General features: G+C 39.9%; 5 protein-coding genes across 7 annotated transcripts; 2 read left to right on the top strand and 3 right to left on the bottom strand.

Moving 5' to 3' along the window:
• Positions 1-2,574: 2,574 nt before the first annotated feature.
• Positions 2,575-23,286, bottom strand: LOC119740760 (stAR-related lipid transfer protein 5-like). The gene is made up of 5 exons (XM_038216170.1): positions 22,624-23,286; positions 18,635-18,684; positions 14,448-14,580; positions 12,777-12,991; positions 2,575-7,573 (listed from the first exon to the last, which is right to left on the bottom strand). Exons 1-5 carry the CDS (start codon positions 22,876-22,878, stop codon positions 7,426-7,428), a joined length of 801 nt encoding a protein of 266 aa, XP_038072098.1. The 5' UTR covers positions 22,879-23,286; the 3' UTR covers positions 2,575-7,425.
• A 3,368-nt stretch (positions 23,287-26,654) lies between these two features.
• LOC119741722 lies at positions 26,655-52,342 on the bottom strand. Its single transcript, XM_038217591.1, has 12 exons — positions 52,035-52,342; positions 41,929-42,124; positions 38,919-39,036; positions 38,094-38,210; positions 32,248-32,345; positions 31,822-31,878; positions 31,598-31,667; positions 31,324-31,368; positions 30,724-30,938; positions 29,166-29,222; positions 28,545-28,623; positions 26,655-28,434 (listed from the first exon to the last, which is right to left on the bottom strand). The coding sequence occupies exons 2-12, from the start codon at positions 41,929-41,931 to the stop codon at positions 27,998-28,000; spliced, it is 1,296 nt and encodes a 431-aa protein (XP_038073519.1). The 5' UTR covers positions 41,932-42,124; positions 52,035-52,342; the 3' UTR covers positions 26,655-27,997.
• Positions 52,343-55,115: 2,773 nt separating this feature from the next.
• LOC119740292 (ubiquitin-like protein 7) lies at positions 55,116-68,926 on the bottom strand. The gene is made up of 10 exons (XM_038215556.1): positions 68,751-68,926; positions 67,279-67,398; positions 65,954-66,033; positions 65,207-65,291; positions 64,294-64,351; positions 63,646-63,755; positions 62,568-62,617; positions 60,423-60,533; positions 58,341-58,601; positions 55,116-57,467 (listed from the first exon to the last, which is right to left on the bottom strand). The coding sequence occupies exons 1-10, from the start codon at positions 68,893-68,895 to the stop codon at positions 57,345-57,347; spliced, it is 1,143 nt and encodes a 380-aa protein (XP_038071484.1). The 5' UTR covers positions 68,896-68,926; the 3' UTR covers positions 55,116-57,344.
• Positions 68,927-69,176: 250 nt separating this feature from the next.
• LOC119740291 (heat shock 70 kDa protein IV-like) lies at positions 69,177-74,499 on the top strand. Its single transcript, XM_038215555.1, has 2 exons — positions 69,177-69,594; positions 71,278-74,499. Exons 1-2 carry the CDS (start codon positions 69,413-69,415, stop codon positions 73,007-73,009), a joined length of 1,914 nt encoding a protein of 637 aa, XP_038071483.1. The 5' UTR covers positions 69,177-69,412; the 3' UTR covers positions 73,010-74,499.
• An 8,501-nt stretch (positions 74,500-83,000) lies between these two features.
• On the top strand, positions 83,001-98,647 carry LOC119740293 (GPI mannosyltransferase 3-like). 3 transcript variants are annotated; one of them, XM_038215558.1, is made up of 13 exons: positions 83,001-83,108; positions 84,281-84,671; positions 85,537-85,654; positions 86,460-86,564; positions 88,324-88,472; positions 88,976-89,125; positions 90,303-90,354; positions 91,871-92,082; positions 93,839-93,903; positions 94,798-95,020; positions 96,000-96,192; positions 97,092-97,130; positions 97,609-98,647. In XM_038215558.1, exons 2-13 carry the CDS (start codon positions 84,283-84,285, stop codon positions 97,708-97,710), a joined length of 1,797 nt encoding a protein of 598 aa, XP_038071486.1. In that variant the 5' UTR covers positions 83,001-83,108; positions 84,281-84,282; the 3' UTR covers positions 97,711-98,647. The 3 variants fall into 3 exon arrangements, with proteins under 3 accessions (XP_038071486.1, XP_038071487.1, XP_038071485.1); XM_038215559.1 differs by having other exon boundaries at positions 83,022-83,108; positions 84,289-84,671; XM_038215557.1 differs by having other exon boundaries at positions 83,041-83,108; positions 84,260-84,671.
• The last annotated feature ends 25,542 nt before the right edge of the window (positions 98,648-124,189 follow it).

Consider the following 124,189-nt stretch of genomic DNA (forward strand, 5'->3'; position numbering starts at 1 on the left):
TTAGCTCTGACGTCATTCTCTGTGCTCACCCGGGTCAACCATCACTAACCGTGCTCGAAATTATGTCACTCGTATGCAATGTTCATTCCAGGAAACGAACAAAATGGCGGCCAGACATGGTATAAACTCAAGTGGACCCAAAACTCAACTTTATTTGAAGTCCAAACATAAATATTTATTGAGCTCTTTGTGACTTAGTAGAGGCCATTTCCCCAGTCCGACTTTGTTCCTTTTTGCCACTGACGGAAAAAAGGGTAAATTTCAAAGGATGACTCAGTCCGAAACGGACGTGTTGTCAATGGCTACGGGCGCGGCTATGGACGTCACGTGAGGATCACGATGGCCCGCGGTTGAGCGTTCGATTAGCCCGGCTCTCGTGGCTAACCCGTCTGCCTTTACCCGAGCCGATCCGGGTGAGCTATTCGAACGAGCCCCGAGTGATAGGACTCGAGTGATAACGCCCTCTGTCGATATGAGATAGTAATGAAATGCTCATGATTGTATCGTCAAAGACAATAATAAATTGAGACTTTGTGCAACCGTCGGAGTTTATTATTGAATGACGACATCTAGAGATGGATTAGATTTAGGAAGTGTTCTTTCTTTAGCGTGCTGGTCGATAGAAAACATTATTTTAACAGCATATTTGTGTCTTGTTGAGGATCTAGAGTATTGTACGCCTATGAAGGGGTCTGTGCCCCCTCCCCTGATCAAAATGTAAATGTTAATGACCGCCAAATTGTCCGATATTTAACAAACTATCTTCCATCCTATCCATCAAAGTTCGCAGTTACTACCTAGATGTCAACAGAAAAATTAATGTTCTTATGCAAACAAAAGACCTATACCTATACGTTTGTCGGCACAAAATTACGCCTCTCAGCCTCATGGGAAAATCCCTCATTTCAAATGAGTAGTTATACAACCGGCCTTTCCTGATAATTCAGAATACTACCCTCATCAGACAAACTAAATGACTTGCAATTACCAAAAATCCCCCCGGGACACAAAAGAACATTAGCAAACCATTCCTATATTGGAAATGTCAGTAGCAAGGCGCGTCTGCGTGTATTATTAGCAGAGAACCTTGAAACAACATTTGCAGAAAATGACTAACAGTCTCTAAGGACACTCGGCTCGATCTCCCAGCCGCATACTCTGATTGTCCTTACAGTGTCCGATCTAATGAAAGCGTTATTCCAGCAAACGAGCAGGCATCGATTGGAGTTGCGGACACCTCGAGTTGACGGAAATTGAATTACCTATGCAATCCCCGCCTGGATCATGGAGAATCGGAGACGATTTCAGCTCGATATAAAGCTATATCACAGATATGAAATTATAGAGAATAATATATTCAGAAATTTCATTCGAGTTTTGAAAAAGGAACAAAAACGAGATAAATCGGAAACAATTGGAGATAAGAAACGCAATGCACAAATTAAACATCTCAAATGGCGACCAAAAAACGTAGTGCTGTAAAAATTCAATTGACCACATTATTTGTACAGCAGCCAAGTTTAGAACCAGTCCTAAAAGCGTATATCCTTTATAAAACTTGATCCTAACTTATTTTTTTATGGTTGAGACGTCTTATTACTCACGTCCGAGTCCTATAAGAAAAATCTGTACAAATTATCTTGAATTGTTTAAAACAATTCCACAATTTATCGACGTGCTACAACGTGTATGCGAAAGCCTTTGATGTCGTGGGAGCGAATCCCGCAATGCGCCCAAGCAAGCCTACCCTGTAGGGGCCGTATCATAAGTCCGACGCCTCATAAGTCCGAAGTTTCGGACTTATGAGGCGTCGGACTTTTGAGGCATACATTTTATTTATTCCACCCCATAGGTCCGACACCTCATAAGTCCGACGTTGAAAAAACGAAGCGTACGAGGTGTCGGAGCTATGAGGCGTCGGAGCTATGGCGTCGGACTTATGAGGCGTCGGACCTATGAGGCGTCGGACTTATGACCTTCATTTGGTTGGGGGATGCGATTTGGTCGGACTTTAATGAGGCGTCGGACCTATGAGGCGTCGGACTCATGAGCGGACCCCACACTGTGAAGTTTCTTCAAAGAACGCTGGTAAAGTCCAAGTCCCTGAAAATGCTCCCGACAGTACCAACATTCACAGATGGTGAAATGGAATCGTCCAAATTTGGTGAGAATGCAGGCTGTCATAATGACTGCAAGATATGATTAAGGAGGAAGTTCTAAAAACAGTCTCGACAGACCCCTCAGGGAATTATGTTTAGACGTGCCATGCAGGTGGAGGTATGACACATCATAATATCTAGAGGAACAAAAGGCTTGCATCTTAGAGATTAATTTCTGTCTCAGGATGTACGTGCCTGAAGGTACTCCAGCAGCTACAAGTTGCATTTTGGTGATGCTAAATAACCCAAGGAGGTGCCCTAAAGCATCTTGGCATTATTATCGTGCCACGCCAAATTAGTCTTTGCATTAAAACAAAAAAGGCATCGGGATCGTTGTAATGATCAATACACATCTATAGACGTGTGGTGTGGGCTATGGAAGAACAATGAACACTACTGACTAAAAGACAATAACTCATTAGCATAACAAAGCCACATTTAATCTGGACAGTGCCATAGCAATTAGTTTTATTACATAAAGTAAGCTAGCCAGTCTAAAGTACGCATCACTTGATCATAATACATTCAGCCAATAAGTGCCTATCTTTTAAGACAGTTCCAAAAAATGCACAATAGCCGTCATTACACAAGAAAAATATTTCACAACTTTGTATTTTAAAAGTATTTGGTATGCCGCGATTGTTTTTGTCTATCAGTGCAGCGCATTACACTACGTGGTTCTTATTTGGAGATAATTCTTATAGAATATAATCTCCGAAACAATACACTACACACAATACAAGCGATATTGCTTAATTAATACATTCATAATATCAATACATAGTTATCGATTTTAATGCAATATTAGTATAAATATAGTGGCTTGCTTGCATTCCGCCACTAGTAAGCTGCTTTAAGTTCACTTTACACATTCAATACAATTACGGCAAAAATGGATCGTTCATTAGGCCTATAGGAAATTACGAACAACAAAACGAAAAAAAAAACACAGACCGGAGAATTATTTGTGAAAAAAATCAAAAAAATGTTTTGATAATGTAAATCTGATATTGTATCTGTAACACAATGAGCCTTATTATCTAGTATTACGCATAGATTTCAGCTGGACATACAGAATTTTCAGATGTAATAATTAAACAAAACTACGAAAATGGATGCATCTTTTGTCATTTTGAACTTGATGTTCCCCTTAAAGGGGAATTAATCACTACAACCTAAATTTACTGGGGTATCATTAAACATCTTTTAAAATACCTTTTAAGAAAGCGTGTTAACATGACAAGATAAACAAAACAAGATGTAACCATGTCTCAAGGGTAAATGATGTGAACGCCTTTAAAACGACTTCACATATGAACGCAAAAATCAATCTTAACTATAAACATTATCCATAAATTGTGATGACATCCGGCACATGAAAGCCAGTTTTCCAGACAGATGAAGATTAAAAAAATCATGCGCAAAGTCTTGGTAAAAATTTACGGAGACAATACTGCATAGTAGCGACAAGAAAAACATGAATTCTGCATATAAATTACAACCTAACCGCTCTGGTCCTTTACATTAACATTAATGATTAGATCACCCTTTCCCAACCTACATGCTTATGTTCAGTCCCCTGCAAGAACACCAACACCAATGAAAACTGGGCCTATGGCAAACCTCACATCAATATCGTTATTTTGCGCACTGTTTTGGTAATACAAAAATATTTTGGTCCAATATTGTCGCGTACACATTCCCTTCTTAGACATACAGCTCATTCATGTTCACAGCGTCACAGATTCGTCTCATGCATGGTGCGTTCTGGTAACATGGCTAAGTTCTAAAAATACTACAAGATGTATGTACAAAATGCGACAAGTGACAAATGCTATCATCACAACATTATCAGTGCCGGGTCGTGTCAATCGGCCGTCGGAGAGGGAAAAGAGAAGGTCCTAAGGGTTGGAATGTTAATTAATGAAGTCGTCTTGAGGGCTTCTACCGAGGGGATGATGCTCTTGCTAAAGCTGTTGTCAGACGAGTATTAATACGGTAAGATCGCCTCCGGAGCCCCAGCACAAACAATTAACACAGATTGAGTGTAGACTAGGACCAGCGTGGTTTGGGAAGCTTAGTCATCGTCCTGCACCGTAACGTGATGACGGGTCCAGTAAACGAGGCGAGAGCAACTCACGATCAATCATTATAGATCCGTTGTTCGGGTTCGTTCACCTCCCGTCTCCGACTGCATCGAGTTCGGCTACCGCTGAAAATTGTCGCGTCGGCTTCCGCTTATATGGCCTGCTTTTGGGAAATCAGGCGATCGACTAGGAAAGACTCCAGTCTGAGAGCTTGTTTTGAGAACATTTAAAACCGGTGAATCACATTTAAAAGGGAGATGGAGCAACGTAAGACGATTGCCCGATTCTAAGGTTGCAAACCAGTAAATAGGCCCACAATTGCCTAAGCCAGCCAAATCACGATTTGTATACTGTCATTTCTTCTGTTAAGAGGGGTTTTGTGGTACCTGCTCGAGGGTTGGTAGAAATGAAGGTCCAAGCTGTGAACCGGTCTGTGAAGTTTCTGTTAACTTTGGGTTGAAATTTGACCAGAAAGTTGCACTATGTTGCAATGGAGTGGAGGGGTCGCTGTTCAAAATGGCGATGGTCTTCAGTACTGCTTTTGGGTGTGTTCATCTTTGATGAGAAAAATCATCAGTTAGAACACCCAAGAACTGAACAGAAAGTGAAAGAGGGCGAAATCTTCGCTCGTACCCCCCCCTCTCAACCCTGTTTGCAGGGCGGGGGTACGAGCGAAGGCGAAATCAAGCTTTCATTATTTTGATGCATGTTTTGATCACCTGTGAGATTTTTTTCCCCCAGTCAAGTTTGTGGTATTTATCATTGGTGCCTACAGGAATATATTTACTGGTCTGCATCTAATATCCAAGGACCTCATAATGACGCCATTTTAAATCTCAATCCACAATGGTTGAAGTTTGAAACTCGTGGTGGCGCCAGACATGCAGCCTTCCTTTACATTTTTCAGACTTTCAAAAAGTCGTATTTGGGCATCCATTTGAAAAATGTACATGTTGGGATCTATTCTACAGCTTGGCGTCAAAAATGCCAATCTCTGCATCAATAACAAATTAATTACTCTCGAAGTTGGTCTGAGACCAACATCGCAGCTTGACAACCTCTGGCATTCAGTGTCCAAATCTTTGTGATGCAATCGTGGCAGATTGTGAGCGACGAAATCAATACTGCTCAGAGAATGAAATCAATTTTAATGGGATGACGTGTTGTCTGGTCGCTGTCCCGACCATGACCACTCTTTCATCTAACTACGATTATGTCGACATTCAGCGAGGGAATAATGGAGAAATAATTGCGCATGAAAAAGTCAAATGGTTTTCGCTTTATGCATGCGTTTATAAATGCAAGCAAGAGATATTCGTATTCTAGGATTAAATGAACAGTTTTGAGTTCAGTTCGGTCATTCTAATTGACTGCTGGACACTTGAAAAAATAGCGGGTACGAAACACGGATGAAATGGATGGTCAGGATGAAATGGGGGCCCCAGAGGGCCCGTTGGAAATGAATTAAAATGATGTAGAGAGGTTTTGATGGTCTCGCAAGCCCTCGATGCCAGCCACGCCGTGTTCAGGATCTATCTCTCCGCCGCCGCAATGCTTCGTCATACGTCGCTAGCGGGCGTCACCGATAATACACCGGACAGTCCAAGTACAAGGTGAAGACGAGCGTCTAAAAAACCCAAACACTCCTCGACAATACAACTCCCCCTACGTGCATCGCAGTGTGTTCTTACGTCTTAGCTCGTGGCACGCGTCATATCCGATTGCTGGGGTAAGTCTCACTTCATCGGAACGGTTGTCGACCACTCAGTGCCCCAGCCGCCGATCAATTTTGCTCCTGCCGAGCTGGCTGCCGTACCACGTGGAGCACGAAGCACGCGAACCACAGCCTATAAACACGCGTGGCGGCAGGGCAACCAAGGATAAACTCTCCACCAGACATACTTCGAATATTTTTTTTTCTCTCTCGTGAACTTCTTTCAGTTGGTAACTTGCATCATGCGACGAAGTTTGCAAATGTCATTGTACGGTCAAGCCCTATGCCTGGAGCTAGTCTCCAACCCAACACATTATTTCACATCTCTCATCTTCAACTTTAATTAGGGGTACGGACTTCCAACTTCACATCTACCCAGCCACAAAATACAGACATAAGTGATTATATTTGAGCAGTTGCACGGGATCTGCCTGGCACTACCCATCAATCTTTCATTATAGATGTCTATGATGCTACCGACATTTTCATCGCTGCTCGAGTCAAGACTAGCTTACCCTAATCACCGGATCGCTAACCTGACGACATACGGGTATCCATCCCGCAATCTCCTTAATTGCTCCCAGCCAATCCAATCCAGCCTATCTTGGCAGGTCTTGATTCAAAACCCTGATGAAAAACACGGACAGCATGCTGATACAATGAACCTCTAGTTAACAACAGTAATAACAGTTTGGGTTGTGCAAGTCGTTGACCTCTGACCTTAATGCAAGATTATTTTTTTTATAAAGGAGGATTTGCTATGAATATTTATTTATGGATATATTTTTTTAAATAGAAACATTGTATATGAATTCACAAAGTGCATGCAATTTTCCAGGTTTGACGACAAGATATATTAAGTCATATAGCTTTCGCCATATGCCAAAATACCGTAAAAGTACTTTAAGTTATACCAATGAATGACACAATAAAAGCGCGCCATTTTCACATGCAGCAGAAATCTTACCAACATCGAATCACAACATTGCTTTCAAAAAGCCCCAACGAGCATCGTCTTTCAGACTCACTCTAATATTCCCCTTGAAAATCAAATTAAGCTTATTATCCGTAAGACTTGGCTATACTTGGGATTACCTCCCCGAACTCTAGGCCTACACACTACATAAATCATTTTATTTAGACTGGAATCGTATATAATCGTCCAGAGTGACGCTTCAAGAGATCGAACAAACATCTAAGACCTGTCTTCAAGCAGAAGATTGGTTCTGATACCAATCAATATGGGTAACCAGTCAAACCTAGAACGCTCTTTAAATACACATTACAATGTAGCTGGATCTGATATAGGCCTAAGTAGAAAATGGTTAATTTGGCTGGTCGCCAGCCTCGCGTTTTGAATTCGCGCAATAACAACATTTAACAGGGTAACCAGCGAAAGACTGTTTTTTTTTTGTTTATAAACCCTTCCAAATCCCCCATCCCATCGTAAACATCTGCCTGGTTCTTATTCTATATTTGACTTGAGGGCGTTATCTAGATCCACGAAGAAGTCGATGAGGTTGCTGGGCAGCGCTGAATCTACCAGAGTCTTGGGCAGCATCCCACCAAGATCGGATTGGACCATGTTGATCACTCGGGTCCTGGTGCTCTCCCTGCAAAAAATAACCAAAGAAAAAAAATTCACCGATTTACTGAATATGGCTTAATTTCACAGGAACAACAGATGCAACATCACTGATGTAGAATGATCTTACTTGACCTTTAATCACGAAAATGAATGGTTCCGTAAGCGATAAACTGAGTTGACGCAATCAAGTCCAATATTTCCAGCCAAATTTATAAATACATGTAATTCCAAATGCATTACTGACAGACTTCTATCACTGGACAGTCGAGTTCAACCGGTTTTCTTTTTATGAATAATAATTGATTGACTGCTTCTGTGCTTCACAATCGTTCCAACAACTTCCGTCGACACTGATTTGCGGTTTACAACCATTTATTACAGGTACATCAGAATCACACGTATTATGTTCCCCTGACTCCCCACAGGGGGTGTTGGAGTAATCCATGGTGACTGGCTCCACATAGACGAACTCTAACCCATCCAGACATTTAATCAATTAATGTTTTCCGAGTGCAGTCAGCAGGTTTGGAGACATAGCTCGAAACAATCGGGGTTTCCAGTTTCCACCAAGTATCGTCGCGTCTCCATCTTGCGCCCGTTTCCCGGAAGTGCGCGTTTTAACGAGGGCGTCAGTCGTTATTCAACACTCACAGCAGACAACTCGATCGCAATGAGGCAGAAGAAACCCAACACTGGAAATTGTTATAAACTATTTATTAGAGTTTATTGGATTTCTGTAAAATGTGTCAAACAGGATTGCCCGTGGGAACGTCATGTAAGACCGTGCTAGCTTGTCTCCATTATAATCATATCTAGATATCTGATAAACCTAGGAGCGTTAGAACATGTGCATATCTCTACACTTTAAGGTATTGTTACGTGGACATTTCGCGGAAAATCGCCTGCATCTCAAATATATACAACATGACTTGTATGTTTTTCAAGTTGTTGGTCAGAGTGTTCAGAAATACGTTGTATGGCATGAACGTAGTGATCGAATATTTGCTTTGTAAAATTTAACACATGAATGACCTAATGACGTGTCAGTCTTTTGGTAGGAAAATATTTTTAAAAAAATAAATAACCAAAAAGCACACATTCATTCGGAAATAATTCAGTCACAAACTAGCGGGTCATTGAGACCTATATTATGTGAGCGCTCCATGTAGTGTAAACGCCCGTCTCAGTCCACCATCAAGGGTGAATCATTCGAGCAAATTACAAGATGATCAACGTCGTACTTAAGAAAACAATCGACTGGAATTATGGCCACTACCCTCTTAATTGCAAGGTCAGTGGGAAGAGAGCACGGAGCAATTACTTGCAGCGCAGACGTTCATTGACTGTCCGCCGTCAATGGACAACTTGAGACGGTATACTCCGACCATCTGCGGTCCGCTGACGGCTCCATCCTGGATGATATCACCTCAGGCAAAGTGATCTAATTTAGCGCTCAGTGGATTGCGATAATATTTGTCTAGGGGCTACGAGTGTGGTTGGTCTGCTGTCGGTTCGGACAGCACAAGATCCATGGGATGACAGAAGATGTCGGCAAAGAGGGGGTAAAGGACCTAAAACAACATGTGTTCTGAAAACATTTGCGAAATTAAGGGACATTAAAACCCCAGCTTTTAATCCACCTAAATCCGTCACATGAGTATGTAGTATTTTAATGAATTCAGGACAATAGAGACCAACCCATATTACATTATGGTTAGCGTACGCGTAGCGTATAGTTTTTCTTTTAATTTTTCAGAGTAATATATTTTGAGGGTTCAGGATGCTGGGTATAATGGGCGCCACAGCTATCGCAAATGGGAACCATATCTATCAAAACGATACCATACATGTACCTATTAGGAGCGGATATAATAGGCGCCACAGCTATCGCAAATGGGAACCATATCTATCAAAACGATACCATACATGTACCTATTAGGAGCGGATATAATAGGCGCCACAGCTATCGTAAATGGGAACCATATCTATCAAAACGATACCATACATGTACCTATAAGGAGCGGATATAATAGGCGCCACAGCTATCGTAAATGGGAACCATATCTATCAAAACGATACCATACATGTACCTATTAGGAGCGGATATAATAGCTATGGTATACCATACCTATAGAGAATGGGGACTATACTTTTCTAGTTTACAACACCTCTACAGAGAATGGACAGCACCGTGACTCAGCATGTATGCCTATCGAAATTCAGTGACATATGATGATAGTACCAACATGGGTACTGGTAGCCACTAGGTAGCACAACGTGGGCACCTCAATAGTAATACAGTACTGGTAGCCAATAGCTAGCACAATGTGGGTACCCCCATAGAGGTCTATGGTGCTATATGTAGCCGGAAGCTAGCCCAACGTTGGTACCTCCATAAAAGTCTATGGTAACACAGTACTGTTAGCCAATATCTAGCACAACGTGGGAACCTGCATAGAGGTCTATGTTTGTGCCATGTTGGTAGCCGGCCGCAAGCTAGCTCAACGTTGGTACCTCCATAGCACAAAAGTACTGGTAGCTATTAGCTAGCACAACGTTGATATGTCCATAGAGGTCTATGGTGCTATCGGCAGCCAGAAGCTATAGCACAACGTGGGTACCTTCATATAGACTATGGTGCTATTGCAATGGCCAGAAGCTAATCTATGATGCTACTGGTAGCCAATAGCTAGCACAACGTGGGTACCTCCATAGAGGTCTATGGTGCTATTAGTAGACAATAGCTAGAACAACGTGGGTACATCTATAGAGGTCTATGGTGCTATTGGAATAGCCAAAATCTAATCTATGGTGCTATATACTGGTAGCCAATAGATAGCACAACGTGGGTACCTCCATAGAAGTCTATGATGCTGTTGGAATAGCCAAAATCTAATCTAACGTGGGTAACTCCACAGTCTATGGTGCTATTTATATCATAGCCAACAGCTAGCACCTGAAGAGGCTTTGCTCCATTTCTCATCACCCCTTATAACTGCAAGTTTCCCAATTCTTCGAAAACTGTCTCGATTTGACATGTTCATTTCCACAAGACTCTTTCAGCCGTCTGCATTACCTAATCATTCCTTATCCAGATCTCGAGATGCACTGACAAGCTTGAGGCGATTTCCCCTCTGCCTCAGCACCACAGCACGACACCCGATCCATTGCGTTATTACAACGGGTTAAATGTTAACTTCTTAACCCGCAGCGTCTAATATACCTGTCATACCGTATCGAACATGCAGCCGAGATAAATTACAGGCAATATTGCAAGTCTTGGTCCTCGAGTAAACACCAAAGGAACAACAACCTGGGGCTAATGACACCCGATGCGGCTCATCTTATACAACATTCAGCTGCAGTGTTTGGGAGACATGAATGTTTGATGTAGTTTGGCTTGCTAAGGCGCACAAGATGTAACACGTTCTCATTGTTAAAGGGAATATACATCATTTGCTTTTGCTGTAATTTTCAGAAATGGATGAAATTGGGGGGTTGGAAATATATAACAAATATAGTTACACTGACTTTTTTGAGGTTTTGGGTTCGAAAATGCTATAAAAACCAAGAAAAACAATCATTTTCCTGTAGTCTGGTTCCCTGACTCCATTTAAGAAGAAACAGAGCAGTTTACATATATTGGGGAATTGTAAGGTCAGGGAACCAGTCTAGCTGGCTTGAACCCGTTCATAGGTGTGTAATCGATTGCAAACAAGTGCGATGGTCAACTGGGGCCAGTATTTGAAAAAAAGCCAGTTTCTTTCCAACGCTGATCGGCCGATCAGCGTTGGAAATTGATACAAAAATACCACTTTTCTTGAAAATGACAGTATACCAGGTGCCATGATTTTACAGGATGCTTTACACTGTCATTCACTAACAGTCCAGCAAGGTATTTCAAAATGATTTGGTAGTTTTATTTTTTGATGTTTGCAAATGTTGTATTTTCCCTTTAATTATGCGACATTTCAAAGCTCGTCCATATGAGCGATGATTCATCAAGTCCAATGTAATTATCCTCGAGGCTGATACGAGACAGAACCTTAACGATGTTTGCCCAAACCAATCTTTGTACCATTTATTCAACTTTCAAGCTGGAAAAGCAATAAGATGATTTGTCTGGATCTAGACCAGAAATCATAGCGAGTAGGATTACTTTTAATCAAGGTCATTTGTTGAAACGAAAGTAGGCAACCCACACTTTCCTTTATTCCCCTGAAAAATCATCCAGAAGGTTTAGTAATAAATTATCCCTTTGATCAATTATTGATATATACAGCCTTTGCCAGAGACAGAATGACACTTTCCATTACTCATAGTTATGAATTATATGGCCTTGGTATATTAATTATTAATGGTTGTGTTCCTTTATTCCTTTCAATCTGCTTCCCCTTTTAGTCTGATTCTCCACGGATGATGGACCGTGTTTGCGTGACATTCAGTGTTATGTCTCGAGCTCTTCCCTCCAGCTATAATGTGACAACATTAACGACTCGGTCTGCATCATCCGGTATGCATATCCATGTAGCTCGCGGCATATTGTGCTAAGGTCACGTGATCAGGTATAGGAACCGACATATCTTTTAAAGCTGCAGCGTATGGTGACGTTGCCCATTATCACTGCAGTGTTTTACTGCGTCATTTCCAAAGTCAGTTCATTCGACTGGCAATGACTGGAAGTAGGGACGAGCTCCGATTCAGAGAGAACATTCTCTTCTAATGAAGTTAATACGTTGCAAGATATCACAGAGAATTTGACAATTAGTTACATAACTCAACGACAAAATCAATGTTAATAATATACATCGCCTAGAATGTACAACCACAGAAATGTCGGTAACACAGTTTCTGCTGGGATTTTAGGTGTTCTTTTGACAGAAAAACTACTATAAACCGTTGCATAGGACAAAGCAATTTTATAACAGTGCACCAACATTGAAATAAATCACCCCTTTTCCTTATTTTGCTATAATTTGACCATCTACAGTTGGTGAACAAAGCCACCTAGGCTTCTTATAGACCACTATCATGTTGCGGCCATCTTGATTTTCCCCCATTCAAATTAACGTAACCAAAGCGAGGCTGGAGGGAAAAATATTCTGGTTCCTTTTTGTACAAAAAACCATTATCATTCAGTACTGTTATTGGATACAGGGAACATGACTGAAATGGTGGCAGCATGATAAAGGTCTTAATGAGGTATTTTCCCCTCGATATTAACTTACCCCTCCACGGGTATACAGAATGTGCCGCCATGATAGTTGGTACCCCGTATGAAGCCGTCACGTGATGCGCAATCCTTACGCTTGATACTCTTGGAGTGAGTGCACACCATGTTGTTGGTCGGGTACCGCTTCACGTAGATCAAATCGAGGAAATCTCGAGACGATATCAGCCCCATAGCCGCGCTATGTGTAGCGGATCTCGCGACGATTAGATCCTGAAATTGATAAACATTTGAGGAAAAAAAAATAGTCTGAAGATTTGAAAAATATTTTGGCGACTAATGCAATGTGCTTTTCAGTGCCGGCCCAAATTAATGTCAAGCGCAATAATTTACATTATTTACATATATTTTAGTTCACTTCAGTGATTATGTGGCAACCTGTTTTTTCTTATATCTCACATAAATGACCAACTTATTGAATTATAGTTATTCAGTTGAATTTTACAAAGATAATATTTAAGTTAGCCATAAGTCAATGTTAACGGTTTTACCGTTGGGTATGCAATCCGACGTATTTTGAATTGTGGCAAAATTCCACACATCAATAATATATTATAAGTACAATCATGTACTTGTAAATGAAATTGGTTTATGTTACATTTTGCTCGCATATTCTCGTTTATTGTGTACTCATTAATTTCGCTTTCTGTTTTTCACTTCCACTTTCTGGTCTTGTAGTCTAAAAAGCGCCCATAAGAGCACTTTCACCACACGAATTTAGCGCTTTGCCTAATTTTAATAATTATTTTTGATTATCATTACTCGATAAAGGCCAAGGTTATACCCAGACGCTCGTTTCCGATTCACTTTTGAAATTTAAATCATCTTACTCTGTGTGTGTGTCGCAGCGCTTGCTCTGTGCTATATTAACCCACCCCTTGCCCGTGACATGCAAGCAGCCCAAGGTCGCCTAATATGTAATGGTGTGTGTATGCATCACAATTAGTGATGGTTGCACGGCACACGCGACAAGCACAAATTAGTCTAACCTGCTAATTGACGGGCTTTTGGCACGTCTAACAGGATTACGCCCTCCATGCTGCTACATATGTGAGTCATCGACTTAAAACCAGCATCCAAAAGGGGTCAGCTGAACTTCTTTCTAGAGGAAGTAATTTTATTTTATATTTAATAATTGAAAAAAAAAACCGGTGCATGTGGAGAGGTGAGGTGAAGTTCTGGAACCTTTTGGTGTTGTTTATATTCCTTTCCTTTTTTGCGTGGAAACATGAGAGATTTTTTTTTGTCGATTGATTTTTAAATTTAGTCGTGAGATACAAAGAGGATGATGTTTTTTGTTGTTACAAATACAACAGCTCATAAATGGGAGTTCAATGTCCGTTTAGAGTTACAGAAAGCAGTATTTTCACCAAGATGTGAGCTAAAAATTTCCAATTTTAAAACAAGGGATATTGGAAATGCTGCGAAGGCAGCGTTTTAAGCCTGCGCGATTTAACACTGTTTACCGGGTCTGTTTTTGAATGAAATATTTATCTCTTAATATCTGCCTTTTTGTAAAATAACCAAATCACATGCTCCTATCGATTGTATTTCTCGGCGAACCTTGACCCTGACCAAGTGCTGAAGATTAATGATACAAGGAACCAGACTAATTTCAGTAAATTTTTCAAGGTCAAAGGTCAATCCCGAGAGGACGCCCTAACATTACCTTATTGATGTGTTCAATGACCTCGGATTCTTTGACATTCTTGTCCCATTTTCCCCGGAGTCCCTTCGGTGACGGGAGGATGTACTCCAGGATTCTCTCGGGAGACGAGTCCAGCGTGCACTCGGCTCTGTATCTGTCGTTACCAAAACGAGAAATCGGAGCTTAGACGCTGAGAGATGCCAAGTTTTTGATTTAAGACTGTTTAGGTGAATCACCGGAAGATAACTGGTAATGGGTGAAAGATTTAGTAGACGACGGTATCCTCTAAAGACCAGAGGACGAGGTATTTTCAGTACGGTGTCTTTGATGTGTCCTGCCATCCCGACAGACAGACACACATTACCGTTAGGGGAACCAAAACAGGCACACCAAAAATGTTGACGACCTTTAAGAATTTGAGTTTAATTGCAGGCGATTAATCATAATCGTTAACAAAGTAACAGAAAGTGGAAAAGCAGGCTCACCGGGACCCAGAAACGCGAACAGCTGCCATAACATGTATGTCATGGGCAGTTGGATTTGTATTTATTTCAGTGGTATGTTGAATCAATTAGGCCTATTTCTGTTCTGAACTAGACAAGTCACATTGAATTTCCAGGCATTTTTCGAGAGGTGACACTCTAAAAGCAAAGTTGGGAAAAAGTTCACTATTTGGCAATGGTATGTGCCTGACGTTGGTATGAAGTTACCTCATTAATTGTTGCGTAATATGGGTAAAAATCAACCAACTTTTTGGGAAGAATTTGCCCAAGAGGGTATAGTTAGTTAGTATGTTGACCAACATTGGGTAAAATAATTGTCACAAAAATGTAATACGATAGTTAGCTATTTGAATGAAGGAAATTAAATTCATGTCGTCGCATTTCACTCTTGGCCATGTATTAACGGTCACTCACCGCTACCTGTCTCTGACTCTTGCAAACTAATTTACGACACATTTTGCTGACATTTTTCAACGAAAAATCCACCACAAGTTTTCCTCAGAGTTATATAGTCCCTCCAAGAATTTGACAGCGATTCGCAATGAGCGTTGCTGTCAACTGCTTTAAAATGGGCATTGAACACTTCAAGTTTGGAAGCTTACAATTCGGGAAACATTTTTCACCATGGGTATTCATTTTATGGTATGTAGCTACACTGTTTTTCTTTATTTTTAAGACAGTGAAATTGTTGGTTCCATTCTCGCTCTAAGTCCTTTATATTGACAGACCCTCTGCATTATTTTTTTTATTTAAACATAACAGATCCATTCAGTGAATTTCAGTCAGTATTCATTTTGCTGCATTTTTGTTCATATTGAGATGAAAATAAAACTGCCAAAAATGCAAGGCTTTTGATTTCCGACCCATTGGTAATTAAAAACAGTGTACTAAAATGCTGCAAATTGATCGATTACAAGCAGAATCGATATATTTCCCATGGGCCTCTTGCAGTTTTGACAGTGACCTCCACAGCCTCGATCGGACCAAGGTCAGGCCAAGGCTGCCGTCGTCAAGCAGACTGGCGGGAGACTGGCTCAAATACCCGGCCCAACACCCCGAGGAATTACCGGTAAAATCATCGCCTCGGGCTGAAACGCTCATGACTAAACCATGTCATTATGACATGGATAGACCACACGAGGGACACGTAATACACGATACCACTGCTTCAAGCGGGTACTTCTTTTATGTTGGGTCTTGGATTTTCGGGGTGGGGCAAAGGCTTGAGGGTGCCCAATGGCCCAACCGAAATGGTTTGACGTAATTTTATAGGGCCTAAGTCTACGGGTGAATGACCTACGAATGAAAAGGAAAAGTACATGACATTGTATGGATCGTTTCATTACTTGGATTTGCTAGGGAAAACCGATTTAAATCCCGCAATCTTTACCTCGGTAACCATTGAAGTTAAACATGTTTTAAATTGCCTAATGATCTCACGTTTACCAAACATACAAAAGTTATCCTTATTCATCTGTTTGGCATTAGGATTTATTCAATGAAATTTTTGAGCTTGATTGTGTACCAGCTGAATATACAACAAAGCCATTCAGATGAAATGAGTCAGGGACAATGTGCTGGGGCGTTTACTCATTAATGTCATGGCCAATGTTTACTCATTAACATCGTGGCCAATAAGGAGCTGGGCATTAGGAATAGTTCGATTCGCAGACGATTCGCCTGACTGCACTGAAACTTAGTACAATAGTTACTTAACACATTTGTATTCGCAAAAACGATTTGAGATGTACGAAGACAGGCTGAAAATTCAGGCCGTTATTTTGTTCTCTCAGTAGCGTGATTCGGCGACAAGGCCATGGATTATTTCAGACCGAACATGATACTCTTTCACCGAGTGCTTTCGGGTAGACTGTCGCCGGGAATTTACTTTAAAATTCCCAAGACCATTTGGCCTAACTACGCCAACCACTGCTGGACACGCGTCGAGAAAATATTCCACCCTGCTGACAGAGCTGAGGCTCAAACAGAAACTACGCCTCGTACAAAATGGGGAAGAAAAAAACTCGAAGGTTTGAAAAATGAAGGGAAAAATATATGTCTGGGTGAGATCGCTGTGATTGAGTTATTGTGGAATTTTTCTGCCAGACTTTAGGACCACGTGGAATTACTTGAATCAACGTACAGTCGAATGGTCTGACGAGAATCAAGGAGGGTATGTAATGTCTTCATTATCGTATCAACGGGAGGGAATTGCGAGACTTGTACACACGGTTGAAGGGCGATTTCGAAAGCCGAATTTTCCTCGAGAATATAGCAAGACAGAATATTGTATCGCCACTGGCAAAGCATGTACAGGCCTACACTTCAGGCAAATTTGTAAACGCAAAATCAATTATTTGGTGTAACAAATACAAACGATATATTCGTTTTCCTTTGCAGTAGAATTCATCTGAAAATAAGGTGTCATCTGCTTTCAGAAACTATAAATTATCCAAATTTACAATAAAAAACATTCTCATTTTTTTTTTAAATCGAAAGGTTAATTTCCATAAAAAACGAATAATAATTAAGCTGCTGCAAACAGGGGGGAGCTCCAATCGTCAACGAAAGTCGAATTCCCCCGAAATTTCGAAGATGATGCTGTTAAGGCACGCACGGAGAACTTGAACATTACGTGTTTGTTGAACACCTTGGGTATACATGTATATGCACATGCGTCACCGATCAGAAAGCATCCATTTCAACGGCCCTTCGTATTTCCTTTCTCTCTAATAAGTAACATGGTTTCAATGGCTACGCCAACGCAATCATGTGCTCTGCTTTTTTCTGTTCCGGATCAATGGTTTTGTCTGGCTCTTGTCTGATGGGTAATTAGTGACTGTTATGTCTGAGTGTGAGTGAGGACATTGCTCTTTACGATGACGACAATGAATGATGTCACATGATGACTTTGATGAGGATGGGGATGCGGATGATGACTGTGTAGGAATGAGCGTGCAATGACAACCTCCGTAAATTCGGCACGAGGAAACTTTCATTAGGCCCCTACATCATAAATTCAGACTAAACAAGAGCTAGTGTACAATAAGCTCTGGCGAAAAATGCGACGCCGATGGTACATATGGAACATCATACTTTTGGTTAATTTTCGGGACAGACTGACAGACCATACGACCGACTGACCACCAAATGACATGTAGAGGCTCCTGCCAGAGCTTAAAAATCGCACCCGCCCACCTTTTGAGGACATTTCCTGATCATTTCCTCCTTCTGGATACCGTCCAACCACTACACAAAATGGATGCCCAACTCGTTCGAGGAAGATGCTGTTCAGCACAAGTGCACAATAAGTTCTGGCCGTGTTGCAAGAAGTCTTGCATGAAAGTCTTGCATGAAATCGATTAAAATGATCCCTACCAGAGCTTAAAATGGCGCCGAAAAATGCGACGCTGATAGCACATAATTATGGAATACCACACTTTTGTTCAATTTTCGGGACAGACAGACAACAGACAGACAGACAGACAAACAGACCGACCACCAGGTGACATGTAGAAGCTCATGCAAGAGCTTAAAAATGGGGGTTTTTTTTAAGCCCCAAAAAGTTAATCAAACGCATTATGTGATAATTTCGTTATTGAAATGTGGGTCCCCGCAACGATTCAAGCCCTGCAGTCTTTGATTTAGAGAAACATAATTTTATCAGTTGGTTTACAATTTCAAAAGGTAAGCCTTGATACTTACACATAGCCGTCAAATTCAGCGGATTTCTTGTACAGAACTCGGATGTCTTTCTAGTGATGGGGAAAAAAGTGTGAAGCAAAAGTTAAGCTTTTAAGCTAATAACGGTACCACAATCGTAACATTTATATGTCAATACACGTATAAGAAAAACTTCATAAAGCAACAGTTCATTTAAATCTAAAATGAAAGACCTATAGTTTAAACCCCAAAACACCCTGCTTTAAATGTTACAAGATCTTTTAGGAAACACTCGAATCCAAACGATAGTACAGCACCACACTGATATATTAAATTTAAATATCACTCAAAGTAAATTTAAGAATCAAGGAAACAAACACGAAAATAAGCAGCATGCACATGTCAATCCGGTACAATGTATAGTTGGAAAATGTTTTCCAAACAAAAATTTGTCATTCTTTATCGGGTTGTCTTCCTAACCTAACGGATACATGTGGGCGTTGTAGCGATGACAGTGAATTTATTGTTGCTTTTAGTGGTATTGAGCGGAGGCGGGTGAGGGTGGGAGTTTTACCAGAGCAATTAATCAAAGTGAGACAATAACGGATGAATATACGGTCACACCTGACCGGTTCATTAGCAAATTTGACCAAATACATAAGAAAGAAAATCTGCAAACAAAGGAAGTGGCAGTTTTATGTCATAACCACAAACACACACACGCACACTCGGTTTGCAAGCATATTTATCTGTGCGGCATTTTACAATCCCGAATATTGAACATTAACTCAAAACAGACAAGGCAATCAACCACGACGTACATTTACATGGTGCACGTGTACATGCAACAACACACTCAGACACATACAAGCTGGCGTACGTCTCCAGTTTGTCTTCTGAACAGTCAGACGGCAGGTTAAGTTTGACATTCCAATTAGTCCCACAGCTGAAATACACCTGTTCAACGTTAACCAATCAATGGACAGACCAGGCCAAACCTACAGGTGTAAGATATTATCCAGGTCACTCACCTGTGTAGACTCAATGGGAATATCCTGACAGTTGGCAAGATCATTCAGAAAAAAAATATCACAAGAGTGAGCTATATACATGTAAATGTTGAGCAAAATATCACTAGTATTTCACAAATACTGGGACTGATCGCTGCAGTAATTATAAAGGTGACATGAAATTTACTATATTTTATTTCTTGACAAGTGGAGAAAGTAACATTTTTGTCAACAACCAAAGTGAGCACGTAATTCATTTTCATAATTTCAAGCAAAAAATAGGATCATTTGCTGTTCATGCCTTTTGCCCGTTTCATTTGTGCAAGTAAAATAGTACCCAAACCCCCAAAATATAATTATAGTCGCAACCTAACCTCTTGAAGGTTCAGCTCAGTAGATATTACACTTTTCGAGAAAACAGTGAAAAACAATGCACAACCTTTGAATCAGAAAACACGATCATAATTTCGCTCATAGCACTCTTTATTTCCAAAAATTAGTCAATTGACTGACCGCTGGAAATCACCAACATTTTTTGATTTTTTCCATTAAATGACATCAAACCAGACGGGGTGTTTAGCACCAGTACGATCTTTCATCCAAGTAAGTTTTTACTTTTTTTGATAATAATTCAGTAGGTTCAGGGGTGTGAGTGACCACTGATAAAAATAGCTGAAAACAGCTGAAAAAGGTGTAAAAGAAGCTGAACTTTGGAAATCTCCTTTACTTTAATACACATCAAGTGAGGGAAAGATTTCACATCCCTGTAGGTTACTGTTGAAGTAAATGCAAATGATTCTATATGCCTTTAAAAAAAATCCATACCTTTCTGTAAACACTAAACAGTTTAAAATTTTAGGCATGAAGTTGTCATATTCAATTTCATGATTCGTGATATTCTACTATACTACATCCAGTCTCTCGCTCTCTGTGAATGAACATATAATACCAGTAAGAAAACAGATTACATGTGCAACAGGTGTAACGACACCCCCAGGTCACTAGTCCAAAAAACACCAATCAATCATCACGGAGAGGTACAATATTCGTGTTTTAATCTCTGCACCCAGGACTACCCCGTCTGCCCACAAAACACACGCGAAACTGTATCCCCCGTGGGTGCAACTGCGGTCGACACACGGATTATAAAGAACCAATTTGCGGTGACCCAAATTCCGAGCAGGAGGAGGCCATTTTGGCAAACATTCCAGAGGGGTTTCAACAATACCCCCAAAGCCACCAAACAGGGGTGCAATGCCTCCACCTCTGCCCTCCCCGCGTGTACTAACAGGTAATCCCGAAATTAAAGAAGTGAGTAAACCACATGGGCAGGGGTGGATTGGAATAACATAAAAGAGCTTGTACTTATTATTGTGCTTGACAAATCCTACCAGACTTCGCGATTGAAGCAAGTTATGTCAACCGTGACGATTTGTTCATACCAGCGAAGGGGTACGAAAAGTACGAACACCCTGGGAGCATGTTGTTTTCAAGTGTCAGAGGTTTTCTTTTTGGTACAGTCCATGTTGGTTTTTCCCCCTTAACCACATTTTCCGCCGGGGTGTAAGGTGATGCCTTGTTATGTCAAACTCTGCCCCACAATCTTTTGTCAAACTTTGTGCAACAATCTTTTTGTCAAACATGAAAGAACCACGGAGCCCTTTCTGAATTGAACTCGGGCCCTGGCACGATGATCGTCAATTTTTCCAACAATAGGTGAAGAAATCGAGTAAAAAGTGTAAAGATTCTGAAATACAGATATTCTGAAAACAAAAGCTTAATTGGTCAAAATGTCAACAAAGTAGCTGATATTAACTAATGTTACTGACTTCATATCTGGTTTCTTCCATGTTTCACACGTATACCAAACGACCAAAAATGCAAACTAATACTTTACACCGGATGTTTTAACATCACACCCTACTTCTATTTTTAAACAAGCTGTAGGGTTCAATGAACGTGGAACTTTGACACAAGTATCTTGGGTTGATCTTTATCATATCGCAATGTTGTGACTGTTGCATGGGCATCCGGTCTGTGTTTGAGCATGAAGCTACGGTTTGAGAAACAATGACTATTGCTGTCTTTGTAAGTGGGAGGATATGTACATGTACATGATGTAAGCGTCGATAACCAGACTACTGCACAGACAGACTGTGAGAAAACAGGAAGTAATGAGTCAAGCAGAAGCCATCAGAGAATTGGGTCCCAAATGTCAAATGTGCCACTTCTCCATTGTGTAAGATCGTGACCATGAACTTGTATTTCGGGGATGAAAGTTAACCGTTTTTTCGGGGATTAAAGTAATTCTGCCAATTTACCATTGTCTTCATCACGTGACCATCTCTTGTGTGGTCGAGGAAAGATGATAAGATGCAAATGCACCAAGAGCATTAGTGAGTTGAATTTAAAAACAAAAAACATATACTTGTACTAAAAAATGATCCATGTACGTAATTTCTAAAAAAAAAGAAGATTTTTTATACATCTGCATGGCGTCACAAATCAAATTACATACACCAATGAAATAGTTCATACTACAATCGTACCAGCAATTTTTCTGTAAACAAAGTCACAAAATAGTTTGTTCAGAAGTGCGAGACATTTATAAATCTACGGGTACATCTTAGATAACCACACTGCCAAAGAATAAGCAAATCTGGCACGGGTCACATCAGTGACCTTGGTGTCACAATTGTGTCAGGCCAGAGCTGCAGTATCCTCAAGTCAAGCATAGAATGCATAGAGCAAGGATTTCTTTGCTCTTAAACCTCAAGCTTGCTTCAATTGTCCTCCATAGCTCCCTGTTTAGAAAATCTGCAATGCATTAAGTGTACTGACCACTGGTACGACTGGCTCACCGAAACTTTACAACAATCTTTTGTTTCTACACTCAAAACACATGCAAAATCACAACACACACTCAACTTTTCAGCACCAAACGGTTTTGCATAATATCAAGGTAATGATTAAAAACAACATTTGTTTACAAAACGAGTAATGTGATGTCTTGCTACTTACCGAAGTTTTGGCAACCTTCCAGTCACTGTCACTGTATAATTCAAACACCCGCTGTGACATACGTTCAGCTTCTTCCTTATAATCCATGCTTCCAAAGGAGGAGATTCCAGTACCACCAGCGTGGCAATTTGCTGCGACCAACAGCCTCCTAACGGCAGACGACACACTGATTCTACTCGCCGCTGGTTTCCCACTAAGAATGCCCGCACTGACGGCGCAGACACCTAATGTCACCGGCGCCAAATATCTGAGCATAATTTATGCAGACAATGCACCAATAAGCGCGATTTATGGGCGAAGATCGATTGTACGATTGGTCGAGAGAGCGCGTGAGAACTTCTACCGCACGACGCGGTGCGCGAGCAGCTGCAGACACGAGGAGGGCGGATAACATACGATACCACAATAATGTGTCTGGAGCGAGATTGAGGTTGGGTGAGAGTTCCGGAAATGTCTGATGTGTTGGTAAGTGCGTTGGATCAGATAACAATATCGTCTCGACACCTGCAGATATCTAACAAACTGGCGACGTCAACAGTGTTAGCGAGCCAGCGGTGGAACATTCGAGTGTTCAGTTATTACACTCTGTGCAAAAGCTCCGTGAACGCTGTTGGGTCCACTTCTCTCTCAAGTTGCATGCAGTCGACAGTGTAGTGTGGTCAGTTCAGCCAAGGTTGTGACCCTCGACAGTTAGATGTCCAGTGGTCGCACATTCCAATCATGCCACTTAGAAACCAGATCACCCCTTGTCTGGCTGACCACTCAACTGACAGTGCAGTAAATTATGACCCAGTGAATAGTCTATGGCCAATATTACTAGGCATTGACCCTGCGACGTCATGGTCAAGCGCGGTAATGCCAGATTATTTTCGAAGGTGGGGAATGCTGTTCTTCTAAGTGGGTATAGTTTTTTTTGGGGGGTGGGGGTTACTGGGGGGGGGGGGGCGGGGTAGGCGGACTAATTTGCGGGTTTGTACCTGCGACCTCTGGATAGAGCGCTGATGCGGTATCCTAGAGGTTGTAGGTCCGAATCCTGCTTTTGTGAGTTCTCTTAGTTCAGCCATCAATATTGATGAGCCTTATTGATCAATCCCTTTTTGTGGATAGTCGAAAGTATTAAGGGGGCGTTCCCTTCGACCTCATACCGTATGTTCTGTGCAGATTGTCCCCGAGCTGATAAAGGAGCTTTAAAGGCTCGGCTCGAATTATTACTGAACGGGGCCCCAAACAGATCATAGCAAAGACCATAGGCCTATAACGTCAAGTTTTATGTCGAAAAAGTATATTACTAACTGGCGGATCTAAGGGGGGGGGGGGTAGGCGGTCTAAACCACCACTCCCAGGCCGCAAAAATAGGAAAATCGTGCGGACAAAAACGTAGCAAATGCACATGCCTGCCAGCCTTTCTTGACCCCACCCCCTTGAGACAAAGCTGGATCCCCTGATACTTATACATCCTCTGTGGTCTATTTTCCCTCTGGTCCCGATCACAGCATTGAATTTCCTGAACAATTGTTTTACAATCTTTCTAATTTTCACGAAACACGTGAAATTTGAATCCACCGTTTTGAGTTAAAACAGACGTAGCGAACTTGTTATTATTAAGTACCGGAAGAAGACAGAAAGGCCCATCACTTTTGAGTGTTCTTGGAATTTAGAAACCGTCCATCACGTGAGTGAGTTTCTGGGCGTGTAGAAAGACTTGCGTCACGTCGTATGGACAGTTAGTTCAGTTTAAACCACGCCCACTGACCATTCAGTAGCATTGGAACCATTGGAACCGGAAGCTAACGCAACTGGGTGTGTATGTATCCAATGGGCGCTTGTAATCAGTGCATGACGTTTTTACTAACGAACCGGATTGATGTAACCGGGAGAGGGGCGTGGCCTAAGTGGGTGGGACCAGTAACCTATTTTCCCATCCACGAAAAACGTCACGGCTCCCACAGTACAAATCAAGCCACAATACCCTAACACAGTACTTTGCCTTTACCACTTTTTGATGGCAGTCGTTTTTCTAATTTTTCGCCTGAATTCGTGCATGCCTGTTCAATTTCCGATGATTTTACACTCCCGCGCTTGTGTGCATCGTGCCGTATTTCTCCTCCTCACCTCAAATTAACTCCGTAATTGCACCCACGGGCCTAATCATTTCATCCATAATTTTTAAATTTGACTTACCTTTTTCTTCTTGCACTTTAACGCAAGACCATTTAGCATTCAATTTCCTGACGACAAAATAAAAGCTTATTTGCACAGAAATATATGATAAAAAAATTATTCCTGTAATTTTAAATATATGTATCTATTTTTTTTTTTATTGTGGGGCGCCCTCCTCTCGTGAAATTTAGAACTTTATATATATATATATATACATATATATATACAATCCAAGCAGTAATACATGAATTTATATATATATATATTTTTAAAATATTTTTTTATGCGTCTAATGACTGGATGCTGTTTTAAAATTGTCCTATGTCAATTTTCTTTTTTATCTATTTATGTGTATGTGAGTATATTTGTTTACTGTTTGTATTTTATCTGTTGTCTGGAGATCCCTTTAAATAGTGATTTGTTTCGCTTCTGGGAAATTCTCGGGCCTGTTTGTTTTTAATATTTTTATCTTGTTTGCCCGATAATAAATAACTAAATAAATAAAATAAATAAATAAATGTTCTGGCACCAGACTAATCCATATTGTTCCTTTTTTCCCTAACATTTTACAGATACATGCATTCCAGGGATATTTTGGTTTGAAAAAAAACAACAGACAATTTTTTGCAAGGGCCTGCGTCTGTCAAAGGAGACAATGCTACAAGACGCCATGTTAAAATTAGATTTGCGATTGAAATTGCTATTGTGATTCGCTATCAATGAAAACGAAAGTTATAGACGACTCTTGCAAAATGAAGATCCTAATTACGCGTCTCTCAAAGGTTGCTGAAATATACTTTCACTCAAGTAAACCTGACCGAGTCTTGTCAGTGACGCTTTTAACTTAACACTGAAAAGTTCCATACGGTGATCACCATTTTTATTTGCTTTTTACAGGAACACTATGAATCTCAGAACAAAATATGCTTATCAACCAGGAATTATGACCTTGAAAAGATTCGATTCCTCCCAAGTGAATTTAGGAATTTAAGGTTTCACTATGCACGAACACGATAATGAAAACGATCCATTATGATATGGCACGCAGAAAAGAAATGAGCATTTAATTAATTAAATCCAGTCGCAATCCTAGAAATTATCTGGAAATTCAACTTTTTTTTGTAAACGTACTTTGGTGGACTTTAATTGAGGCGCAGACGACAAAAAAGATTGGCAAGGTTGAAATGATTTCCTATCGGTTCTTCATTCCCGGAAATTAATCTCCGCGATGTAGCAGTCGATACAAACCAAATCTCTGATGACCTGTACTACATTTTGAACGCAGAGGAAACGTCTTAAAACGAGAGAGATTTATGACACGGCACTTGTGGGTTTCTTCCGTCGAAGTGATGCGCTTTTCGTAGACGAAATGAAGCCATAAATAAAGACTGTTGTCATTTATGACTTGACTCAAAGGAACCGCAAGTAATTATGCTAAAAACAATCCTGAATGCGCTCCGGACGCAGACGATAAATATGATTAGTTCTGAGGCCATGGACATGTAATTTCACGTCTTGTCACATGCATGTAGCCTAAAATTACGCTCATGCAACATCTCATATTTGAATGTTTACGCTGCACTATTGTAAAAATACTGATTTCCGTAGAAAATTGTCTCCGGTTTTCTTTGATCATTTCAGAAAGCAATTTTGGTTCACAGTTTTTGAAGTTTAGTAGGCCCAAGCACACTAGACCAAAATTTTCATTTTTTTAGGGAGATTTCGTTGTATGTTTTTTTTTATGGAGGAAAAGACATTACATTTCAAATGAACGGAAAAAAGCTTTGTGGATTTGCGAATCTTCGGCAAAATTAAAAGTCATACAGTCACGTCATACAAAATGTTTCCTGACTGATCACTGAAACAAGTTATATTTTATCACTGGATACAGTTTAATATTCCAACACATCACAATGTTATTCATCTGATTCTATAAAAGACATCTATTGACATGAATTATTTACAAATTACTTCTCTATAAACCTACACTTAAAACCTTTTGCGAACCACTTAATACATTTACAAATATAACTTGTAGGCCTATTCACTAATAAAGTGCCAATAGTGTTGTTAATATTTACAAACAATTCGTTACCGTGAACATGTTGCATAATAATTATTTGACGTCACAGTGATACCAAATTCATTCATTTCACCCACAAAAGTGTTACAATAGATAAAATAACTTGTTCGTTTTTCCTCAACACGTCACATTAATGTACATTAATGTAAAACTTTAATACATGTACACTGAAATCTTTGAACACAAGTAATCAAAATATGCAAAATACGACGCCGATACAATTTCCACTGTCTACTCAAGATGAATAATTATTGTACGCGCGCCTGAAATAACAACCGTAAATTTGTCTCTTGTTTTTCCACGAGTCGCCGATAATTATTACACCACAGCCTGTCCTCCATATGTGTCCAAACTACCACTGGCGGGGAAATTCAAGAAGGTGTGATTGCGAATAATTGGCAAATAGTTCAAAGGTTAAGAGATGAATATAGATTGGCAGCCTCAACTGCAACGATTAAGTAGATTTCAAAAACCGTAAATCGCCGACTTTATGGACAAGATAAATGCGTGTAACATAAACAATAGAAAACGTGGAACCTCCACACTTGGAAACGCATTGTGGAGAAATCAGTTTAGTTAATTTAACCGATAGTTGCCATTTTAGCCCAACTGGCATATTTTTTTCCACAATGTTGGAATTGATTTTGAAAACCAGTATGCAAACTATGTAACAGGCTTTGTATGAATTTGAGCCTAATTACAAGTAAAGATAATGATGATATAATTAAAGGCCTATAGGCTCCACACGTACGGTATGGTGAAATAATTATCGCATGCCCGGATTTCTCGTGATTTGGCCATTTGTATGGTTTTCATATAACATGTCCTTCTTTCAAGTTCAGGGCCAACATAATTTCATATATGAATAGTTCTGCTTGCGTTCTGTATTTCAGGACCGCAACGGTAGGTTACAATCATTGACAAACGTTTTACGAGAGGAACGGGACAAACTGGTGTTCTTAAAGGATTGATGGTAAGTGAATTTTGTCATTTTATTGAAAATTATGAACAATATCATTCTTGATCTTGAAATTGGCTACGATACTCCATATGTACGGGTCTAAATACTCGTTGTAGATACAAAATGATTACAAATTTCCCGCCAATAATTACACCGGGTTTCACTGTTTGTTAGGCAGGGGATGTGGTTGTTTTCTTCCCTTTTTGTGCTCCTTTGGTGTCCGGTCTAGGTTTCTTAGACATTTTACCCTTTACGACATGCAAGACGATCATGACCACAGCACAGATGATTCCTAGAGACACCAAGCAAGCGGCTATTGCTATGCCCGCCTTCTTAGAAGTTGGTACTGGTTTCTCCTTCACATCACCCTTAGTGGTGGAAACAGTTGTCGGCTGGTGATGCTCGTGGGAAGGGCGGGTCGGGGTGTGGCCTGGGCGGTGCGTGCCACCGTTGCCGGGTTTCTGAGGCTTTTCAGCAGGGGTTGGTTGCTGGGCGCTCGCATTGGGCCGTCGCTTGGGAGGCGGGGTGGTAATCATGGGTGGGGCTGTGGGTGGAGGGGGCGTGGTCGGGACTGGCTTGGGACAGATTGGAACATTGGTAGTAGTGCCTGGGGGGAAAATAGAACGAAAGTACAAATTAGATTTGAAACAGTTCAAGTTTTGTGCTATGAGTTTCGGTTCGGTCTCGTTAGCAGTAAACTTATCCCAGCCTACTCACGTGTGATTCGGAATTTCAATTCGACTTGCAAGCCCTCCTTGAAGCTGCCATCCTCGGGATCAATGACAAAAGCTGAAATCTAATCACAAAGAACAAAATCCAAAGCTCACCGTCACGGTACAAAACACAACACCGCCAACTGAGTTGGAAATTCACTCTCGTTTTTTCCAGAATTCATTTCAAGCTAAAATAATAACTGTAACAGATTATTGATTGATTGTAAAAAAAAATATTGCTTTTCGAATTAGCTTACACATAAAGTTTCCTTTCAATAAAGATTGGTACAAACTTTAGTAACTGAACAAGGAGTCGTAAAAAATTAAAACAAAAACGGTAGTATCTAAAAGCCCAGGCTCCGTATGAAATGGACGAGGTACCATCGTTCAAATCAAGTGAGGGCGCTATTCCATCAAATTGTACAGATGTGCATGAAGTGGTAAGATCTTCATGGGAAGTAAATTTAATGAAATGATCAAGTTATTCCGTCTTACGATGTCTTTATTTGCTTGGGTAGAATTTCATTTTGCGTTTTTCACAATTTTCACCCCCCCTTAATTCTTCAAAATGGCGTCGTTAATAGAGCGCCATCAGTTGCTCAAAAATCAGAATTAATATACTGACCAGCACTGTGTAAGATGACCCAAGCGTCATGTTCCGCAGATCGGTAGTCACTCTTCCCTACAAATCAAATGTTGTAAAGCAAATCAGATATTAAGACATGACACAAATACGAACTCACCATGAGGGAGGGGGCTAATCTATACAATTTCGGGAAGAGTCCAATGAGCTAGGTCAATTACAGATAAGATGTTCCTGCGGACGGCGGAGAATCTGAACGAAATTCAAATCTACCTTCACAGCCAGACTTCATGTACCGACAAACACAAGTATCATGGTAGAAGTTTTAGAAATAATAATGAGAACAACTTATCACGTATACTCTCAAGTTTTCAAGGGGTTTGTGCGCTCATGAGACATCATTAAAGGGGCATTACGGTCTGAAATCCCCGAAAAGTTCATGTTTTGGATTGTTTACTTATTGTAACTATTTCAAAGGTCTGGTTGGAAAGGAAACTAGCCTAATGTCTTACCGTTCCCGAGAGAAGACAAAGAAAACCCTGTTGTTTACATCGGACGCGGCGGGAAATTTGTGACGTATTTCAAGTCGTCTCTATTCAATGAACTGTACACGTTGCGTGTGTGTCACTGTCACATAATGCACACAGCACCAATACACAAACAATGTTTCTTTAAGGTCCGCAGAATGTGAACCACTGGGCGACAGGAAGTCACAACTAGCATGCATGCAACAGCTCGATTTTCTGGGACAAAATTGTGACTCCCGAAAGTCGTTCTCTCAATGTTCTCGCAAGAATGTAAACACAAACACGCCCAGTTTTTGAAGAATGGTTGTGTACCCTGGACGTTTATATAGGGCCCTTCTTTGAAATGCTCTTTCCAATTAACATCATTTCGTTTCAAACGCGTTTTGTAGCCCAACTGGGCGTATTCCATGTCGTAATGTCCCTTTAAGTCCACAAAACAAAACAGATGGTGAATTAACAGATTGTTATTGACAACAGATTTTGAATGAGCCCTTGATTGTAAATATGGAATTGTGCGTGTATCAGGTCATTTCCTCCTGTACCAGGTTGAAACCACCATCTTGGTATATGCTAGGCCTGTAGGGGTTTTCCTCAGATGATTTTCAAAACCTTCACCACCTGTTAAAATGTCGGTCCAGTAGTTTGATTATTCTTTACAAGTAAATGTCGATGAAACCCAATTCAGTTATCAAGTGGCAACTGGCTCTATAATATTATGTTAAAACTTCATCAAAATAATACATTCGATTTTTATGGGCTCCGTGCGCCAACAGAGAGGGCGCACTTTTACCTAGCAACGACGTCCCATGGGCGGGACATTTAGCTGGTTGACACGCACCGTTCCTTGTGTGTGACGCATGTGTACACCAGGGGCTTTGTACTATGTAAACTCAGTGGTACATGGTACGGCCGCGCGTCGCGGTAAACTTGCAGTCAGGCAAGATGGCGTCGGTCGGTCACCCCCAACTGTGCTTTCTTTGCCGGTGAGGGGGTACTTGTGAATGGAGCGGATAAAGACACACTCAGCAACTTGGGGTAGAGGGCAAGAGGAAGTCAAAGGTCGATGAACTCACCTCAGGTGTGGTAGACTCAGGCATTGCGGTAACCACCTCAGGCAGGGTACCAGGCGGGGCGTCAGGCTCGGAGTATTGCAGCTTATAGGCTGTGATGTGTCCATTCAGCTGGATGGGCGGTTCCCAAGACAAACGGGCTGTGATGAGGGCGCTATTCTCCTGCTGACATTGAGATTCAAGACGAGGCTCGATGGGGGCTCCAGCAGACTGAACAACTATCAAAAGATGAAGAGAAATGCCCAATAGGTCTCAGTGAAAGAAGTCAAAGGAAGCGACCAACGAACAGACCAATTAATCAATCACATTGTCAGCACTGGAAAATGAGATGTTCAAACTGATATGCTTTAAAGGAATTTTCTGTTACTTTGGCAACCATTGAAAAAGTTTGGCAAAATAATAGTATTAATTATGGTTTTGTATATATATATTTAGTATTAATTATTACTTATTATTGTTAATATTGTTACTATTTAAAAAAAAAAAAAATTCAGCGCATGTTGGCCCGAAAACAGCTATGGCGCCATCGCGTTACCATCGGCTAGACCACAATCACGGTCATTGAGCATAGCGCCCTCTCTTGGTCAATTTGTTTCAACTTACCGGCACCCCTGCAGAATTCCCGATCCGCTGTGGCCTGAAAACAGTCTGTGACAGAAATCGGTAAAGAGATGCAGTGAGCGTAAGATATACATGAACTACGAGGTAGTTGACCGATCTTAATTAGCTTAAAGTCAAGTTTTCGAAGGAAATTATTATAATCGATTAAAAGTGCAGAGTTGCACAATTTGAAAGAACAGTTTCAAATCTGGATGTCCGCTCTTTTGAAAGAAAACACAAGTTACAAAACGAAAATTGGTCTATTGAGTTCACTCACCTGGAGTGCCAAATCCTTTGGAGACCCCCACCAGCGACTTGGCCATACTGGTACCATTTAAAACGAATACCTATTAGAAAGATTGTCAGCGCCAGGGAGAGACAATAACGAAATGGTTGAAAACTTGACGATGCTGACCTTCCCAAAAAGCAATTCCAAACCCCACCCTAAGTTTGCGACCACTCAAAACTATACTTCTTGTACACATAGATCTGGAGACTTACCGTGAATTCGTATAGAAAACCAAAGTCCAAGCCGGTAAAGGTATGCTCCTCTGTGTGCTGTCGAAACAGAGAAAACATGGTTACTATTTAATACAAACATCTTACGTTACGCTCGATAATATCGGATCCGAGAAGATAATAGTTACGTTTTGGTGGTGGCAGATGGTCAGCAACCATCATCTTCAAGAGAGGAGGAGGGGTGGGTTGCCGCCCAATCAAATTCCCAAAACATTTTTTCATCCGATGAAACACTTTGATGCTGTTCATTTTAGCAGCTGGCGTAAGCACGTATGCACTTTTTACGTCAGTACCCGTTAGTTTCTACTGATCATAAGATAGTGAGGGAAATGGGGGGCGGGGGAGGGGAGGGGGGCGGGGGAGGGGGAGGGGGAGGGGGAGGAGGGGATGATGCGGTCCTTAACTTACCACAAGGACTTCATTTTCTTCCATGGTACAAAATTGAGGTGCCTGGAATGACGGCATCCGAAGCACGCTGACTGCGTAAGCTCCGTCTGAACCAAGTGCTGTCAAATACAAGATGACACCGATCATTATTATACAGTAAATTTAAAAGAAACCTTTATACAATTTCTTATTCGAGGAAACTTTTGTCTATCTATTGGTGCAAATCCCGTTCCCAACATTGTATTAAAGGCTCTTCCAAAATGTTCAAAATGTATTTGCTGCGGCAAAATTGCTTAACTTTTCCTAATATTAGCTTCCATGGAAGGTAATATCCATATTATATTAGGAAAAGTTAAGCAATTTTTTTTCCAAATTCCATCATTTCAATTCCATCTTAAAACAATTAAAAAACAAAACCAAACTGTGTTGTTCCTCGGATCGGGACTGCATGAACTTGTTTTTCTTATTAAAGGCATTATTTGCTTTTCATGTTTTTTTTGTTCGTTTCCAATAAGAACACCACTCCAAATCAAAACAAATTTAAGCGGCCTGACGTTTGGATCTTAACAAAGTCTTCTTCACTAGGCAATGAAAGTGGTACAAGAAACAACCAAGTGTGTCCCCCACATGTTCGTTTCTTGTACCCCTGTCGTTTGCCTCTGAAGATCCTGTTGAGATTCAAACGTCAGATTGCATAAATTTGTTTTGATTTGTATTATTTCAGGTCAATTAAGACAGAAAGCAGTTTGCAGTATTTTATTCATTTTCAAGTTACCACTTAAAATCTAAAGACGACTGTTCAAAACTTAAACCTGTTGAAATTTAAGCTCAGTGGATATGACAGTTTTCGAGAAAACAGTGAAAGCCATGCACAACCTTTTGATCACCAAACACGATTCGTCCACAGCACTCTTTATTTCCAAAAATCAGTCAATTAACTGATCGTTGGAAATCACCCATACATTTCTTGATTACTTCTAAAATGTCAGCAAGCCAGACGGTATAATTTGACGGTGTGTTTAGTAAATACAAGTACTAAAAACCTAGTAAGCTTTGTGATATTAATTCGGTAGGTTACTTTTTGGGATGAATGCAAATGACTATGCATTTAATGAGAATCATACTTTGGCGTTTTATTCGGCGTCACCACTTTGTATCCTCTCCATTCGTTTGAGGGCGCTATCCATATCTAATAACAAATAACAGATGAGTGCCACACCCAGGACACCTATAACAAGCTAAATGTTGTGCTTTTTCTCGCCGAAAGCAATAAAATTATGTAGCGCAACATAAATTAAACAGGTGGCGACAACAGCAACGAAGAGCTCAGGATGGGGGGGGGGGGTTCTAACCCCACCCCTCGCTAAGTGTTGTAAAGTACACTTAACCTTTAATACGAAAGAAACGCGGAGCAGGTAAAAGTAAAGTCAGGATATTGGATAATGATAATCTACATGTAGAGTGACTTCAGACATTTTTCTTTGAACTGCTGCGTGTTTCTGAGCTGTAATTCGTAGGGATTATAGCTTGATATTCTTTCATGGGTTGATGGAGTATCGGTGTCGCCCAGATAAGGATGAATCTTAGGAAGATTTTTTTACGAGGTCAGCCAGACCGTGTCATTAACTTCATTACTTCTTATCATTCGAAGCCAAGAGGATGCTCATTAACGGTAATACTGCGTTCGTTACAGCATTTTATAGGCCAAGTTAGTCTCTCAAGGCAACTTTCACCGGTCAATATTGAGAAGGGTACATTTCGTCACCGTTTGACGAAGTGACGCATTAGTCCAAAACCGAGATTTTCTGAAAATCTGAGATTTTTTGATATTCGAACATTTTATGATGTCCTCTACATGATTACCAAATTTCGAGACACAACATTCCAGTGTTGGAGCAAAGGCTTTGACCCTCAAGGCCAAGGCCAAGGCCAAGGCTTTGACCCTCAAGGCCAAGGCCAAGGCCAAGGCTTTGGCCCTCAAGCCTCGAGGCCAAGGCCAAGGCTTAACCCTCAAGGCCAAGGCCAAGGCCAAGGCCCTGTTTTATGAAATGACCACTAATATAGAACTAATTATAGTCACATGAGTGACACATCATCACGCAAGGGCGGATCCAGAACACAATTTGCGGGGGGGGGGGGCAAAGAAATTTTGGTCCCCCCAAAAAAAGTGGGTCAAAAAATTACGGCTTGGGCTTCGGAACTCGCTTAAGGGCCCCGAAAAAATTTTGGATTCGAGATGCTCTGTGGTGCGATTTGAGGCAATTTCTGACCATTTTAACCGATGTTTTTTGAGGAAAAGATGGTGGTGTACTCATTGCCTGCCTTTATTACAACGTCACATAAAAAAAAATGGTTTCGGGTTGTTGTTTTTTTTGGGGGGGGGGGGGAGGGCATGGCCCCTTTTGGCCCCCCTGGATCCGCCCTTATCATCACGAATTGCTGGTTATGAAGAACAACATTTCTTTAATTGCAATCAACATGCTCGCATAGGCCTACACCGTTTTATGACTGCACTGTATCTATTAAAGTATAAGTTCAGGTCTTCAATATGGTTTAACTAAACAAAATAATGATTTACTTCTATATTGACACACAATTCTCCCAAGTGTAACAAAAGGGGGATTCAAGAAACTGATTTGGGAAATTTTTATTTGCTGGCCCAACATGGTCAGAAATATCAGCATTATCTAAAACAGATACATGCAAATCTTTAGCACTTATCAGGGAGACATATACAACCAATCAGATCTATTCCATAGTTATATGCAATTAAAGTGATCATCTCATTAGCCCCACAAGTGTACGGAATATTTTTGCAGCAAGTCTACTACAATGGTAACAAAATGTGATGCTACAAAAGTGGAAGTGTGCCCAACACACAAATCTATAGGGTGCTTCCCTCCTCCATGGTAATACGATTAAAATGGTAACAGCAAAATTTCGAACAGATTTATCTGGAAAATGCAAAAATCTATGGGCCTTGAAGAGCCTTGACTCGAAATTGCAAGGCCCTGAACCCTCAAGGCCAAGGCCAAGGCCAAGGCTTTTGCCCTCAAGCCTCGAGGCCAAGGCCAAGGCCCTAAAAACCAGCCTTAAGGCAGCCTTAAGGCCAAGGCCCAGCATCAAGGCACTACATCACTGCAACATTCCATCGTTTGCTAATTACGCTAATTGCACAAAGTGTTGAAATTGCTACACACTAAGTTTTTCGTTTTGACGAAGTGACGAATCTCTTCTAATTAAACATGATTTTATGAACAGAGAGAATTGTTATGGGCTATTCAACTCCTTGGCTATTGTCTCAGTTATATATTTTTCAATTCTGGGGGAGAAATGTACACAAAATTGCCAATTAAAAATCCACTAACTTCAAACGCAATTTTCTCAAAACTCGGTTTTGCATCTGTGTGCACAGATGTGTCACTTCGTCAAAACGGTGACGATTTTCCCCAACCGTTTATAGAAGGGTCTCATTAGGACAATAGAGGGAATTGAAATGTATTGGTTGTATCGTTCTTTGATGGAGTGCCCTGAAGGTTACGGCGACTACATATCAATCAAATTTTGAATTGACAGTGATGGTTCTGGTAGCCATTAGTGAACGCCTATCACAAGTGCCACCTGAACACGTCACTGAAGGGGAGTGGCGCAGACTGTTTTTTTTTTTTCAGTTGGGGGGGGGCACCAGCATGTTATCAGGGGGCACCAAGGGCGGACCCAAGAACAAACTATCCCCATGTTTTCAGGGCACCGATTGTCCAGGCAAGTCGTGCAAATACGAAAAACGAGGGGGGGGGGCAGAAGGCTGGACCTCTTTTGACGCAACCAATACATTCACATACAGGGGGAGTCCAAAAAAGCGGAACCCAAACCCCAAAAATTATATTTCATATTGAAAAAAATATTTAGCATCAAAAATAATAATGACTGGAAAGCCAATTTCATAAGCTACTTTTGGATGAAAAAAATTACTGAAATTGGTCAATCCGTTCAAAAAAATCACCATTTAAACACAATGACCCTAAAACCCGTCTCGTCCAAAAATGCGATTTCAACAATCGTCGTCACAATTGTCTTCACACATCACCAGCGATGAAATCTTAGTTTAAACGTTAACAATATGCAACAAAGTCCTTTTAAAGACCCGTCTTTTAAAAAAGTAGATTTTTTAAATCATATTGTTTGCGTAACCAGGGTTGTTAATCAAAATATTGTGTGCTACAGTTGGTGACAGTTGTTGAAACAAGTATTCTGTGTCATTTTCTTTGTTGTAACAAACAGTCAAAACACACAATATATTGATTTTTTGGACGAGACAGATTTAGGGTCATTGTGTTTAAATGGTGTTATTCTTTGAACGGATTGAGCAATTTCAGTTATTTTCATCTAAAAGTAGCTTTTGAAATTGGCTTTCCAGTCATTATTATTTTTGGTGCTACATATTTTTTTACATATGAAATACATTTTTGGGGTTTAGGTTCCGCTTTTTTTGACTCACCCTGTACCATAAAGACCATATACGGCTAAAAAGGAAGTAACTAATACATGTACATGGAGTCATCTACATTCCTCATCTGTTCGATATCTAAAAAAAAATATTTTCCTTGGCAAACGGCAAGTTTTCTGGGTATAGTTTGTTTGGGGTAGGGGGCGGGTAGACACGGCTTAGAATTTGTAGGGTGGCACGTGCCCCCCACCCCCAGTCCCTCCCCGGCCTACTTGGTTATGCCACTGGAGATCAAAGTGTATTGGACGAAATACCAAAGCCATTTTTTTTTAGTAGCGTCCCAGTCATCGTAGAAAGCCGGTGGAATCCTGAAAAGTGAGCAACTCGGATATGGTTACGAGGGTGAAGCTTGGCTGGTTGTCAAGTAAAGCTAATCCGATTACGTACTTAGACGCTGTAACAGAGCAGTGAAATTCGTGAACCCCGAAAACCATGGCCTTTTGAACATTGTGTTTCTCAGAAAATATGCTCAGTATGATTGAAATGTTAAATTATCACGGAAGAAGACATTCTAAACTTCATGTCAGTGCCAATCGCTGTCATCGATGCCGAAACGTCAATACTGGTTACTGGTAAAGCAGACCTTCAAGTCTGGAAGAAATCGTTCAAAAACGTCCCCAAATCTATGTATTTATATCAATTTCTAGGAATTTACGAAAGTTATTTCAAAAGTAGTTGAACACTCATGTCATCTAAGTATGTTCCGAATTTCAGCTTAATCTGTTGTTGCTAACGCTTGTGTTACAGCTCAAACTATCTCTAAGGAAAATCTCAACGAAGATTTTTTCGACCCAAGCCACTGGCATATAGCACCGTAGGCGCCCGCTACGGTTGACCAATTTCGGCCTGGCACAGCACAATAACGACGGGTATATTAGCATATTCATTAGCGTCACCTAGCGTGACTTGGCGTGGGTCTCGGTATCGACCAATGGAAGCCGGCAAAAAGGGTGATATTTATCAATTAATAACTCGTGCAGAAGGCTTTTATGAATTTTTTTACTGCACGCCATAATGGATAGGAACCTTATCAATATTTGTGAGGCTTGAAAAGATTGACAGACATTGCTAACGCTAGTGTTCCAACTTTCAAAAGTGCACGTAGCCAGGCCTATTTTTCCAATTTCAACGAAAAGTATTGAACACATCACAACGATTTTTAGCACATACTTGGATCATTATGAGGAAAGTAAACCCTGAAAGGTGCATGAAGATACGGTCTTCCAAACGGGAGAAATTAATTTTTAAAGATTTCGCCCGCCAACGTGAACATGTGTGTGTACATGTACAGTTGTAGTTTCATTCACACGTAACCTTTAGAAATCGCCCTTCGCAACCTAATGACGGTATAGGTGCTTACTTTGTGGTCTGTCCCACGTGACTCTGGATGACACACTCCATAGCTGCCGACTGGTACCCGGCTCTACCGTACTCACTGTGGATACCTCCGCACGTACCGAAGCTTCATCCACAACAGCTACAAGAAAAACAACAGGTGGAGAGGAGAGTTGGGTGAAATGTGCTTCGATGATCAAAAGAAGCGAGCAATTAAAAACGCCGAGTTCTTACATAATGGTTCATTGTCGTCAAAGAAAACTGGGAATAGCGAAGCCTTTCGTAAATTTTTTTCACTAATATGTTACAGCCTTTTCGACTTTTTTTGCTATATCAGGTTTGAAAGAACTTTTTTGATACCCAATTGCGCCTGTGAGTACAACTAAATTGCCGAAGAAGACTAGAATATGCCAACTAAAACGTCCAGTTGGAATCGATACCAGCCTATTTTTACATTTTATTGTCAATTTAATCATGAGGCGTAAAGTAAATAATGCTGTCTTTCATTCAAGTGTTAATTGGGGTGCACGGTTTGCCTGACTTTGTCCAAGGGCAACGGTATTATAAACTAAAAAATAAAAAGCACCTGGAGCACAAGACTAACTCTGGATGGGAATCTACTTTACGTCGAAAGTGACTTGACACATCGTGTCGGTTCTGTCATGGCGTAACTGATATCACATCCAGGATCAACTTTTACAGATGCATGATTTATATTCACTAACAACCTCAGCTAATTTCTCATTTCCTGCAGATTTATTCATCGCGATCTTGACGCAGAAATACAGTAATTAAGAACACTGTTCTATGTAATCCCTGCAAGTGATGTCACTCGGCAGAAGGTACTCACGCGAGAACACCCAGCATTTTGCGATAGCCTGGGCTTGGGCCCGGAATGATGACAACCACAGCAGTACTAGGGGAATAAAGATAGCCAGTCGATCAACCAGGCTAGCTTGAGGGAACATCTGTATTGAATTTTTTTAAATAAAAAATGAAAATAGCGGTTATTTTGGTGCTGAGGTCCTGGTTATGTTCAAGGCAATCTGAACATTGAAGACAGCTGTGATTCATACGCTTTCAAGTTCCATTAGATTTAATAATGAAACCAGGGCTTCCTGAAAAGTGCACATGCACTAAATCTCAGAAACCTCAACCTAAAGGAAATTGAAGTGAAGAGGCCGATGAATAAATGCAATTAAGTTACGAGTGGGAGGAAAACCCCTGATTCATATCCCACGGAAAACCGCGGAATAAGGCAGGGAAGCCCAATTTACGTAGAGATTTCATTTGGGCGAGGATTCGAACCCGGGTCAGACCGAAAGGCGTGAAGGGTGCACCCATGTAATTATGCCAAAATTCCGTCAGCCGAGCTCATGAATAAATGTTTTACACTCAAATTCTTCTACATTAGAGAGTTCCGGGGGCCATGGAATTGGGAAATTGAAGAGATATGGCAATACCGTTTTCACGCCGGAGCCACATGTCAAAAATTACCATTTTTTTCGATTTCGATTCTTTTCAATATGAAGTTGATTTAAAACAATGTACTAACCATTTTGACATGTTTCTGGAAGCAAAGTAAGATTTGAGGCTTTGCATGGTGGAGATACTAAATAATGAAAGGTTTGCGGAAACACCATGTGCGAATCTGAATCTTCTCCTGAAGACGGTCAGAGCATACTGACCGGAACGTCGAGTTTATATCTCTGGTTCTTTTCAGAACCATTCTCTTAGTTGAGAAATTATTCGCACATGGTGTTTCCGCAAACCTTTCATTATTCTGGAAGCAAAACATCATTAATTTCCAAGTTACATTAATGTTGCAAGGGCAGAAATCTCGATAAATGCATTTTGCGTTTTCACGAAGAGCCACATACATTTGGCCCCTTGAACGCGTACAAAAGCCATTGCACGGAAATACGTAAAAGTAGGTCAAATGAGATTTCCGTTTTCACGAAGAGCCACATATCCTTTGTTACATTTTCAGCTGCGCGTGCGTACTCACGCGCGCCTAAATACACGTTGAACAGAAAGGGCCAAAATGTCGGAAACCTGAATTTTCGTTTTCACGAAGAGCAACATATATTTACTAATTAATTTTCACCAATTAATTGCTGTGTGAAGTCTAATTACTGGGTTCTTGTAAAAATTCAGCTCTCATAGAATCGTGTGATGGTTTCCTTGCTGCACAAAGTTGTTGCAAATTGGTATATTTTTGCAGTTTTAAAATAATGTGAAACTTCTTTTGCGATTATCTCGGAAACGCTTTTTCTTTAAAATCCACATTTTTTTATGTGGCTCTTCGTGAAAACGTCCTCTGGCCCGGACTTGGGGCTTCCAATTCAGAGCATTTTGGATGCAATCGGGCCCAAAAGTGGCGCTATCTAGCCATGTTGTGGAGGGATTCGTTTTCAAGATGGTTTTGTGAAACATCACTTGTTGCTGGGCTGGGCTCGTCTTCTGTGGGTGAGAATTTCTCGAAAAATCATCAGTCAACCCACCCAAAATTGAAAAGAAAACAAAAGATGACATGTTGATCATCATTTTTCTGTGCAGCCTGAACACCTGTTATGTGAGAGTTTTGAGTATTTTTAAATAGAGTTTTGAAGTATGGGCATTTATCACTGTTGTGTATGGGAAGTTATTTGATTGGGTGCACCCAGAGAGGTACCAAAGCACCAATCTGAATCCCTAGTGATTAATCCAGGTGCGCTTCCATTTCAAAAAATGTTCTAAAAGTTTCAACTTCAGATCTTCAAACATTGATTCTTTGCCCGAGTTATTTTTTAGCAATCTTCCTTATTCTATGTCGTGTCATAGCGAGAGAAAAAAACAACTAGTTTGATTGTCAGAAACCCTGACGTCAAGCGACCATAATTCGATCTGTCACACTAACAGGAAACGTAACTGGCCTGAGGGTGCCAGACAAAGGATGTCCCCTTGCGGCCCAAAATCATTGATTTCTTCCAGATTGTAACTTTAAATTTGCCATAAATTATGCAACATTGCTCATAATATCAGTCAATACTACACCGACTCTTGTGTGTCACAAAGATTTTAATTTATAGTCCAAGTTTGAAAGTTTTTTTTTTATCAGTTTATCAGTTTCAATTTCTATTCCAAATATTTTTTTTTAATAATGCCAGTTGTCAAGGAAGTAGGTTGAGCTGGAAATAGATAATATCCCTTACTCTTTCCGATTCTAGCCAACCATTTGCCAAAATAGAAACAAACTCATTTTGTGGTTTGGTTAGTTAGAAACTTATGCTATAGGAAGTCAAATGATGGATGTGTAACAGGTTGCAATTAGGACATAACAGAAAATGCATTCGAAAATTTGTTAGTAATTTTGAAACAGGTTATCACAAATTATGGTATTCGCACTTATACTCTTATGTAGGCGAAGGTAACCCAACCAAAAAGTGTAGATTTTGACCCTAACATGCTTCTGTAAAAGCTCTGGTTTATCAGAATTTGTCAACTTTAAAGAAATTCTTAAATGTCAACTTGGGATTTTCCGATATCTGTTCAAGTGCGCCACGTTAGGGAACACGCAGCTGATTTTTTGCCCAATTTCCGGACGCCCCCGTTTTTGGATTTCGGACTAAACATTTCATGACACTGAAATTGTTCATAAAGGTTCAACAGCAAGCACTATTAAGGTAAAATTACCAGTATTTCACTGAATGAATTTGAAGTTTGCCAACAAAGACGTTCGGCAACACTGCATGTGGAAAGTCGGGGAAACGGCGAAGTGCGCCACGTTAGGGAACACCACTATACAGCGTTTCGTACAATGCGTTTCATGTTAAATTGTCACAGTGATAAAAACGATTACAACACAAATGTGTACTCACCATTAGCGAATTCCTCTTCCGAATTCTTTCTCCAAAATCCTTTTCCAAGATCTTTTCACTCCACAACAAGTCTCAAATCGCCAAGTCAGACTTCGGGTAAGACTACAGATCTCATCATAAATTCCCGCAAGCAACCTGCAGCAACCAACCACTGCACTGACCGGTGTGACTGGGCGCTAGGCGCCGGTATGAAGCCCTGCAGTACAGTCAGGAAAGGAAGAATTAGATCTTTTCAACAACCAGTCAAGTTTAACACACCCTGTCAAGCTCAATGGACATTGTGACGGCATAAACCACCCTGTATGCTTACACACTGACGGCTCAAACTGCACTATTTTATGTCAGGCCACAAAATTTGCATGAAATTCGGTACTTGAAAAGGCCACAGGCGCAGGCAGAGCTGCGTAATGATAAATTTCCGAGGATAAAAGTCCCATTAAAGGCGACTTAAAACCATCTTTAGAACTTCCTCAATTATATTGGTTTAATCCCCGTAAGCACTTCTAGGTTGAGAGCTTCAATTCCCTAAAAGCAATCGGCATATTTCAATAGCCATATGGATTTTGACCGGGCAGTAGCTGATCTAGTGGGTGGGGTGGGGGGGGGGGGGTGGGGGGGGGGGGTGCGCGCCTTAGGCTCAAACCCCTTTATATAAACACCCCCCCCCCCCCGTTTCTTCAAAGCTAGATCCGCTCCTGCCGGGGGTGAATTGAACGAGAAATTTGGGAAACTGTCCGAAAACTGCGAGTTTTTTATCCTAAGTATTTTTGCTGCACCCAATGGTCACTATAATAAAGACCACAGGTTCATCAAAATTAATCATCAAAGAGGTTGAACATTATTTATTAACGTGACAGATAGCCATTCAAAAGTAATATGTGGTAACAATATTTTGTCTTCGTCGTCTCAACACCGGACAACTAGAAACACTTGACTCTTAGTCACTAAAGTGGGACACTATTGGTCATGAGGAGGGCGCCAAGTTAGCTGCTGCATTTAAATAATGTATGTAAATATTATTGTCAAGTGGTTTTGTGTGGCTTATAATGGCTTGCAAACACTTGGAGAGCCAACGACTTTACAAGAACTGATTTTATTTGTCTTGTCCTTTACCTTTAAACATGCCTCTTGAACCAGTCAGGGTACTTTTTATGTCAATAACTAAGTTTAATCCGGATACATGAAGACATGTGTACATAATCATATCCTGCTAAACAATGAGTCGATTTTATGGCAAAAGTCCAACATCAAGATGGCTGCATTTCCGTGCTCATGACCTGTGAAATGATTGCAGCAAATTAAATTTAGGCATTGTTAACTTTGTAAAAAGTGCGTGAGCCCTCAACGTTCCAGCGGGTCATAAATTTGATTTTATATTTGTGCCTTCGGGGCCATCATAGATGACAGTTAGCGTTGACGCGTTTCTGCAGAACGAGAAAAGTTGTCAAAAAATGGCGACGCACTGCATGGTTCTGTTAGCATCTAGTAGCATCCGTAAATAATATAATAAATCAAAATAAACCAGACCTGTATAAACACTCCTGCAAGGTCTTCTGTCGAGCGTTTCAATCTGCTATGGCTGCCTTTGCCACTAAAATTGTCGGCAGACGGACATTTGCCAACCGGCCGGACGCCGGACGCGCCTCAGTTGAAATGCATCAAAGCAATTGAAAACACATGGTAATAACGATACAAGAAATTATATAGTGTTGGTGCGGCTTCGATGAGGGACAGCAAACAGGATTAAAACAATATTGCTTTATGGACACAGATTCAAGATTACATTTTATGATATTTTTTTAACCTCTGGTCATGATGGTGAACCTTGTAGTTAAAATTTGTGGTCGCGTAACTTATCAAGTCGCTTCAGTGGAATACGTGGAGTGACGTAAAGGAATACAAGGCAGCTACGGTTAACAGCACATAATTAGTTTGCAAGTTGTGAAGACAACCAAAGACTGAGATAAAGGGATCATAAGGACGGGACTGAGAACCATGGACAGAACTTCACGTCTAGATCTTCAAATGAACCGCGTTTTACAAGTTTTCGTGTGACGTGACGTCATCAGTGCCGCCATTTTGTTTGCTTATCTCGATGCTTGCAGGACAAAAGTAAAAGGGTGCACTGAACTAATTCAAGTGAGAATTTCTACGCGAGTCATTAGCATAAAAAGTGCCCCCAAAATTTCTTTTGAAAACGGTGACCGTTTGGCTTTAAAAACGATGGAATTGTGTAAATATACCCAAGGATCAACTTTCTGGTTTTTGGGCTTCCATCTGAGGGCAGGCTTGATAAAATTACGGATGAAAAATGGGTCCTATTTGCCTGTGAAAGTGGAAGGATGCCATGGCTCCATGTAGGTTTGGGAACTATCACTTTTCGGGAGGTGATTTTGTTTGGGTGTGAATATTTAAAAATGTAATTGGCTAATGTACCTAAAATTGAAAAGAAATGAAAAGATGAAAGACAAGACAGTACTTTAATTTTTGTTTGAGAAACCCCAGTGATGTTGGCTTGCATGTTATTTGGCCCTGAACTTTGTTGATTTTACACTGTTTTCAATGGGGCTTGAATTAGTACAGTGGACCCAAAAGTATACCCTTATGAGCATTTGATAGGCACAAGATGAGCTTAAGTAGCTTGGGTATTAACGAGAAGACTCAGAAGAGCTTCCAAGTTTCTCTGTTCATGTATTCGTTTTGCCTTTTTTCAGGTGTGTAGAATAATCAAATTTAAGGCTGCAGTAATTTTTCTTCGATTGCAAATTGACGAATCCGCACACGACTATGTAGCCCATGCGAGCCAGTCGCCAATTAATATTTTCCCTTCCCTTAAAACACTTCTAAAAAAGATAACTTAGGTTAATTCGATAGGGTGACGATGCAGTAACCTTCATGGTTACCTAGGTAACCAATCAGGCTGTATGATTGAAAGCTCATATTAACAGGAAATGTCTCATTCTAAAGCCTAGTCCATTGCGAGCTCATATGAACAACCCCTTCTTGTGTTTTATAATTCGAGTTCCTTCACCTGGAGCAAAAAACCTGTTCCTTTGCCAATTTGAGGATAGTTTGACGTCGGTGATAATTAGGTGGGCAGAAAGTTGAAGGGCAACTCCTAACTTTTAACAGCAATTTTGCAAGCACAATCTGCAATGCCAAATAGGTGAACTTTTTTCTCTTCAAAAATACAGAGCTACATCTGACATAATTTGTCATTTAAAAACTTCTTATCAAAGATATTTTAATGTAGGGCTTATGTTGCATTGTGAGAGGATTTGGGTTTTTATTTCATTTCGGTTTGAAAAGTGGCCTTGTTTTGTGCTGTGTCGCTGCATAAGGAACACCTGTTTTCCATCCAAAAAAAGAAAAGAAAAGAAAGGGATAGCCTTGTCAATTTGGGAATCGCTGCCCATGTGCGAATATGTTTTGCCTCGTGCATAAGATCAGACGCCGAAAGACAAGCCGGGTCCCTTTTGAAGTCGCAGAGAAGAACAACCATAATAGTGACCAATTTATAATTACGGCGGTATGAATGATGAGCATGATCGTGTTTGATTGTTATCTGGTAAACTTGTTTACATGTATGCGTGGTAGAATGCACGGGTGATCATGCATTGAGAAAATAAAAAAAACACATTCTTTGCTCTACACTGCATTGTCGTTATCATCATCGTGCACGATATAACTTAATGAGGTTTTACTTCTTACACAGAAACTCAATCAAATTTTACAAATGTGTGGCGGCCGCCACTTATTATGTGGCGGCCGCCACATAATGAGTGGCGACCGCCACATAATAACTGGTGGCCGCTGCACAAAAAAATATTTTCACACGTACAAAAAAATGTATTCAGACTTATTGAGTGGCACTATCCGTCTTCCGTAATTTTAGCTTTTTTTCATTTACTTATTATATGAATGCCATAGTTGACAACTGTCATTCTGTTTGGATGTCCATAGATAATATGAATCAAGTATATATGAAAAAAAACCCAGAAATATAGGTTTTCCCGGCCAATTTCTTGAAATGTTCATTCACTTCTGAAAATCGGTGATTCATTTTCGTCTGAATTTGAATGCACGTTTTTAATCCCATTTCAATTCAAAGAAAGTTCAATCGCTTTCATTGTCCGTGCTTTCGGCTTTGAGAAACAGACGGCCAATTACGTTACCTGTGTATTAATTTATGCAAGCATACCTTTTCTAAATTGATTTCAGGTACAACTAATTTGATTGACGGTTAATGAAAAAGAAACCCCTAATTGTATTGTACCGATGGCATTAAACTAAAAGTGAAATAGAATGGTGAATGTTTGAAATCGCTATCTAGAAGCGAAAAAGAAGTCTTGTAAACGAATCTGAATAGACATAAACGAAAGGTGCTGCTCAATCACTTAATTGATTGAATTGAAATGAGATCGAAAGCTCTGGTAGCGAAAATGAAACGCGTGTTCAGAGCGATTCTCAAATTCAGACGAAAGTGAATGACCGATTTTCAGAAGTGAATGAACATTTCAGGAAATTGGCCGGGAAAAACCTATGCTTCTGGTCGTAGATTGTGTTTTAACAAAGTGTTTGTCTGTCATGTGATTCAGCACCAAATATTGCCACAAAGGTCGGACAAAGAGAGTTTATTATTGAACATAATTTCTGAATTTGATGTATGATTTCTATGGAGCTCAATGTGACCGAATGGACTTTCTCGTGCAAAACATGTAAAAGCGGATTTTGTGTGTGTGCATATTCCAAAGGCTAGAATCAGTGAAACATTCTTAATTCCCCCTCTCACTGGTGTACTTTGGAATTCTGCGTTTACAACAGCACGTAATCTATTGCAGTTTTAAAATTGAAACGAGATATGAATATTATTACGGTCATCTCTCCAAGCAATTTATTTCTCTTCACTTTCATTGCACTTCACACAACGAGTGGCCATCTGGCCCAGTGCTTGGCAACATCCTTATCAAAATATATTAAGTAATTATTTGGAATTTGAACACCATACATTTGGAAAACAGGAATCACATTTCTGTAAAATTGAAAATACATAGGGCCCACTGTGATGAAAAATGAAACAATAGTATATCCAGAGGCATTATTTATAACTGTGCCTTTTATCCGGGCAAGAAGACCTAATGCCAGTAGGTGCAAATGAATCTTTTAATAAAAAGAAATCATGAAAAAAATGAATCAATATATTTGGTGCATTGAACGGTCGACACGTAATTGTTGATACCGCGGTTGAGTAATTACTCCGATGCTCACAACCCAATGTTGTTTGACCAAACACTACTGTAATATCCTTGTGCAAATTAAAGGTAAGAATGTGGCGTAAAGACTTTAATAACGATTGCACGTTGATGGTAAATGTAAATTCTAATTATCTCCTCATAATACCACGATAGGCATCAGTGAGTGATTTACCATGTTTTGTTTTTAATACAGCCTCCGGTGTTATTTAGGCAATTTGATATAATACCAAATGCTTGCCAATAAAAAAAAAAAAATGTTATGTGGGAGGAGGGTGACAAAATTGTATTAACTGTCTCCCCCGAAAAAAAAAATATCAATGTAACTAGGAATAATTAATTTTAGGATCACTGTTTTGGTCCGAATAGTGGAATTTAGTGCAAAGTTAAATTCTTAAAAATTCAGAAAAATTATAAAGCACAATTATTTTGTGATTTGTTTGTTCAATTTGTTTCAATTAATACCACAATAATAATTATTTTGGTTTATAAAAACAAAAAAGACTAAAGTGAGAGTAAAATCGGCGTGCCAAGCCCCTTAAACTCAAACAGATTTTTGGCGGGCTGGCCTTTTTATCCCCATGGTGAACTGCGGTTACAGAGATCGACAGGCCGAATTGACTCAGCGTGCCAAATCTCACGAGATCACGACTTAGTCAGATCTCTGACAAGCCGTCTCACGAGACTCGCACAGCTCGGGCAAATTGCCAGGTTTTAAGACCCGTTAAGACAACAAGCCTGCCCGAAGACATCATAATCGGCCATTAAGAAATGATGTTGTTGTTTTCATTGATGGGCGGGAGGGTCGTAACGGACAAGGAAAATTAATGAATGAGATGTGAAAACGGGGATGCCTTATACGGGCAGATTAAGATTTTAATTCAAATAAATTATGTTAATCTCTGTGTCTGGTTGATCCTCAAGCTCTTGCACTACGGCATTCCATTTCCTATCTTTAAAACAAAATGTATACATTCCTTGACGGTTCAAAAATCGCAGAAATTAGGCCATTAAGAATTCAAGGGCGGATCCAGGGGGGGGGGGGCAAAGGGGGCCATGCCCCCCCCCCCCAAAAAAAAACGAAACCAATTTTTTTTTTTTTTTATGTGACATCGCAATAAAGGCAGGCAATGAGTACACCACCATCTTTTCCTCAAAAAAACATTGGTTAAAGTGGTCAGAAATTGCCTCAGATCGCACCACAGAGCATCTAGAATCCAAAATTTTTTCGGGGCCCTTAAGCGGGCCCCGAACCCCACGCCGTAATTTTTTTTGACCCACTGTTTTGGGGGACCCATTTTTTTTTTTGCCCCCCAAAAAAATTGTGTTCTGGATTCGCCCTTGTAAGAATTGAGCCTTGATTGAAAGCTCCATTAGACCATCTTTGGCCGAACATTTATTATAATTACCTCCAGTTTTCAAGAATTTGAATATACAAAATGAGCATAAATTACCCCGAATGATGGTCCTTAAAACGAGGTAATTTATTGACGCGGGAATTGAAGCATAATATAGGGCTGAAGATTTTTCACCCCCTATCCCAACTCTTGCTAACCAGCACCTGAACCGTCCTGGCTTGCAAATTTGAAAGAAAGAAAAATGTCCACTGACTGCAGTACTTCCCACTGCAAATTGTAACCGCGCTATTGTGAGTCTGGTGTCTTTTTATTCCATCATCACAGCTTGTAAAATCGCTCAACTGTCACCAATTATTACAATATTAACGTCTCGGTTCAGCGGCCAAGCTAAGTCTGGTCTCATCCATCATACAACGCCGCCTACTATGCCGCCTACTTACCCTAACTCATCTCGTCAATTTCACAAACTTTACCCAAGAAAGGAAGCCTCGTCATCTTAGTACAGTGCCATAAAGATCATCACCCGATTGCTCTGTGGTGTTTTCGTTTAGATTTTACATCTGGGGTTTTTCTTCAAGGCGGATCAGGTGTTTCAAAGCTCTCGATTTTAATGGTGAATATCAAGATGATTAGCTGACACATTTAATGTGACCCTTGGGAGGAGTACTACTCGGGTAGCCTCCCTTTGAAATTAGTGTACTTGGAAAACAAGTTAATTATCCTAAAAATAACTCGCTCTATTTCTGCTAATTGTTACATTTTCCCTTTCTGGCTAATTTGTCGCCTCTCTAATTGAGGGGGAAGATTTTTAATGATGCTTAAGTCTAAATTGATCTTGCGAGGATAACATTTCATTTTTTTTGTTTATCTTAAGACGTTTATAATTTTAATACGGCGCCTAATAAGATCTGTCTTTACGTAAACAGAGTTGTCATTCATTATTCTCATAACATTTCTTGATCCGTAAACAAACTTGATCAAGAAGCTGAGAAGATAATTCAGCCGCGGACTCCATGGAGTCTTTAGATCACGATAGCCGTGTTTCAACAGGTGATGAAAGTCTTGACCTGAAGCACAGCACCGAGGAAGAGCTACTTCCGTCTTCGAGTTTGACAGCTACCCCCCCCCCCCCCCCCCCCGCCCCATAGTATTGGGTAGGGGCTATTAAGGGGGTATGTCCACAGTGCTATAATTTTACTGGAATTCGTTTTTGTTTTTATTTCATCGAGCAGAAATTAAATGTTCATCTGAAAAGCGTCCTTAACCTCTGGCTTTCAGTTTCAAATCAGGTCACACATCTACTGCAACTACAAGATCATTTGATGTTGGACGACAAGCAATTTGCTCATAAGGTGCCCTACATTGAGTTGTTTTATCATTTCAGCATCTTTAACATTTTATTTTGACAATTAAATCAGTAAGGTCTGCATTGGTGTTAACATTTAAATATTGAAATTCTTCATGACCACGCCCTTCCCATATACTTTACCCATTCACCTGTTGTACTTCTGTCCTGATGTATTACCTGCGATTTTTTTCCAATTCTTCCAATCAATTTTCTGTTTACAGTGAATGTTGTACTAATGGACTGAGCGATAATTGCCCATTCAGACAGCGTGCGGTGATGGTCTGATTGGTGCCGATTGCTGGACCGATTAAGTCCTGACAAGGTCAACTATGACACCATTATTTCATAGAGATTTATCGTTACAATTATACGCACGGTGTAGTATTGGATACTGTTGTAGCTCAACGGGATATCAACGTGGGGGAAAGGGGGGGGGGGTGTCGAAATCTTGGTGTTTTGAACGCAGAGACCATCTTAGTGTTTATGCATTATTTGAAACTTTGTTTCTCGATGAATGAACATTACTTATTCATCATTTCTTGTTGAAAATTGGTCGATAAACACTTTGAAATTATTACACGAATGCAATAATCATGTTCAGTTATCCAGAGAATCTTATCTGCATTTTGTATGAAATTGTCATAAAATGAAACATCTAGCATCAATCTCCTCTCATATTGTGATACAAAATGCGATAAGTTGTCTTCTTCAGATCTGATGTACATAGATTTAATCTGCATGAGTCAACGAATAAAAAAACACGAAAATCTTGATTTATGATTCACAAACAAAGCAGTAAAATTCTACTAAATACTGTTCATTTGCATTAACCACGGCACGGCCCCTCGATTTGTAAACATCGAGTATAAAAATTAACCAGTTCGAAATTAAACTCTGTCTCGGTCGAAGAAAGGCCTGCCAAAAGCTGACGACTCCTAACCATGTTCAAGACTCGAAATCACGCACCCTGATCATCATTATGGTTTGATATAAGACGGAAGGAAGCTGGGAAAGTACAATGTAAGCATGGTGCATTGTCAGTGGCACGCTCACGTACCTACACCGGTAGTGATAAACGATGTGTTGTCGGTGATACGGTGAAATAAATGTGTTGCCTTTGGACTGTAAGAATAACATTGACATTGCGACGGGCAGTAGTTTTGGGAATAAGCATACAAAGGCTTCTGACATGCAGAGTTCTATGACAAATAGAGTTGCATAAAAACAGGAGTCTACTCTTAGACACCGAGTGCGCAGTAGGATCAAATCTATTTTCTATCGCAAGTGCAATATTTACAATAAACTAACCCATTAGTTATTACTCTGCCTTTAAGTCCACCTTTTGACACCCATGCCCTGATCGATATAGCATTAGGCACAACCTTTACTTGACCCATGGTGCTCTAAATGTTTCCGCGTATGTCACATTATTTCCTTAAAGTGTATTTTAAATATCACAAAGTTGAATATTGATGATATTTTAAAAACAAAGTTGAATTAACTTTTTCCCCATTTTGTAAGATGACTTTTTTGTCCACTTTTTCTCACAAAAAAAGGACATTTGTTAGAAACTAGGCCAAAAATCAAATCATTCACGACTCTCCAAAATGCAAATGGCGGCTAAGAACTAAAAGGGTGGTAGGGGACCGGTATGAAAAGGGGGCGGGATACATCATTTGAGTTGAGATAGCAAGTTAACCAGTCGTACATGTACATTATGCAAGGAATTGGAAAAGAAACCACGTATTTTCTTCTTGCAAAACCAGACTTACCTTTAGAATGTGTTTTCAAACTGGATGCTTAAAACTGAATAAAAAAACATTCACCGAAATTCCGTTCATCTTGCAAATAAGATGAGTATACAATTAACTATAGGAGTAGAGATATTCAAAGTTGATCCCATTTTTCATCTCTTTAGATATTACATTTTTTTCCTGCTTGTCATGTTCTTGTCAATTTCATGTTTCTTTTTTTCTCTTCAGAAACAAAAATCTTGCCCACTGTCACAGTTGTTCCATTCAAGGGAGGCACTTAACGTGATCTCAAATCGATAACACGGGGATCTTCACAGAAACCCCAAGACATCGCAGAAAGAGAAGAAAATACGGGGCAAAGAGAAAGGGGGCCCAGGGTCTAGAATTTACCTACCTGTTCGAAGAGATGGGTTCGATATCATGGATTGCAGACTGGCTTGGGAGCGGCGGGTCCACGGGACGAAACGAGCTGTCAGCCCCGCTGAGTAATCACAAGTGGACGGTGGTTGTAGAAATCCTATCCCGGAACACACGCCGGGCAGGCAGAGAAAAACACTAGAGCTAGGACTAGCGCGAGAGCGTGTAAGTGCTCATATGACGGTGAAATGTATCCAATGCTGCCTGTACTGTGTGTGCACTTGTTCTAGATGGAGACACACCAAAGCTCCTGGCCCGCCAATCACGATGAAAGCACGGCAGTTAATCCGCACAGGCTTGCTTGTAATAAGAGAAAAGACTTTGGCATTATGATATAAGAGACCCTTTGAAATGATTCATGGAGCTAGGATGATCGGGGATTTGGTTTCTGTACAAAGGTAATTTCCTAAACGAGTCTGGACGTCGCAGATACTTGACCTCAAAAAAGTTATTAAGAAAAATGGAAGATAAAAATGGCTTTGATTGATCATTATGATCGGATGGATGATTATTCAAATCAGAAATGTGAGCTTTTATGACTAACGCTTGAACAGGTGGATTTTGAAATGTTCAGCAGGGGCGTGGTGGACAATGTTCTTTCCTGGGGCGTGGACAAAACTATGCGTAGAGTGCGGTGGGATAGGGCAAGGGTGGGGCATGGGTGTGGTCACACGGGTGTGGTCACACACGGAATAAACAAAACTGCTGTTCACATTAAAAGACGTGAGTTTCTGGATAAATAACTAAACTCTTTTTATTTTGTTAGACGACGACTTTCGCAATGTGTATTGGCGAACGACAAAGCATAGCTCCGTCCTTGTATGTAATCCATGCTAAGATCTTTAAGAGCGATGATGGATCAAGTCATGAATATGGGCAAAGTGTCAACAAGAGCAAGTAATGGAGCCTCAACCTCTATAAGACATTAGGGGATGACGTTTCCGTTGGTGACTAATAAGGGTTAGTACTTCTTGCATGGGGTGATCAAATGATTATTCAAGGAAGATAGAAGGTACGTTCTGCGTTTTTCACGACCTTTCTCTTTAAAAAGAAAATCACTCAGTTTAAGTAAAAAGTTATCTCTTTTTTATGACATAATGCTCCGATCAGTTGGTTATCTGATTTTGTTTTAAAAAATCGGGAAATGTTAACCATATCAAAAATATACTTTTTTGCGGGGGTGTAACATTTTTTTATACAGAAGGGGAATGTCTAAACACTCTCAACCCTTTGACGCGCACCTACGTCACAGTGGAGAGTATAATCCCCATGGTGATGAGATCATCAACAGTCATCCTGATCGTCTTAAGACGCACCACCGTGCAATGAACACCCTGGACTCCTCCAAGAGCTGACGGGACGCAGATAAGGCGCGTTGATTCACCATCCGTACCGGAACAGGCTGATTTGAGAGAAGGGACGGTGGTTTGGGGAGCATAGCCTGGGGGGACCCCGGGGAGATAGGTGGATATGGGATAGCTCATGGCGTCATCAGTTTGTGGCAAAGTTAAGGTTGCAGTGGTGCTACAAAAACAGGGGGAGGAACCAAGGGTCAGTTGGGGTAATAACGATGGAACCATGACCCTGCGGAGCGCTGGTCGTTTGCAGCTTTTGGGTCATTCTATATAATATGGCGTCCAGTGTCTTCCTGTACCTGTTACAACTATGATTTTGTAAATCTGGCTGCAATCCTTAATATTCCTTCTCCATGGGTGATTTATGTGAAGCAAACGACCTTTGCCTACCAACAAAAACAGTAGTTTGTAGACATTTTAACATTACCAAAGTTCATAGGTAACAGGAACATGACACACTGTCACAGTTTGGACCATAAATGGGCGAGTCAAAAAGAAAGAAAGTCAGGACCATTTAAAAAAAACAAAAATGAAGTTCTGCATGTGGCACTTTCAAAATCTAGAATTTGAAAACCCAATTAACAAGCTTTCTTTTAGTACAAGAATCATTCAAATCACTCATGTACTTTTCAAGTTACGGAATTTTAAACACAAACACCGTTTTAAACTTCTGTCCACGGATCACAAAATAAGGCAAGTGCTCTATCGGCAAAACGAAAACAATTCACATACATCCCTATGTGAATTGTTTTACCTATGTGATTTGAATGATTCTTGTACTAAAAGAAAGCATATTACTTGGGCTTTGATATCCAAGTGCTACGTGCAGAACGTCATTTAAAAATGGTCCTGACATTTGGATTTCCGGTTTTTTTTTTACTCACCCTGTGTAGAAGGATTCTTCCGGGATGTTGGGTAGTTACAAATTAGTAATATTTCTAGATTTTTGATCGTGGTTCATTTATTTTCTTTGGTTCCATGAGTTGTCTGAATTCCGGATCTGAGTTATGTTTGACGTCAGTAATTATTAACGTTATTTTGTACCGTATGGTGGTTTTTTTCTAATCTGTAGATAAAAATGAATACTGCCTGGATAAATTGAATATACATGTACTACTTTTAATTGCATTCTCAACCTTAAGATCTTTTCTTAAAACTTTTTTCGTTTTTTTTAAATTAAATAAAATTGAAACTGAAATTGAATTTGAAGAGCCGCGGCAGATTTTTTTCTTCTCCCAGTCTATCAAGTCCAGGCCTGCAAAAACACCACTGGTCGTGCAACACGACGCAATGCCTACAAGACACATCTAGATTTTTTTCAAAAATAGTTCTGTTCCGTTCCTCCTAAAAAAAAACCCCCAAAAAACCAAACAAACAAATACAAGACAGTCTAAAAGTTAATGTGTCTCTTTAAATGGAGAAGATGGGATCTTTTGGTCGCCGTTAGCTGATGTAATTACCCAAGTAATTACAAAGGTTATCTGCAAAATTTTAAGATGAGTAACCCACGGCCATTCCCAGCAACCTTGACCGACGCTTGATCCAAGTGTACCCCCCCCCCCCCCGGTTTGATCTAAGGGGAAACAGCCAGGGACACAGGGAAGTATCCTTAATTAAACTACACAAAAATATTAATAGACGAATGATTCAACCCACCAAATGTGATATGATAAGAATTAAAAATCGAGTCAACACAGAAACTCTTCTACTAAAAGAAATATTTGAGAAGACTGTTGTTATGAAGGTGGTCAGGTATGGACGAATCCAGGCACATATTTACACTAACGAGGCCCCCTTTAATGGAGAAACCATTGTGCACACTTTGCAAAGCAACTGCCATGTGGCGGATTATCTGAACAATAGCTAGCACAATGCTTTCGCCATTGAAGGGGGCCTCCGTTATAGAAATGACAGCGTTATGGGATTGGTGTATACGATCGGGTACTTTTGTTAAATTTGGACACACACCGACAGTTATACGTCACCTTCATCTTCACATCAATAGCAGAGCACTTTTACGAGAAATCAATCTGTTCTTCTTATTTCAAAACTATTGATTCCTTATAAAAACAAATCTACCATCAAAAAACAAGAAGGGTACAGTTTCACTTGGTACACCTAAACTGAGCAGCAGGAGTTAGTGTTATCTAAACACATTTGAAAAATTTTGGTACACTGTACACTGCTGTTGGCCCAACCGACTCGGTGATGCATGTAAAACGGAGATGAACGGGAAAGCATCCGGATGGTTAAACCAGGAGGAAATGCCGTGGGGATTACGGGATAGAATGACAGGCTAGACGTAGATATCCTCTCACTCAATGAACAACAAAGTCATTCTCTACTATCAAATTGCCAGAGCTTTGTCTTTACATCATGCATGAAAAAACCTGACTTTTGAATATCTGGGGCAATGAAATGACAAGTTACAATGCATATCTTAAAATACCATTACGAGTCACATTGTCACAGTTAATAACAAAAGTTTGAAGTTGCATTTTATTGCAAATAACATTTAGCATTTAAAAATAAATGTTAAAGCATAAATGCGGAATGACATAAACCGCGTCCTGCATCACTAGATTAAAACAATTCAAACAAGCTCTAAAAAGCCTCATTTAACTTTAATCCCACTTTTCAGTTAGGTGTGCGTTGTTATTTTTTGGTTAAGACTTTGTCTCATGTTCTGACGAAAAGAACACATTTCAGGATTGTGGAAAGAAGTTTCATGTCATACCGACAACCGACTTCAAATTTCGAGGACTATGTCACCTCTCAGTGTGAGGTAATACATGTACTTGCATTTACATGGGAAGTATGAATTGCAATACAGTGGAACGTCGCTATACCGAAACCACTATACCGAACATTCGGCTATACCGAACATCATCCTTGGCTCCCGATTTTTGTGTACAAAACCAACCGAACATTGTTGTTGAAAACCGTCAACAGAAGAGTGACAAATGGCTATTATTTCCCCAAGGCATAGAAGGGGAAAGCCACCCATCGATATAGGTAGTAAGCTCAAAAACTGTGTAATTACATAATTCAAAAGTCGTGCAGGGTGAAGGACGTCCAGGACGTGCAGGGCGCTATTATGAAGGGCGCTATTTATTGAAAAGTGAGTACCAGAGCACCGGCAGCTTAAAACTGCTATACCGAACGATCACTATTACGAACATTTTCTGTGGATCCCGCGATGTTCGTTATAGCGGCGTTCCACTGTACCACTTTCTACTGATCTCAGACGGCCAGCCGTTCCTCCTCTTAGTACTTATCTCATTGACTGACTGACTGACTGACTCCCCGACTGTCATTCGTGACTTAGCCTGTTGTAGTCCGATGATGAAGAGAGTCGGGCAGTGCTATCATATAGGATTACCCTGTTACGCCAATGAATGGGTCAAATCCGGCCCATTGTGTACACCAGATGCATGAAAAGACTTCCAGTGAAAAGCCGTTCTGAATCAAAGGAGAAGAATTGTGTGCACTCTGGAACCAGTGTTTACTTGGCTTGACTGGTCTTGTTTGATGGAAATCTTAAAAGCGTGCCTTGTACTTACAACCCTCCCTCTCTGGCAGCAAATTTCAACAAGGCCAGCCCAGCAGTCAAAATAAATCAAGTGACTGTTTGTAACAGTTGAGTGCTCCCTGTCTTCACAAAGCAGGATTGACTTGCTGTGATTGTTCTGAAACCTGATATAACTACGCTTGGACTGTAGGAGACTGATAAGGCAGCTATGCATATTAGTCATCTGCTTTTGTCTGTTGATGGAATTTGACTAGTCACAGTGCCTATAAGAAATATTATCTGACTGTTGGTGACTAGTCTATGTAAAAGGCATGGCAGGGGAACGGAAGTGAACTATTGACTGTCTGTGACTGATCAAACAAAAGGAGGGTTGTCAAGTAAAAAAGATAGCACAGTTGCTTTAGAGTCGTCCTTCAAAGATGAGATCCAGAGCGGCCTGAACATTTCCCCCAGTCACCTGAAGAGCTTGTAAGGAGACAGCATCATCTGTGATGCCCATACTACGGAGCTGCTGTAACTGGACCTGTGAGGGGGAGTAGGAAAAAGGTGTTGGGTGGGTACAAAGACCAAAGGACCTCTTGGTGGTGATTCTTGAACTTCCATGAGGACGTCAAATTCTTTTTCTGGATTTCTGGACACCTAATAATTTTTGACTAATATATTTACTGCTGCATAAGTATTACCCCCGCGCATCACGACTATACAGAATTCCTCAGATTTGAACATTCTTTTTTGGATTTGGTGCGGTGTTATTTCTGGAAAACAACAAAATGCATAAAAAGCAAATGATCCTGTATGCCTTCAAACAAAGCACCGTCGATATATTGATATTACTCGATTATTCAAAATTATTCTGATATTGATATCGCCAATAGGATATTTTGGAATCATATTGAAAAGATGTCAGATAATCATCAAAATAAATCTCCGTTTGTGCTTTTACTTTGTGTTTATCGTTTGCTGTATAATTAACATGATGAAATATAACTCTGCGGCAACTTGTGCTTGTGACTCAAAATAAAAGCATTGGGAAATGCCAAGCGGCGTCGCTTTGTGCTCTGCGTTCGCTGGAATTCGCCGTCTCCCCCAATGTAAAACTATAAAAAAAAACGCCCGTTCTGGACAAACTCTCAGTGCTGAGATTTGTTTGAAAAAGTTTGAGCAAAAATAGCAATATGCTCCAGAGAATGCCGTGGAAAATTGGGACTTTAGATTTATTTTTTTTTAGCAAAGTGTCATCTTTATGGTCTACGTTTACATGATAATCGATATATCGAATATCCTCGATATTGGATTTCCGATATATCGATTATTGAAAATTCCGATATCGACGGTGTTTACTTCAAACAGGTGTTCATGAGCTACGTATCACTAAACACTGTGCACCAATGCTCACCTGCAGCTGTTCAGCAGTCAATGTATCCCCATCGGAATGATCAGCTGCTTGACTTGACGTGTTCGTTCCGGCTACAGTAGCCGCAGCTGCTTGTTGGTGCTGCTGTAATGCCCGGGCCAACAGGTCAGCTGTTATGACACCACCTGGTAATTGACCTCCGACCCTTGACCTCGAGGATGACCCTGCAAGAGGCTGGCTGGATGTAGAGGCTGATGGCGTGGAGGTTGTGCTTGCTTGAGTTCGGGGTGGTGAAGTGAAAGGCTGGACAGAAACAATCGAAAAATTATAGCATTTTCCCAACACTGCTAATCACGCAAATTTTTTTGCACAAAAAAAATCGCCTCTTGAACAAAGACATCGACAAAATGGGGAACCACCAACATAAGGCTGGATAGCTCAGTTGGTAGAGCACTGGAATGGCAATGCGGAGGATGCAGGTTCAAACCCTGCTCCAGTCAATTACTATTTTCAACTTTAAAATAAATATATTCATGACAAAATATGGGTTTCCAGCAAAACATCATGTGAACTCTACTTGCTTGTGACTGGTTTAAGTTCGTTTTTGTTTAGGATCAATATTTGCTGCATTTTTTATTCTTTGAAGTTCCATGAAAACTAGCTCTGTATTTACTTAAATTAAGTGAAATCAAGTTTTGTGTGACGGGAAACAGAAAAGGGTTTTTAAGAGGTAGAGGCTGGTGAAAGGAACTATCATTTAGGCAAAGGACACGGATGTAACCTCTAATACAATAATATAAGGGAACCATTGAAGGGTAAGAAAACTGTTGAGAAAAATCGGAAATACTGACAGGACCTCAAATCTGAACCCTTACCGCTGCCAATATCATCAACGCCTATTAACACATACACAATTTTGTCGCAACGACTTTGACCCGCGGCAATGCCTGTGATCACAGAGCAGTGTCTCGAACCGGCCGCGATCATCGCATATCTAGGATCGGGCCAGGTGAATACAAAACGCGGATTCAAAATTAACATACAAGTATTACATGGCTACGTCACTAAATATGAATATTTATAGCGTTTCACCCAAAACTTTCTGAACTGAAGCGCTATTTGAAACCACTTGTATAAAACTGTATAAAGGCCTGCAAATGCAAACAAGCAAATTTACTTGTAACAGGAAATTATATTTCTTCAAAATTCGTTCGAAAAAGAAACTTGGAAATTTTGAAAAAGCACGTATATACCAGCTTTAAAATTCATCCAAATTTCAGTTATTGAGCCAAGGTCTAATGTTCCACGGTTTGATATGGGTCAAAAAATAAAACGACCCTTCCTGTTCTAAAAATAACCCCTGGTCATTATGCACCCCATGAAGGAAGGAAACAAGTTTTTCACATCCATGAGGGATTGGACTCCACCCTGCATAATGTCCGAACGTCACGTCTGATATCAAGACACTCAAGCCATTGTGAAGGTTACTCCCACTTCCTGACCCCCCTTGTCTAGACAAGTTCTTGGGTCAGGGGAAACGTTGCTAGCAATGACTTATCAAAATAATCTTTGAAAATCATGTGTGCTGGATATCTTATGATAAGGCACAGCTTGTGAAATTGTTTGGCAGTGACATAGCATTGGGAGGGGGTATATACCCCCCCCCCCTTTTAATATCACGCAAAATGGCCCTATTCGCCTTATTCAAATAGATGAAAAATTTAGGTGAGTTTATACACAATGTAAATATCTTAAAGCTGGCCCTTTTCTTTTCTTCTTCCAATTTCCACCTTTTTTATGTCTAAAACACTACCCCCCCCCATCAAAATGACCCTGCTTTCCATCCCAAATACAAACAAGAAACAGTTTCATAAATAAATACAGAATGCAGAAATGTGTGAGCACAAGCATGCTGCATTTTGTATATGTTCATTCAAATTTTGACTATGAAAATTCTCAACTGCAAGCAGTAGACAATGCCCCCTCCTGATAAACCTCCCACAGTACTGACGCCACAGTATGTAGTTATTTTGATTCCAATGGCGCAGATATGCTCCAACAGAGCTTAGCAAAGCACGCATCCCCTCAAAATTTGACAACTCTTACAAAAGAATCTGAACTAACCTGCGTAAAAGCACCAGCGCTACTTCCCGCCGAGCCACCTACGCCTGCAGCAGCTAGAGCAGCACTTAGCTGAGCTTGAGTGATTAGCTGTGGACGACTGGAACTACGACCCTAAGAGACACCAGAATGTGAAGCAAATAAACATCAGCAAAATTAATCTACTTTGTGTATGATGGATTCCCCCCCCCCCCCCTCCACCCCCACCATATCAAAAAGTCATTGGCTGCGGTGCCCACTGCTGCATATTCCAACCGGCCAGCCTACCCTGGTCAAGACATCTTCGCCAGGAAGTAGGAGGTTGTGGGTTCGAGTCCCACCCGAGTGACCTTGTGAACTTTTTCTTTCAAGCTCTCGGATAGCACTGAGTCTACGAAATAACACTGATAAAGGGCAAAAGCCAATATGGAAATTAAAAACTCAAATCATGCACCAACAAAACAATTAAAGATTATTAACTAGCAAGGAAACTTTCTGGCAAGGAAAAGTTTTGGCAAGGAAAATTTGATCTTGAGCCTCCCAAATCCCAAGAGCCCAGTTACTTTTAGGTCATTTCCTTTTACTACTTTTAGATCATGTTTGACCTTGTGGCCCTTGAAAGTACACAAAATGTGTTGCTGGTTTCCTGAACAGTTGAAGATTTTGAGAAATTCAGGAAGGTTTTGAATAAAAAATGTCAAGTATTTGCCAGATTTGACGATTTTCCTTTTGCGATAAACAAATTGCCATATACATGCGTGCAAAATCACAGCAAGTACCAAAATTTCTTAACGTTCGGACAACAAACTTTTTCAGGTGTTTTGTATGCCCCAACAGTGAGAACGTAAAGTTCCAATGTCGTTTTGATTGGATGAAAAATTACAGAATGCAGATTCGGTTACCACGTCCCACATATACTTGCTCGCAATTCTTTGCCGCGTTTATCCCGAAGTAAAAATCATAGAATCTTGTATAAATGCACATGCCAAATTGGGATACCGATTTGACTTATTAGGTTTAAGCATATACACGAACTTGCCAACTTCTGCCAAGTATCGAGCAGTTTAATGAAATTGACCCAGGCCTATTAACGGATACATGTAGGTCAGGTCAGATATCAGTCCAAATCACAGGAAAGCAGAAATAAGTCTTGACCTCCTCTTCCTAATTCTATTTGGTTTCCAGCTCAGCAGGCCTTCTTTGAATGATCAGCCATGATTAGTTCTATCCTCTAAAGACCCCCAAAATAAAATTAAAAATGTGCATGCCATTTAAATTCAGATATGAAGGCAGTCACTAGTGCTTGTGAATATATCTTGTATGATCTTAATACCAAGCTAATACATCCTAAGTAAATAACTGCTGCGTGCTTTAAAGGTAATATACAACAAGTTAGAAATAAATGGATTTGGGGATTGGTAATTATGTAGATGGTTGAAAAACCAAGAAAAAATTATATTCTTGTAGTCTTATGGTTCCCTGGCCCTTCTTCAGACAAAAACGGAGCAATTTATCAGACGTCGGGGAAATGCCAGGTCAGGGAACCAGACTTGCTGGCTTGCACCCGTTCACGGATGTGCAACCAATTGCAAACAAAATGTTGACTAACCAAATTTGGTTAATTGGGGGGCACCATTTGAAGACAGTCAGTTTTTTCCAATGATGGTTGACTGACCATCATTGGAAATTTATTTCAAAATTCCACTTTTCTTGAAAACGACAGCACACCAGGTGCCACGATTTCACAGGACGCTTGAGGCTATTATTCACTTATAGTCAAGTGAGGTATTTCACATTAACTTGGTCGGTTTTTTTTGTTTGCAAATGTTGTATATTACCTTTAAAGAAAGGAAAAGTAATTTATATACTTTACATTCACCGTATATAAGACACCTGGAAAAGAAATCAAACATGCAAGAATGTTCTGGTGCATCAAGTGAATGAAAGTTTTTTGTTAAATCTAAAACGTATCCAAACCAAATATATTCTTTGACACGCACAAATGATGCGGGAGCATATGCGTGTCAAACAAGAAGATAATGACGAAATAGTCAAGGAGATAAATGAAAAGGTGACAATGACAAAAGGGCTTACTGCAAAAAAAGAAGTTGGAGAGGAGTTGTTGATAAAATCGTAAAGCCATCAAGAAGAGATAAACTAAAAACTTACATCTGAGGACGTGTCCATTTCATCATCAGACAAATCGGGTTGAAGGGACCCTGAAGAGTAAAAAGGGATAGTGCACTCAATTAAACCTCTAGCAATTCAACTGGGATCAATATTGGTGTTAATGTAGTGAGATCAAGTGCACTCTCAGTTGTTGTACGTCCAAAAGTTTTGCAAGTGATTTGCATATTTTCATGAAACACTTTGATTTGCATAGTGTGACCTTTGTGCTTCCGCGAAAAGGCAACTTGTAACAAGTTTTGTCCTGTGGGCTTTCAGCAGAGAAGACCGATACTAAATGTGGCTATAAATTCTCTCGTTTTTGTAGGGAGCATGGCTCCTGCCATGCTCCTGAGGTATATTACTGAGCGAGGGTGATCTTATAAAAACTTCCCAGTGAGTATTGCTCTGTAATATAATCGTTTTGTGAGAGAATTGTGGTATTTTTGTGACAGACATCATTCAGTTTATTGTACTTTAGTGTTTAGCGTTTACGTACACAGCTTGTGTTGAACTTTGACAGACATTGTATTTACTGTGTCATTTTTCTTTTGTGCAAATGGGCTTGAATGCTTGAAGTCTTGTAGGAATAAATTAATCAAGTTCAGAAGATGATTGTCGTCATAGTTGTTGATATTTCAAATTAAATTAATTAAATAGGGTTAAATTAGTTTGATCTGGGTGTTCTCAGGCTGTGGACTGACTCGATGCACAACCACGCAAAAATACGTGTCCCAAATCTTGGCCGTTCTGCAGATACATGTACATGCTTGCCAAATTCCTGGACACCGCCTTCTGTTTTATTTTTAGATCCAATCAAGATTTTACGATGAGAAAAATGTTTAGTGTTTTCATAAAATCAAAAAGCCTGAATTGAGGTATTATGAGTAACGGAATCATCAACAAAGAACCTCACTTCATACTTGAGAAAGTACAGGAAAAATCCGAAAGACATGGGAACCATTCATGACATGGTTCAATCATGTCCATGGTTCAACAAAACTTCGGAACAGCTGAGAGGAATAAGTGTCCCAAAACTAAAACGTCACCGATTGAGAGACGCTTCCGTTTATCTACCTACCCTGTTCATTATCAGCCCCTCTTGCCCTGTCGGTCTGTGCACCTTCTTCAGTGACTGACGCAGCTACATGCATGACAGCATGGCCAATGGCTGGATGTGCACGCACGATCCTGAAAACAAAATTTCAAGAGCAAAATTGCGGTTAAAAATCATTTTTCAGTGAATCAATAATTTCATTGACAAAAATAAAAGATAACACCCTACTGGATGATAAAATTTGCAGTGTTATATTATTTTATTTATTTGTTTATTTCATTCTTATTTTAACTCGGTAGCCCATTCAGTGGAATCCACTGTTCTCCCATTGGGCCCAGTAAAGAGAAGACAGTGTGAAGAAATTACAATTTGAGATGTGGGAGGAAAACCCCAGAAGAGTATTATGAGGAAAGCCCCCGGAATCAGGTAGGGACTGAAAACCCAATCCACATATTGTCCCAGGCAGGAATCGAACCTGGGTTATACAGCGGTGGAAGACGAGAAAAGTACCGCTACGCCAACCCAACTCCCCATTTCACAATACTCTGTATTTTTGACTAAACCAGCTCATTCAAGTCCTGAGCTTAAGAAGCTGGAATATGAACCTGGTGCACTGTAGTATAATATGATAAAGAAAAAATTCAACAACGTTTAGTTTTGTTTAGGTCTTACCTTCGCACATTATCGGCATCAGCAATCTGTATCAGGAGCTCTGGGTCTCGAAGCATTGCTGTGGAATTTTTGTTAAAAAAAAGAGATTATGCAGCATGTCTGATGACTGATTTTACAACATGTCTGAGGTTGATATTTTTGGGCAAAACTAAGTATTTTGGGATTTTACGGTTACAAGAACAAGGGTGGAGGAAAGCTGGGTTTATAACAGACTGGGACCTTAAGTGCTGAAAAACATGCAAAACGGAATCAGACCAACTGGACTCACTGTTTAGCGAGCAAAATTCTCCAAAATTGTCATTGGGCAAAGACAAGGTCCTCAGTATTTCACCAGCCAAGTTTGAGGTCCCAATCAATTTATAAAGAAGACTTATTCTTCATTTTTTTGCACATGAGAAGGAAGTAAAGTAATTTCAAAATGAGGCTAAAGACCAGACTGGTACATGTCCATCCATGGTCCACCAATGCCAACTGTTTGAAAAGACTGACCTCTTCATTAGTCTGGTGGCTGACTATGGAGAAATATGTAGAAATAGAGACCGGTACCAGATGTTTCTTTCGGCAGTACTGAAGGGGTGTTGGACTGGTTGTTTCAGGTGCCAGTCTATTTTCTTGTATTGCATGTTTTCAATACCTTAAGTTCTGGGACTTTCATACACAGTATTGAGAGTCCCAAATTTTCAAACTATTTTTAGACACAGTGTATGCATCCAAGATTTGTATAAGTAGCCCTAGGTCTTGAAGTATTAAGAGGAAGATTTTTTTGGTCAAAAAAGTTGAGTTAAAAAGAATCATGTACAACATTATGATTGTCTAGTAATAAACTGTACTTCGGGCTGTATATATGGTAAACAAGAAAACCATCAAAATCATCGGGTTTGTTAAATATTGAGCCATAGACTGGTATACTTACAAACTGCTGTGTGGTCTGCAGCCAGACCAGGGGTAGCTGTTATGATGTTGTCTATGGTTTCAGTGCTTGTAAGGATCTTATGCACCTACGTCAAAAACAAACAGGGCACAAATCAAACCTTTTAAAAAGTTAAAATGCTTCAGAAAATCTTGAGGAAAAAAAATCATCCATTTAATGCCATAAATCATTTAAAATATGGAAATAAATGTGTGATTGGGAGGTATTAAACACTCTGTTTAAGACTGGTTAATACCGTTTCGGTAAAAACAAATTTCAAAACTTTTCTGTCCATATGAGTAAAAAACGTCAAAAATTATAAATTATAAATTTCCAATGATTTTGTTCAACAAAACACCCCTCTAGTTATACAATGGTAAGGCCCTCTGGTAAACAACTCCTTATATGGAGATTGGCGCGCCCGTCGTGTGTACTGCGTGATGTCCCGCAGAATGCAGATGTAGTGGTGTGGTGTGAATTAAGGACTATGAATACTGACTCACTTATTGCGCATGCCTACATGTACGCGAGTATTTTGAAGGTTCAGCCAAAAAAAAGGTGCTGGCACCGGATTTCACAGAGTCCAAATTTCATGTGACACTGGAAAAATGACCAGCCAGCCGTGTCTTTGTCAACCGTTTAAAAATTGGCCACGTGACAGCCTCTCGACCAATAGGAATGGGTAAACTGACTTAGATATTTATAAATAGTTGTTTTAGATGGAGAATAGAATTGTTTAGCCAAACTTACAGCTTGTCTGTGGGCGGGGTTTAGGAGAGCAGCATGAAGGGCGGTCATCAAATGACGAATTCCGACGTCATCCAATGGTTCTAGAAGATGAGTGAATGGGTTATTTAATGAGGAAGACATAAGAAAGTTGTCTGTAGGGGTAAACGTGAATTAAATAATTGAAGACAAAAAATAGTTTCAACAAATCGCACAAAGTAATTGTAAAGGCAATTCTTTTTTTTTTCGTTTTTTTTTCAAAAATTTAAAATCAAAGATTTATCTTGACACAGGAGACTGGGCACTTATGCCATCATGACTGAAATATTAATTATCATCACTTACCATTTAGTCCAGCGGATATGTGACAAAATATCGATGAATTGTGCACTTTTGCATAAAAGCGTGAAACATTTAGGGGCGTGGCATCCATTTAAAAAAAGGGGGGCGGGACTTGTCGTGCCCGCAGTGAAAATGGTTTTTCCCACTTGTTACAAAAGCAGGAAACTTCACAAAGACATAATTATATAGATTATTAGTGTTTTCCAGATTCGGCGCCACCACAAAAGTACCTTTTGGGGGGCGTGGCAGCCATTAAAAGAAAAGGGGGGGGTTTAATTATTATGCCCACTTTGGAAAACATTGTGCCCATATGTCATGAACGAATAAAACGTCCCACAGACGTTTATATTCATGAGAAAAAAAATTCCAGTTGTGGAGCCATCTCGAACACACCCTTTTAGGGGCGTGGCAACCATATAAGAAAAAAAAGGGGGAGGGGTTTTCATTATGCCCACCCTGGAAATATTGTTCCAAAACTCATAGAGAAATGGAACTTTCCAGAAACATCGACATTCATAAGAAAAAAATTCCAGATGTGGAGCCATCTCAAACACACCCTTTTAGGGGCGTGGCAACCATATAAGAAAAAAAAGGGGGCGGGGTTTTCATTATGCCCACCCTGGAAATATTGTTCCCACATTCATAGAGAAATGGAACTTTCCACATACATTGACATTCATGAGAAAAACAATTCCAGATGTGGAGCAATCGCGAACACACCCTTTGACAAGTCCCGCCCCCCTTTTTTTAAATGGATGCCACGCCCCTAAAAGGGTAAATTTGCGATGGCTCTACATCTAAAACATTTTCTCGCATGAATATAAACATCTGTGCCAAGTTTCACGCTTTTATGCAAAAAAAAAAGTGCACAATTTTTTCACATATCCGCTGGACTAATTGTGCGCTACTAACAAGAAGTATTGCTTTTACTTAGAACAGAAACTTAACATGAATTACTCTTTTTATTTCTTTGTTAAAAACATGAAATTCCAGTCATATCATCCTACCTGCCTGTACTATTGGTATGGGTTCTTTCTTCCTCAATGCATGGACAGTGCATCCTGATTCCAATCCATATAATTTCAAGTTGTCTGCATCCCGTAAGAGTCGACCGCAGTAAACCATCGCTAACGGGTAAAAAAAAATATGGGAATATTGGAAGAACTATTAACACAATTATTGGCTCAGTAACACCATTTTGTGAAGCAGTCAAATTTGGTCAAACTCATCTTTCGTAGGTCACAAACAAAGCTTTTTGTCACTGAATATAGGCTCACAAAAGAATGCCCTATTGTAGTAAGCATACATGTAAATAAAGATGTCAACCGCTGCACACACTGTGAATATGCAAAACCGCATTGATTTGCATGGCATCAACTGTAAAATCCCATTTTCTACTGAAAGATGCTGTTCAAAATTACAAATACAATATTTCAAAAACCTATCTAAGGTTGCAGAAGTTGTTTACGAATGATAAAAACACTTTAAGGACTAAACCAAAAGAGGGTTCGTAACTACACAATCGCCCATACTTACTGCCATAGACAGGGATGTTAGGCAAGTCCATCACAAGTCCCTGCAAGTCATTGCAAGTCCTCCAGTCCCAATTCAACTCACACGCTTTTCAAATGAGCTTTGACAAAGGCATTCCTTTGTTTTTGTTCATCTTCTGTTACCTGTGGCTTGTTTTTTTTTATGTATTTATGACTAGACTTGTGGTGGACTGGAGTTTTTTTGAGTGGACTACATGGACTTGACTACATCCCTGCCCATAGACGGACGAGATGGTTAACATGGCGATTGTGTAGTTATGGGCAGGTTTCTCTGTAAGAGAACAAAATCTACAATTTAGTTGACTTACAAAATTGTACATGACTTACCAAATTAGTTGGTGACATTACGTACATGGAGGTATGTTATACATGTAGATAGAGGGCAGGGTTTTGATGTTTTGAAGAAAATTTGGGTAAAAATGACAATGACAACGACAAAACGCAACATGAAAACAAAGTCATGAAAGATGGCGATCACGGCCATGTACCGTGAACACAAGGCGCGCTGTCAATCGTGTACGAAAATCATATATTCTACTAATGAAGGGCTTGTAACTACACAATCACCGTTAACAACACTGACAAAAACTTAGCACTTCAAGTTCAACAATGTCAATAATGATGAAATACGACAATGTCAAATTCGTTACACTGGTGAACATGGTGAGGGAATGGGGAACCTTGTATTCATCATTTTCTATCAAGTATCATTACTAAACAATATGTTGAATTTTTCCACGTTTCTTGCAACAATGACAATGTGAGTGCAGTTAGCCAGTCAATGGCAATGCGCTAGTGCGTGCGCACGGCCGCTTCTTCAAGTAAAAAAACTGGCATTGATTTTGTACACAACTTGATTCAAATTTTTCGAGTCACGGCGATACGATTTTGTTTAACAGCCGACATTTCGGAAATATAAATCTTACAAAGTTCAGAAGACGGTAGACCGATGGCCGTGGACACTCTTTCTCGTAAAGTACTGACTGATCCAGAAAAATCGATTTCATCAAGTCGTGTTCGCCCAGTTTTCTCGGAAAATTTTACACAAATACTTCCCACGGAATTCGCCATGTTGACAATAATGCGCCCTCATTTGTCTCAATCTAGAAATTTCTCACTATAAATTCTCATGACGTCAGCACGCCTCCAACGTTTTACATGAATATGCATTGCATTGCTAATAGCATGGTGCTTCAACGGGAGTGTTATTCTACAGCTTTGATAAAGGTCAGGTGTCAATCTGCCCTCTGCTGAATATAAAATAATATGCAAATCAATTCAAAGCACATTCTGGAAAAGTAGGCGGGGCAAAGAATGATCTTGAACTCGAATTTTCCAGACGGAATGAAAAGAATGTTTGTCCCGGGAATTTTCTCGAACCATTTTTGTTAGTATAAAGTCGGCACATCGGCAGTGCATCGTCAGATTTTGGAACGAAGCAAACAGTCGATTGGAATAGACTGCCTGAACCGACAAGCGGCGATTCACGGACAGAATATTTTTCCCAGCAGGCGATATATTTTTTTGTCGGAACTTCATCAAACAATATTTTGCATCTTGATTAAGTGAGCTTTCTACAACTGTGAAGATGGCCAAGTCGAAAGCTATCGGGATTGATCTGGGGACCACGTACTCATGTGTTGGGGTCTTCCAGAATGGAAAGGTGGAGATCATCGCCAATGACCAAGGCAACCGGACCACGCCGAGTTATGTCGCCTTCACTGACACGGAGAGACTGATCGGAGATGCGGCCAAGAATCAGGTTGCTATGTAAGTACATCTCAAGTTCCTCTTCATCGGATAATAAATTAAGATTAATTTGAAAGAACGCAGGCCCTAGGCATAGAGTTGTATATTATAAACATTATAAGGCTCACATCGTGGCCAGTATCTTGACCATATTATTTTGTCTATCACATGAACGACACAATCTTGAGAGGTCATTATAAATTATCGATGCATCGTTATTTTATTAAATTAAACTAATATAAAGAAAAATACATCTTGCCGACACTTTTTGGTGTAAATAATTATTATACGATTGTATGTATAACTCTAGGGGTAAAATGATTAATTTTACAGCCTAGATTTTGATCTTTAAAAAAAATAAATACAAGACCATTTTGAAGATTTCTCATCGATTTCATTTGTACACAACCAACATACAAGTAGGCCTACATGTATAGTGTCGGCTGAAATGTACATTCATTCCCTCCACTTTTCATCTGTGTTTATATTGTACCTGCTGCTTATTATTGTATGGCACACACGATTGTATACCTTGACTCGTCTTGGTCTTGGTCATGGTCATGACATGGCCGCGACGTCAGGCCGGTGACGTGAAGTGTGAAATTTGAACTCGACAAAAATACGGACTCGATCATAATTATAACGCATGCCTAGTGGATCTTGGACAGAATAAGAATAGACCAGATTGTACAGGGTGAGTCAAAAAGCGGAACCCAAACCCCCAAAAAGATATTTCATATTTAAAAATATATAGCACCAAACATAATAATGGCCGGAAAGCCTATATTTTAAAGCTACTTTTAGATGAAAATGACACAGAATATCTCAACAACTGTCAACAACTGTAGTACACAATATCTTTATAAACAGCCCTGGTTAGGCAAACAACATGATTTATATAATCTACTTTTTTTTTTTTTAAATGGGCCTTCAAAAGGACTTTGTTGAATATTTGCAACTTTTAAACTGAGGTTTTATCGCTGGTGATGTTTGAAGACAATTGTGACGACGATTCTTGAAATCGCATTTTTGGACGAAAGAGGTATAAGGGTCATTGTGTTTAAAATGGTGAAATTTTTTGAACGAATTGAGCAATTCCAGTATTTTTTTCATCTAAAAGTAGCTTATGAAATTGGCTTTCCAGTCATTATTATGTGTGGTGCTACATATTTTTTTAAATATGAACTAATTTTGTGGGTTTGGGTTCCCCCTTTTTTGTTTTACTCACCCTGTATTGGAGTCCAAATTTCATACGACACCGGGTCTTAACGTGCACAAACGCATGGCCGGGTTTGATATGCTTGAGTGATTTTCCCGAAAAGAGCATTTGTGTGATTTATTCGGTTGAATACATGTATTTAAAAAAAAATGCAAAATTTAAGGGTATGTTTGAACCTGCAGGCAACACTTGAACTAAAAGATGAAATAATAACTTGATAAATTGGTAAAAAAACAACTTCCACCTTCCTCTTAAAATCATATTGGGTAAGTTTTTTTCGGCTCACGATGTTCTTCAATACTTGAAAAGATGAACTTTATTTAGGGATATGGCCTATGACATGGAGGATTTTTGTGTTTGTCTAAGTTCCGAGTGAAGTTTTTGAAATAAAAAGTGTGGATTTGATGACAATAATAATTTCATAAATTTATAAACTTTGCGTATTTTTCTCACAATATTTTGTACTTTTTGGATTTTGTTTACAGGAACCCGAAGAACAGCATCTTTGATGCCAAGCGCCTGATTGGCCGCAAATTTAACGACCCACCCGTCCAAGCTGACATGAAGCACTGGCCGTTCACTGTGATCAACAAAGGCGGCAAGCCGATGTTGGAAGCAGAGTACATGGGAGAGAAGAAGCAGTTCACCCCAGAGGAGATCAGCTCCATGGTCCTGGTCAAGATGAAGGAGGTAGCCGAGGCGTATCTGGGCCAGAAGGTCAAGGATGCAGTGGTGACCGTGCCTGCGTACTTCAACGACTCCCAGAGACAGGCTACCAAGGATGCTGGCGTCATCGCTGGACTGAATGTCCTCAGGATCATCAATGAGCCAACGGCAGCTGCTCTTGCCTACGGACTTGATAAGAAGCTCAAGGGAGAACAGAACGTGCTCATCTTCGACATGGGAGGCGGCACCTTCGATGTGTCCATCCTGACTATCGATGATGGAGTCTTTGAGGTGAAATCCACGGCTGGGGACACTCACCTTGGTGGAGAAGACTTTGACAATCTCCTGGTAGGGCATCTGGCGGCTGAGTTCAAGAGGAAGAACAAGAAAGACATGTCCAACAACCCGAGGGCTCTGCGCCGTCTGCGCACGGCTGCTGAGCGAGCCAAGCGCACGCTGTCAAGCAGCACCACCGCAAACATTGAGGTTGACTCCCTCTTTGAGGGAATCGACTTCTACACCAGCGTCAGCAGAGCCCGCTTCGAAGAACTTTGCTCCTCTCTCTTCAGGAAGGCTCTTGGACCGGTAGAGCAAGCCCTGTTGGATGCCAAGCTGGATAAGAACAAGGTCGATCAGGTTGTGATGGTAGGAGGCTCCACAAGAATTCCCAAGATCCAGAAGATGTTGCAGGATTTCCTGAACGGGAAGGAACTGAACAAGTCCATCAATCCAGACGAGGCTGTGGCATACGGTGCTGCTGTCCAAGCTGCTATCTTGACTGGTGATCAGAGCGATGAGGTGAAAGATGTTCTCCTGGTGGACGTAGCACCTCTGTCTCTCGGCATCGAGACCGCTGGCGGTGTCATGACCAAGCTTGTGGAACGCAACTCTCGTATCCCTACCAAAGCCAGCAAGACCTTCTCCACTTACTCTGACAACCAACCAGGAGTCAGCATCCAGGTCTTCGAAGGAGAGCGAGCGATGACCAAGGACAACAACCTCCTGGGTACCTTTGAACTCTCTGGGATCCCTCCTGCACCACGCGGTGTGCCTAAGATTGATGTCTCCTTTGACATTGATGCGAACGGCATCCTGAATGTATCCGCTAAAGACGAGAGCACTGGAAAGTCCAACAGCATCACCATTAAGAACGAGAAGGGACGCCTGAGCCAAGCAGACATCGATCGTATGTTGTCGGATGCTGAGAAGTACAAAGCAGAGGATGAGGCTCAACGGGATCGCATCAGTGCCAGGAACGGCTTGGAGTCATACGCTTACAGTCTCAAGCAAGCCGTTGATGAAGTCCCTGAGGGGAAACTGACTGATGATGATAAGAAGAAGGTACGAGATGCCGTCAAGGAGACCGTGGACTGGATGGAGAGAAACACTCTGGCTGAGAAGGATGAGATCGCTCACCAGCAAGAAGAGCTTTCAAGGATGTGTTCTCCTGTCATGTCTAAGCTCCACGGAGGAGCCGGGCAGGCTGGTGGACAGGGACCATCTGGAGGCAGCCAGGGCCAACAAGGGCCTACAGTTGAAGAGGTTGACTGAACTTACAACTCGAAAAACTTTTAATGGTTCTTGTTTTGTTATACGCCACTGAAGCATTAGTTTCGATTGGAACGAGTAGCTAGGATGAGCAGTTGTAGTTTCATTATTTTAGTAATTTAAAAACGAGGATAGACAGTATTCCACAGCATATTAGGGCAAAACATTTTTTTCTTGTTTGTTATTTTTTCGTAATGAAAAAAATATTAACAATGAACTACAAAAGAAATATCATAAAACAGTTTACGATTCATGTGCAAGTAAAATTTGTTGTATATAGCTGAAAGGCAGTTGGTTAACATTTATTGTAACTGGTTAGTTTATTTTTTTATAAACAGTTACCGAAGAACAAGTAACGTTATGCTGAATTATTGTTTTTGTTACTAATATACTTATTATGTAATGTAGAAACAAAGACTTATTTTTTTTTCAATGAACTGGCAAAAATTCAAGAAGTTGATTAAGTAGTGACAAGTTGTCAATGACAACGAAGATTTAAATGGAGCTTCTTATTCAGGCATGAGATTTTTCAGACTTTTGTCTGAAATCAGACTTTTTGAATATGAGAGAAAGACATTATTACTTTAGTATAGAAAGGTATGCATCTTTCAGATATGTCATCAATTTTCAGACTTTGTTTTAAATTGACAATCTCATATCCCTGCCTTATTTGAAGAAAAAAAAATATAAGAAGTAAGCCCAAAATAGATTATTAAGGGAAATGTGCCAAAAGTTTCAATCAGCAAAAATAGCAAAAGAAAAAAAATACACTGTATACCTTAAGTTTCAGGAAGCTTGAGAAGTATGTCAGTTTTGCATTGCTTAATACTTGTAAATAACTCATGGATATTCTTGTACTAGTTTTAATGACTTGAATTCATTAAATTAATTGTTCGTTAATTTTCTTGTACTAGGTTTAATGATATATACCTGTTGATTTCGGAGAAGAAAAAAAAACATTTTTATTTAATGTTAACGTGTTTTACTTTTGATTTCAAGAAGCTGATTCATCAATACTCTTGGAAAAGACTTAATGACATGAGTATGTTAAAATCTCGGTGAAATTAAAAACAAGTACATGTAATGCATCGAGGAACTTAGCACTGTAAAGAAAAACATAAGGAGTTTTTACATATAAATGTTTAAAATGCCAAAAGAAAACCTTCAAAAGATTCCTTTGATATTGCTGATTTTTGCTCTTACACAATTAACTTACAGTATAACAAACTTTTAATTAATATTGAAATTGTTATTCAAACAATATTGTTTAAAATTATAACTACTAAAGGCAAAGAGTGAGGCCTCATGTTTTATATTTCTAACGGGATTCGTTTTCAATCTGTGACTATTATGTTGTCGCTCTTTTAAAGTTTTAAAAACGTGCAAGAAAATCTGAGGTTCAGAGTTTTATTGTTTACATTTGTTAATATTTTCTCTTAATGATTATATAAACTGTTAATGCAATAAAGTGTTTTGTTCAGTGTTTAACGGCATTATTTGTGTGTCGGCAAAGGCATTTTGATGGTATTATTGTGACATGACATACATTTCCTGTATTAAACAAAAGTGCAATAATTTCGTTTTCCTTCTCTGGTGACGTAAAGAATTCAACAGACAGAATTGTCATATGCCTCGTTTTGGAAAAATATTCGGAAATAATAGTAGAATTTAGTCCGCAGCTCATCAACTATATTAGCAAGACTTAGCATAAAATTGAAACAAAGTATCGAAACCATGACACCCAAACAGGATAGCTAAACATTATGTCGAAGATTATGATAAGGTACAGAGCAAAACAATATTCAATAAACTGGTGACATAATCTTTTCTGTTGGGACAATTATTGATGTATGATTGGGTTTGTTTATGGTGTAAATCGTCCTCAAACGTGTACAAAACCAACTTGTGGGAGCTGTTGCAAAAAAGTTTGATTATGAACAAAAGCTCGATGATAAAAAAAGGAACACTAGGAAATCTCGATTTACACCATAAACAAACGTGTGCCAACCTTGCCATCTTTGTGTGGACCTAAAAACAAAACAGGTCCACACGATGCAGGTTATGTGAACCTTTTGTGGACTCAACGTTTCCCCCTCTGAAAAAAAATCAGGTTTAGATGCACTTTTTGGTTAGCAGGGCTTTTTGTCGCAAAATGCAGAGGAACACTGGAGGAAATTGTAGTAATAAAATTGGGTTGAAAGAATATTCGCATTGCGAGTAAATAAGTTTTTGTCCCCGGTTTTTCTTAACTACACGAAAACAAAGGAATATCCATAGTAGGCAGGTAATGCAAGTCTATGGGGAGGGGGATTGAGGGGGCGTATCATACCGTAAGGGGCACGTGTCTCCCCCTCCCTCCAACAGATGTCCATGGCCACTGCCTTCTCCACCCCCTCCTCCCCACGTTGAAAATGTTAAATTGAAAAATATATATTCAGAAAAATTTTATCACCCCCAAGTTCCGCTTTAGAAGTTTGACCCTAGTTACGTCGCTGCCCGATTCTTTTACCGCGCGGCGCTCTGAACTAGGAAGACGCTTTGGAGGATCAAAGCCGCCGGTGAGGAAGCTTATGCACTTATAAAGTGATATTCAAACCGGGGTCGCCTAAAACAGAAACTCGGGATGCGTTGCTGTTCCAGCTGGCAAGGGTTGAGAGGGAGATGGGGTTTGACGTATTAAAACAAAAGTTGGCGGAGTGACGATATAGCTTTCGTGGGCGCGACTTTGGTCTCCCCTTCCAATTCCAAAGGTTGTCCCCACTAAATTTTCTGCAGTGCAGAAGCATGAGCACTATACAAGAATTGTTGCAATAACGTACATTATTATAATGCCTCGGTTGGTGTATGCGCCCATACCCCCACTCGATAGTGGCACTCTCACCCCGATTTACGATGCCGGGCCACCCACTTTAGTTTTTCGGTTCGATTAATTCCAGGATCCCTGCAAATGCAGGGCGGGGGTACGAGCGAAGCTTTTCGGCTGATAGTCTGAGAAACCTGACAATAGAGGGCGTATTGGCAACGCAGCGATAGACTGGTGCCAGTATCCATTCTAGCGCATACTTTATGTCAACGTGTCTGGGAAAGCGACCTCGCTCAAAACGAGAAACCTCTTTCTACCGAAATTCGTAAAAACTCTACGAAATATTTGATCAAAATGGGATTAATTCCAGGATCCATCGCCAGATATATCGGCCCTAGGTATATTGAACTATCAAGGAATTGGTAAGTTATTTCCTTTTCAATACATTGATTGGAAAAAGTAATATAAAATTCAAAGTAAAGTGATCAGGGATTCGACCGGCGTGAGGTAGTGAAACCGCTGTACCGTACGAGGAGGGCGGCACGTACGCGCACAGTGCATGCGATCAATGCGAATGTCAGACAAGTCAACCGTTGAGACAACTCGACTCGGGACAAGTCGACCGTTGAGACAACTCGACCGTTGAGACAAGTCGACCGTTGAGACAACTCGACTCGGGACAACTCGACCGTTGAGACAGCTAACGTTATAGGCAACAAAAAAAGGTCATGTGTCATAACTCCCAAACGGCGATCAGCCGCCGTCAAAATCCCCGGTACTATCCCCAAAACTAGGCCCAAAAACTAGCGAGGCGACTTGTCTCAACGGTCGACTTGTCTTTCCATTTATCGCACATACGGTCGAGTTGTCTCAACGGTCGAGTTGTCTCAACGGGCGACTTGTCCCGAGTCGAGTTGTCTCAACGGTCGACTTGTCTGACCCCCATCAATGCGATCCACTTGCGACTGGCACGGCGCGGGGTCGCCGCGCCGGGCCGAGGGGTAGTTCATAAGCCGGAGGGTACTGAGCCCCATTCCTGCTCGTGTCGATGTCTCATTGCAATTGGCATCGTTTATGATTACCCTGTAGTAAATTTGGGGGCACAATTGCAGAATACCCCGCCACTCGATCTATCATGCACCTCGTAGTCGTAGCCGGAGTCAGGGGAGTTGGTTTGGACATCAGCAACTCCCATTCATTTTGTGTTGCTTCATTCTCAAGCATTATCAAGGGGACTCCCACTCCGACCCGTATCCGCGTAGCCGGCAACACGGTAGTTGGTTTGGACTTACAATTTTTTTAAGCAACTGGAACTTCCATTCATTTTGTGTTACTTCGTTCTCAAGGGGACCCCCACTCAGTATCCGCGTAGCTGGCAATGGACTTGAATTGTTTCTTTTCCAGTGATTCCAACCGCGTAGCCAGAGATTTTAGGGTCGTACAAGTGGTGGGGTATTCTGCAAGTACTCCAATTTGGGAATACAATTTTACTGTCATTGTGCAAGTACGGTTTCAAGGCGGGGGGGGGGGGGTATTTATTTATGTCACACTAACCAACTGACACTCAGTTAAGCATGGGTGCCTGCACCCACGCGTATTTTACAGAACCGCGCTATTTTCGTTTTCACGAACTGACACCTGGCACTGAAACGAAACGTGAAACCAACCTTTATTTCATCAGTAAAAAGGTTTTCAATTAAAGTTTTGTGTAAGCCCACAAGTGTTCAGATGGATAAAATTCTTAATTGTATTGCGTTTCAGTTCGTGAAAACGAAAACTATTCTATATCGCGTCAGTGTGAGAGTGCGCGTGCACACACAGGTGCCAATTCGTGAAACTGAAATGAATGATAACGTGGTTTTCACGAACTCACACCACACTGCTTGTCAGTGTTAGTTTGTGAAACTGACAATTTATTATCAAACACATGTAGAGGAAAGTGAAGATTTTTTTAAAATTTGTTTTTTTTTAATGAGGTTCCAAAATGTAATTGTAGGGAATTGTGTTAAATATTTAATAGAATCTGATGCATTGCAAACAGCTTACAAGTAAATAAATTAAAAGATCTTAGTTCTAACGAGAAGGTCAATTTTGTTCTTGACAACTTCAAAGTACAATGAAAATTTTCTGGTAGAAATCGATGAGTTTATAGCAGTGAAGTACATGTATATTTGTTTCAGGAAAAGAACTGCAGGACTGTGGGGTGGAGTGCTGGGCATCACCTTTCTCTTTGCAACGGACTGGCAAGTCATCATGGGATACGTGCCATTTGTCAAGGGAAAATACAAGACAGAGGATTAATGCCGACTTACAATGCTAGATTGCTAGGAGTTAATTTGTTTAGGTAAGGATATTAGCATGATCGTGTGTAATTTCTTGATTTTACACTTTTCTGCCCCGGATTTTGTGAGTAATTTAGGTAGGAATCCAGCAAATGGCATTATAATGCTCTTGTCCATGTACAAGTTTTTTGGGACAATTTGTCACCAAGTGTTTCTCTCCATCCTGCAGTAAAACCAGTTGGGAAATTTTGTATGCGATACTTAAATTGGGAGTCCCAAGGCAGTGTTATAGTACTCGTACTCAGAACTCGTACTCGAGTACTACTCGAGTACTTTTTTGGTCGTACTTGTACTCGTACTCGAACCTCAAAGTACTGGTACTCGAAATGACAGTACTCGTACTCAGGCAGCAAAGTACTCGTACTCGAAATGTCAAAATTGTACTCGATCATCAAAGTACTCGTTCTCGAATAGCAGTACTCGGGGGGAAAATAGTATAGCTTGACTTTATACCAGAGCCTTACTTTATCGATACTTTCAGTTTGAAATGGTTGATTGGCTTGTGGAGAAGTCGAAGTGTCCTGATTTTTCTCTGTGCACGTCCGGACAAACACATTTAACAACTAGCCGTGATTGGGTCTGTATATCAGTCTGACTGGGCCTGGGCCAATTACGCACAACGAACCATTTGCCGTATGGCCGTGTTCGGAAATAGAAGTACCCGTACTCATACTCGGTAGTACAGTACTCGTACTTGGATACCTGTTCTTGTACTCCGAGGTACAGTACTCGTACTCGGCAGTACTCGGTACTCGGAAAAAAGTACTCGACTACAACACTGTCCCAAGGTTAATACGAGAAAACTGGCACACAAGACAACCAGTCCAATCCCCAAATAAATGATAGAAAAAAATTGTAATACATTGTCAAGTACCTTAAAGGGAATATACAACATTTGCAAACATCGAAAAATAAAACTACCAAGTTTTACGAAATACCTTACTAGGATGTTGGTAAATGACAGTCTAAAGCATCCTGTAAAATTATGGCACCTGGTGTCGAGTCATTTTCAAGAAAATGGTATTTTTGTTTACATTTCCAACGGTAGTCGGCCGACCACCGTTGGAAAAACCTAACTATTTTTCAACTACTGCTCCAAATTTACAATTTTTTTCAGTCCAAATTTTGTTTGCTATTGGTTACATGTTCATGAATGGGTGCAGGCCAGCTAGACTGGTTCCCTTATCTTACAATTTTCCGACATCTATAATTGATCCATTTTATCTTTAGCGGTGTCAGGGAACCAGACTTCATAAACAGTTGTGTTTTTCTTGGTTTTTCAAGCATTTTCGAACACAAAACTTCAAACATGTCAGTTAAACAATATTTGATCTATTATACTAACCCCTCAAATAGTTCATTTCTGGAAATTACAGCAAAAGCCAATGATGTACATTCCCTTTAACTAAGACCCTAAACTCCCTGGGCATTTTTGCTAGGATGCAACCTCAATCCTGCAAAATCTTCAAACTGCCTCCATGTAAAAAAAAGGGCATACAGCCTCAATCCTGCAAAATCCTCTGTTAGTGCTTGAATGTGGTCCTTCGAGGGGTGACCACTGCCTCAATAATGAAAATCATGCCGAGGCAGAGCCAGTGACATCCTGGAGCATGTGCAGAGGATTTCAAGTATAATCTAGGCCTAAATTTATGCATGACTGCGCAACAAAGGGTCTGGCCTAATCCTCCAAAATTTGCTGTATAGTCTCAATCCTGCAAAATCCTACATTTGGCAAAGAGGATTTTGGAGGATTTGGGAAGGTTAAGGTTCTGCAGTCAAAAGTTATATTTGTGTGTAGTACCAATATCTCAACTAAAACCATCCTTCATTTCTTTACTTTTAACAGATGTTGCAGTTTTTGCCAGATTGACATGTTCCTGTTTAGACATCTACCCACTTAGTCGCAACTGAACCTCCAGCCCTTCAACCATGGATCTCCTTGCTCTCTGGAACACCATGCTGAAGTATACGAGCAAAGAACATTCAAGCACATGTACATGTGTGCTTGCCTTGCTAGATAGGACACAAGTTACATTTTGACCCAATTTCAGAGTGAGACCCAACAAGATTAAATGTTTCCGAGTAACTTACTTAAAAAAATATTGAGCAACAAAGAATCCACTTGATCTATATCTCTCTCAGAAGATTCTTTCGTTGTTCTAAAGGTTAATTCAGATAGCATAAAAACCCAAAAGGCTCAAATTATCCTCAAAAATGGCAAACCGGACACAAAGGTGCATTTTCAAGGATTGCATTAAACAAAATTGCATTGCATGGCCCTTTAATTTAGAGTGCATGCATTTATTTATGTGTTCTCAATGCATGAAGTACAATGTAAGTTTTCGGCTACTGTTTTGGGTAATTTAGCTTCACCCAACACTTTTATTTTCTAGTAAACTGTCCTACAAAATCACACAATTCACTCTATTCATCAAAAGTTCATCAAAAGTATTATGATTGACATCTTAATTTATATTTGATGCCTGGCGAATATTCTTAAAAACAGTTTTATGTTGCTGTGTTATTATTTTCAAGGTAAAAATTGAGAATAAAGAAAGTTTTGAATTAAATAGCAAGAAAGCGTATTATCTGTGTGTGTGTCAACAAGAGTAAGAAGTAATCATAGAGCTATATTAAATTACTAGAGCGCTAACTCCTCATTCTTGCGTGCGGAAACGCTTTGAAGCCGTCCTGGGCGCAGACATTTTGAATGCATGTGCATATTGGAGAACACAATGAAATTAGATGGATTGAACTTTGAAAGTGTACTCTAAATGCAACGCGCAAGTAGAACATACGCAAACATTTTAAACGCGTCAAGACGGTTAAAAAAAACGTCGAGGCAAAATGCATCTGCAGCGAATACGCGCACGCGTTGCGTTGTTTGCGTAGAGAAAAAAGAAATGCTCATTTGCTGATCGTGCATTTCGGTTTTGGGCGTATCGGCTTCGAAGACGCACTGGTATGGAATACAAACGCAGATATGCAAATAGCCGTATAAAAGCCGTACAAAATTTCGAGTTTTCCATAGGTTTGTGTACAAACATGGATGCGCCCATCAGGCATCTCTTTGTACATCGGGTTAGCGCTCTAGTAATTTAATATAGCTCTATGGAAGTAATACATGTACATGTATAAGTTGGACTAAATGAGATCCACAGAAATGTTGTTTCATGATCGCTTGCTGGCTTAAGGTGGGCATCCTTCAACAATTAGAATGACACGCTTTTAATTGAAACACTTTAAAATTGAACGTGAATGTTTCAAGAAAGACACGTCATGTCCCTGATATAGCTGCTAAACAATAATTCAAGAACAATTCAAAAATAGGCCTACATGAAGATGATAATTGTATAAACATTGTTAAACCCAGCAGAAAACTTTGGCCTAAATTGTAGCCTTGGTCAAGGCGCTAGTTGTTATTCATCCCGGCCGTAGCGCAGTAAACGATATCCTCGCTAGCGCTATGCATGCAGTGCATTAAAAATACAGCGACCTGAGATGTTATAACTTTTTAGCCTGGAGCCTTGCGAACCTTTGGCACCAAAAATCTAAATATTGGACCAGGGGTTGTCGCGCAGTGAAAGATTTCCAGCACTACGCGCCGTGAAAACTGAATTTTCCCATATAAGTCGTATACACAGACCAGAATTATTGTTCGTACATATGAACAATTAATTAGCCATAATTCCAAAACCCTTTGACCTATAGTCAGGAAATTTCTTGGGTATGTTCATGAAGAATTGCTCTATGCATGTACCGAGTTTCAAAATTTTTCCTCACTCGATGGCCGAGATCTTACGGGGGGCGGGACCCCCCCCCCCAACAGATGGTCAAAATAACCCGGCCCTTTTAGGGTTAACACCAGTTCCTAGATCCACAACCTCTTGGGGAATCTCTTCATATGGTGATGATGGTGTGTTCACATAGTTCTTCCAAATAGAACAACCAGATAAGAAACATGTGACACATCGAAAAGCACTTTCATCGGCTCTTCCGGTTGTGATGTGTTTGGACACAAGACTTGAGATAATCGCAGTCCTACTGCTGGGTAATGTATCAAGTCTGTTTCTGCTCCATCTTAGAGACACTTGCTGGCAACGTCCTCTTATCAGCATCACCAAGTTCCTCGGAAGTTTCCTCCTGTTCTTTGTTTCGCTCCTGCGCCTGCTCCAAATGGTATTTTTGCAAAATTGGTTTGTAGATGTAGAGTCCTGCAAAACCTCCGACGACGGTTGCTATAACCATGTGGGGAAAAGGTATCCTGGGAATTCTCAGAACCATGTTGATGTTGATGATCTGCTTTCTGAAACAAAGCAAAAATATAAAAACTGTTAATAATTAACTGTTTAGATTTTAACACAAATCAAAGTTGCAAAATGTAACCCTGCAGTGACCAATCACTCAGCCACTGGAAAGCGATAACATGTCCTAAAAAAAGTCAAATTTAGCAGGAAAAATATTGCAGCATTTTGCGAAAACACTTGAAGTTGGAATTTTTCAGACATGTAGGCCTAAGAGTCCTGTCCAGGCATGCCAGGTGTGGTTGGATTTGGAACTCTTTCCCAAAAGTGCTAGGACGGTTACGTTTATACACTAGGCTAGTAATGATTTATGGCGCAGCAATCTTCAAGAAATGTGCAACTGTCAACTCACAACTGTTGAGACTAACAACACAGGAAAATGTTAAATGAGATATTACCTGCCGAACTTATACAGGATTTGCGGCAAAAGTAAAGTAAAAACTGAACAACTTCAGCCTTTTTGTATTGACAACTAGTTCCCAGACTACAATTTCCAAAATTTCCCTCATTTTTAGCAACCGGCATTTCTCTCCCCAGTTGGGTAACCAGACTTACTTGACTATTAAACCACGAGAGGGCGTTCTACTTGGCACATGCCTTTTCTACGTACGGGCCGGTAGCGCGCGCTGTGACTGTGTTTCGTTTCACATCAGGTTTGTAAATTTCTCGCTTTATTCTGCCCAACCAGAAATTTTCTAAGCCAGCATGATACCGATTGTTGTGATTATGCCTTGGGCTTGGGTTTGTTTGTTTGTTTGTTTAAACTTTAATATCTTCACCCTACTTTATAAAGATTATTGGCTTTCCTGTTCGTTTGACTACTCAATTCAAGGACTTCAATTCATTGACATTGCATGGTAGTTGTACTGTGTATGCAGCTGGTTGTGAACAAAGATTTATTTTGAGGGTCACATCTACATCTACGCAGGTACTCAGCAAAGTCCACTTCTGGATGTTAACACTGAGGTGAAGCTTAAGGTGCATGCGAAGCAGGGGGAAGCTTGTGCAGAAATTTTTTTTAAGTGCAAGTCAGATATTTTAATAGTATTTTCCTAACAAATTTCTCAGTCCCTTATTCTGTTCTTTACCCTTGCAATAAGTAACATGTTTTTGGGCATCCAGCCACATTGCATTCATTACCAATTCCACCCCATAGCTTTTTTCTGGATTTGTCATGTTTATGTACATTTTTATCTCAACAATGTTCAAACTTCTAATTTAATCACGTCTTAACTTAAAAATTCACCTATAAAAACTGTCCTCCCCCCTCCCCCACCAGGCCCGCACAGCCTCAGGTCTTATTTTGGGGTTTGGTAAATCACAAACATATTTACCATACACATTTACCCATTGTTCTCCATAAAGACAATATTATGTGTGTACCATAGTTCTGTATGCATTATATGCATTACTGAACTGACCAAGTAAAACCATGACTTGGGCAAGTCTACATGGCTGCATGCAGCTAACTAGCTGCAGCTGATCTGAGCGCCAACAAATTTGTAAATATGATAACGAAACTTGAAATTGGACGATAAAGGACGTTATTAGTTTCGGCGGAGTACTAATTTCGTTGCAACAGCCTCACCCATGCATGTTGGAGATTGTCACTTCAATTTCGATTAGGTCACTTCAAAAGTGACAATCCTCACATGTTGGGCAGCCTGGGGGAGGCCGTGGAGAGGAACAATTGATAAGTGCACAATAGTAAAGATACCTAAAGATTTTTGTTTGGAAACAAATTGTGAATCGGCCCCGTCCTTTGATTACTATTGACTAGTAGTATGAGTTTTTCCCCCGACAGAAACTTTCATCGTTCTTCCAGTTATGCAGACTCAGTCCACAAATGATGTGATGGCTCACAACTTGAGGTCCAGACAGGTCCCCGCCCAACCATCAGATGAACCAGAAGCCGATCCACCCCCAACATCCGTACATGACTCCGCCCACCGACTACAATCACTAAGAAAGAGAGTGACATTTCGATCTGTAAATCAGGATGAAAATAACACAGACAGCACGCCAATGACAGACTCGCCTAAACCGGTCCTAGCGAAGGAAAAAGTTCCTCCTGAAGATCTCAAACCGTGGCCCAGGAGTCGGATGCTTATTGTCTTGATTTTGTTTCGTTGGGTCAATGCTGTCTTGACACAGACTTTCTTTGCTCCGGATGAGTATTGGCAATCTCTTGAAGTGGCACACAACATCGTCTTTGGATATCCTTTACTGTTCGCTTTTAACAGCGACAAAAATTTTTACATTTTTTTCTAAAGGAAAAAATATACAGCATTTGTCAATGTTGTACACAAGTCCATTCCCAAGTTCAGTGACAAGTGACAAGTAAGGCCAAAAAAAAAATAATAATCGGTCTCTGGTCAGACCGAAGTTCCCAAATTGATGCGGCGATGCGGTTTTTTTTGGGTTTTTTTTGGCTTTTTTTTTTTTCAAGCTTGAATTGTACAGACAAGGTGGGTACTATTATTCTTTTTTGTGTCCATAAGTTGCCTTGGTGCCCTTTATCATTTGCCTTGGTACAAGTTCCCCATTCCTTGGTGCTCCTTGGTACAAAAATTTGAGGAGTCGCGGCAATAGAGGGCGCTGTTCTAGCTTCCGTGTTAATTTGAAGAAAAAAAAAGGTTGACGCACATGATTAAAATCGACGCGCGCGCTGACCAGAGACCGAGTACTTTTTTTTGGCCTAATGAATAGTAAAAATGCCTTGTAGTTCATTTGTATAGACCCTTATCGTGCTGCCACCATTTCAGTCATGTTCCCTGTATCTAATAACAGTACTGAATTATAATATTTTTTGTGCAAAAAAGGAACCAGACTATTTTCGCTTCAAGCCTCACGTTGATTTGAATGGGAAAAAATCAAGATGGCCGCAACAACATGATATTGGTCTATAGAATAAGCTTGTGACTTGACTTGGGACAGGATGACTTGTAAAAGGCTTGACAGCACTGACACTTTTATAAATTTTATAAATTACCTTATTTACCCAGCGTTTGTTTGGATCAGTTTCACTTCTTGTTAAGTACATGTAGCAGTAAAATTAATTAGCCTTAACCTTGAGATCACCTACGGGTATCTAACATGGGAATGGCGAACAGGTCTGAGGGGATTCACCCATCCCATCATCTTTGCAGTCTTGTACAAGACGCTTCAGGTGCTGAACATCGATCATCCCATGCTCTTGGTAAGATGAAACTCTTGGAATTTACACTAAGGAGGAGAACGATGTGATTTTTCATTCATTTGTCAGTATGTGAATTGTTTTTTTAACAGACATTCAAAATCACATCGCAGGTCACCAAATTCTGCATTCTCTTTCGAAATTCACACCTTCCAAGATTAACTCACAAGTCACTGTCTGATTTAGTCCCTGTCTGATTTAGGGGTGTGCATTTACGGGTAGTACAAGAAACGGATACCCTATTGAAAAAAATACGGGTACCCGGGTACCCATTAAAAATAAAACCAACCCAAAAATGTTAATCTCGGAAGTTGCTGTTCAGATTATTCATGAAAGTCTGCATGCTAATACTACCCCATATCTGTGTGCCAGTACGCAAGTTACAAATGTGTACAGTGAGCTCTTAAGCTTTATGTTAAAAACTGCAACTATCACGAGCGTCTTAAACATGGAATTGGTTTTGTTTTCCACGTTGTCTGTTTGTCATTTGAATTTCTCTATCAGTGACATTCGAAGCTGTTCTTTTTTATTTTCTGAGAAGTTACTGAGTAATTTGCAAAGTTGGTTATGGGTACTCGATTCCATAATCTGGAACCGTTTCCTGACATTGACGGTCGGGTACTCGGGTGCCCAGTTCCGATGCACACCCCTGGTCTGATTCTGTGGGTTTTCCCTGACATGACCTGGGGTTTTCCTGTCTCTAAAACCTTCCCCCCTCGAAACATTTCAGCATGATCAATTAGCGAGGGTGGAACAGGGTGTCTTTAAGTCATGGAAACATTTGTGAGGTTTTTTCTTTATATTTCAGGTTTTACTACCCAAGATACTGCAGGCTACATTTTCAGCCATTGGTGATTACCACTTGTACAAATTTTCCCATTGTCTGTGGGGAGAAAGCGTTGCCAGATGGACTGTATCCTCTTTTTCTTTCAAAGGACGATTACAATTTCCAATATCACTCTCTGACAGCCTGAGATATCTGAAAGTTTAGTCAAAAAGTTGAACAAAGAAATTGACTGGAACGGGACTTCAATCCACGACCTCTGGATTACCAGCTGAGCTATCCAGCCCTATGTTTGCAGTGTCAATATCTTTGTTCAAGGGGCGCTAGTCAGAAGCCATACACCCGTATATATGTCGTTTAGCCAGGGATCACACCGTAAGTCAAGATGCTAGCAACATTAGCAATGACTGCAAGTCCATCGATCAGGGGTAACAATATTATCCGAAGCCATCAATTTCTGTTTATACCATTAAAGTGAAGATACAACATTTGCAAACATCAAAAAACAAAATGATCAAATTATCATGAAATACCTTACTGAATTGTTAGGGATTGACAGTCTAAAGCATCCTGTAAAATCGTGGCTCCTGGTGTGCTGACATTTTTGAGAAAAACTGTATTTTTCCAACGCTGGTCGGCCGGCCAGCGTTGGAAAACACTGGCTTTTTCAAAAACTGTTCCTATTTTTTCATATTTAGTTATTCCGCATTTTCTTTGCAATAGATAACACACCTGTGAAGGGGTACAAACCTGCTAGAGTGATTCTTTGACCTTACAATTCCCCAAAGTCTTTACGTTTCTCCGTTTTATCTTAAGTGGGGTCGGGGAACCAGACTACAAGAAAATGATTGGTTTTCTTGGTTTTTCCAGCATAAACAAGCCCAAAATGTGAAACAAGTCAGTTGGACAATACTTGCTATAACATACTAATCCTCCAAATCCATTTCTGAAAATTGCAGCAAAAGCAAATGTTGTACATTCCCTTTAAACCTGTATTTCACTGTATATATTCCCTGATACATACAAAAAACAACGTAGAGTGCTCGAGCAGTTTGAGGTGGTACAGAAAATAATGGCTTAAAGTTCCATATTATACAAATACAACATGGTTTGTTGGGAAATAGTGAAAACTAATAACCCCAAGAGAGTCCCAATTAATCATCCAACACCAAGGGGTCACTTGTTTTCACTATTTCCCCACAAAAACATGTTGTATGTGTGATAGTACCTCCCTGGTTTTTGCGCGTCACGCGCGCGTACGAAGACGCTGGATGATAGTACAAACTTTCACATGGTTGAGTTGCTGGAATGGACCAATGAAATGCCGCGGTTGCCTGATGAATATTTATGAGGTATAGTAATAATTACCTAGCTTATAACATGCACAATCATTCCTTTTCAACTTGATTTTTGTCCTTAATTTTTTTTCCTGTTCATTCAAAAATAATTTCCAAATTTTTTGGAAGTTTGAATTTTTTTTCAAAAAATTTTGCCCAAAATTTTTGGCCGCAGAAAATATATATATTTTTTTGGGGGGGGACGGACTATTTTGACGTTGGTGGCGACATTTACACCCCTATTATACTACTTGAAAATAGGCCACATACATATCACCACGGTCAAATCGTGGGACTAAAAAATAAATTGACGGGAAAAAAAAGAAAAGACAACCTCTTGGGTGGGGGCTGAAGCCCCCCGTGGCTCCCCCCTTGGGTGCGCCACTGTGGTCCCCCCCCCCTTGGGTGCGCCACTGTGCTCTCCCCCCCCTTGGGTGCGCCACTGTTCTCAAGTTCCCCATATGTTTGATCTGACATCTCGCAAAGTGCTTTAATCCTTCATTAGAAATGTCATAAATGCTGACATGTAACGTCCTTAGCAGTGCTCCCAGCTTTTCTGTCATCTCAGCTCTTGGTTTGTGTTCTACACGGCTGCACGGACTCTCACTAACACCATGGAGATGATCCTGACAGTGTGTGCTATGTATTATTACCCATGGCCTTCCTCTATGATCAAAGGAGTCGATCCCAGTCAGCACAGGTACAAAATTCTCTTCAATTTTTAAATAAGAAGCAATATTTCCTTACTTGTGATATTTTCAGTAAAAACCCTCAACTGCATAATGCATTTTTTAATACATTGATGCACATAAGTACTGCAGTTTGTAGGTAGACGGGCCCAGGAAACTAGACCTATAATAAATGGAATGTAAACTTTGTATCTTATTGTCTTGCAAATAAACCACGAAGGGAAAGTGACTACGTGTATTGTGATAATTTTAATGTTGAACAGTGAAATTGACTGGAATGGGGTTTGAACCTGTGACCTCCGGATTGCCGTTCCGGTGCTCTACCAACTGAGGTATCCAGCCCTATGTTTGCGGTTCCCCTATTTGTCGAAGTCTTTGTTCATGGGACACTAGTCAGAAGCCATAAACCTGTATATGCCATGTAGCCAGGGATCAAACTCTGGAAATAGCAAACGGGGATCACTTGGAGAGGATACAGCTTTTTATTACATTGCTTTTCTCTTAATCTTGACAGGTATTCGACCGGCCTGTACCTCCTCCTAGCTGCCCTTGCTTGCATCATGAGACCCACGGCTGCTATCATCTGGATTCCTCTCTGTGCCTGGCATCTTGTAAGATGTAGAAATCTCATTCTGGCTCTGCTTGTTGATTTCATACCTATCGGGTAAGTAAAATTCTTGGATGTAAATGAACAGTTTTGTTAGGGGTGTGTCTGGGGGGGGGGGGGGGAATGCTTATCGTCTTTACTTGCAGCAGAACTGAATTGCAAAGGCAGCAACTACAACATGGTCGGGCTGGAAGTATGGAAAGGCGTCTTAGGCTACCACCATACGACCCATGTCTGACCACGAAGCACAGTCACATTGAAAGTGTTGATTTTCGTCAAGGCAGGAAATTTGCAGAACCCAGTCCGAAAAAAACCTCTTATGGTACAGGAGAGAATCAACGAACAACTCCACTCACGTAATTATGACCCGAGTCGGGAATCGAACCCAGGCCACAGCGGTAAGAATGGAGGCCTGCGCTTCACTGCACCACCCATGTAACACTTTTGTTACTCCTGGCAAGGATTTACTTTTGTCGTCCAATTGTTGTCATCCTTGCATTCTCCTTTGACTTGAACAGTGTGACATTTGGACTCCATGAAATATGGACTTAGTGCTGGGTATTGTGCATGTAAAGAACATAATTAGGTCAGTCATAGGTCACGTGTTAGGGTTATTGTCCATATAAGGTAAAGGGAAACCAAACTTTCACGGAGTCAAATTTTTCATCATCTACGCGAGCAGATTAGGCAATTTATTTATGCAACTAGACTGCGTATGACCGAGAGAAACTGACCAATCAGCGGGTGCCTTCTATACGTGTGTAATACGAACTCCCCGTGCGCATAAACATCATGCCCACGATGAGTAGCATTTGCTAACAGTACAAAAATGTGGCACCGAAATTGACCAATCTTAGTCCAGATTTTGGAATGAAATGACGCCATGAATTTCTTTGCATGCTTAGAAGTAGACGTTGGACCGGAGAAAAGGAGGGCTCTGTTTGACAACGGGTGTTACTCTAAACATTTCATTTGACACCAGCCAGTTTTGTCATTCATGTTTTAATTTCGCCACAGCAAGATTCCAACTTTGACCATCATGTAATTTTGCAGATGGGAAAAAAACTTCAACAACACATTCAAATTATTTCATTGCACCATAAAATCAAACACTTTTATTTGATGGTAAATCATCTGTCTTGAAATGTATTCTTAAACAGTTAAATAATTAAATGCAAACAGTGTGTGACATTCCTTTTTTTCACTTCAATGTATGTTTTCTTTCTTTCCCTAGCTCTGCTGCCCTCAGTTGTTCGTTACTAATGGACAGAATTTGTTACGGCAGGGTGAGTCATTTTCTAAGATATATATGAAACTGACATGTTCCTTCCGAAATCAGGGTGCAGCGATATGTAGAACAATGTTGGCCTTTCATAGTTTATGAGTGCTCTTGCAGTCTTCAAAGTGTGATTGCAGATTTTGACTGTCCAATCTTTTCGCTGGGTGCACCAGAAAGTGACGGATATAATAGTTTTGCTGCACCATTTGAAGTGACGGATCCTCTATAGACTTTGTGCACAGGATAAGTTACTTTGTGGTGTGACCAACAATTTGGACATAATTTATCGAGTGATAAAATGTTCTTCTCTGAAAGTCAGAAATTTCCCAGCCTATCATACCGTGTTGTACTAGAAACAAAAAGTGGTCTATAGTGATGCCACCTCCTTCTCAGCTCAAGTTATTTATCAGGCATGAAATGTTTCAGACTTTAATCTGAATGCAGACTTTGTTAATCTCAGAGATAGACATTATCAATATAGGAACAAATGCATCTTTCGGAATCTATTCATCATCCAATTTTCAGACTTTTTTGAAATTGACAATCTCGTTCCTCATTTATACACTTGAACGTTGTGATCATGTTGAATAAAGAATGCAGGACTGACAAGTGTCAGGACTTTTCCTGATATCAGCATTTTTTTAATAATTCGTTTTTAAAATGAAAATTGAGGTGTTGACATCAAGGTATTTTAGACTAAAATTTTAGACAGAACAAAAGAAATGGGTGCTGTTTGGGGTGCCTTTAGGCAAATCCAAGCATATACCATAGACCCTGTGTTGCTTTCTGGTTCTCGGTGACCCTCAAACGTTCTGCCAATTATTTTGTGGATATTTCCTTTTCCGCCCAAACTCATCCCTGAAATACATGAAGTAGTGCAAGATGCACTCTGTTAAAGGGAATATACATCATTTGCTTTTACTGTAATTTTCAGAAATGGATGGAATTGGGGGGTTGAAAATATATAGCAAATATAGTTACACTGACTTTTTTGAGGTTTTGGGTTCGAAAATGCTATAAAAACCAAGAAAAACAATCATTTTCCTGTAGTCTGGTTCCCTGACTCCATATAAGAAGAAACGGAGCAGTTTACATACATTGGGGAATTGTAAGGTCAGGGAACCAGTCTAGCTGGCTTGTACCCGTTCATAGGTGTGTAATAGATTGCAAACAAGTGCGATGGTCAATTGGGGCCAGTATTTGAAAAAAAGCCAGTTTTTTCCAACGCTGGTCGGCCGACCATTTTTGGAAATTGATACAAAAATACCACTTTCTTGAAAATGACAGTATACCAGGTGCCATGATTTTACAGGATGCTTTACACTGTCATTCACTAACAGTCCAGCAAGGTATTTCAAAATGATTTGGTAGTTTTATTTTTTGATGTTTGAAAATGTTGTATTTTCCCTTTAATGCCCTTAAGATTAGAAGCTGGTTGAAAAATTTGAAAAGGATAACAAAATAGTTCACAGTATCAACCCCATGAGAGGTTTTAACGAAACTGCTCTTTTTTTTTTTGGCAGTGGGTGTTCGTCCACTTCAACTTTCTCCGCGTCAACACCGTCTACAACATCAGCTCGTTTTATGGGACCCAGCCGTGGCACTGGTACTTGACTCAAGGGTTACCAGTGATCATTGGTACCCATGTGTTCCCGTTCATATTAGGGATAAGGTTAGCGGGCCGGGCCTATCGGCCGTTGGTGCTGCTTATGGTCTGGACGCAATTCGTTTATAGGTGAGGATGCTTTTGTTTTCGAGGTGTGTTTTTGCTTAACCCATTTGCACTTGTATTACATGTTCACTGTATTGATGAATCTGTACAACCATACAGTGTTAGGGCAGCATAAGAAATAACAGGCAGGGTGCTGGGGGGGGGGGATACAAGGAATAATGGATTAAACCCATTAGCACTTGTACTACATTGTATTACATTGTGCTTATTCACTGAAAAATTGATAAAACCATAGAGTGCTCAGGCGGTTTCGGGCGTTTCAGTGAGTAATAGGCAGGGCTACTGCGCTACAGTGCAGAGATGAAACTTTTCCGATTTTAATCGGAAATCCGACTTTTTGAATTTTCCAACGAAATTTCCGATTTTCTTACAATGTGTCCCACAAAATTTGATTATATAACGATTTTTTCACAAAATGTCATTTTTTTTTCAATCATAATGTCGAAGAAAAGATGATGAAAAGTCGATGGAAATGGCACGTTAAAATCATCGCGAACGTAGTTTTAATCTCTTTCACCAGTCGTTATTGGAGTGTTTAAACGGTAGAAACACAGGCCATAACACTGATCGGACTCTTTTCCGGCTGGACAAAAGGTTAAACATTGACAGGTGACATGGAAAAATCACTGTGTCGCACGTGCGGGCATCTATGTACAAAGATGATATGCAATGGTACCAGCGTATGTACCGCACCGTCCTCTAGCACATGACCATTCGGGAACGGGTGGCCTCGTGAACGATCCAGTGGATAAAATCATTATGTTGTGCGATTTTCGGAGGTTTCAGATTTAGTTGTACAAAATGCAATGCTTTAAAAATCATGATGATTATCTCGAGGATAGCGAAGAGAGCATTAGCGAAACATTTCGCATTTGTTGGAAGAGAAAGACGATAATGCCTGATTTTTCCCCACGTACGAATGCAAGTGGAGTAGTGGAGTTGTGTGGTTGAATCATGGACATGATTGAAGCACCATGAACGGTGCCCTTGTCTTTCGGACTTTTTCCTCGACTTTTTCAAGTAAGAAGTGAACTTCTTTGTTGATGACTCCATTACTCTAACCGTAATTCAGGCGTTTTATGCAATGAAAACACTGACCTTTTTTTTCATAGTAAAATAAGGCAGGAGTTGGTGTCCGGAAATTGGGCATGAAGTGTATTGTACATGCATGTTCATGTGTGTAACTGCAGCGCGGCCCAGATTTCGGACATGTATTTTTGTTTGGCCTATTTTCCGATTGTTTTGCCATATGCCAGGTTCATCTCTGTACAGTGACTAAAGGGTTCAAGAACACTACAGAAGCAGTAGAAATGTTCAAAATATCGAAGAGCTCATCTAGGAATGTCTTTTCAATAGGTCACGTTCAAATGATGTTGTTTCCTACAGACCATCCACGTGCATCGGCATTTTGAGCGTCAACTTGCATAACGCGCATCGGCTGCGCTGTATTTCGAATACATTTTGAGCAACAAGCGCGCGTGTTTAGAACATTTTCAACACTGCGCAATGCGTGCTTGATTGCGTAAAATACGCAGTTGCAGTTCTCCTACAGAGATGGCCGTCAGTGAGCGAGCCCATATAGAAAATAGATAAGCATAGTAGAGGAAATAGCTGAAAAATTGTTGATTGCAAAAATGTGTTAAGTTTTGTCCATTATGATTAAACATTTGAATTACTTTTTAAATTTGTGAGTCCTTGACGTTGTTGAATTGAAAGATTTTATTCCAATTTTTTGTTATTATGTTACCTTGTCTCACAGTTTACTACAGCACAAAGAATACAGATTCCTTCTACCGCTTGTCCCCATTGCAATGTCTTTTTGTGGTAAGTACAACAGGGAGAATTAGTGATAGGTGGGCGGGACCATTTATTCTTTTGCGTGAAGAAGTACGGTTATGAAATGAACCAATAGTGGGAATGTCCTCAGTTGGAAAAGTCATTTACCTTGGTCAAGGCCAGATCCAGAACACAATTTTAGGGGGGGGGGGGGGGCAAAAACATTTTTTGTTCCCCCCCCAAAAAAGTGGGTCCAAAAGTTTCCACCCCAAAATTAATACATGTATGAAAAGCAAGGGTGGGGGGGGGGGGGCACAAGGACTTTTCATAGCATTGGTGCATGGTGGCCCAATGATAATGCTGTACGCAGTGGCTGCTTGTTTTACGATGTAACTTAAGCAAAAAACTAAACTTGGTGGGTTTTTTTTTGGGGGGGGAAGGGCCAATGGCCACCCGCTGGATCCGCTGTTGGCGCCCCACTGCATCCGCCGTTGACCTTGGTAGTCCTGTTAAACAGTTCTTGCAGATCTTCCATATGCCCTTTTCCGTTCATCATTGGAAATGTTTCCAGCATGACAGATCCTGCAGATTTTTTTTTTTTTTTAAATGCCATCGTCAACTTTTGTAGTCATGGTAGTAGTTTCAATTGTCTGACTTTCTGTTGGAATTTCTTCCCACCTCTTAAACTTTTAATTGGATGGCTGTGCAACTTATTCCGTGTCTAAAACGATTGTTCAAAGCAGTAGCTCTGCCTATTGTCAGCATGGGCCGCATGAAAGGCCTAGACGGAGCTCTCAAAGAAATTTAGATGTGGCCTCAGCATTCCACTAATCATGTATTATTTGCATGTTCTCATATGATATCGTAGCTCAAGACGAAATTCAAACACACCCTTCACATTTAACAACTCATGCACTTTTAAAAACTGTTTTTTTATGACAGGTGTAAGCCTTTGTAAGTTATCAAAATCCGGCCGAGCAACGAGCATGGCCATGTTTATCCTGGCGAGCAATCTACCAATATGCCTATACACTGGCCTGATCCATCAGAGAGGGACTCTAGATGTGATGGGGTACATACAGACGATAGGGCACGCACCCGACGTTCACATCAGGGTGCCGTCTGTCTTGTTCCTCATGCCTTGCCACTCTACACCGTTCTTCAGGTGAGATTTTTAGCTCTTGGACGGAATGACGTCACGCTGTGTTGATATGTGTGCTTCCTTATGGGAGCCAGGTGGAGACAAGCCTCGTTTCCATAAGAAGGCACATGTGTAAACAAAAGTGTGATGTCATTATGTCTCAGGTCAGTCGCCGTTCCACTTGTGCCAGTGACAACAACGTCACTTTATGAGGAATCTAATATTTTGAAATTGCTCGGAACATTGGAGTGAACGAAGAGCATCACAGACTTCATTTGTGAATGCAAAAGATGACAGTGTCTCAGCCTGTGATATTTCATTGGTTGCTGGGAATGTGCTGTGACAGTAGACCAATCCATTATGAATGTCTTGCCCTTTGACCTTTCGGGTGCAGGCTAGTATAAACGTTCCGCGCAGCCCCAGTTCAATGAAAGGCGATAATCAGGGGTTATTAGCCGTATGCCTGCTGCATAGCATAGCAGCTCTCGAGATCTCATTCATAGACAATGACCGGACACATTCCACACAAAGTGAAACACAGATTCGTTTGGAGTCCGCAGCTTGCGAGATCAAATTCAGACGTTCCGGTCAGTATGCTCTGAAGACGGTCAGAGCATACTGACCGGAACGTCGAGTTTATACCTCTGGTTCTTTTCAGAACCATTCTCTTAGTTGAGAAATTATTCGCACATGGTGTTTCCGCAAACCTTTCATTATTCAAATTCAGCTTGTTCTTATGCAAATGGAAAATGAAGGTTTCATTTTTAGGCAGAAAGTGTCCCTAAGACATTCACTAGTTTGAAGTCTACTCTTGAGTCAGGTCAGGTCAAAAACAATTAAGTTGATCCAAACAGAGTTCATTAGTAAATGCACATGTCCAAAAAATCTAGCCTAATAATACTTTGCTTCCACTTGTGTGAACATTTACGTTGCAAACTATTGAAATGGTTTGATCTGACATGATTTGATTTGAATCATTTTGATTGGATGTTCTCACTTTCAGCCACGTACATGCGAACATCTCCATGCGATTCTTGGAATGCCCACCCAACCTGGGCCGGTATCGGACGGAGGAAGCCACCTATCAAGACGAAGCAGACGTCTTCTTTGAAAACCCCAGCGATTGGTTGAAGACCGAGTTCAGACCAGGCAGTAACTTACCACGATATCTGGTGTTTTACGACGTTCTCCTACCTGTAAGTACATTTTGTAAAATGCTTGTTTTGTAAATTTGCTATTTAAGCAGTCACAAGCAGTCAAAATTCACTTCCACTTCCCCTGCTATACTTTTAACAAAGGGTAGTCACCAGCAGTCAGATCATATGTCAAGTAAGCACTGTGACTAGTCAAACTGGGTCAACAGACAAAGCAGGCAAGTTGTGGTCACAGCTGCTTTATCACTCACCCGGAGTCAAAGCATAGCTGTATCAAGTTACTTAAGCAGTCCAAGGCAGTCAATCCTGCTCTATGTGGGCTGGGAATTCTTAAGGGTTGAAAATAGTCACCTAATTGGTTGATTTTGACTGCAAGGACAACTTGGTACAGAATGTATGTTTGCATAGGAGGGTTAATGATGAAGTCGCTCCAAAAAAGTTTACAGCATTTCTGTTTTCAATTTTTACCTCACTGCCTCATAACATCCTCCAAAATTCAACATTTGGGTCGTACTCTTCATGCATCCAGGACAGTACAAACCCGAAGAGTTACTCCACTCTGAAGATTGATGAAGGCAACAGGGGGCGGACCTAGATTTTGCTCTGGGTGGGGGTGGGGGGGGGGGGGTGTGTGGGGGTGGGGGGGGTGTGTGTGGGGGTGGAGTGGGGGGTTAGCTGCTACCAAGAAAGGGGGGAGGGGGTCCGGTGAGGGGGGGGGGGGGGCGGAGAGTTAAAACACTTTAACGCTCCAAAACCAGGATGCCTCCCTGCGAAAATTCCCAGCTAAACCTTACCTGATGATTTCTACCTGTAGTAGTCTGACCCAAAAGTAGTCACATACAAAAACAAAAACAAAATGGTATTAAACATCATTCCCTCATTTATATTTGCTAGTCAGTGTTACTTTTGGAAATTTTGTGATTTTTCTCTCTTTATTGCAGAAAATCAAAAGATTCCTAACAAGCAGAGGCTATTCAAAGGTAATGTTTTTGTTTTCTTACAGAGATACTGAACATCAGTGTTGTAAGTCTGGAGACCTGGTCTCGGACTTGGAAGTGTTGGTTCGGTCATAGTCTCGGTCTCAGCCTGCAAAAGTCTTGGTCTCAGAAGTCTTGTTCTCGAAAGAGTCGGTCTCGGTCTCGGTCTTGGTCTTGATCTGGGACATGAAGGTCTTGACTGCAACACTTCTGAAGATTGAGTATTTTCAGGAAAGTGGAATTAATATCTCCATCAGATATCCCCCCCCCCCCAAAAAAAAGAACTACTGAGAGAGTTAAGGTATAAGTTATACAATTTAATCAAAAAATAAATCTGAAAATGTTGTATGAGCGGTCATTTCACTGACCAATATTTTATGCTAAAAAAATGAAATGAAAACAAGCAAAAAAATTAAGACCCAAAGAGTCACTTATCCATTTCTCAATTTTCTTTCTATCCCCTTTTTTCCCTAAATTTCAGACAGCTTCATTCTTCCACACGCATGTGCCGTTAGAGAGTCGTATAGGAAGACATGTCCTAGTGTATTCTAGACCTCTCAAGATACCTCTTGCTCAGGCGTGACGATGAACCAATCAACTCTAAGGCAGGGACTTATCCGGTATTAGAAATAAAAAGGTGTACAAAGATGACTTGAATTGGAAAACAGGGTGTCTAGGTTGTCCAAACTCCGTACTTAGGGTGTTTCTTTTATTTCTGTAGTTCTAATATATTTTTGCGTCTTATGTACGATCGATCAGATGCCATAACATTCTGAAGGAAACAAAATTGCAGGTTCACCTGTAAAGATGGTTAGTTGAATAGCGCCAAGTGTGCCCTTTCTCTAGTTACCGCAGTGGGATTGTCATGGATTGATACCACTAGGCAACGTACTTATAATTAAACCATCTATGGTAAGGATTAGTCTTGTGACATTATTAACTGCACCATGCAGCTTACTGATATAGTGACAGCTATGATATAATAACGAAGGTAACTATAGACCCAGACTTTTTAATTTTGTTTCTTTCTGGTAATGACAAGCATTAGATTTTTTCAGGCTTTTAGTCTAAAATCAGACATTGTAAATCTGAGAGAAAGACATTACCAGTATAGATAGAAACACATCTTGCAGACTTTTTATTCAAGTTTTCAGAATTTTTCTTGAAAATTGACAATCTCATCGCTGTAATGAAACCAAAGATTCCTCAAAAGGGCCTGAGGCATTGTAGCTCGCAAGCCTGAAGAACCCTGTAGAGAGGAGAAATTATAGTTTTAGAGGTGGGAGGAAAACCCCCGAATAATATTCTGGGTGAACCCCATGGAATCAGGCAGGGACTGGAAACCCAATCCACATGTGGTCTGGACGAGAGTCGAACCCGGGTCACAGCGGTGGAAGGCGAGGAAAGCAACCAGTGGTTGCGTGGCAGCCATGACATAACCAAGGTAGAGTATAGACCTGGATGTGATGAGAGGCAGAAATTACAGTTTTAGAGGTGGGAGGAAAACCCCCGACGAATATTCTGGTGAAACCCGTGGACTCGGGCAGGGACTGGGAACCCAATCCACATGTGGTCTGGGCGAGATTCGAACCCGGGTCACAGCGGTGGAAGGCGAGGAAAGTAACCAGTGGTTGCTTGGCAGCCATGACATAACCAAGGTAGAGTATAGACCTGGATGTGATGAGAGGCAGAAATTACAGTTTTAGAGGTGGGAGGAAAACCCCCGACGAATATTCTGGTGAATACCTATGGTATCAGGCAGGGACTGGCAACCCAATCCACATGTGGTCCGGGCAGGAATCGAACCCAGGCCAAAGGGAGAGAAGGTAAGGAAAGTAATCAGTGGTTGCTTGGCAACCCTCGCATCTTCTTGGATTGCACTAGTTCACCTACTTCAATGCCTCAAGTAAAAATTTGATATTATTTCTTTAACACCCCATCTTGCTGTGCACGGCATAAAAGGCTATATACATTGGATGAAAAAGTTGTATGCAAAGCAACCAACGAAGCAACCAGTACAGTATCCATGCGTGTACAATAATAACTAGATACTGCCATGTACTGATCTCATTGAGATGGCAATTATTTAATTTCATTAGTAACCTGTTGGGGCCCAGACAATTGTCGTGCTAGCATGGCTTAATTCGAGTTGAGTTATTCCATTGACACTGGATGGAATTTACATGGCATTTACATGTACATACTTTTTTTATTGTCTATGTTGTCTTCATCGATGCAAGTGGCTCTGACAATTTTTGCAGGAAATTGTCATTACACACGAATACCAAAAACACATGCATGGTGCAAAACTGTCTTGTGTAAATACAAAAAAAGGTAAATAATTGATACTCAGTTATTGCAGGTGGGTACTTAAATCCCTGACCCTGTATAGTACTAAGGCCAAAACAAAAAAGTCTCCGGTTTCTGGTATGGAGCTTGCCCAAAAAGTGGTGCGGCGACGCGGCTTTTTTTTTTTTTTACCTGTTTTTTTTGCTTCAAATGTCTGCTGATGACTGCAAATGGTGCCCGACTAAACTTAGTGCAAATATTATGGGAGACCAGAGAGGCTACATAAAGCTTATTCTCGATCATAACCCCATCTAAAAACATGTTAAAATTGTGCAGCAGCAGGATTCCAGTCAAACCAGTGAGTTTGGCGGTTTTGAGACATCATCTTTCATTGAAAAAAAACTTTTTCATTTTGCCGACGCGCATGGCTACGGCGACGCGCGCACATACCAGAACCGCCAGAAATGGCTTTACAGACCTTTTTTTTTTCAGTACGCAAAACATTTTTTTATAAGTAGCTTCTGTATTACAATTTCAAACCAGTACATTTAAAAGTTTTGAGTGGGATTTCAACTCAGATTCTTGCAAAACATGTCGAATTATGCAAATCCAAGCATAATTTTTATAGTAAGTGTAAGTATTGAAATACATAGAGTTCCAGCAGTGTATTTATTTGTGCATAGTTTTAAGTTTGTTCCAGTTGTACTGAATATTGTATAGGAAACATGAATTGTATCGATATATTTTATTCTGTTGTTGAAGACAAGAATCCAGATGTGTGCCCACCAAGTAGGAATTAACACAGAAAAATAGGCTTTCTGAAATTAACTTTTTTAATTTTAGGGTCCAGATTTCATGGTTGCATTGAAAAAGGCAACCTGTGTGATTACATTTTGGTATAAATTTGAGAGGCCTATAACCAACATTTTTATGATTTTATATTTTTAGAGCCAAAAATGAGCTGTTAATGTGTAGATATACATGTTTTACCTGAACTTTATTTAATTGAAAACCGACATTTGAAGTCGTAGACACTAACAAATGGCCACTTTTAGTAGAAACATTTGTTGAAATAAATTAAGAAATAGATTGGATAACAGGTTGAGAGTATTTTTGGAAAAATAAATGACCAAAGTGTCTGGCCAAAACGAGTTTGCAGTTTTAGGAGAAATGTGATCCAAAGAGACGGGCATTAATTTTAACCGGCGGCATTTCAAAACGACGTTTTTAGTTTTTTTTCTTGCGCTTTTTGATGTACTGCAATGATAACTCTGAACAAAGAAAAATAAACATAGCAAACGGCAGTTCTCTTTGGGTGTGTTTTTGTATTTCCTGAGATTGAATTTAACATGGGTTTTTTTTGTTTTGATATTACAGCGTGTGTCAATAAAAACGCAGGATTCAAAGCGATTTTTTTTCTGAGAAAATTATGCTACTGGTGTGCCTAATTTGATAAGGATTTGATTGTCCATAATTTCATCTTTGACAAGATTCTTGTTTGGTGGAATTTGGACTTTTGGTTCAAAAGTTATGACACGTTTCGTGAAGCCCTTCTGAAGCGGGTTGGTCTGATTCAATGACCTTAACACAACGACCAGTTATGTACAATGCAGGTATGCATTGAAGACAATTAAACCAGAACAAAACTTTCTTTGAAACAACTGATGATAAGTATCACTTAAATTTAATAACTGGACTATCATTGTTGGGGTCACTTGGGCAATTATTGACTAATAACATTGATTGTGGACTAAAGGATTATGTAAGCCTAATCCTGCCACACATGTCCTTCTTTGTGATCCACAAATACTTTCACCTGTACTGAATTCAAACCTTTCATTAGGTATGTGTGATTTCACAAATCAGACCAGCTTGGAATTTATAACCCTTCTTCAATGTACTCTATCTCTGGACAGGATTGTCCAAATGAGATGGGATAAAAAGCATAGTGAAGAGAAGGAAAGGTACTTTGAAAAGAGGGTTAACATTATGATGAATAGGGGTGGTTTATATTCTTAATATTTTTGTTTCTAATCCTGCGTTTTTATTGACACGCTGTATAACTGTTAAATCTGACAGCAGCACTTATGCCGTTGCGCAAGAACCAGAACAAAAGTTGTTCATCATATTAAGGTAAGTGAACAGGGAATTATATTTCACTTTTGCTTTCAAGACAAAGCAATAATAACACTGAAATGAAAATGCTGCAAGTGCAAAGTGAGAAAGTCAAGTACAAGGACACGGGAAAGGCATGTAATTTTGATATCTCCAAAAAAAACCACCTCAAAACCGATTCCCGGTTATAAAAAAAACAATTTTTAGAAAATGCACATTTTATCCCCAACTCAAATTTTTAAAATCTAAGTCATTTTAATGCTCTTCATCCGATGTAGTGTTTACCAAAGATTGTTGAATAATCCCAAGGACTGCAACCAAAAACAAGTGATTTCAAAACTCATATACTTGAGAAAACATCAAAAGCGAAATCTTTTGATGTCGCAACATCTTAAGGTCACTTAAATCACAAGACGCATTAAGTTTGCCAATCTTGCCATAAAAATGTGATTGTTTTCTTCAATCGACCAGATCCGGCAACCTCTAAATTACAGCTAAACTCTGGTTTGATATCAGAAGTTTGCAAGCTGCAAAAGAGTGCACATGGGGAGATGACACAATCGGATGAAGGCAACTATGTATGCTTTTACAGTTGAAGAAAGACAGGAGCCGGTTGATTTTGACATTGAAGCGAAGCAAATCATCGATTCCAATAATCTAGCTGCTAAAATTATTCCGCCAATCGGTCTCATCTTAAACTTTGTCTTTCTTTTTGTCGTAGCTCGAGTGAAATCAATGCGAACAATCATCAATGTCTACTTGACCAATCTGGCAGTGGCTGACTCCATTTTTCTTCTCATATTACTGATTTCATCATCAACACCTCTGGATAGAGAAACTCAACAACTGAATGGGATTATAATTGCATTAGTGAATGGTACAGGGCGTTATGCTTCTTGCTGTTTTGTGACGGCCATAGCAGTGGAAAGATTCTCAGCTGTGCATCATCCAATTAAGTTCAAAGCAGTGGCTAGCAAAACTCGAGCTGCTAAGATATCTGCAGGACTTTGGGTTCTCTCAGTTGTGTTGGCAGTGATTTTAGCACTTCTTAGTGACCCAGAATTTGCTTCAGACCATATCGCAACTATTTATACTTGCTACATAATAAACTTCACACTGTCCCTGATATTCTATGTATCAACTTTTACAGTCACTGTGTCTATGTACATCTACATTCTGATAAAGCTACGGCAACCAACGACTGCCTCACAGCAACATCCACAGCCATTCTGCAAGGTTGCCCGTATGTTGGTTATTAACACAGCTGTGTTCTTCCTTTTAGAATTGATGCAGATTGCCTGGACAGTCATGACCATTGTATTAGATGACGATCCACAATATATAATAAATACACTAAAGGTAACTGCAAGTGCAGTCATCTTGGAACAGATCAACAGTTCCATTAATTCCCTTGTCTACAGCGCAACCAACTCCATGTATCGAGCTGCTGTAGTTGACGCGTTCTCTTTCTTAAAATTTGTTCGCCGCTGCGAAAGTCAAACTCACGCAGCACCACAAGCAGTGAGGGAGCAGGTAAACCTAATTGCTATCGTGCCTAAAGATGCCACACCCAAACCAGTACAGATTCAGGTACAACCGTCTACAATTCGGCCAAGGGATGCAGCTCATGAGCTTGTACAGGAGCAGATAGAACTGTCTGCGATTGGGCCAATTAAGGATGAAGCTCAAGAACTTGTACAGGTGAAGATAGAACTGTCTGCAATTGGGCCAAAGGATGCAGCTCAAGAACTTGTACAGGAGCAGAAAGACCTGTCTGCAATTGGGCCAAGGGATGCAACTAAAGAACTTGTACAGGAGCAGATAGAACTGTCTGCGATTGGGCCAATTAAGGATGAAGCTCAAGAACTTGTACAGGAGCAGATAGAACTGTCTGCAATTGGGCCAAAGGATGCAGCTCAAGAACTTGTACAGGAGCAGAAAGACCTGTCTGCAATTGGGCCAAGGGATGCAACTAAAGAACTTGTACAGGAGCAGATAGAACTGTCTGCGATTGGGCCAAAGGATGCAGCTCATCAAGAACTTGTACAGGAGTAGATAGAACTGTCTGCAATTGGGCCAAAGGATGCAGCTCAAGAACTTGTACAGGAGCAGATAGAACTGTCTGCAATTGGGCCAAAGGATGCAGCTCAAGAACTTGTACAGTAGCAGATAGAATTGTCTGCGATTGGGGCAAAGGAGGCAGCTCAAGAACTTGTACAGGTGAAGATAGAACTGTCTGTGATTGGGCCAAAGGATGCAGCTCAAGAACTTGTACAGGGGCAGATAGAACTGTCTGCAATTGGGCCAAAGGATGCAGCTCAAGAATTTGCACAGGGGCATATAGAACTGTCTGCGATTAGGCCAAAGGATGCAGCTCAAGAACTTGTACGGGAGCAGATAGAACTGTCTGCGATAGGGCCAGAGGATGCAGCTCAAGAACTTGTACAGGAGCAGATAGAACTGTCTGCAATTGGGCCCAACGATGCAGCTCAAGAACTTGTACAGGAGCAGATAGAACTGTCTGCAATTGGGCCAAACGATGCAGCTCAAGAATTTGCACAGGGGCAGATAGAACTGTCTGCAATTGGGCCAAATGATGCAGCTCAAGAATTTGCACAGGGGCAGATAGAACTGTCTGCGATTAGGCCAAAGGATGCAGCTCAAGAATTTGCACAGGGGCAGATATAACTGTCTGCGATTAGGCCAAAGGATGCAGCTCAAGAATTTGCACAGGGGCAGATAGAACTGTCTGCGATTAGGCCAAAGGATGCATCTCAAGAACTTGTACAGGAGCAGATAGAACTGTCTGCGATTGGGCCAAACGATGCAGCTCAAGAATTTGCACAGGAGCAGATAGAATTGTCTGCGATTGGGGCAAAGGAGGCAGCTCAAGAACTTGTACAGGTGAAGATAGAACTGTCTGTGATTGGGCCAAAGGATGCAGCTCAAGAACTTGTACAGGAGCAGATAGAACTGTCTGCAATTGGGCCAAGGGATGCAGCTCAAGAATTTGCACAGGGGCAGATAGAACTGTCTGCAATTGGGCCAAAGGATGCAATTCAATGACTTCGACAGGGTGAGTCAAAAAGAAAGTGACCGAATTAGAATAAAAAACAACAGATGTGTTGCTCGCCTTACTTCTTTAAAAAAACTTGGGGATATTGTTATTGAATATAGTAGCTGCAGTGTGAAAATTCCACGTAATTTGCATACTCAATTCCCAAGTTATGTCTAGTTTAACAATAAAATGATCACAAAATTCAGCTGCACCACTGATTACCGTCCTACAAACTAATGAATAGCCATTAAATAAAATGAAACATGGACGTTTCCCACCTCCATGAATGGATAAAAACTTGCAAAGGAAAACAGACAAAATTCGCAATCAATATTTTAGGGGAAAAAAGAGAAGAGTTTACTTGTTCCTCATACTCAACAAACAAAATCTGACGGTAAATATAATATTTCAGCTTTGACTCAATCGATTGAAATCTCATTTGTATTTGAATGCCTGTGTGTAATCTGGAATTCTTACTAGCTCAATAGCTTCCAACAGCATTCATGGATAGCTATAAAAATAGCTTATTTTTGTAAAACATGCGTACATTCTGATCGCACGGATCAATTTCGGCATTCTTTTTCTTCAGATGAGTGAAAAAAACATACTCTTTTAAGAAATACTTCTTATCCAATTTGATTGGGTTTTTTTTCAGAAAAAGAAACTATAATTAATCTAGATCACTTTCTTTTTGACTCACCCTGTACAGAAGCAGATAGAACTGTCTTTGATTGGGCCAAGGGATACAGCTCAAGAACCAGTACAGGAGCAGATTGAACTGTCTGCGATTGGGCTGAAGGATGCATTTCAAGAACTTGTTCAAGACAAGATTTTGACAAGGGAAGGAGGATCGAATGATTCCTTACCACCTGTGTGAGGTTAGTTTTACAAAACACCACAGCAACACAATGTACACGAAACGCCCATTATCAGTTTTCATAGGTCAAAATGCATAGTGCATCACAGGTTTTTACCCCTAACTAAAAAAAATCGGCCTCATGTTGTTTTAATTCATAAGTTTGTTTATTAGTACGGCAACACAGTGAAATTCAAATTGTCAGCTCGTCTAGAATCTTATCGGTATTTCGCTTAAACAGGATTAGGATGAATTATACCTCAAATATCTGAGATATATCTTTTAGAGCGCACATGAAGGGTTTGTCCAGCAAAATTTACTTCTGAGCTAAAACGCAAAGGGTACCATCGATTCTTTAGGACTATATACAAACTTAAAGTATAATGATCACAAAAAGGCACCATGTCCTGACAATTCCTTGAAAATAATTCAGGATTTCACAAATGTTATTTGTTCATGTGTTGCATTTTTTTTGAAAATAGGTAATTTTGGTGAAAGTAAAGAAGTGTCTTCTAATAGGGTCATTGCCTTTTTGATAATCAACAAAACTAAATAAAATGAAACTTCTGCTCAGTTATGGGTGAACGTGTATCAATAATGAAAGTTTTCCTATCAACTGAAGACTTTCGTTGGAAACAACAATTGCGTGACTGCTTGTTTTCAAGCCAGGAGTGAAGAGACAAAAATAACAATCATCTGAAAATATGAGATTATAAAAGAACAAATAAGGAAAAACGTGCAAGTCGAAGACATCACGTGATGGTGATGCTAGCTTTTTGTTTTAGTTAATATACATCTTAGATGCGACTCCAGAATAGTTTTATGGGATATGTTTTAATAAGCAACAGAAAACGTAAATATATTTGAAATTCGCTACATTAAAATCTTCTCTCCTTCTTTTTACACTAATCAATGACGCTAGTTCCCTCAGTGTTTCAGTTTCGGATCGATCATTGTCATGAACGACTTAATAGAAACTACAAGTCATAAAAATGCTTAGAAGTTTCATTGTTTTCCAATTTGTTAGGTTTTTCAAAAGTTGGAGCATTATGGAATTTTTTTTTATTACATGTTTTGTCTAGCTTTTTTACTTGTCATGGAAAGAAATCCTACTATAACTCTAATTAATTGGTGCTTGTCAATACGCAAGAAAAGTGTATGTAAATTATAATGGCATTGCTATATGCACTTTTACTTAATCCATGTCAAATGGACAGTTTCTTTTTATTTGCAATAAATGAATTGTTTATATCGTGACATTAGCGATTTATTCCTGTATAATATACAAGTAAATCAAAGGTGTTACTGAAAAACATTGAGAAATGAGGTTGTTACATGTGTTAGTCTTCAAAGAGATTATGAAAAAAAAAATTCAATGGTCATTGTGTTACTTGGATTGAAATGTATCCATGAATTAGGAAATCACCTACAGCATTATTTTTGAAATCTTTCTCCCACTGAAATCAAATTGATTTAAAACTCTGTAAAATGTGTAAATAGTTAAAAAGTTTCCTAATTCGACACTTTGTGTCAAATGTACACAATTATTGCCTGAGACTGATTTTACAAGCAGGATGCATTATGTCATATGTATAATGTGTGCCTAAAAATATATCAGTCCTTGTAATGCTATGACACAATGTCGCTCTCTGTATTGCTACAGATGAGAAAGTTGCAGAAGTCTGATTATAGGCCACTACTTCTAAAACCTCATTGGCTCAGACTTGTGAGTGGGCGGTCTCTAAGTCACTGTATGGCAATGCTCGTTTATTATAATTGGTTGATGAACTCTGTGCATGCTTTCAATGTTGAAGCAATATGTAACAGAGATAGTGCCTTATAAAGGAACAGCTGTGTGCACTGCTTGTTTTTCTTACCTTCGATGCTTGCTTCTACGCATTCGCGCAAATGGTTGAATTCAATGCATTCTGAAGCAAAAACTTTCCAAAAGAAAAGAAAATTTCTGGTTAAGCTTGCCTATACTTGATTAATATCAAAACTTGGTTTTCCACAAAAGAGGCACTCTCTTGTAAATTGATGAATGTACCTGTAGCAAAAATAAAAGGTCTCTCTTAAATCATTTGCTTGACTTGTTCTCAGATGAAGATAATAATTATCCGAAAATGAGAGTAACAAGGCAAGGAAAGAAAACCGAGTCTCGGTTACGTCAACCAAACTACGTTGAATGAAATAAGAGAAAAGTGCAAGTGAAAGGCATCACGTGTGGGTGATTTGCAACTTTCTGTTTGCGTGTTACACATGTTAGGTGCGACTTTTCAATAGTACCAAGGGATATGTTTATATAAACCGACAGGACACTTAAAAAGATTTTTTAGAAAATCCTGACAATACAGTTAAATTTCATGAAAATGGTTTTAAATGTCAGTTTTTCACCATCTCGGCGAAAAAGGGTAACGAGAAGAATGGATTTATTGGTAGTCTAGAATATGAAGCAGTGTGGATTTGTAGTATTTTAAAAAAGTATTTGTCATTTTGTTCAAAACCGTTTTATTACTTGTCATGAAAAGAAATCATATTACAACCGGAATTAATTTGTGCTTGTTGATACGCAAAAAGTGTATTATTTAAGCATTGCTATATGGAAATCCATAATAAATCGTAGAATGTCTTTTTATTTGAAACGAATGGTTTTGTATTGAGACATTACTGATGTATTTGTAAATCTGAAGAATTACTGAACAGTAATCGAGAAATGTGTAGGAATCGTGTTATCTGAAGTTATTATTACGATTCTAAGAGATAATGAACAAAATATAGAATTATGTTCATAGTGTTGCTTCGAACGAATCCATAATTTAATTAGTTCAGTTCATATTCATTTTAAAATCTTTCAACGTTTACTGGAATAAATTTGATGCAATATTTTATAAAATTTGTGAAAAATCTAAAGTTCCTTATATACCGAGAATGTATATTAAAGTCCTCAATATTGTGGCAAATGTATATAACTGTCAAATGTATACAAAATGGTGCTTTATGCATAAACATTACTAAGTGTGCCTTTAACGTTTATGATATGAGACTGTCGCCATCTGTCATGTCTGTATTGCTTAGTTGATTTAGATGAGAAAGTATCACAGCCACTGTTACACTTGACCCTGAAAACTTCATTGGCTTACAGAGTTGAATGTGCGTGTCCATAACTTACTGCATTGCAGTGCTCATTTCTTACTGGTCGATGAACTTTGTGTATTTATATTGTTTGATGATCGACTACATTGAGCTTTGTGCACACAGTTTATTTTATAATGAAGAGTAATGAGCAGGTTGAAATAAATCTTCATCAGAGGTGAGGGTATCATAAAAGTCGAGTAAAGTGTCATGTGTCCAATATTTTGTTATAACATGGTTGATCCACACATCCGCTCCGTAATCCACCTAATCCAACGGGTCCAACCAACCCTCCTCCTCTAGCTAATTAACCCAATCAATCCATTTAAAGCTAGATCCGCTTATGATAGACGACTGTACCCTTGTAGATCATAAATTCTCAACAGCGTGTTTTCCTCAAAACAATTAAAACTAATTTTTAATATTTAGCGAGATACTACATTCAATTTTGTCGTTAAACACTGAACATTCAACATCCGCCATTTCTTCGCGAATTTCTGTGAACAATTTAAATTCCATTATAACACCTCGCTCGGCTGCTCAACCACGCATGCGCCAGTGGCGCACCCAAATTGGTTAATTTTATTGTTTAGTCCCACGATTTGACTGTGGTGATATGGGTGTGGCCTGTTTTCGAGTATAGTAGGGGTGTATATGGCGCTACCAACGTCAAAATAGGTCCCCCATCCCCCCCCCCCCCAAAAAAAAAAAAACATTTATAAAAAAGTGCAAACTTCTAAAAAAAAAATTGAATAAAATGTGTGAGACACCCCCCCCCAAGCCAAATCCTGGGTGCGCGCCACTGGTATGCACATCTAAGATATCCTGCAGGTTTGTTTACCCCTGCAGATTTCCATAAGTGACATGATTGAATATCGAGGCAATACAATTTCTCGCGGAAGATACTTGCACTGAAATAGAAGTAGATTAAGTCATCCGCGAGGCTCAACTGCGGCAACGTTTTCTAGCGAGAAAACGGCCCGTCGTGTCCTTGAAAATACTAATTGTGTTGATGGAGACAAAGAAAAAGTAACTGTCACTTTTTGATCAAATTCAGTAATTGATCAATTTCAGTATTTTTTTTCCAATGACGGGATGAACATGCTCGTTTGATTTTTTGATTGTTTGAAATTAAATTCCTTGTTAAAGAATCATTAGTCCAGGTCCCTTTTTTTGGACTCACCCTGTATTTGTGTATAGCTGTTTTTATAGTAATTTATGTATATATATTGTACAGAGAACACGGATAATACAATGTAGTAATGAGTTTTTCCTTTTTGGAAGAATCCAAACTTTCGGCCACAAAGTAGGATATGACATAGACAGCTAAGCTTTTTGAAATTAACAGAGGAAAATTATAGGCTTTACATTACATGTAACCTACATCGTGGTTTTGACAAAGGCAAACCTGTGTGATTACATGTTGGTGTACATGTACATCTGGGAGCCCTGTGTAACCACTATTTGTGCTGCATTTCTAAAGCCATGGGCTGTTTATGTATATATTTTCCCGGCCAATTTCGCAAAAATAGCATTCGAATTCATCTTGATAGTGGCCAATTTGAAGCGAAGTAGCGCCGTACTGTCATTCCCGTGGTTCGTATTAGATTTCAGGCGTTCAAATTCTTTTTAAGACCTGACATTTTCATGTCTAACACATCCTAATTTGAAGTTATGTCATTCGGTTTAAGTGATCATTCAATTAAGCAGTCAGTTTGGTTCAGGGTTATTTGCATGAGATTCTTGTTTTTGTTTTCATTTCCGCGCATTCTATTTAGCACTTTTTGCATTCAAAATGAAAGTCAACGAAGGTATACGTTGCGAGGCTTTTCATTTCTTTCACCTTTTGATTATTTCTGCTTCATGTCGTGGTTCATTTGTGTGTTTCTGGCCCCTCCTCTTGGCAGGATTTCCCGTCTGTCAGGTCTCAGATACGTGGCTGCAATTGACCTGCAGCAGTAGATCTGTTTATGCCAAGATTGTCTGCACGCGTTCAAGATAGTGTTGGGCATTGCCATCGAAAACTTCGTTGATGACCACGGTCTACGTTTGAAATTCTCATGTAACGCCCATGTGCTGGCATATTGATATTTCTAGTGCTTCAATCTAACAGTTTGCATGGTGATCAGAGTAGTGGCAGAGTCTTGTGGGAGACAGGTTTTTATATCTTATTCTATATTTCCAAATTGTAAGTTGTTTTTTAAAATTCGAATGACCAAACTTACACAGCTGAAAGCTCCGGCGAATTTGGATGCTCGTTTGTGCAATTTTAATTTGAATGCCCTATTTTCGAAATGGCATGATTAAAATGTGAAATCGCATACTTTTAATGGGAAACTGAGTGGTGTTTTTAGGTAATTGAATGTTGATCTCAACGTGCATTCAAATTCGTGTGAAAATGGGTGATTGGTTTCCAATTTGCCCGCCAAATCTGTTAACTTGGCGTGGAAAACCTATATTATATAGGCCCTACTCGATTTAGTCAATTTCTCTTATAAATCGACAATTAACATTATTTTCAAGTCATAGACACCTTATAAGATGCCACGCAGTTTGTCCAATAGTAGCAGAAACATTTGTTGAAATAACTTAAGAAACAGATTGAATAAAAAGGTCGTGAGTAATTTTGGAAACAAAGAGTGAAATTTGAACAACACAGACGAGCATTTAAATTTTACCCGCCGGCATTTTAAACCCAAGACGTTTTAAGTTGTGATTTTATTACGCTATTTGATGTATTGCAATGATAACTCTGAACAAAGAAAACAAACAAAACTTTGTATTTTCCAAGATTGATGGGACATCAAACTTTATTTTTGTTTTTGTAAATAAAACAATAAATAAAAACAAAACATTTCTGTTAAATCTGACAGCAGGCACTCATGTCGTTGCGCAAGAACCAGAACAAAAAGTTCTTACAAAAGAGGAATCACATTTCACTTGTCCTTTCAAGACAAAGCAAAAAAACCCACATAAAAGGAAATGATGAAAGTGAGAAGGCCAAGTACAAGGACTGACAAATGGCATGACAGTTTCTTCGCTTATGTAATGGTTTTCTTCAATTGACTACATCCGGCAGACTTTTAAATTCTCTGCTGAACTGTGGTTTGATATCAGAAGCCTGCAAGCTGCGAAAGAGTGCACATGGGGAGATGACACAATCGGTTGTAGACAACTATCATAGGTACAATTTCACAGTTGAAGAAGGCCAGGAGTTCGCTGATTTGGCCAATGAATTGCAGCAAGTCGTCGATTCCAATCTTCTAGCTGCTCAAATCATTTCGCCAATCGGTCTCATCTTCAACTTTGTCTTTCTCTTTGTCATAGCTCGAGTGAAATCAATGCGAACAATCATCAATGTCTACTTGACCAATCTGGCAGTGGCTGACTCTTTTCTTCTTCTCATATCAATTATTTCATCATCAACACCTCTGGATACAGAAACTCAACAACTGCAAGTGATTATAATTTCATTTGTGAATCTAACAGGACGTTATGCTTCTTGCTGTTTTGTGACGGCCGTAGCGGTGGAAAGATTCTCAGCTGTACATCATCCAATTAAGTTCAAAGCAGTGGCCAGCAAGACTCGAGCTGCTAAGATATCTGCAGGACTTTGGGTTCTGTCAGTTGTGTTGGGAGTGATTTCAGCACTTATTAGTCGCCCAGAATTTGCCTCAGACTATATCCCAACTATTGAGACTTGCTATATAATATTGTACATAGTGTGCTTGATATTCTATGTATCAACTCTTACAGTCGCTGTGACCATGTACATCTACATTTTGATGAAGCTACGGCATCCAACGACCGCCTCACAGCAACATCCACAGCCATTCGGCAAGGTTGCCCGAATGTTGGTTATTAACACTGCTGTGTTCTTCCTTTTAAATTTGTTTCGAATTACTTGGGCAGTCATATCCATTGTATTACAGTATAATGACGACCCACAATTTGGACTAAATGCAGTAAAGGTAACTACAAGTGCAGTCATCTTGGAAGAGATCAACAGTTCCATCAATTCCCTTGTCTACAGCGCCACCAACTCCGCCTATCGAGCCGCAGTAGCTGAGGCGTTCTCTTTCTTAAACCTTGCTCGCCGTTGCAAAAGCCAAACTCATGCAGCACCACAAGCAGTGAGGGAGCAGGTAAACCTAATTGATATCGGGCCTAAAGATGAAACACCCAAACCAGAACAAGTTCAGATAGAACTGTCTGTGATTGGGCCAAAGGATGCAGCTCAAGAACTTGAACAGGAGCAGATTGAACTCTCTGTGATTGGGCAAAATGATGCAGCTCGTGAGCTTGTACAGGAGGAGATGGAACTTTCTGCATTTGGGCTAAAGTATGCAACTCAAGAACCAGTACGGGAGCAAATGGAACTGTCCGCAATTGGGCCAAAGGGCGAAGCTCAAGAGCCTGTACATTGGCAGATACAATTGTCTGCCATTGGACCAAAGGATGCGGTTCAAGCACTTGCAGAGGAGCAGATAGAGCTGTCTGCGATTGGGCCAAAGGATGCAGCTCAAGAACTTGCACAGGAGCAGATAGAACTGTCTGCGATTGGGCCAAAGGATGCAGCTCAAGAACTTGAACAGGAGCAGATTGAACTCTCTGTGATTGGGCAAAATGATGCAGCTCGTGAGCTTGTACAGGAGGAGATGGAACTTTCTGCATTTGGGCTAAAGTATGCAACTCAAGAACCAGTACGGGAGCAAATGGAACTGTCCGCAATTGGGCCAAAGGGCGAAGCTCAAGAGCCTGTACATTGGCAGATACAATTGTCTGCCATTGGACCAAAGGATGCGGTTCAAGAACCAGTACGGGAGCAAATGGAACTGTCCGCAATTGGGCCAAAGGGCGAAGCTCAAGAGCCTGTACATTGGCAGATACAATTGTCTGCCATTGGACCAAAGGATGCGGTTCAAGCACTTGCAGAGGAGCAGATAGAGCTGTCTGCGATTGGGCCAAAGGATGCAGCTCAAGAACTTGCACAGGAGCAGATAGAACTGTCTGCGATTGGGCCAAAGGATGCAGCTCAAGAACTTGTACAGGAGCAGATAGAGCTGTCTGCAATTGGGCCAAAGGATGCAGCTCAAGAACTTGTACAGGAGCAGATAGAACTGTCTGCAATTTGGCCAAAGGATACAGCTCAAGAACTTGTACAGGAGCAGATAGAACTGTCTGCAATTTGGCCAAAGGATGCAGCTCAGGAACTTGTACAGGAGCAGATAGAACTGTCTGCAATTTGGCCAAAGGATGCAGCTCAAGAACTTGCACAGGAGCAGATAGAACTGTCTGCGATTGGGCCAAAGGATGCAGCTCAAGACCTTGTACAGGAGCAGTAGAACTGTCTGTAATTGGGCCAAAGGATGCAGCTCAAGAACTTGTACAGGAGCAGAGAGAACTGTCTGCAATTGGGCCAAAGGATAAAGTTCAAGAAGAAGGATCTAAAGACACCTGAGCACCAGTGCGAGGTTAGTCTAATAAAATCGGAGGAACATCACGTACAGAAAAAAAAACATTATCAGTCTTTTGTGAACATTATATTGTTATCCGTCCCTAAAGTTTATGAGCAACTAAAATGTCTGCGGCTTCACACTTCATTCACTACCAAATCCATTCCTGTTTTAATTCAGAAGTTGGTTGACACAGAGTGTATGCGTTCTAGGTATCTCAGATGGCGTTCTTTGTTTTATTAATAAAATGTATTAACAAAGAATGCACAAACGATTTACTCATGCCTCTTCACACAACACAAAACCATTGGCCTCTAACTCTGCTTTAAAAAATGGATTGAAATTATCAGCTTAACTAAAATTGTTCCTCCATATTTTGCTTAAACTTAATTAGGATAAATTTTAATCTGAGTTATTTAGAGCACTCATGGAGGGTTTTACCACCAACATTTGCCGATGACCTAACATATGTAAAGGGTATCACTGATTCTTAGGGACTATATACAATCTTAAAAATAGTTTTGTGGCCGTTGAAATTATCACAAAATGCACACTGTGTTGACAATTCCCTCAAAATTAGTTCCGGATTTTACAAATGTCATATTTTAATAATGTGTTGCATTTTTACAAGAAAGGTAATGTTTTTGAAAGTAAAGAAGTGTCTTTTATAATAGGGTTAGCTAGCCTTTAATATTGATAATCAAAAAGTAAATAAACCTGAAAAATGAAACATTATCTGATCATTCCTGGATGTACGTGCATCAATAATGAACGTTTTCCTATAAGCTGAAGGTGACTTTCTAGGGAACAACAATCATTTGCGTGATTTCTTGCTCTCAAGCCAGAAGCGAACAGATAAAAATAACAATCATTTGAGAATGAGAGTAACAAAGCAAAGAAAGAAATCGAGTCTCGTTTACGTCAACTAAACTACGTTAAATGAAATAAGAGAAAAGTGCAAGTGAAAGACATAACGTGTGAAAGACATCACGTGTGGAAAACCTTCCTTTTTCGATTTTTTTTAGATGCGACTCTAGAATAGTATTATGGGACATCCGATATGTTTAAATAAGCGAGAGAATTCTTTTGAATAGATTTGAAATTTGCTATATTAATACCCTCTCTCCTTCTTTTTAGACCAATCAATGGCGGTAGGTCCCTCAGTGTTTTAGTTTGATATCGATCATTGGCAACACAGTGAAATTTAAATTGTTGGCTCGTCTGGAATCAGTATTGGTATTTGCTGAAATAGAATGAGGATGAATTTTATCTGAGATATCTGAGATAGGCCCTATATATTTTTTTAGAGCACCCATGAAGGATTTCTCGACAAAAAATGTATTTATGAGGTAAAATGGAAAGGGTACCATCAATTATAACGGGTTATATCGAGTCTTAAAGTAGTTTAATTATCACAAAAATACACCATGTCTTGACAATTCCTTGAAAATAATTCAGGATTTCACAAATGTCGTAATTTGCTCATGTGTTGCATTTTTTTTCTTCAAATAGGTAATTTTGGTGAAAGTAAAGAAGTGTTTTCTAATAGGGTCGTAGCCTTTTTGATAATCAACAAAACAAAATGAAATGAAACATCTGCTCAGTTATGGATGTACGTGTATCAATAATAAAAGTTTTCCTATAACTAAAGACTTTTTAGGGAAACGTCAATCATTTACATGACTGTTTGTTGTCAAGCCAGGAGTGAAGAGACAAAAAAAAAATCATCTGAAAATATGAGATTATAAAAGAACAAATAAGGAAAAACGTGAAAGTGGAAGACATCACGTGATGGTGATGGCAAGCTTTTTGTTTTAGTTAAGATACATCTTAGATGCGACTCCAGAATAGTTTTATTGGATATGTTTAAATAAGCGACAGAAAACGTAAATATATTTGAAATTCGCTACATTAAAATCTTCTCTCCTTCTTTTTACACTAATCAATGGCGCTAGTTCCCTCAGTGTTTCAGTTTGATATCGATCATTGTCATGAACGACTCAATAGAAACTACAAGTCATGTAAATGCTTAGAAGTCTCATTGTTTTCTAATTTGTTAGGTTTTCAAAACTTGAAGCATTACAGTTTTTCTTCCTTATTGCATTTTTGTCAGCTTTTTACTTGTCATGGAAAGAAATCTTACTATAACTCTAATTAATTGGTGCTTGTTAATACGCAAGAAAAGTGTATGTAAATTATAATATCGACTCTTTCCTAATCCTTGTCAAATTGTACAGTTTCTTTTTATTTGCAATAAATGAATTGTTTTATCGTGACATTGGCGATTTATTCCTGTATATACAAGTAAATCTATCGTATTTACTGAACAATATTTGAGAAATGAAGTTGTCACATGTTTTAGTTTTCAAAGACTGAGATTATGACCCAAATAATTCCAATGGTCATTGTGTTGCTTGGATTGAAATGTATCCATGATTTAGAAAATAATGTACAGTATTATTTAAAAAAATAATCCTCCCACTGAAATCAAATTGATTTAATACTCTGTAAAATGTGTAAATACTTAGAAGTTTCCTAATTCGATACTTTGTGTCAAATGTACACAATTATTACCTGGGACTGATTTTACAAGCAGGATGCATTATGTCTTATGTATAATGTGTGCCTAAACATGTATCAGTACTTGTAATGCTATGTCAGAATGTCGCTTTCTGTATTGCTACAGATGAGAAAGTCAGAGGCCCGATTATAGGCCACTACTTCTAAAACCTCATTGGCTCAGACTTTTGAGTGGGCGGTCTCTAAGTCACTGTATGGCAAGGTCGTTTGTTAAAATTGGTTGATGAACTCGGTGTATGCTTTCAATACTGAAGCAATATGTAGCAGAGGTAGTGCCTTATAAAGGAACAGCTGTGTGCACTGCTTGTTCTTCTTACCTTCGACGATTGCTTCTGCGCACTCGCGCTTAAAGTTGAATTCAATGTATTCTGAGGCAAAAACTGTCCAAAAGAAAAGAAAATCTTCTGATTTAGCATGCTAGATTATCATCAAAACTTAAAAGAGGCACTCTCTTGTACATTAATGAATGTACCTTCTGCAAAAATGAAAGGTCTCTAATAAATCATTTGCGTGACTTGTTCTCAGATAAAGACAATAATTATCTGAAAATGAGAGTAACAAGGCAAGGACAGAAAACAGAGTCTCGGTTATGTCAACCAAACTACGTTGAATGAAATAAGAGAAAAGTGCAAGTGAAAAACATCACGTGCGGGTGATGTGAACTTTCTATTTGAATTGATATACATGTTAGATGCGACCTTAAAATAGTTCCAAGGGACATGTTTATACAACCGACAGATTTAAACATCATGACAATTCAATTTAATTTGATGAAAATGGTTTTAAAAGTCAGTGTTTTCCACCAGTTAGGCGAAAAGGGGTAAATAGAGGAACGGATATATTGGTAGTCAACTATATGAAACAGTGGCTCACCCAGGATTTTTATTTTATTATTTTTTTTTTCAAATTAGAGGTAAAAATGTTTTAACATAATTTTTTCAATGCTGGAGCGATATGTAGGAGATATAGTATCTTATTAAGGAACAGCTGTGTGTGTGCACGGCAAAACGTAGCCTTTAGTCAGTCCCACGCACCTACCCGGACCATCCGGACACGTAACGCACCCTAGATGCCGGCATGTAAAAAGAGTAGCACGAGCGGCAAAGCCTCGCGGCTACGCCGCTCGTCCTAGTCTTTTTACGTGTCAGCATCTGGGGTGCGTCACGTGTCCGGGTAAGCGCGTGGGACTTGACTAAAGGCTAGGCAAAACGCGGTTTCCATAAAAGAGGCAATCTCGATCTTGTACATGTTTGAATGTACCTGTAGCAAAAATGAAAGGTCTCTCATAAATCATTTGCGTGACTTGTTCTCAGATAAAGATAATAATTATCTGAAAATGAGAGTAACAAGGCAAGGAAAGAAAACTGAGTCTCGGTTACGTCAACCAAACTACGTTGAATGAAATAACAGTAAAGTGCAACTAAAGACATCACGTGTTTGTGATGCGAACTTTCTGTTTGCGTTAATATGCATGTTAGATGCAACTTTAAGAATAGTAACAAGGAATGTGTTTATAAAAGAAACAGAACACTTGAAAAGTTTTAAAAATCATGACAATACAATTTAATTTGATGAAAATGGTTTTAAAAGTCAGTGTTTTCCACCATTTAGGCGAAAAAAGGGTAAATAGAGGAATGGATATATTGGTAGTCTATATATGAAACAGTGTGGATTTGTTAAATCTTCTTTATATAATTTATCATTTTTTTTTACAAACCGTTTTATTGCTTGCCATGAACAAAGTCCTAATCACAATCTAATTTGTGCTGTATTATTAAGGCATTGCTACATTTTCAAATTGTTCAGTGTTTTCGTTTTTACAACGAATGGATTTTTATTGAGGGACTTTAATCTTATTTCTGTTTATATGTAAATCTGAAGAATAAGAATTACTGAACAGCGATTGAGAAATGGGTAAGGTATTGTGTTATCTGAAGTTGTCATTTCTTAACATTCAACAGATAATAAACAAAAATTCGAATTCATTGTGTTGCTTAGAATGATTTCATGATTTGTTTAATTTATTTCAATCGAGAAAAGGAAGATCTTTTTTTTTCCTAAAATGTTTCACCGTTCACTAATTAATTTGATGTAATATTTTGTAAAACTTGTTAAAAGTTTAAAGTTACCGAGAATGTATAATAAAGTCCTCACTATCGTAGCAAATGTATATCATTATCAGGAAATGAAAGGGAGGCGCAGGGGTAACATTAATGGTGCTTTATGCATCAAAATTACCGAGTGTGTCTTAAACGTTACTGTCGAATATGGATATCAGTCTCTCTCCATCTGTATTGCTTTAGATGAGATAGTGTCACAACCACTGTTATACTTGACACCGACACCTCATTGGCTTACAGTTTGGAATGGGCGTGTCCATAAGTCACTGCATGGCAATGCTCGTTTCTTATTGGTTGATGAACTTGGCGCATGTTATATTGTTCGATGTTCGATGCTATATTGAGCATTGTGCACACAGTTTATTTCATTATCAAGAGGAAATAGCAGGTTTAAAGAAATCTTTATCAGAGGTGAGGGTATCATAAAAGACGAGTTATAAAGTTTCATGTGTCCAATATTTTGTTGTAACGTAGTTGATCCAAATTCCTTCCTCCATGATCCAACTGTAATGTGAGTTTCCATTCTAATCTGAAATCCACTCCATAATCCATAATCCACATAATCCAACGGGTCGAAACAACCTTCCCGACAGGTAAAAAGCCTAATCAATCCATTCAAACCCAGCAGGGGCGGATCTAGGTCTTTAGGGCCCTGAAAGACCAAGGGTCAGTGGCGGTTTTACGGGGGGGAGGGCTTTAGCCGCCGCTGCCACACACCAAGCGACCGTCCACACATAACGTGTTTTTCGTTCGAAACAATTAAAACCAGTTCTTAATATTTAGAGCGATACTTCACCATTCAATAATTGACCCTCGATACTGAACATTCAACAGTCGCGGCGAATTTCTGCAACAAAATAAATAAATTCCCCTGCAGTAACACCTCGCTCGAAACTCAACTACGTATGCACATCTAATATTCTGCAGGTTTGCTTATCCCTGCAGAGTTTCCATCAGTGACATGATCATGGGCGTCGCGAGGGGGGAGGGGGAAGGGGGCTCCCCCCCTCCCCCACCACCACCACCACCACCCCCGGAACAAGCAAAAAAAAGTAATAAGGACGGGGAAAAAAGAAAGGAAAGGAAAAACAGAGGCGCGACTCATTATTGCTGTTAATTTAATGGGGTGGGGCGATTGAAAATGTAATGTCCCTGCCCACCCTAAAAAAATGTTGAATCAAGAATATGCAGGAAAAATACAGGGTTTTTTTTTTGGGGGGGGGGGGAAATAATGTGCTTTGCCCCACTCTAGAAAACACCCGGCGACGCCTATGGACATGATTAAATATCGACGCAAGGCATTTGAGGTTCAACTTCAACGTTTTCTTACGAGAAAATGACCCGTCGTGTCTTGGAAAACACTATTTGTGTTGAAGGAGATAAAAAAAAAAATCATTTTCACTTTTGAAGATAACCTGAATTTTTTTATATTATAGTTTCAGTGACGAAGAGCTATCAATGGGCCCACATATAACCTCTTTTGATATTTTGTTCGTAAAGATACGTATGAGGCATAAGATATCCAAGAAGTATTCACGCGAGCACGGAGAATATTTTTGATGACACATAGGCACGTGCCAATGACATATTTTACCCATCAGTCTAGGTGTAACTTCGCCTACACGTGCCACTTTACAAAATAAAACATTCTCTAAACACACAAGATATGGCTTTGAACCTTGGACGTTATACGGTCATTCAATTTGCATACCGCGACCCAGTTGCCTAGTCTCATTATTCAATCAAAGGCTCAGGAATTCACAGGTGTTAATTTGTTCCATATCCTAGGGCTGCACGGACAATGCAACAGGGAGAAAAATCAATACATAAGCCTAGTCGACAAAAACATAACACTTTGCAATGAGTAACTTTTAAAAAAAATGCAAGAACCAAAGTGTGATGTATACATGAGTTCAAAAAGAATTGCCAACAAAACTTGCGCCGTACTGATTAGAAGCAAAATACATGAAAGTTCAAAATGCCATTCAATTGAAGCTTGCTAATTTCTATTCCCGATTTCCATATAATTTTTGATATTTTATTGAGCACGTTTCTTTGACCAGTGCGTTAACCGGGACGGGAACTACTGAAATGTACTCTACATCCCTCAAAATAATAGCCTTTATAGAGTTTAACTTTAGAGTTACACTTTTTTCAAAATTTCCTTCCAAAGTTTGAGAGGACTGGGAAAAAACACACAAAGGATAAAAAAAAAACAGAAAAGTTAAACTTTCACTAAGTTTTACCTCAATTTACCAGTGTTGAATTCTGTATCATCACTCAGGTCATTGGAAACAATCCATTGACAAATTCCAGACAGGTGTTTCATTAAGAATCCATGACGGTTGAAGTTTCATGTAGTTGCTCTGGTCCTAGGTTGGCAAAGCAGCCGCAAGCCTTTTCATCACAGATTATGGAAGTTGTGTTCGTGTTTCATAAAGCTTGGTGGTCACATCTTACGGTCATGAACGTATAGTTGAACGTAGTTCATTTGACCGGCCTACGGGTTCAGTTGAAGATGCAGTTCCACCATACGTTCACTCACGACAATTCCAAAGACAGAATCCATCACTGGGGAGAAAAACGTGGAGCTGAGTGGGAGGGCGAGAATTCCGAAGATGCAACGAGAGCACAGAAACCTATTTGGAAACGCCGTCTGCTCTGTAGACACATTTTGAAGCTTGTCTCTCTCAGCACAATGCTGCAAAGAAGTTCGAAACAAAAAGTTGAAGTGTTTCTCATATTGTCCTCTTCCAAGTGGTGGTATTTTCACTTCTCGACAGTCAAAGAAACCGCCGAAAACGTCATTTTTGTGGAAACGAAGAGTGTCAGCCATTTTTTTCCCAACTACGTGACCACTTTCAAATGCTCGCGCGATATCAAAGAAAGCAGCCGACAGCTAGTGATTTGGCTAGATTTAAGAACTATACGAAACTTTCGGACATTGCAATTTTTTTTCTTCCACACGTCGATTTTTTGGTAATGTTACTTGAAATTAAATACATGTCTTTTCGACAATATTTCAGCTCAAATTAATCACATTATTTGCCTCATGAGTAGAAAATTTGGTTACTTTTGACGAAATTAGTGTCATATTTTCAGCAAAACAGCGTTTTTTTATTTGACGAGTTTTTTTTTATTTGACGATGTTTTTTTTATTTGACGAGGACAGATATAGAGATCATCATGACCCGGTGAGTTGGCCGTGAATGCCGGAGATAAGGGCTGCTATTGGTTTGAAATAGAACAATAACAATTTTGATTGGCAGGTGGGGAACTTCAAAAATGTCGACTCCTTAAAAATTGTTCCATTTACTTTGACCTTATTGCGCATGTCTTCCTACAACAAATAAGAAAAGTATAGATTCCATGAACTGACTATACGATATAATAGTCATTTTTGTTTTTCGACTTTCGACCAAAAAAACACTCGTTTATTTAACAGCAGGACTCGTGGAAGGGGCGGGGACATGAGGATGCAAAACAGATTTGCAGGGGGGGGGGGGTTAGCTTTTTTTAGACATGCAGGGCCTGTGGCTTTCAATTCAAAATTGTTGGGCTTTTTTTCACTCCATTTTTTTTGAGAGAGGGTTATCAGTCATATTACCAATTGTTCTGCCTAAGGGCAGGGGATTGTTTTTTTCATTATAGCTAATATAGGCTACAACATTTGCAAACATCAAAAAACAAAACCACAAAATAATTAACTTGATTGTAAGTAAATAATAGTCTCAAGCATCCTGTGAAATCATGACACCTAGTGTGCTGTCATTTTCAAGAAAAGTGGAATTTTTGTATCAGTTTTCAATGATGGTCGGCCGACCATCGGAAACAAAACGCCTTTTTTTTTTCAAATACTCAGTACTCAGCGGCCCCCACTTTTCCAAATTTAGTTACATGTAGTCTACATTTTGTTGGCAATCTGTTACACATCCCTGTATCCGTATACCAACCTCCAAAATTGATACTTTTTCTAAAAAATAACAGTGAAAGCAAATTTTGTATAGACCTATATTACCTTTAACAAAATAATGTATCCATGCACGGAACAATACATCAATATAAAATTAAAATGAAATAAAATATTAAACTGGGGGCTTATCAAATTCAAGGACTTTAACCCCAAAAATCATATTGAAATTATAGGATTTAGGTCTGTTAGGGTTAGGGATCCCATCTCAACCTCCCCCCCCCCCGCCTCCCAAATCCGCTTCCCAAATCCCCCCCCCCCCCGCCCCCAATGAAGTTGGGGGGACAAAAAATGAAGTTGATGTTTCTTTACCTCAAAATGTGAATAATTAGACAATGAAAGACAAAAAAGAGAGAGCAATTGCTCAAGAGAAACAGAATCTCACGAAACAATTTTGCAATGGAGAAGATTTGGATTCACAGGTGCAGGTAAGTTATGAGTTCTAACAGCTGTACCCTCTGAATTTAACCGTTAATGAATATGGTAAGTTATAGTAATTCAAATAAATATGACAAACACTTGGTTTGTGTCTTTTATTACCTGTGACTGCATGCAACCTCAAACTTCAAACTTTATTATTTCTTTTAAAAATAAATACATGATTGCTTGATTGAAGACTACAATTTAGAAAATACAGAACAATTCTTCTTTAAAACGTACTTGCGTAAAAGGAACTTTGTTGTGAAATAAACAGATAAAATTGAAAAATCCCGCAAGATGAGCAAATCTGAATTTGTGAGTCTTGTTTTGCTGGGTAGTTTCCCCGCTCTGCCAAAATACAACACTTCCCTGTGAAGCAATGACATGTATTTTTACCGTAAAGATTGAAGTAGCAAATACAGTAACATTTTTTTGCTGGGACATTCTTCCTACTGTAAAACGAGGTGTGGGGTTTTGAAGGATTTCAGGCATTTTGCTGGGACATTTTCCTACTGTTAAACGAGGTGTGGGGTTTTGAAGGATTTCAGGCCGCTGTGGTAGATAAAAATAAACTGAACTGACCCCAGGCTAACGAGTACATACGTGTACATTTCGTGCTCTGCTAGAAGTATAGAACATTACTGGAGCGTACACTAATGGTAATGAACTCGTCCTATCTATGAGGAATTTTGGAAAGCTAGATTTCGTCTCCAGCTTTGGCTTAAATTCTGGCTGTAGATGTGGATGACGATCCCAAAGTATGGGACGGGAAATCTGCCTAAGTCAAACCCGGGACGAAACCTAGGTTTTGAAAACTCCAGTAATTGCAGATTGACTGGTGACAAAATGTCTATGCCGCTGATGATCAGAAAATATTACATGGTGCTGGTACCCGTGCACAGTCTGGCAATATACCTTCACTGGTTCCTGGTATTCCTTTAACCAGGCATGCAACTTGGAAGTCATCACAAAAGAGAGGAATTTACAAGATATCCGTTAAAAGTTTTGTCTTAGTGAGTCATGGGCTGTTTTCCAAACCCCTTGGACTTGTCAAACGTGGTTACAA

This window comes from Patiria miniata, unplaced genomic scaffold (assembly GCF_015706575.1).
Source record: "Patiria miniata isolate m_02_andy unplaced genomic scaffold, ASM1570657v1 HiC_scaffold_5, whole genome shotgun sequence".
Taxonomy (NCBI): Eukaryota; Metazoa; Echinodermata; class Asteroidea; order Valvatida; family Asterinidae; genus Patiria; species Patiria miniata.

What these genes read in the sequence shown, in the direction of transcription:
- LOC119740293 (XM_038215558.1), top strand. Translation starts at nt 84,283, where the DNA reads ATGCAGACTCAGTCCACAAATGATGTGATGGCTCACAACTTGAGGTCC. An exon ending in AAAGCGTTGCCAGATGGACT is followed by an intron (nt 86,565 to 88,323) that starts GTATCCTCTTTT and finishes CAGTGCTCCCAG; the next exon opens with CTTTTCTGTCATCTCAGCTC. An exon ending in CACTCTACACCGTTCTTCAG is followed by an intron (nt 95,021 to 95,999) that starts GTGAGATTTTTA and finishes TCTCACTTTCAG; the next exon opens with CCACGTACATGCGAACATCT.
- LOC119740292 (XM_038215556.1), bottom strand. Translation starts at nt 68,895, where the DNA reads ATGGCGAATTCCGTGGGAAGTATTTGTGTAAAATTTTCCGAGAAAACT. An exon ending in TGCAGACCACACAGCAGTTT is followed by an intron (nt 64,352 to 65,206) that starts GTAAGTATACCA and finishes AAAATTCCACAG; the next exon opens with CAATGCTTCGAGACCCAGAG. An exon ending in TGACTGCTGAACAGCTGCAG is followed by an intron (nt 57,468 to 58,340) that starts GTGAGCATTGGT and finishes TCCCCCTCACAG; the next exon opens with GTCCAGTTACAGCAGCTCCG.
- LOC119741722 (XM_038217591.1), bottom strand. An exon ending in AAGAAAATGAAGTCCTTGTG is followed by an intron (nt 31,879 to 32,247) that starts GTAAGTTAAGGA and finishes CTGTTTCGACAG; the next exon opens with CACACAGAGGAGCATACCTT. An exon ending in GGAATTCTGCAGGGGTGCCG is followed by an intron (nt 30,939 to 31,323) that starts GTAAGTTGAAAC and finishes ATCTTTTGATAG; the next exon opens with TTGTTCAGTCTGCTGGAGCC.
- LOC119740760 (XM_038216170.1), bottom strand. Translation starts at nt 22,878, where the DNA reads ATGCTCAGATATTTGGCGCCGGTGACATTAGGTGTCTGCGCCGTCAGT. An exon ending in TCATTGAACACATCAATAAG is followed by an intron (nt 12,992 to 14,447) that starts GTAATGTTAGGG and finishes TATCAATTTCAG; the next exon opens with GATCTAATCGTCGCGAGATC. An exon ending in TTCTGTATACCCGTGGAGGG is followed by an intron (nt 7,574 to 12,776) that starts GTAAGTTAATAT and finishes TATTTTTTGCAG; the next exon opens with GGAGAGCACCAGGACCCGAG.
- LOC119740291 (XM_038215555.1), top strand. Translation starts at nt 69,413, where the DNA reads ATGGCCAAGTCGAAAGCTATCGGGATTGATCTGGGGACCACGTACTCA. An exon ending in GCCAAGAATCAGGTTGCTAT is followed by an intron (nt 69,595 to 71,277) that starts GTAAGTACATCT and finishes TTTTGTTTACAG; the next exon opens with GAACCCGAAGAACAGCATCT.